Here is a 144179-nt window from a genome sequence, read left to right as displayed (position 1 = left end):
CTGGCTAGCTTTTTTGATCCTCCCAAGTTGGGTCATCTCTATTTGGTTTCATTATTTCAGTGCAATAGTAAATTCACTGAAACATTGAATCACAGAATTTTAAAGGTGAAAAGGATGTTAGGAATCCTTACCCAACTTTTACTTTAAGAATGAGAAAATGGAGGCTTATAACCTGGAACGATGGTGCATTTTAATAATCCTTGCTCCTGGGGAGGCTGAAGTTGGTGGATCTCTTGAGCGTGGGAGTTCTGAGCTTCAATGAGCTAAGCTAATTGTATATCTTCACTAAGTCTGGCACCAATATGGGTCTAAGACCACAGGAGTGAGGGGCCATCAAACTGCCCTAAAACTGTCCAAGGTTGGCAACAGAGAAAGTCAAAGCTCCTATGCTTCCAGTAGTGGAATCAGGCCAAGAGTGGTTGCCAGCCAAGGGGAGATGGCGAGCCCTAGCCTCAAAAAGGGGGAAAAAAAAAAAGAAAACTTCCAGTCTTAGAAAGATTAAGTGTCTTGATTAAGTTTGCCCAGCCAGCTAGTGGCAGTCTTGAAATCTTAGACTTATATTTAAAATGAGCATTTAAAAAAATTGCATTCCAAACCAAATAAAAATGATTATAAGTCTGTCCGTTGTTTGGGTGACCACACTCTGCTTCTTTTTCTCCATTAGGAGAGAGTTGGCTCTTCTAAATCAAAACATTACATTCTGCTTATAAAATTTGATTTGTTTTCCTTTGGAGCATGGCTCCATTTGTCATTTCTAAGAAGGCCTCCCTAGATCTTCCCTGGTGCGGTGCAGTGGCCTTCAATATACCCTGCTATTTATTTTGGATTAAAATATAATTGCAGTGTAACCTTGCCTTAGGATATGCTGGTGTTCCAAGAAAAAAAAAGTCTCTATCTGTTGCAGCTGTTGGGGTGGGGTGGAGAGGGGGCGCCAACCCCTCCACTCTTTCTTCAGGGCTTGTGTCTATATGGAAGAGATTTAAAAAAAAATTTTTTTAAGGCTTTGAAGGAATGGAAAATTTCTGTGGTAGCTGATAGCAAATACAGAGAGCCTCATTTGCATATAGATGTTGCAGCTTGCAACTGTATAATCCCTGGAGAGAGGGCTTGTTGTTTCAATGTCTGGCCCTGGGCTGCCCAGCTCCTAATGAAAAACTAAATTGAAACTTTGCAAACGCTTTGCCTTGGACGTGGCAAGGCTTTTTAGAGCATCAATTCACATCTGAGAAATCACAGGCAGGCCAGGGCTGAATTTACCCTCACTTTTCAAAAACTAGGAAAAGGGGAGAGTGGCCCAAAGAGAATTTAGGACTGGGAAAAATCTTCATCCAGTCAATGGTGGCTTTGTGGACAGAAAACCTCCCAGGGCAGGTAGGACAGGCAGGTTTGGGATGATAGTAGAACTCCTCCTCCATAAGGCTTTTCCATTTACTAAGCACTTGTCTCACAACTCTGTAAAGGAGAGAAAGGCAAGTACCACTCAACCCATTTCATAGATGAGGAAATCAAACTTCAGAAATCTAAAACAGTGTGTCCATTTTCTCATAATAAATGTTGAAGCCAGGATTGGAATTTGGGTTCTATGGCCTTCAAAGCTAAAAATCTGGATTCTTCTCTTGTTGGTTCCTCCCCAGCCCCCCAAAACTCCTGCCAGAGACAAGAAGCATAAACATCAGGTTGCTTTCCCTTAAATTCTATTTTTTTTTTTTAAGCCAAAGGAAAACCAAGTTTATTAAAGCTTCACTGTCTTGGGTTGACTCTTAAGGAGCCTAAGCATTTGTAACGCTTGAATTCACAAGTGGGCCAGATAGAATCTCAGCTAGACAGAGTTTGAGCTGGATTGAATCTGAGTGCCTTCATAGAGGCAAGATGGAACTTAAATACAGAGAAGACTGTAGGAGGGATCTGGGGGTAGTCTGGTAGTCTAGAGTGACAGGAGGAGTGGTTTAGGGAGGGTCTTGAGGAGAAGTCCAAGAAGCACCTCAGTGGGACTGGTCAAGAGTTGGAAACAGCTGGAGGCAATCTGGAGATATCAGACAATGGAGGGCCTGGATCAGAAGCAGATGTCACCAGGTAGTCTGGGGTCCCAGGGATGGTCTTGATAGATCAAACCCAAGGAGTATCCTGATAGGAGTGGTCAGCAGTCTGGGGAATGGGGTTTTGATAGGATCAAGGGTGGGGAGTGCAACAGAGACTCGGGCACAGTGATAATGAAAAGCCCATGGACTTCCAGAGACTGCCAGAACAAATGGGAAGATTAGATTTGAGTAAGGAAGGCCAGATTAAGTGGGAAGATTCAAGGGGAGCTCAAGGAGGCTCCCAGAGTCCAAACCCCATCAGAATAACAAGGTCACCAAACCTAATGTTTCCAGAAAGAGGCTCAGTGCTTCCACTACTCTGATACTCTTTTTTTTTTTCATTTTTAACACAGTTCATATCATATAAAACAATTCCAACCTTTGGTTAGGTGATATTTCTTTTAAAGCATTTACAATATAGACCACAAACAAATTTTTTTTAACATTATCCAACCAAGACACAAATAATAACGATGTATGCTAACTTCATAAAACCTTGACCTAATTGTCTCCACATTATTACTAAGATTTAGAGGACCCTAACTTATTGTTGTCGGTCTAAAGTCCTAAGCCTAATAGCTTAATTTTAGACTTGACCTCGGATGTTCCCCTACCAACAATCTGTAATTTAAGTGATCTGGTATTAAGCTTGCAAACCTTTTGACTATAAGAAATTGCCACTAAGACTAGGGATATTGCAGGGAAAAAAATATCTCCCCAACTTCATGTCAGTTCCAGGCAGGAGTAGATTATCAACTTACATTCAGTGAGGCTTAGAGTCTGCCAGGTGTCAGTGGGGAAATTGAATCAGGAGAATTCTACCTCAGCCCAGGCTGAACAGTCTCTTCCACCCTTCCCATGAGGTTACCTTTTTCAGTTCCTACCAGCATCTCACAGGCTTACTGGCATCATGAATTAGAGGCTCAGACCGCCTTTCTTGCTATCCATACCTGCAATTAGGCTCAGAGCAACAGTCACTTAATAGTCCCATAGCATTTTAAAATAGTAAGTTCCAGTGACCAGGTTTCAGATAAGACTATAATTTCACATTGGCTAAGGAACATCTTTTGAGGCAAGTCTTAAGTGACTTACATACTTTTCTATATGTGTTCTAGTTCCTGCTTGGATAACAATCATAAAATCAAATTTACCATTAAAACCTTAACTTTTCCATCAATGCCAAATTTTACCCAAAGTTACTTGCCTCTAGGAGATTTAGACTAAAATTCAATTCCCCAATCTAAAGATGTCTCTGATTTAGTCTCAGTAACTAATTCAGTCAATTGTTTTAATACTAATTGCTTTTACATCACTTTGAAACATGTCCAATTTTTCTCTCCATCTCTCCCCTCCCCCCACACCCTAATTCCTTGTATTCTGATTACCCCTTCCCTCAATGAGCCCTCCCTTCTATCACACCCCACCCTTCCCTTATCCCCATCTTCTCTCTTTTCTTGTAGGGCAAGATAAGTTTCTATATCCCATTACCTGTGTTTTTTATTTCCTGGGTACATGCAATAATAATTCTCAACATTCATTTCTAATACTTTGAATTCCACCTTCTTTCTCTCCTTCCCTCCCTTCCCATCTCCATTGAGAAGGCAAGCAATTCAATACAGACTAAATGCATGTCATTTTGCAGAAGACCTCCATAATAATCATGTTGTGTAATACTAACTATATTGCCCTCTATCCTACTCTATCCCCCCTTATTTTTTTATTCCCTTATTTGACCTTGTCCCTTCCCAAAAGTGTTTATTTCTAGTTACTCCCTTCTCCCATTTGCCCCCCTTCTATCATTCCCCTCACCCCACTTATTGCTCCTCCCCTCCTTTCCTCTAGTATAAGATATATTCTCATATCAAATTTAGTGAGCATGTTATTCTCCCCTTAAGCCATATGTGGAGAGAGTAGCTTCACTTTTCCCCTCTCCTCTTCTCCCTTTTCTCCTCCATTGAACAAGATTTTTCTTTATCTTTTATGAGTCATAGCCTGCCCCATTCCATTTCTCCTCCCACTGTTTTCCTCCCTCACCCCTTAATTTTTATTTTATATATATGTTTTTTGTGGATATCATCTCTTCTGATTCAACACAGCCTGTACTCTCTGTCTATATGTGTGTGTGTGTGTGTGTGTGTGTGTGTGTGTGTGTGCACAATTCCTCCACCTACCCAAATACTGAGAAAAGTCTCAAGAGTTATAAATATTTTCTTTCCATGTAGGAATGTAAACAGTTCAGCTTTAGAAAGTCTTTTACGATTTCTCTTTCCTGTTTACCTTTTCAAGCTTCTGTTAATTCTTGTGTTTGAAAGTCAAATTTTCTATACAGTTCTGATCTTTCAACATGAATGCTTGAAAGTCCTCTGTATCATTGAATGACCATTTGTTCCCTTAAAGTATTATACTCAATTTTTCTGGGTAGGTGATTCTTGATTTTGATCCCAGTTCCTTTGACTTCTGGAATATCCTGTTCCAAGCCCTTCGATCCCTTAATGTTGAAGCTGCCAGATTCGGTGTTTTCTTGATTGTATTTCCACAATACTTGAATTATTTCTTTCTAGCTGCTTGCAGTATTTTCTCCTTGACCTTGGAACTCTGAAATTTGGACACAATATTTCTAGGAATATTTGGCCACAATATTCCCTCTTTTTGGGTCTTTTCCAGGAGGTGATCAGTGGATTCTTTCAATATTTATTTTGCCCTCTGGTTCTAGAATATCAGGACAGTTTTCCTTGATAATTTCATGGAAGATAATGTCTGGGCTCTTTTTTTTTGATCATAGCTTTCAGGTAGTCCCATAATTTTTATATTGTCTCTCCTGGATCTCTTTTCCAGGTCAGTTGTTTTTCCAATGAGATGTTTCACATTATCTTCTATTTTTTCAAACTTTTCATTGTTTTCTAACTGCTCAGTTTATCTCACAGTCATTCATTTCCTTGAACTCAGTTCTCTCTTTCAGAGAACTGTTTTGTTCAGTGAGCTTTTGAACTTTCTCCTCCATTTGGCTAATTCTGCTTTTTAATGCCTCCTTCTCTTCATTGGCTTTTTGGACCTCTTTTTCCAATTGAGTTAGCCTCTTTTTGAAGGTGTTATTTTCCTCAGCATTTTTTTTTTTGGTTCTCCTTTAGCAAGCTGCTAACTTGCTAACTGAGCTCAGTTTAATTTCACTTTGGAGGCCTTGGAGACAGAAGTTTTAACTTCCTGTGACAGTAAGCATTGTTCTTCCTCATCTGAAAGGATGGGAGGAGACACCTGTTCACCAAGAAAGTAACCTTCTGTGGTCTTATTTTTTTTTCCCTTTTTTGGGCATTTTCCCAGAAAGTTACTTGACTTCTGAATCCTTTGTCAAGAGATTAGACTCACCTGGTTGGTTCCCCTGGGCTTTGGGTGGGGGCCTCCCTTAAATTCTAATACAAAATTATGAAGGTAAGAGTATGGCAAGCTAGAAAGTTGGGAATTCCAACAATATTTGCTAAGTGTCCAATGTCCACAAGGCCTGTGCTTAATGGAGGTATAAAAATAAACTATCAGCATCCTGCCCTGAAGCAACCTATCATCTAGAGGGGAGGAGAAGCTTCTGAGAGAGGGTTTTGTGATTCCAGCATTGTAGGAAATTTGTGGTGTAGGAACTGCCAACCCCAATGCAGATCATAGCCCTTTTATTACCTACTATAGGGATTCTTAATCTGAGATCCATGGAATACTCCATAGATACATTTCAAGGAGCCCATGAATTTGAAAGGGAAAAAATACATCTTTATTTTGACTAACCTCTAAGTGAAACTGGCATTTCCTTCAATTATAAATTTGAAAAATATTCTTTGAAGATTTTATCAGATTGCCCTGCCCCCCCACATACACCTAACCAAAGAAAAAGCTATGGCAAATTCTGACAAAATCCTGGGGAATTGTCAGACACACCTATGGATTATGTGACTTTCAGCTAGTGCAGGTCAGAGGATATGTTTGAACTCTGGCATTTCTGCCTACCAAACTCAGCACTATCCTTAACATCATGCTACTTTTAGAAGAGGAAAGAAGAAAGAAGCATAGAAATAAATGTAATACAAATTAGAGTTTGATAAGTGCTTAGGAAAGATATCAATAAAGTGCTCTGAGAGATTAGAAATGGAGAGGAGTTAGACTGGAAAGACAGAAGACATATTTTGCAGGCTCCATATTAGCCAAGCCCCATCAGAAAAACAGTAATCAATTTAGAAGCTAAAGACTTTTCAGATTGAACATTTCCCTGCACTTGACCGTGGGCTAAGCAGATAAGGACAGCTTGGAAAACAAGATAATGTTGAAGAAAAAGAGATTACAAAAAGGTTAAAAGATTGGCTGGGGGATAAGAAGAAGAGGCAAGAGGAAAATAGGGGGAAAGGTTAGAAACTGAAACTGGGCAAGGAAGATAAATCAAATGAGAAGTAAGAGAACAGGAGAGAGTCATAGGAGGAACAGGAAGGATTGAAAAAAGAGGTTGGGCAAGATAGGAGGAAAGGGCAATGCAAAGGGAATTGAAAGCTCATGTGAAGAAGAGGAAAGAAGAAAAAGAAGTGACAATAAGAATGAAAGAAGATGGAAAAAAAAGGTGGTACCATCCAACCAAATGGCTGGTTAAATTGACAAGATACTGATACATTTTCATTTTCTTAACAGCACAGAAAAAAAAAGTTTAACATCTAATTATTTGGAATAATTAGTTAAAATGGGAAGTCATCCAGTGGTGAGCTGCCCTTTCCCACAGGTGACATCCCTGTCAGCAGCCTTGTGATGGCATCTGTCCCCCAAGGGTTAGTGTTATTCCACTTTGACTGGCACTTTATTCCAAATGCTCTTGAGTTCCCAGCCATGGTTTTTTATAGCGGGGCATGCATTACAGTTTGAGTCAGTCAGAAGCCTTGAGTTCAAGGCCTGGCACTAATACTTACTGGCTGGTGATGCATAACAAATGACTTTATCCTTTTTCCTTCTTTTTCTTCATCTGCAAAGTGTGGATAACACGTGTCACTTATTTGAGAGGGAGAAGATAACATGCTTTGAAAGCCTTCAAGTGCTACAGAAAGCATTATGATAGAAATAAGTATGATGAAAAGGTCACTGGATTTAGAATCAGAAGACCTAGGTCTATATCCTGGGCTCTGAAACTAATTGTCCTAACCTAAGCTAGCAAGTTGCATCACCAGAGGGTAGTTGACTACTTTTACTTCCCCTAGGGTTCTGGTTGTCAGTGAGATCTTGCATGGCTTGGAAGGATCTCCCTGTCTCTTGTCACCCAGGTACTTCCATCTTAGGATGTTCCTTTCACCTAAGATCAGAAAGAATAAACACAAAGGACAAAAGAAATAAAGGTGCCTGACCTTAATGAACACATGGTGATTGGTTAGGTTGATAGGGGTCACTATCCTCCCTAACTCAGTGGAGAGCAATGCCTCCTTACTTGAAACCTGCCAGAGTAAAGAGCAAGAGATCTGTTCATACCACTGTATGTACACTCAGTTCTGGCTCAGCAGTCAAATAAAAAGCCTTTCCTAACCACAAAGTAATCTAATAGAAAATGATAGAGCAGTGGTGTCAGACTTAAATAGAAATGGATCCCTGCAGGCTGCTTGCTGGCCTGAGGTTTGATACCTCTGTTAGAGGATCCTTGCATGTGCTCTAATGGGAGGGGAAGGGCCTTCCTAAATGCATAGGCAGAAGCAGGCTCCCCCAGCCCCACATAGACTGGAATCAGGCTGGGCATATGCACATGCTTTAAGGACTGGTGAGACCCCCTGCCCCCTTACAAAAGTATTTGATAGAAGCAGATATGGAATCTGCAGATCTGAGTGTGGGTCCTGGCTCAGTGTTTTTTAGAATAAAAGGCAGTATTCTCCTGTGTGTTCAGACTATGTTTGGAGAATAGGCTTTGGTTCTGAGCACCATATTTTAAAAACATTGACAGGCTTGGAGTATGTTCAGACGATAACTTGAACTGGAGACCATGGCACTAGAATGAGCTAAAGAAACTTGGGGTAAAAAAGACTTAGGGACCTCAGAATTCTGGTTCAACCAGTATTTTCCCAGCTCAAGGAGGTGGGTGATCCAATATGGACTTTAAGCAGAGACTGAATGATGACTTGTTGGGGATATTATAGAGGAGATTTTCAGCTAGGTATAGGTTAGAATAGATGGTCTATGCAGGCCTTTCCAAAGCTCTGATTCTGAGATCATCTGAAACCATAAAGTGTTACAGAAATGTGTTATCATGATCAGGTGTAGTAAAAATTGATCTGCTGAAAAAGACCCTTGAATTTTTTCTCCCTGTAGGATTAGTTCCTTTCAGCCTGAGGAACCAATACTAGTATTTCCTCTAATTATGGTCCAGATTGCAATCTTTCAGATTTGATATCTATGCTTTGGTAGGAAGTAGAAACATATTAGCTAACATATCACAAGACTGAATGAAAGAATTGAATTTTGTTAAGTGAACACACTGAATAACTGGGAGAAATGGAATAGTAGCTACTTGTGAATCATTCAACTGAGTACAGAGCATTTCTGTCTTTTAATATTTTATTTTTTCCTAATTACATGTGAAAACAATTTCTAACATTTGTTTTTGTTTTGAGTTCCAAGTTCTTTTCCTCCTTTCCTCCTCAACCCCTCCCTGAGACCATAATATGACAGAGATTTTACATGTGCTATCATGTAAAAACATTTCCATATTAGTCATTTTGTAGAAGAAGATGAACAAAGAGAAGGAAGGAAAGAAAGAAAGCTAAAAATAGTAGCTTCAGCCTGTATTCAAACACTATCAGTTCTATATCTGGAGATGGATAGCATTTTTCATCATGAGTCCTTTGGGAATTGTCTTGGATCTTTACATTGCTGAGAATAGTTAAGTCATTCACTGTCCTTCATTGCACAATATTGGTGTTACTGTAATCAGTGTTCTCCTGGTTCAGCTCCCTTTACTTTGCATTGGTTCATGTAAGTCTATCCAGGTTTTTCTGAAACCATTCTTCTTGTCATTTCTTATAACACAATAATATTCCATCACGATTATATGCATACAGTTTGTTTAGCCATTCCCTAATTGATGAGCATCCCCTCAATTTTCAATTCTTTGACCTTATAGAAAGATCTGCTATAAATATTGTTGTACAAATAGGTCCTTTCCCTCTCTCCCATTTTTAAAAAAGATCTCTTTGGGATACAGATCTATCAGTGGTATTCCTGGATCAAAGGGTACGTACAATTTTATAGCCCTTTGGACACAGTTTCAAATTGCTCTTCAGAATGGTTGGTTCAGCTCACAACTTCACTAACAGTGCTTTAGTGTTCCAGTTTCCCCACATCCCCTCCAACATCTATAATTTTCCTTTTTTGTCATATTAGCCAATCTGATAGGTGTGAGATGATACCTCAGAGTAGGTACAGAATATTTCAGTGACAAAATAATATTCTATTTTTAATGATTTATTTAAAACTGAATATACACTATCAATTCAATTCATTGTTTGCTTAGTAAAAATTCATACTTTTAAATTAATTAAAGTACTCAAAATATCATCCCAATTAAATGCAACCTCTGTGAAAGCAGGGACTTTTTCCTTTCTGTCTTTGTGCCCTTAGTGTGTAGGACAATGTCTGGTACATAGTAGGTGTTTAACAAATGCTTGTTAAATAAATGAGTCATGACATCTTTTCAGTCACTCCCTTTAAGTTCCTGTAGGAATTCATTATTTGTCCACTCGTTCTCATTTCTTCTTCAGTGACCAGATTTAGTGTGTGAGTCATTTTTCTGGTTTTGTTTCCTCATCCCCTCCTATTGCATTCTTTCATAAAGGTCTTCCCAGATTTCTTTGTATTCCTCATACTTGTCAGGTTTAATGGCATCGTGTTGTTTTATTACCTTATTGTACCATGATGTATTAAGCCACTCCCCTATTTGAGGGCATTTAGGTTGCTTCCAATAACAAAGCCCCTTTTAGTATAAAAATAAATGATTTCTCCTACAGTTGCAAGAAAAAAAAAATGGCAGCTCAGGGTCACTGGTTATTTTCAACTGAAATAAACACAAATCCAAGTAGAAAAGTTTGAGGTCTGCAGTCCCTCCTGTCATTCATGCGGCCGTGGCTTTTAAAAGGATACTAGAGAAGAGAACAAGGATAGAATGTAAACTAAGCAATTATTCAGAATTTAATAATTTGCAACTTCTAAGACAGATTCATCACTGTCATTAGCCCATCTGTCTCTAGTTAGCACACAATGTGGGCAGGGGTCCTATTTCAACCTAAGAAACATGTATGTGCCTACCGTGTGCCAGGCACTGTGCTGGGTTCTGGGGATACAAAATACAAAGACAAAACAATCCCTAGTCTCAAGGAGCTTCAATTTTTCTGGAAGTGTGATATATACTACTCTCAGAACTAGTGAGAATTATTGAATTTTAGAAAGGCAGGAAATATCTGTATAGTTAATAGCTACACATAGGATTGATAAAGTCTCTGTCTAGGTAATACTAGATCAGTAGTGGCTTAGGGGACTGGGGATCCCCTTTCCACTGGACACTAGGCTATGCATTCAAACTAGGTTTTGTTCTAGGGGAGCCTGGCTTCTAAAAAGAGGGTTCAGTCCTTTTCTCATTGTACCCTTCTGGCTCTTTATGCCCAGGGAAAATCAACTAAAGTCTAGCTATGACTCATGTCCAATATCTCTCCAAAAAAGCATTTGAAAGTTATTTAATGTACAACGTACATCAGAAATAGAACAGCTATTTCCTCCACACAAAAGCAATGGTCAAAACATTAAAAAACCCCTAAGTACTCACTAAAAAAAAAAAGTCTTAAAATGTAACCTAGTAACCCATAACTCCTATTACATTTTTCAAGGTGTTGATAGTTAAAAGATCAAAATGTCAAACATTTTCTGGGACTGGGAAACAGTCATTTCACTTTCACCTCAGTTCTCTATTATCTGAATATCTCCCTCAAAGTTCATCTCTTCTGGAAAATGAGCATATAGGTTATATTGGTTTTACTGTGGATGATCATCTTTTATGAAACAGGCAGACTTGCAGAAAACTTCTCCTCAAAGTCAGCTCTGAAGCTCTGAACCTCTCCAAATCATCAGTTTGCCTCTAATAAGAGAAGTTCATCTCAAGATTGCAAAATTGACATTTAGAGAAAGAAATACAAAGCAGAAGAGGCCAGGGACTGGAGGTATATAGACTTGGGTTTGCCAAAGCAAAACATATACCTGCCATTATATTCAGAAAGAGAGAGAGGGAGAGAGAGAGAGAGAGAGAGAGAGAGAGAGAGAGAGAGAGAGAGAGAGAGAGAGAGAGAGAGAGACAGACAGACAGACAGACAGACAGACAGAGACAGAGAGACAGAGACAGAGACAGACAGACAGACAGACAGACAGAAAGACCCTATTCACCTTTCAAACATGACAGCTCCACACAGTCCTTACATGCTCAGTGGAGGAAAGAGAACATGTCATAGGATGGTGCCACTTTTCTTTTTACATCCCCTTAACGGGTTATTCTTAGTAAATTGGTGGCCAGTCCTCTCCGATTCAGCCTACTACCCTTGCAGCCATCATGAAGATCAAGGATTTGCTATGTCATCCCAAAATCTTTTAGCTCTGAGCATGTATCTCCAGAAAAGTTCAGAGTAATTTAGCTCAGTTCCACACATTTACCCGGTAGGGTGTGCTCCAGCCAGAGTAGATCAGGGTGTGGTGTAGGATGATTACCTCCGTTGAACTCTTCCCTTATTAAATAATTTCTATTCTCAGTAAATCAACTGTAGTGCATTTGGCACATTTGCCAATATTTACAATTCTGAATATTTCTCTGAGGAACTAGAGGGGGCTTAAGTATTGTTCTTTTAAGTGTCTCCCTCTCACTCATTACACTAAAGAGGCTTATCAAAGTCCATATGGCATAGCTCTTATCCCACATAATCAGTCCTTAGGTATAAGAGTTCACACCTACCAACATCTCAAAGCTATTTAGTGCTGAAGCAGTTGGGGAGCAGAGCTCAGTTCCAGAGGGGTGTGTTCTAACCAGAGCCAATTGAGACGGAGCAGAAATCCTGATTACCTCCCATTATATCTATATCAATCCACCAAACCACTTATTAAGTGATTACTATAGGGCAACTGGGTGGTGCAGTGGATAGAGCATTGGCTCTAAAACTTTAATGATTTGAGTTCAAATTTGACCTCAGATACTTACTAGCTGTGTATCTTTGGGCAAATCATTTAACCCCTATTTACCTCAATTTCCCATTTGTAAAATGGGGATAGAATGGAGAAGAAAATGGCAAACCACTCCAGTATGTTAGGCAAGAAAACCCCAATGAAGAATCAGTCATATGACTGAAGAACAACTGAAATGCTATCAAGAGAAACCCAGCATGTGAGGCAGGGGTGTAGAGTGGGAGCACAGACAAGAGTCACAGACTGGGCAGATATGAATAGGTTGCAATATGCATCACTGAAGACAAAGCTCACATCAATAAGATCACAATTCCATTGTACTATTGTGGTAAGTCATTTTATTGTTAAGGATACATGTAGTAGTAGTAGTATGCATAGGAATATGATCTAAGTAGGAAGCAAAGTAGTGCAGTGGAAAGAGATTCTCCTTTGTAGTAGGACTGAAAGAATCTCATTTCAAATCATGCCTGTTTTTTGTTTGTTTTTACTGCATGTGTAATCTTGGGCAACTCCTCAAATCTTTCTAGGACTCAGTTCTTAAAAAGAGGGGCTTGGCCTAATGACCTCTAACATTTTTCCAGTTCGAAGTCTATGATCCCAAGTATGCATGTCCACTTTGTTATTTGACAGTATCCCCCACACTACGATCCAAGGATATCTTAATCATCAGTGTGCTGGCTTATACCTTTTTTGTCTATGGTCCTCATCCCAACAGGTGAGCTCCACTGCAGTTGAATTTTTTCCTACTATGTAAAAAATGTGGTTGCTTCTGATGAAATGGATACTTGCAATGTTATCTTCTTGCAAAGAAAGCTGACTGACAAGAAGGCAGAAGGAGGTTTCTCCCAGATGTTTGAATGAATGTTGGACTAAAATCACTCACTGCTTTGAAGCATGTAATGTTCTGTCTGAGTTTATGAAATGTGGATTTGCTTGTTTTCAAAACCATTTACTCCTATTGTTTTGGACTCTCTGTGCCGTGGAACCAAAGCCAGTGTCATGCTTGGTCTTTAATTTAGTGTCTTGGTCTAGTTCAGGATTTTCTTGTCCCACCTGGTTGTATTTGGTTCAGAATACAGCACTAACATCAACTTTATCCTTAAGTAAAAGCAAATAATAATTCCTCAGACTTTAAGGTTTACCAGGCAGTTTTCTTCAAGCAATTATATATATGTGTGTGTGTGTATGTGTGTGTGTGTGTGTGTGTGTGTATGCATGCCTACACATGTGCATCAATACCAATTTGAAAGGTTATATAAAAATTTCCTTCCAATAAGGAAGGTTCCAGATGTGGTATTTTAGGGAAAGGGCACCTTGCCACTCTGTGAGAGGAATGGCCCATGAAAAATCAGGGTTTTTAAAAAAGTTTTTCTATACCACTATAAACATGTTGACTGCTCATGATGATGCAAAGAGCATACTCAAAGACAAACATATGTGATCACACTAAGAAGGTGGGATAGTTTATCTGTGGAATTACTACCTGGAGCCCTAATGATGATCCTCTGTCCCTCTATAAAGTTTTCAATAGGCAGCATAGAAAAAGCAGAAAATATTTGTTTAAGCAATTGCTGTACTATGTGGGTTGTAAGGTAGAAAAGTAAGGCTCTCTTTCTGGCAAAGGGGAGTAACTCCAGGGTTGGGGAGAAGGTGCTCTGCTGTGTGCATGTGTGTGTGTGTGTGCATGAGTGTGTGCACGCGTGCGTGCATGTGTGTGTGTGTTTCTGGGAATATCTCCTTTATCAGGCTTTATCAAACTGCCTGAGGGCACAAAATTTCCCTTGCTTGGTTGGTTGTTGTCCTTTGTCTTCCAAGAGGACCAAAATGACATCACTATGATAAAGCAAAATTCCAGTGTGTCTGACTGTGGCTGATCAGACCAATACGAGCTTGGAATTCTCTAGTCCATGTGAATAGTTGGGGTGGATATCCCAAATTTGCGCATCCTACGTTTATTTTACACTGTCTCAATTCTGCTTTGCTCAAAGAGCACAGCACCCTTTCTGATGTGGGCATGCCATGCTGAGCAGTCCTGTGCCATTGTCTATCATGCTTCACAGTCAAATCTAAAGTTCTTGAGAGAGTACCTTGAGAGTGTCCTTGTATTATTTCTTCTGGCCACCATGTTATCACCTGCCCCATGTGAGTTCTCCATAAAACAGTCTTTTTGGCAAGTGTACATTTTGCATTCGAACAACATGGCCAGCCCATCAGAGTTGTGCTCTCTGAAGTATAGTTTGAATACTTGGCAGTTCAACTCAAGCAAGGTCTTCAGTGTCTGGTACTTTATCCTACCAGGTGATCCTCAGAATCTTAAGACAGTTCAAATGGAAGCAATTCAGTTTCCGGGCATGGCACTGGCAGACTGTCCATATTTCACAAGCATATAACAATGATGTCAGCATTACAGTTTTGTAGACCTTCAGTTTGGTAGTCAGTCTAATACCTCTTCTCTCCCAAACTTTTCTTCAGAGTCTTCAAACACTGAGCTGTCTCTGGCAACCACATTGTCAATGTGTACATCCCTGGAAAGTACACTACCAAGGTAAGCGAACTTATCCACAGCATTCAGAACTTCTCCATTTGCTGTAACTGATGTTTTCACGTATGGATGGTATGGTGGTGGCTGATGGAGCACCTGTGTTTTCTTGGTGTTAGTTGTTAGGTCAAAATTAGCACAAACATTAGAGAATTGAACCATATTTTGTTGCCTCTCAACTTCAGAGGCTGCATTGAGTGCACAATCATCTGCAAACAGAAAACCATGCACCAACACTCCCTCCACTTTGGTCTTGACTTGTCACCTTCAAATTGAAGAACTTACCATCAGTACAGTAATTGACTTTGATGCCATGTTCATCCTCACTGAAAGCATTTGACAACATGGCTGAAAACATCATGCTAAAAAGCATGGGAGCAAGCACACAGCCCTGTTCCACTCTATTGATGTGAATTTCCCTAACAAAAAGTTTGATGATGGTGATGACTGTGACTCGTACTAGGTCATAGGATCCTAGGATTTAGACTGATGTAATCTAGTCTAAGGATCTCACTTCATAGATTAGGAAACTGAGTAAAAGAGAAGTGAGCAGACTTAACCAAAGTCACTAGAGATTAAGCAGTGAAAATCTGACTCCAAAATTATTCCTTGTCTTTTATTATCATGCATGACACACCCATAAGGATTTCTGGTTGCTCATTTTAATAAGGAGTCAAATAGACTTTAAGAGCCACTTGCCTCCAACCCTTCTTGGGGACCAGAGCCAACCTGGTAAAGGAAAAACCTCTTTTTTCCTGGGGTGTTTCTACAGGACTTATCCCTTAGTTCTTCATGACAAGGTGGTCTTTCAAGCTTTTTTCAATATGGCAGATAAATCCTGGCTTAACCTATGTGCTTGGTTTGCAATGAAATTCTGACTCATAGCGGTGAACCCTTAGACTCCACATCACCTTCATACCTTTCCTGAACCCTCCCTGCCCCAGCTACTTTGGATTTAACAACCTTGTTCGTATTTTGTGTATGAAGGATGGCCCATAAGTTTTGATGCAATGTTAGCTCTGTATTTATTTTGTATGTATATATATGTTCACATGATATCTTTACCAATACCTCCTTAAGGGCAGGGACTATTTCATTTTTCTTATATTTCTAGCATAGTACCTGATAAATGGTAGGTGTTTAATGAATGTTTATTCCTAGATTTTTAATACCACATATTAACATTTTCCTAATGCTTTATCTATATTACATTACCTCCTTTGAACCTCAATTCAGTTTGGTGACTTAGGTGCTATGACTGCCATTTTATAAATGGAGAAACACAGGCCAGAAGAGTAGGTAGTTTCCTAAGGTCACATGGCTAGCAAGCCTCTGAGGGAATACTTCAACCCTGGACTTCTAAGTCCAATGCTGTCCACAAAGCTACACAGACTCTCAATCCTGTGCTATCGGTTATCTGCCAGTGGGGTGAAGAATGACAAAGCTTATGATCAAGTTTCTATCTGCCCACAGGAATCTTATGGAGCTGTAGGACCATGTAGGTAGAACTTGAGAGTACAGACAACATTAAAAATAGCAACCCCTTCCTTATTTATCTAACAACCCAATAGGAAGGACAAAATAGATCAGGTTGTCATCACTGTCTGTATTAAGGATTTATTGATGCCACGGTTATCAGCATAAATAGGAAGGACAAAGGTGGATCTGGCTCAGGGATGAAACTGTCCCTTGGGAGAAGGAATGGGGTCAACCAAGAAAAAGTCCCATTAAGGGTCTCCTATTGCCTCTAGGAGAAAAGGAAAACTCCTCAGCATGGCATTTAAAATCAATCAATAAGCATGTGGTTAAGTTCCTACTATGTGCCAGCACTATGTTAATATGTTGTAGTGGATAGGTCAATGAATTGGGAATCAGGAAGATCTGGAAGACCAAAATTTTAATAGCTGTGTGACCTTGGGTAAGTCACTCAACTTCTCTGGGGCTCAGAGTTGTACTTTCTGGCCTCTAAGTTCCCTCCCTTAGGGAGTCTAACACTCAGTCCAACACCTCCTTCTGTAGCATACATCCTTACAAGTCCTTCTTATAGTCTTTCCCATTTTGGAATTCTTTCTTTAAGACTTAGCCTAGATGCTACCTCCCCTAGAGCTCCCAGGTGTTAGAATAACCTTTCATTAAAAAACCTCTCTAATTTACTTTCTCATTGAACATGTTATGCTGTGCAGGAGAACATGATTCTTTTAGGAGCTATGGATAGGGGTCTATTTTCTTTTTATCTTTATTTTCCTAGTTCCTATCACATTGAAACACACATGGAAATTTGTGACTTCATCAGGAAGGGGAACTCACAGTATGAAAGCTCCCTGCATTTAGACAGATCACAATCCATCTAAGGCTTCAGTATATCATACAAATCATGAATTTAGAGCTACTTATAGACCTTAGAGGTCATCTGGTCTGATCCCTTCATTTAACACATAAGGAATTGAAGTCCAGAGAGGCTTTGTCTTGCCTGTAGTTATATAGCTATTAAATTTCTGACTTGGGATTTGAACTCAGGTCTTTCTGACTCCAGATCCAGCAGTCTCAACTACATCCTGTAGTCCCTGAAGATATACCTTGAATCAAGTGGGCACACAATCAAAGTTTGTTGAATTGAAAATGTTCTGAATGACCTAGAGCTTGAATTAGAAAGAAGTGAGATGTCCATCTTTGTCAAAATTAGGTACAGAAATGGATCTAGCATTCTTTGTCTCTGGAGAATATGAGATGATTTGGAATGAAATAACATATTCCATATTATTTAAGGGCTGCTGAGAGGGCAGGTTATGAAAAGATTAGCATGGGCACAGGTGTCTTTTATAAGCTTTCCATCCATTCTTCCAGCAGTTTTCTCTCACTCTTTATGCTCTAGCCTTTGCTGGCTCATTTTGATCAGTTTGAGTTAGAAAATGGGTTTCATCTTGTTATTTTCTATTTTGCTTCTCTGGTGTGGGGCATGAGTACCAAGATGCAAAAGCTCCTTTTTTGCAAGCTTCAGGAACAACAAACAATTGCTGCCACCTACACACTTGGCCTCCGTGAACAGCTTTCTTCCTTACAATTAAGCCAAAGAGTCCAGATGCCCAGGCTTCCTCTGTTCATCAAGGCAGTTGTCAATTTAAAGAGAGAGAAAATGCAAATGGAGCTATCCTTTCTATAGAGGCCCTCAATTAGAAAAGCAAGAATAAAAGGCCAGTCTTAAAAAAACTTTTTTAAAGTTACCAAGTAGAAATACCATTTTTTGCATGTCTATTAGATTGTGGGATGAAAAGATTGTTGTAGAGAATTTCCTGGGTCCTGTGGGTGCTGATGTTCTAGTTCTGTAAGCTTCAGCATTGTGCACTGTAGAGTTCTTAATGATTTTACATGGTGCGACCCTTTGGGTTTATTTGTTGGCATTCCTGACCCTGTCCTAAACTTGGCAATAGCTTCAGAGAAAAGTAATCAACTTCTGGTACTCTGAAAAGAGCCAGGAGCATTCTGACTTAAAAAAAAAAAAAAGAAAAACAGAGGTTTTCAGAAATATTTGATGACTTAATTCATCGGGATCAAAGAATAGGGAGTATTGACCAAGCTATGTACATGAGACACAAGGATTGCTGTTGTGGCATTGATTGTTGGTTCTGAAATTTAATGATGATAGCGGTGACCCACTTGGGAGCCTATCTCTTCAAAGATTAAAAGTTGTTAAGGAATAGCCATAAACATCAACTGACTTGAGAAAAATACCTCTATTTTTAGGGTCTAGAATGATAAGATTTCTTCATTCCTGCTCTATTCAATCCAAATATTTGTTAAACCCCTAACGTGTACAGGGCAGTTAGTATACTGCTCTCCCTAAATGGGGTCCCCAGCTTCCAAACAAGCCCCCAAAGTAGAAAGGGATGATGGGGTATGAAAACAGCCTATTTTATCTGAGAGTAAAAAGGTGCAAAGAACTTACGGGAGCCTCTGAACAGATACAGAAGCATCCAAAACACTCAAGTAGCCCATCTACTACCCTTAGGAGGGAAATGCATTTGTTGTTGTTGCCAAGTAAACCTTTTGACCTGCCAAGACTTCATCTATTCCACAGAATTCTGCATGGTTCCCTGTCTTGGGAGATTACTGAACCAGCAATCTCCTTCCCATTGAACCCATCAAAGCAATGCATTGCCTTTACTTTCCCAGTAGGACACTACGTAAGAGTTTTCTCCAAAGATCATATTGTATTGATAAATCCCTTTTGTTACCTAGAGAAAAGGGTTCTTAACCTGGGGTCTGTGAACTAGATTAAATTTGTTTTTCTTTGACTATTGTATTTCAGCATACTTGTTTTCCCCAAGATCACGTGAACATGACAGTTATATAGTTATGCATAACCTTCATCATGTCGTACAGTAGGAAAGGTGGGATTGGATTCAAATCTAGGTTCTCTGACTTCAAATCTCGTGTTCTCACTGCCTTCCCTGAGTAGTACTGAGGATATATCAACATTATTCAAATGTTTGACTCCGTGGAGCCTTTTAACCTGACGTGTGTGCTTTTGATTCCAATTAAATAAGTCTCTCTAAAAAAGCAATAAGAATCACAAGAACTGAGATCACTTAGAAGTGACAATGGCATCACTGCTCCACCATTAGTGAAAGCCGCTAATGGGGGGATGGCTCTCTGAGATTCACGGGATAATTTTTTTTTCTTTTACTGACTTTCAGGTAATGGATGTTCTTTTTTCATCTTCTTTTAAAAACCTAGCCCTAAAAATGTTCAGTGACAAATTCATGTGTTATGGAGTTAGAATGATAAGTACCCTCTGGGGAAACAGATGCTGAAATATACTTATATCAATCAATCAATAGGGATTTATTAAGTGTTTACTATAGGTCAGTTTCTGTGCTAGGTAATAGGGAAACAAAGGCAATAGAAAAAATATTCCCTACCCTCAAAGAGCTTACATTCTAATAGGGGAGACAGTGTGTGTGTGTACAAAATTGTAAAATGCTTAGCAGTCTCTGGAACATAGTAAGTTTATGGGGGCAGGAGTTAATCTGGACATACTTAATCAAACCATCTCCACTCCTCAGACCATTTGATGAAATTACAAGAAAAGGGACAGGTAATGGGAAAAAAAAAGAGTTAACATCTTAGAGTAAAAAGAAAGTTTTTTATTTTGTTACCTGTTTTCAGATATGACGTGGAATTCTAGGGCAGTCAGCTACTGACTCTGCCAGATTAGCAATGCTATTAGTGTATCTTTATAACAAAATAAAATTAAGATGCTCCCCAAGAGCCAGTAGGGAGAGCCTTGAAGAATTTGACCCTTAGCATCAGAGAACAGTCAGCTAGGAACCCAAAGAATTAGACCCTGTCAGTCAAGAGTAAGACAATGGACTTGGCGTTGGAAGACCTAGGTTTAAATCCTAGCTCTCACACTATACCAGGAGTTGGATGCCTGTGGCCTTGAGGCCATATGTGGCCTTCTAGGTCCTCAAGTGTGGCCCTTTGATGGAGTGCAAACTTCACAGAACAAATCTTGGCCTCGAGGCCACATATGGCTCTTTGACTGAGTCAAGTTTGGTAGTGCTTCATGAAATATAATGTTATATATACACGAGTTATTCTTCACCTTGTACACTAGTAATATAGTATGCTACAGTATACTTCGTATACCATAGTAATATCATTACCTAGGTTAAGGAGAAAACTGACTGCCTATTACCATGGATATAGCAGTGGCAAGGGCTCTGTATGACCATATATAAATGAGTTGTCAGCACACCATATGGCTCCCAAAGGGGTAAGAACTAGGTGTCCTTTGTGACCTTTGGGCAAGTTACTTCTCTCTAGTTCTCAGTTTCTTTATTTATAAAGAGGGGTTTTGATGGATGTGACAACCTCAGAAATCTCTTCTAGCTCTAAGTACTATGATACTCAGATGAGCATTGATAATTTATAGGTAATTTTACCGCTTTAATGAGGTGCTTGCCTATGTCTGTTTCATGCCTAGACCCTACCCCCTCACTTCTGCTTCTTAGAATCTGTAACTGTCCTTTTTAAAATTGTTATGTACCTCCTCCTCTGAGTCCTTCACTCTGCAGAAACAGAACTGTCTGATAACAATAAGAGTAACTCCAGTTTCTAGAATGTCTGAAAGTTAACAAGGCTCTTTTCTTACAACAACGCTGTCATGGAGATAACACAAGTGCTGTTATTACTCCCATTTTACATATGGAGATATGTCCTCACTGTGACACAGCTATTAAGTGACAGAGTTGAATTCAAGTCCCTTGTCTTTAAGACTAGACCTTATTCAACAATGACTGCCCAGTATCTGAAAATTGGGTTTTCTTAACTATTGAATATTAACAGTGATACTTAAAGTTTCTGAGCAACTTTAATTAAATTTGCTGTCTAATGAGTTTTATATTAATCCCTGCAAGGTAGAGGGAAAATGAGAAGGTTCAATCCTTGTATCAGGAGAGGCTAAGACACAGAAGTTTAATTCAGTTCAATGCTACAAATATTTATTAAGTAGATGTTGTATGAAAGACACTAGTTTAAGCATTGGAGATAAAATGAGACAATATGGATAAAGCTATTATTATTATCAATAATATTATTACATAATAATATTAATAATTACTTGTATTACTACCAATAATAATAATAAATAGTCCTTGCCTTCAAGTAGTTTACATTCTAAGTGGTCGAAAGACATAGCATTTTAATTAATAAGTAAATACAAAGTTGTGTTGTGTTTGTCCTTTGTTGCAGAAAAAGACCGTGCCATCCGAGAAATGATGACATGACTTGCACTTGACTTTGTTTTGAGTGAGGGAGGGCTGTGAAGGTCACCAGCCTCACTTCTCCTCCAGAGCCATCTGAATCCACTGACCTGATATTCCTCAGGATGACTGGAGATGACCCAGGATGCACTGGGAGACCTTGGGCCCTTTAGGCCAAGGTCTATTCAGGTATTCACTTAGGGTGAGTTAATGCCCATTCATTAGGCCTGTTTAAGAAGTAGCCAGGGGGCGGTCGCTTTAATGAGGCAAAGAAAAATGAAGATTCCAGGCTGGGAGGGAACCAGCAACAGTTACTATTGATAATCACTCTGAAGCCAGGAGGGTCCAGAAGAGAGCCCTTAGGCAGGTGCCTAGTGTTGTCTAATGTATGAGTTTCATAGTGCAGTAGATTTAGGGTTTTGAGAAAGGAAAGGAAAGGAAAGGAAAAGGGAAAGGGGAAGGGAAGGGAAAGAGAAAGGGGAAGGAAAGGAATCTAACCAGTAAAATACAGAGCTGAGCCATAAAGGAAGAGGGGGTATCCAAGATATACAAATGAAATAGGAGGGCATTCTAAGCATTGGGGATAGCCTGAGCAAGGGCATGGAGAGGGGAGATCATGGTTTGAGCTCAGTGAACAGCCAGTGGGTCACTTTGCCACAAGCTCTTTGAGAAACTTCTAGAAGGAATGCCTTTTGCCTCTTTTTGTATCCTTAGTGGAAGATGGAGAAGCATAGGGCCTAGGACTGAATAAATGTTTATTGATTAAACAATTGATTTTGTGAGGGGAAATACTATGAAATAAGTCTGGAAAGATAAGCAGGAATTGAATTTGAATTCTTCAAATGCTAGAGAAATTTATTTTATCTCAGAGGCAACACTATAGCTTTTTGAGTGATGTGGTCAGACCTGAGTTTTAGGAATCTTAATTTGGCAGTGTTTGTAAAAACAGAGAGACTGGAATAAAGGAGATCTATCAGGAAGTTATTGTAATCAATCCTGGTGAGAGGTGCTGATGGACTAAAGTAGGGTCATAATTGTATGAGTGAAGAGAGGGAAACAGATAAGAGGTGTTGTAGAGACAGAATTAAGAAGCTTTAACAACTGATTGTATATGGTGATTATTAAAGAAGGGAAAGGTAAAAGGACTCAGGTTATAAACCTTAGTAATTAGAAGGTTGATGATGCTTTTAATAGAAACAGGAAGTTTGGAGGAGGAGTATTTGTTTGTTTTCTCTTGGTGGTGATGGTTTGGACATGTTGACTTTGAGATATGAATGGAGCTGTCCAGCTAGCATTAGGTGATATAGAACTAAAAAAAATCAAGGAAATAATTAACACTGGATATATAGATTTGGGAAATTGAGTCACTTCATAAAATTGCCATTGGTGGTTTCATGTCAAAGTCTATCTGCTACGCTGTAGTATAAAATCTTACTGATTCTTACTGTGCCTGCTCATAGTCTCAATGGCTCCTTTATCCTAGAGCTATCTTGTCTCACAGTGTTGGCATTGATCCTAGCCTTGGTTGATCTATTATATGATGACAGCTGGCAGTACAAGATTCAGGACAGAAAATGCACTTTTCATTTCCCTTTAGAATTAGCCTGGGAGGGGCCAGACTTTTGGGGGAGTTGACGGGAACCCTGAGAACTAAGGAGTTGGAAAGGAGAAGGAAGACTTATTAATGGGAAATATGGAAGATTATAGAAAAATAAAGCTAGATTGGCTGGAACCAATGATTTAAAAAAGTTTTTCAAAGATTTTAAAGTTTTTCATCTCACAGTCCTCAATGGCCATCATTTCAGCTCAGTAAACATTTATTAAGTACTTCCATTTGCCTATGCTTGGTTAGGTCTGGGGAATATAAATATTAAGAAAAAGTCTTGACTTAATAGAAACTATAGTTTAATTGGAGGGTGGGGGATATGACATTTCAAAGCCATTCCACTTTGTTAAGAAATGTGCCTACAGGTTGTTATGATGGTGCTGTAGTGGTGTGTGTATAAATATTATATTCCTAATGAGATTAGTTTAATTGTACACATTGGAAATATATGTATGAAAAATACATGTTGCCTAAATTATGTGTATATTTGTACAGATGGCCCATGGAATTCATCTCTCAAAATACACGCAATATATGCATACATATACATGCTTACACTCATACATTTATACATGTCTGTACACACATATGGGGATAGGGTCTAGATCCATGATTTCATATGTATAGGGAACTCTTTTTAACATAGGTTGGCATCTCCTCTGAAACTTAGAGTCTTAGTTGTTTAGAGCACTTAGAGGTTAAGTGACTTGTCCAGATTCACACACTTAGCATCTATTAGAGACGGAACTGGAAGATTAGGTCTTCTTGGTTTCATGGCCAGCTATCTAGTCTCTCTCTCTCTCTGTATAGATATCTATATATGTCTCTATATATCTATATATACATATCTACATATACCCACACATATGTCTACATATACACACACAAACACACACTCACACATATGCATTTGAACAATGTGGCCAGCCTATCAGAGTTGCCCTCTCTGAAGCATAGTTTGATTGCTTGGCAGTTTAGTTCAAGTAAGGACCTCAGTGTCTGGTACCTTATCCTGTCAGTTGATCTTCAGAATCTTTCTAAGACAATTCAAATGGAAGCAATTCAGTTTCCTGGCATGGCGTTGGTAGACTCTTCTCATTTCACAGCCATACAACAATGAGGTCAGCACAATGGCTCTGTAGACCTTCTGTTCGGTAGTCAGTCTAATACCTCCTCTCTCATACTTTCCTCCGGAGCCTCCCAAACATTGAACTAGCTCTGGCAATGCATGTGTCAGCCTCATCATCAATGTGTACATCCCTGGAAAGTACACTACCAAGGTAAGTGAACTTATCCATAGCCTTCAGAACTTCTCCATTTGCTGTAACCGATGTTTCCACGTAGGGGTGGTATGGTGGTGGTTGATGGAGCACCTGTGTCTTCTTGGTGTTAGTTGTTAGGCCAAAATTAGCACAAACATTAGAGAAATGAACCATATTTTATTGCCTCTTAACTTCAGAGGCTGCATTGAGTGCCCAATCATCTGCAAACAGAAAACCATGCACCAACACTCCCTCCACTTTGGTCTTGGCTTGTAACCTTTTCAAATTGGAGAATTTGCCATCAGTGTGGTAGCTGACCTTGATGCCATCTTCATCCTCATTGAAAGCTTTTGACAACATGGCTGAAAACATCATGCTAAAAAGCATGGGAGCAAGCACACAGCCCTGTTTCACTCCATTGGTGATTGGAAAGGCACTAGAGTATTGTCTACTATCCAGAGCCTGGACAAACATGCTATCATGAAACTGACCCACAATACTGATGAACTTCTCTGGGCAACCAAATTTTGACGAAATTTTCCATAAGCTTTCATGACTAACAGTGTCAAAGGCCTTGGTCAGATAGACAAATGTTGTGTACAGACCTCTGTTCTGCTCCTGGCATTTCTCCTGGAGTTGTTGAACTGTAAACACCATATCGACTGTTCCTTGGCTCTTTCTGAAGCCACTTTAGTGGAAAGAAACATCACTTTAGTGGCTGAATGGAGGACAGATTGGAGTGGGGAGAGCAGGTATTACACTAATCCAGGAATGAGGTGATAAGAGCCTGCATTGGACTGTTGGTAGTGTCAGAGGAGAGAAAGGGACTTAATTTGACTGTCCTTGGCAACATCTTAGATATAGGGATGGGGGAGGAGATAGTGAGAAATTCAGAATGACTCCTAGGTTTCTAACCTAAGGGCTTGGAAGGGTAATGTTGTCCTTAACAGTAATAGGGAAGCTGGATTTTGGAGAAAGACAATGAATTCAATTTTTGACATTTTTTAGGTTTTATATTTTTAACCTTAATTTTTAAAATTTTGAGTTCCAAATTCTCTTTCTCCCTCCATCCCCTTCTCTGCTCATTGAGAAGGCAATCAATATGATTCCCATTATACTTATTAAGTCATATAAATAATATTTCCACATTAACTGTGTTGCAAAAAAATACAAACACAAACAAAAGAAAAATAAAATGAAAAAATATCCTTCAATCTGCACTCAGAATTCATCAGTTCTCTCTCTGAAGCATTTTTCATCATGAGGCCTTTGGCATTGTCATGGATTAATTATATTGATCAGAGTAGCTTAATCTTTCATAGTTGATTATCATTACAACATTGTTGTTACTGTGCACAGTGATTTCCTGGTTCCACTCACTTCACCTTGCATCAGTTCATAGAAGTCTTTCTGGGTTTTTCTGAAACCATCTCCTTCATCATTTCTTATTCCATCACAGTCATATACCACAAATTGTGCACTGACATATTGAGTTTAAGATATGTACTGGACATTCAATTTGAAATATCTGGAAGACATTTGGAGATGCCAGATTAGAGGTCAACAGAGAGCCTAGGGCAGGATAGGTATAGAGATAATAATTAAATACATGGGAGCTGATGAAATAACCAAATGAAGTAGTATAGAAAGAGAAGAGGGTCCGGGATGGGACCCTGAGGAATGCCTACAATTTGAGGGCATGGCCTTTAGAGGAAGATTCAGCAAAGAGACAGAGAAAGGAGGAGAACTAGGAGAGAGTGGTGCTCAGAAAACCTAAAGAGAAGAGATTATCAAAGAGGAGAGAGTGATCAGTAGTGTTAAATGCTGCAGAAGGGTCAAGGAGAATGAGGACTGAGAAAGGTCATTGGATTTGGCAACTTAGAGATCATTATTAACATTAGAGAGGACTGTTTTGGTGAATATCTTTCTGACTCCAAGGACGACCCCTCTATCATTGCTCTTGTGCCTAGGATTGTGGCAGGTCATTAACATAAGGATCTATGGCTAAAGTGTCTTGGGGATGATAGTCAACTATGTAAAATTTCACTGGCATTGAATCCTATTATAATTAATATACGAGTTATTATGCTATAGTCCACTTTGCTTTGTGTCAAAATTGGATACCAAAAGTGAAGAATAATGACATGAAGAAAACAGGAACAATGTTTTATTTTTAAAAATTAATTTCTTTAATATCTTTGATTTTATATAACTTTGATTTCCTTTGTAGGTATATTAAGTCCCTTTTTTCTCAGGGAGCCATTCTGAGTAACAAAAATAAAAAACAAAGAGAAGGGAAAAAAACACAGAGTTCTGCAAACAGCCAATATATCAAACTGAATCCACCAATATATGCGATATTTCTGCATTCATGATGCTTAGAGGCTCAGTGGATTAGAGAACTGGACCTGGAGTCAGGAAGACCTGGGTTCAAATTTTACCTCAGATACTCACTTAGCAAGTTTCTTAACCTCTATTTGCCTCAGTTTTTTGAAATGCAAAATGGGCATGATAATAGCACCTACTTCACAGGTTTATTGTGAGGATCAAATAGATAATATTTATAAGGCAGTTAGCACAGCATCTGGCACATAATAGATACTGAATAAGTACTTTCTCCTTCTCCCCTCTCCAGTGAATGAGGGAGAGGGGGTATGCATTTTTATCATCTATTCTTCAGAGACAGATCTGGTTATTATAATTACACAGCAGAAAATGGTATTTTATTATAATAATGTATATTTGAGGTTTGAGGAAATTATACTTTGCTGGGCTCTCATTTCTCATTGCGAGGTAATCTTTCATAACATCCTTATTGAAAGTGAATGTCTTAGGAATGTATTGAGGGCTCTGTCTAGTCTGTGGTCTGGGAACTAATGGAAGAAACTAGAGCCTGAGGCTGCCAGACCTTCATTCTCAATGAATGAGGCCAGATGACATCAGAGCCTTTAAGATACAATACACTTTGCAAAAAAAAAAAAAGCTTTTCCAAGGTCTGTCTAGTATCCTATAGTATTACTCCTGTAGATTCTTTCTCCCTTTTAGAAAATATGTCTTATCTTTTATCATTCTTTTCCTTTTGAGAAACTATCAATTAGTCTCCCTGGGACTGTGACAGCAGTAGTATGAACTAGGAGCTGTCTGAGCAGCTGAGGAGGATGAAAAGTTAGAAGGTGGAAAATGGTTTCTTTTCCTGTCGATGTAACAGAAGTTGACCCTATATTGCAGGAGAAAGGAGCACCTGCTTCTCCTGGGACTTCCATTTTAGATAGCTTTTCAGTGTATATAATTCTTGCCTTGGCCAGTTATCTTTTAGTCATACCCATAACTTGGCAGGGCCTCTTTTCATATTAAATGATATCAGTAACGATAATTGCATTTGTGCAGTGTTGCCTTGTACAAGTTGCCTTGTGCAGAGAGACAGTGTAGCATAGTGGATTGTGTTAAATGTGGATCCAGGAAGACCTGAGCTCAAATTTCATCTCTGATACTTATTATTTGTAAAACCTTGAGCAATCAACCTCTCTGAACCTCAGTTTCCTTATCTTCAAAACAGGTATAATAATGCCTGTCATAGTTATCCTGCAGGATTCCTGTGAGCTAAGGTTTGCAAAGAACTTTGTAACCTTTAAAGCACTAAATATGAATATACATTATTATTAGGTGTTCCATAAATATTTTTTAGACCCAGTTTTCCTACTGACTATATAACTTTAGGCAAATCACAATCCAAAATTTTTCAGAGGTAAATGAGGTATAGTTTAAAGAAATATGGATTTAGAAGTCTTTCTGGGTTTGAGTCCTAATTACTGGGGCCTTGAGCCTCATCAAATTTTAGTTGCCTCATCTGTAAAATAGTAGAATAATACTTTCATTCCATTTAATAGGATTTTTGTGAAGAAAAGTGCATAACAAATTATAAAGCTTTAAGATATTTTGTTCAGTCATTTTCAGTTACATCTGACCCTTCCTGATCCCATTTGAGTTTTTCTTGGCAAAAAAACTGGAGTGGTTTGCCATTTCCTTCTCCAGCTCATTTTACAGATGAGGAAACTGTGGCAAACAAGATTAAGTGACTTACAGTCACATAGTAAGTGTCTGAGGTCAGATTTGAACTTAGGAAGATGAATCTCTCTGATTCCAGGGCTGGCACTCTATCCACTGTGCCACCTAGAGTTAAAATAGCTGGAGTGGTAGATGTGGACTCAAACCAGTCTTATTCCAAGGACATAGTTTTTTTATTATCATTATTATTTTATTTGTTTTCAGTGTTCTACAATCACTTCCATATATCTTAAATTTTCCCCTTCCTCCCCCTCTTCCCCCCACCTCCTCACCCTCTCCCTGAGATGGCATACAGTTTTATATAGGTTCTATGCATACATTCCTATTAAATACATTTTCACCTTAGTCATGTTGCATAGAAGAATTAAAATGAATGGGAGAAATCATAAAACAAACCAAAACATAATATAAAAGAAAATGATCTGGTTCATTCTGCGATGGAATTTTGTAGTTCTTTCCCTGGATGTGGAAGGCATTTTGCCTTAAGAGACCATTGGGAATTATTTAAGCCAAGGACATAGTTTCTTAACACATTTAATGTTATAAACGATAAGCTGATCACCTGAAATCACATCACTACAAAGAATGACTCTCCAACTTCTCCATTCACCCTCAGTTAACTTTCCCCTTGGACTGGAGGACTAGAGAGTAGAACAATGAACCCCTCTGAAAGCCTTCCTTTATAGAGGACTCTCACAACCTTCCTGTCATTTCATTTGCCTTCAGCAGCTCTGCTGAGCTTTGACTTCACAGAACGACATACCCCTGTTTCTCCCCATACCTTTTTCAGCTTAGTTTTTTGTATTGTCTTCTCGCATTAGAGATAAAGTTCCCTAAGTGAGAAAGGCAGGGAAGGTGTATGTCTTTTGTTCCTTTGACCTAGCAAGGAAATCAAGGGAGTACATGAGCTCATCAATTACCCGTTGTCATTCCTGTCACATGACCACTTCATCCTTTTTGTTCATGAATTTCTTCAATGGTATCCCTTCCATTTAATTCCTTGTTTTTAGTGTGCTATATAACCTGCTCATTCCCACTGTGTACTTCTCCATTGCCTTTTGGGGGATCTTAATTTCTTTGGAGACTGTAGTGTTTTGTAACTCACAGACATATAATATCACTGGGAGAATGTTGAAAAGTAGGCCTTTGTTTCAGGGAGAAACATGGAGTTGTTAAAAAAGAACTTAGCAACTTTCCAAAAGCAATCTTGCCTGTTCTCTTCTTCCTGCTCAATTTTGAGTCCAGATCATTGTCTTTTTATAGTATCAGTCCAAGCTACATATACTGATCAATGAACTCAAGAATTTGCCCATCCAACTGAATGTTGTAGTCAGGACAATTGGAATTTTTCATCCCCTTGATTCATTCTGAGTGGAGAGTAGGGTCAACTTTTTTTTGGAATGATTGTTGATTTGATTTAGGAGGTTCTGTAATATTCTGAGGCTTGATGTAACCAGTGCAGTCATATGCAAACAGTAGCATCTGGAAGCTCTGCCCATCTATAGAAAATTCCACTTTGGCTTGGACTCTGTTCTGGATGTCCTCCATGACAGCAGTGAACACCTTTGTGAACATATGTCTCCTTGTTTTATGCCTCACTTGATATTAATAACCTGAGGGCTTTCCAACAAGGTTATTTTCTGTTGTATCTTTTAAGGAATCTTGTATAATTTCAACATATGCAGAGGAGAGACCTTGTTGGAGATGAGTGTGCAATGTGGTACCCAGCTCTACCGAGCCAAGTATGTTGTCAGCAAACAATAAGTTGAGTGGATCTTTCATTGTCTATATCTTTTAAGATGTTGAATAGTGACAAAGATAAGCAAAAACTGCTTGTTCTTTTCTGTTACCCTCTCACATCAAGGATACCCTTAATGCACATATAGATAAGTGTCATGAAATGGAGGGATAGCAGGGAGTGGGGTTCTGATCAATTAATTTCGCTTGCACCCGCCAAGCCCAGATGATGAAATCACCTAAGGGGGCAGACAATAGAGAGACAAGGTGTTGATATGTTTAAACAAAGTGCAAATAGGAGCCCACGTCCTGCTTTCCCTTGACAAAGCATGAAGAAGTTTCCCATTGAAACTGGGACAGCTGGCTATTACCTAACTGAATAATGACTGCGCTTCTGGTGGTGTTTTTGTATAGGAGTTCCCTGTGTCTTCTCAGTAGGGATTTGTTGTTGTCATGTCTGGCTCTTCATGACTCTATTTGGGGTTTTCTTGACAAAGAGACTGGAGGGATTTGCCCTTTCCTTCTCCAATTCATTTTACAGATGAGGAACTGAGCAATTGGTTAAGTGACTTGCCCAGCATGACACAGCTAGTAAGTGAGGCTTGTGTTCCTGATTTCAAGTTCTATCCACTGCACCACCTAGCTGTGGGATTAGTTTTCCCTAAACAGACATCTACCAAGTCAGAGTGGCCCCAACTCTACATGGATGGGATATTTTATTACCTTAGATGACCAGAAAGCTGGGTCAAGGGAAGCAGGAGCCACTCAAGTCCCAGGGACAGTTTTGACTATTAAAGGAAAGATAAAGGTAAATGTGCTGGTGGTAGCTTGTGAATTGTAGCTTTAGTAGTGAAGACCCACAAAGTAACCTTGAACCTGGGAAACCCAACCTACAGTTAAATTTAGGAACTGTAAAATAGTTGCACGTAAATGAGAAAGTATGGGTCAGTAGTTACTGATATTCTCTCAGTTGTCTTTTTGGGATAATATTAAGGTTGGAGACTTTTCCCCCCATTCCTTGAAAATCTTCTTTAGATGCTTTGAGAATTGATCCCCTTATACCCTCAAAGCTGTAATGTCTGCAGAGACCTCCTTCATATATACTTGGTGTAATCTAGCTGTTTTTCCCATCTTTGTTTTTTTCCATATAATTTCTGCTTTCTTTGTAAACCCATGTTGATTGTGATTTTAGGTTCCATTTATTGAGAGTGAAAAGAGTTTGTTACAAATATATTTTCAGATCTTTTCCATCTTTCATCTATTTGTTGTCCTTGCAGTTTTAGTCTTAAGTGTATTGGGGATGATTTTGCTTAGTTGGGTCTTTCTCCAAATTTCTTTAAAATTGTTTTTACCTTCTGTGTTTCTTGTTGTTTTACAAGAATATTACTGGTAACCTTCCAATATTCTAATGAAGACTTTTCAAATGAGCTTATATTCCTAACAAATGCTGCCCTTGGCTCCCATCTCCTTCTACTTGTCAAGGAAATCAAGCACTTTTCTCATTGAGGCAGTTTCCAGACTTTTTGGTTTTACTGTTATATCAACTGTTTTACCTCAGTTAAACTTCCTATAAAATTGTACTCAATGTCAATGTCCTTTCCTTGATCAATATCCTATTTTTCAGTATTCCAGCTGTCATACCTAACTTTCTTCATCTATGGCTGGCTTTCTTCTGTTGCCAATGGGTCACATTCCTTGGAGTCACCTCCACTGACTTTAAATTCTCTCTTCATCCTGCTGGATGCCATGTCTCCTGTTGGACAAATAGTCTTGTTGTAAAATGCTTTGGCTAATGAAACATGGAGGAGAGAGAAATTCCTTTTTGAAGGGAGATATTATGTCAGATCCTTCTCTAATAAAGGGTAAGACAAGGAGAAGAAAAATATTTTGTTGTCATATTCTGTATATTTAAAGATTTTTCCATGTGGCAGCAAAAAGGCATGATACACAGATGTTATCTGATTGACAAAATGCCACAATGGGCCAAATGTAATTTCTCTGCTTTCTCCTACCTGTGTACTGACACTAGTTGCAAATAACTTGTTGTAGTTGCTTGTTAGGGGACTAGGCCATGGACATGTGGTCTTGTGGTTTCATTACTTTACTTTAATTCCTTATTTACCCCCATTCTCCAAGTTCTATTCCAATCACATTATTTCAATACACACTGCTTTTGAATTGAGTTTTTTGTCTATTGTCTCTAACACTATTGCCATCCCTCCTAATACCTTTGTCTGCCTCCCTTTCAGGATTTTGCCAGCACAGAGTACTCTAGACTCCCTTTTGTGAATACCCCTTACATCTCCTTGTGCCTCCATTTTCCCTCCAGCCTTCATGCCTATTTTTTCCTTAGGTATCGATTTGATCATGTATGACCCTCTTCTGCTCAAAAATCTTCAATGGCTCTCTGTAGTCCAATGAATTTAATGAAGTTAATATCCCTTGGCCTACCATTTGAGACCTTGCATTCACCATCTGGTACGACCCTACCTTTTCAGTTTCATTTCATATTACAGCCTTCAACAAACTCTATGCACTACTTAAACTGAATAATTTTCAGACCCTTCTTTTTCTATTTTTAATAACTGAATTGCTACCAGATATCTAAAATCTACTTATTTTAGATCATGTACATTTATACCATTATAAAATAAATTTATGCTAATTAGCAATTAAAAATCCAAATCAAATGACATCTCCAGGAAGCCTTCCTTGATCTTGATAGTTGGTTATAACTGGATCCCCCTACCTTAGACCTCAATTTGCTCTTGGTTTTATAATTTATAAAATACATTTTTTAGGTGAGGTTGTAGCTATCTGTTTTTGTGTCTAATCTTTCTGGATTCTGAAGTCCTTGAGGACTGAGTCCATTATGCAGCCCAATTTTGTATGTGCCAAGGACAGTGTTCTTCATAGAGTAGGTAACTAACCAGTATTTGTTGTTTCTGCATACAACCTTGGACTTCTTATGGGTCAGGTTTGAAGTTCCCCTTCAGTAACAGCAAGTTAGAAGTAGCAATAGCTCCTGAACGGATCCTGAAGGGGAAGACTGCAGAGGAGGGAAACTTGGCATAGGTGTCCCCTCTAAATCAGGATAACAGCAGAGGATGCATGGGGAAATGGAAAAATCATCTGTCTGGGGGATTTATGTCAAAGTGTCAAGAAGGAAAAGTAAACAGAACACATAACTTTTTTTTTTAATCAAAAATTGTCTGCATTCCAGGCTCAATTCCTGCCCTCAGCATCTAGAAGGATGACCAGTGGCAAACAGTGGCAACATATCATTCTTTATTTTAATGGAGTCTGAAATAAAGCTGGCTCTAGGTGAGCAGAGTGTAATAAATTCATAAACATATAAAAATAAAATGGGATTTTATATTTTAACATTTACTTCTATCCTTGAGCATTAGAATGGCTTTAAATTTCAATCCATGTGGAGAACTCAGAGGAGCAGATGCAACTGGGAATATTTCATCAGTGTGCAAGGATTGAATTATAAGAGCCATCACCTGATAGCATAACTCAGGCCTAAAGAATTCAGGTACAAAGAAGCCAGGGTTGGCCATGGTGCAAGGTGGCAGCTTTTCTCAGTAGGGTCTTATGAGTAAGAAAGGGCTTTCTTTTTGGTCTTATAGCTACTTCAGTTGGGGTTCCTGGGAGAAATTCAAGTCTCCTCATCTGTAAAATGAGAGGGTTGGAATAGATGACCTTTGAGATTCATTTCAGCCCCAAAACATATGAGCCTATGACCTCAGTGCAAAAAAGAGTCACTCTGGCCATATGTTTTATTACTTTCCCTGGCTCTTTTAGAGTAACTAATAGTGAGAACCTTGCTTAACAAGGCAGGCTAAAGTGAGTTTGGGGCATTAGAGGTTGGCAAGAGAAGGAAATAAGCATTTACATAGCATCTACTATGTGCCAGGTTCTGTGCAAAGTGCCTTACAAATGTCTCATTTGATCCTCACAAACCTCCTGTGAGGCTGGCGATGTTATTTAATCCCCTTTTACAGTGGAGGGTTTCACCATAGAGAGTAAATGTCTGATGCCAGATCTGAATTCAGGTTATCCTGAATTCTAGGCCTAGCACTCTATCCACTATAACACCTAGCTGCCTCATTACAGCTTTATCCAGTGCCCCTCAGATCATACATATAGTAGGTAAATGGACATGAATTTTAGGAAAGGAATGAAAAAAATGTCAATATAAAATTGGCATCATGGATTGATGTGGTGCAAGATCATAGGATTTAAGGTTAGGAGGGACAGGATCAAAGAAACTCTGAGTCATAAGAACCTTCAGAGCCATTGGACAGGATAGAACTAGAGGTCAAATCCCACCTCAGATACTCATTAACTGGGAAACTCTGGGCAAACCATTTGATCTCTCCTAGATGCCATATCCCCATCTACACAGGATGAAAATACCCATAACACTTACTTCACAAGATTATTGTGAAGGCCAGATGAAATAACGTATGTAAAGCACTTTGCAAACATTAAGGAATATGTCAATATCAGAGATCATCATCATGACTTAGTCCAGCTCATACTTGAAAAATAATTCTTTCTATACCATATCCTAAAAGCAGTCAGCTAGCCTCTGCTTGAAGTCTGCAATGCAGACTCCACTATGTAGCAGAGACAGGTCTAATCACTAATTAAAAATATCTTTCTTCATGTTGTGCCCAAATTTGCCCATCTGCAACTGATATTCATTCCAACCATTTTTCTGCCCTTTGGAGAAGACCAGAACAAGTCCCATCCCACTTTTCCACGATAACTGCACAAATATTTCAAGGCTACATCATGCCCTTCCAAGTTGTGTCTCCAGGTTAACCATTTCTCATTTCTTTAGGTGCTCCACATCTAGCATGACCTGGAGGACCTTACCTTTCTGGTCCTCCCTCTCTTTCAGATACTGTCCAGTGTATCCATTCCTCTAGACCTGTCATTTTATATATATAGAAAAAATGAAGCCAAGAGAAAAAATAGCTTTTCTAAAGTCAGATAGCAAGTAAGTTGCAGAACTAGAATTAAAGTCCAAGTTTTCTGATGCAATTTTCTTTCCCTTGCTATCCTTTCCTTTCTTACATTTAAAAAAATGTAGGTTTTTATATGACAATGATTATGGAATGTATCTTCCGCCAAGCCTTTCCTTCTTACACAAAGAAGCTTCCTTTATGGCAAAGATAAGCAAAGGGACAGACTTGAGGGTTTGCTAGAAGGTAAGTGACCAAGCTAGGGTCATGCAATTAGTTTGCATGAGAGGTAGGGCTTCTTGGAACTCTGGGCAACTCTCTAACCATTATACCACACTAACTCTCCTTCTGAAGAAATATAATTCAGTAAATCCAACCAATGCATCAGTCGCTGACAATATGCGAAATACAGAGTAGAAGATGTATTTTTTCTCAGTTCTTACTTTGGGGTCACATTTGATCACTATAATTTCAAGGTGTTTTGCTTCTCTTTATTTTATTGTTCATATTATTATGGTCATTATATATATTGTTTTCCTCCTCCTGGTCATGTCACTGCATCAATTTATACATCTTCCCCTGTTTCTCTGGACTGTTCAGCTAGATGGCTCAGTGGATAGAGTTCTGGGCCTGGAGTCAGGAAGACCTGAGTTCAAATGCAGCTTCAGATGTTTACTAGCTCTGTGATCCTGGGCAAATCACTTACCCTATGTTTGCCTCAGTTTCCTCAGGGGACAATAACACAATGTAGCTCTCAAGGTTGTTGTGAGGATAAAATAAGAATATAGGGCATTTTGCAAACAGTTAAGCATTATATAAGTCCTATTTTTATTATTAATTCTCTTAAAATTCTAGACTGTTTTCTTCAAAGTAATTATGTTGTGTAATTCTGTAAAGTAATCTCTTAATAGCTTGACTGGCATAGCACTAAATCTGTAAATTAATTTAGGATCCACATTTGATTTTATTTGTGCAACCCAACCATGAGCACTTAATATCCCTCAATTATTTAAATCACAATTTTTAAAAGTGTGATTTCTAATTGTACTTATATAACAAGTGTTTTTGATAGATTGGTGCTCTAGCTCATGTGATTTAAAAATATGATCATATTGATTGTTTTCCTAACTTTGAACCATCTTTGCATCTCTGGAATATGTTCAACTTATACATAGAGGATGATTTTTTGGCTAAATTGTTGTAGTCCTTTTGGCAGGATTTAATTTTAAAATTTTGCCTCGTTATTAGTACATAGTTTGCTTTGCTTTATTAGGTTTAGGAACCCTGTTTGTCTCGTTGCTACTATGTGTTCTTTTCCAGAGAGGCCCAATGACATCGTAGGATGATGTCTTGACTTAAGTGAGACAGGGCGGAACAAAGCTGTTAGCCTCACTCTCTTTTCCAGAGTCACTGAAGCTCAATGGCTGGACAAAACCCAAGAAGACTGGCAGCGGTCCAGGATGCAGTGACTGACCTTGACATCTTGGTATGACCAAGGTCTCAACGGTCCACAGTGCCTGCTTCAGATGCCTTCGTGGAAGTTGGAACAGATTGTTTTCATCTCCCCATTCTCCCTTGGGAAGTCTTCACATGCTTAGGGTAGACATACCCCTAACTCACCACAGGTTTGAGGTCTGCTGGCTACCCTCAACCTGGTTGCTGAGATGCTGTTCCCAGAGCACTTCTTGGAGACACAGGTAAGAGCTGAGTGGTGGGTGGACACCAAAGGCAGATGAGCGGCCCTCACACCAGAGGTGGCAGTCCTCCTCCAGCAACTACAGTACTTTTCCTTCATGTTTTTTTTAAATAATAATTTGTGTAGTTTAGCTGTTAATTTCTCTTCAAGTATTCGACAGAACCTGAAAAACCTAACTTTTCTGTTGATCTTTCATGGCTTATTTAATTTCAATTTATGAGTTAGGTTTAAGATCTCTATTTTTATGTTCTATTAATGTGGATATTTTTACACTTTTGTAATTATTCATCCATTTCCTCTAAATTCTCAGTTTTGCTAATATTTAATTGTAAATAAGAGGTTCAGTAATTACTTGTATTTCTTTTCTGTTTGTTGTTAAAACAACTTTAACTCATTCATTTTTTATTTTGATAATTTTACCTCTCACACACATACCCCACCCCCACTCCCCACCCCAGAATTAGCCAACATTTACTTTAAAAAAAAAATTTGAGTCCTTCATCTGAACTCTGACACTACACATTCTACTTCAAGCTTGAAAACGAGAGAGAGAAAACCCACATGATCATAGCAGCTTACATATAGTAAAGTTGTTTTAAACACTATCTGTTATAGTCTCAGCAACTCCATGAGGGAAGTAGTAGAGACAGTGCAGGCTCTCAGGTCTGTAGCACCTGTGCCTCTGACACACATTGGTGGTGGGAACTTGGGCAGATCACTGACAGTCTCAATGCTCTAAACAACTCTGTTAAGAGAATAAATTGTGGAAAAGGTGTTGGCCTATATTGATAGAGGGAATTCTCTGTACTCAGGAAACCATAGGGCCAGACTCCATTCCGTATTTGTCAAACAAAGAAAATGATCCCCAAAAGTTATGTGACTTGCCCAAGGTCATGCAACTAATAAACGTCAGAACTGGAATTCATTTTTGTCTCCTGATTCTAGGTGCAGCACTGCCCCTCCTGAGTGACTTTGCCAGGGTTTATAGGTAGGAAAAGAATCCAGTCCTCTGGTTCCCAGTTAATGATAATAGGTAACATTTAGATAGTGCTTACTATGTATCAGGCACTGGGCAAAGTGCTTTAAAATTATCGTCTCATTTGATCCTCACTATACTGGTAGTTAGGTACTATTATTATCCCCAATTACAGAGAAGGAAACTGAGGCAAATGGAGGTTGAATTGGAAGTTGGATTTGAGCTCATAACTTCCTGACTCCAGACCCCATGCTCTCTCCACTATACCAGGTAGCTACCACTAATTCCATGTTCTTTCCACTTCAACATCCAGCACCAGCCCCCTTTCTTTTCCTTCTGTGGCTTTTTGAAAAGAACTTTTTTTAGACATGCATCTATGGTAAAATCTACAGTAATTAGGCACCACTAGTGATTTAAAAAAAGCAAGATGGAATCATGCCCCTAAAAGTTGCTGCTCCTTAACGTATTTCGTTTTCAGTATAATTTTTCTCAAAGTATTCTCTGGGCATGATTCCTGGAGTAAATGGAAGAGAAGTACTAAGGGAGGAAGATGAAAAGTTCAGTGGTAGGCGCATTGTATTTTAAAAATGTAAAACTGAATGATGTTTTTAAAAATGCACATGTGGTGGTAAGAGGAGACTGGAGTGGAGACTGTGTGGCCAGTGGGGAAGGATTCTTATATTCACCTTCTATATTATAGCAACCTATAAGGGTCACTGATAGGGCATTTTTTAAGAGTCAGTGCCAGTGAAAGTGGCCTTGATTTCTCATAAGGACAAATTGCAACTTCTCTGAATCCCTACTATTGATTTATCAATGAAAATAGCATTCCTCTGAGCGCTGAGCATTTTTTGCCAAATGCTGGCCACGATGAGTCCATTTTTTCCCCCATTTCATCCTTTCTCTGATCATGGAGAAGCACATGGACTCCAGTAAAAGAAAATGAGGCCAGAGGGACTGGAAGCCAGTGGGTCTCTGATACTTTTGGCATGAAGAAAGAGAAGAGTTATTGTTGTAATCCTGCCTTACACAGTGTTTCAGCTCTGCCAGCTCTTGATGTGAGGGACCTGTCAAATTCATAAAGGAGCAACCCTGGCATCTTACCTTTGCAGGGTTTTTCCTCATTACTATAAGCTAGAAGATTCCTTTTCTCTCCCCACTGGCTTCTGTTCTCCTATTCTCTCCTTTTTTCTCCAAGGTATTTACCAAGGGGATAGAATTGGGAGTCTAATTCAGGCATTCATGGTCCAAACCAGTGCATTTCCCTCTCTTTTTTTTTTTCTATTTGTGTAGTTTATTGTCATTTGAGGCCGACTGTGTGTGTGTAGTGAGCAGGGCATTGATTTTAGATTAAGAGCACATAAGTGAGTCCTGGTTCCAACACTCACCTGCTGTGTGGCCCTGGGTAGGTCAAGTTGCTTGGCTGTCTCAATTTCCTCAATTATAACATAGGCATTAAAAAAAAAATAGTCAGACCACCAATTCACAGGGTTGTTGTGAAAGAGACAATTTGTAAATCTTAAGGCACAATACAAATGTGAGTTATTCTTATGTCAAGAATGTAAAACAAGTAGGTGGCTATTTTATCAGAGATTCAAAAGAATAAGTGCATGAGGAAATACATCAAGTACAGATTAGAAACTTGACTTAAGGGAAACAAATGGTTTGCACAAAGCCAGGCAGTAAATAAGGAGCCAGATCAGGATTTTTCTACTCCGTACCTCCCTTCAAACTCATCAGCTCATCTATTCCCTCAAACTCTGCCAGAAAGTAATTTAGAATTAGCATTTAACTGCTGAAAATATCACCACCACCAAAACTAAAACAACAGCAAACATGGCTTTGTAGAGCTACAATACTTGATATAGTGACAGGAGCATTGGATATGGTGCCAAAAAGGTTAAGGTTCAAATCCTGGCCCTGGTACTTATTTCCCGTGTGATCCTGGACAAATCGCCTTGGTCTCCTCATTTGGATTGGACTAGCTGACCTCCAAAATCCCTTTCGTTTCTAGATACTATACTCATCTGACCTCCTCCAGTCTGACCAGGAAAACAAAACTTACAATGGGCAAAGCCGTGGGTTTTGACCATAGTGTCAAAAGACATGTTTCTTGCAAGGCTTATGGAATTCCACATTTGGGTATTGTCCCTGTCTGTGCTTTTGTGGCTGGCAAGGTGCTAATGTTTTTAAATGTATGTTTTCCATTTTAGTCCTGCTATATACATAGACAGAATAGAATCATAGACATGGATTATTAGATCAGGCAGGGCCCTTAGAGGGCATCTTGGTCTAATCACCCTTTATAGGAAACTGAGACCCAGGGAGATTTCAGTGATTTACCCTCATTCAACAAGAGGAAGCTGCCCTTTAATGGTACTTGGAGCTTGCAAGATCAAAGAATTAAAGTTATAATCTAAGAAAATACTGCCCATGGTGTTGGGCAAAATTCACTGAAACACTCAGATGTTTTCAATGAGGGATAATAAAATAAGAGGAATTTTGTAATATGCTGTTTATTTTTAATGGACAGAAGAAAATGACTATAGGAAAACAACACCTGGGAAAGTAGAGAAAATAAGACAGCATCTATCTACACTTGGTGAACCAGGAGGATGTGATGGTTGAGTCCCTATCAGTGACCTTTGAAAAACCATGGACAGTGGGAGAGATGCTACAACACTGAAAAAGGGTGAACATTGTGCCATATTTCACAAAAGGGAAGAGGATGGAGCCTGAAAAACACAGGTTAGTGAGCTTGACTTCAATTCCTGAACAAATTCTAGAAGTTATGAAAGGGATGATCAGGGAACAGAACGGAAGTAGTGATCCCTTAAAGCCAGCATGGATTCAGCAAAAATAGACCATGGTTGACCAACCTCATTTCCTTTTCAGATAGGTTTACCACTAGACTGGTAGATCAGAGGAATACTACTCATAATGTTTACCAAGATTTGAGTAAAACATTAAATTAAGTTTCTTGGACTATTTTTGAGGAAAAGATGGAGAGGTGTTTATTAGGTGACAGTATAGTGCTAGGTGAATGAATTTAAAACTGGTTAAGTAGCCATACTTACAGGGTAGTAATTAATCATTGGAATCATTTTGGAAGGAGGAATCCAGTAGAGTGCCCAAGGGATCTGTCATTGACCTTAATGCTTTTAACGTTTAAAAACTACTCTGTCCCTCTTTACTTTCTTTCTTTTAAAAACTTTTGTATTTTTAACAATTTTACAAATGACTCAAATCAAGGTATAGATGGTATGCTAGCAAATTTGCAGATGACATTCAACAAGGAGGGATAGTTAACATGTTGGGTTGAAAAAATCAGCAAACAACACACTTTTTTCCCCAATAACTCATTTTTTTTTTCTGTTCCAAATTCTCTTCTCCCCCAACCCATTAAGAAGGCAAATATGTATAGTCAGGCAAAATAAATTCCTGCATTTGTAGTGTCCAAAAGTGGAAAAAGAAAAGAGAAGAAAATATGTTTAAGTTGGGTCTTTGAGACTATCAGGTTTCTGTCTGGGGGAGAATAGCTTGTTTCTTCATGAGTCTTTTGGAATTATGAGTGGTTATTGTGTTGATCAGAGTTACTAAATCTTTCATAGTTGATTGATAATTTATAATATTGCTGTAAATTGGCTAAATTTTTCTCCTAGTTCTCATCACTTCACTTCACATTAGTTCATACATGTCTTCCCAGGTTTTCTGGAAACTTTCATCATTTCACACAGTGTAATAGCATTCTTTCACATTCGTCTGCCATAACTTGTTCAGAAATTCCCCAACTAATGGGCAGTTTCCAATTCTTTGCCATCACTAAAAAAAAAAAGAAAAACATTTTTATATGTGCAGATCCTTTCTTCTTTCTTTGATCTCTTTGGGATATAGACCTAGTTGTGGTTTCACTGGATCAAAGGTTACACACAATTTAATAGCATTTTCAGCATAATTCTAAACTGATTTCCAGAATAGTTGGATTGACAGAGTGCATCATGAAGGGGGCCACTGAACTGTAGATAAGGATCCCTGTGGACTACATATTGACTTAGAAAACCACATATTACCATTATCCATGTTCTAGTGTATTTTTATTTAATTTGTTAAATATTTCCCAGTTACATTTTAATCTGGTTTGACTGCACTTGGGAGTATGGGAGGTAGTGTATATGAAATCTCTCCTTCAGTATATCCATTTTCCCCCATTTCCCCCAGCATTTGTCATTTTCCTTTTTTTGTCATCTTAATTTGATGGATGTAAGGTGGTACCCCAGACTTGTGTTAATCATCAATTCTTTAATATTAGGGATTTAGGATATTTTTATATGACTATTAATAGTTTGAATTTCTTTCTCTGAAAATTGCCGGTTTCTATGCTTTCATTACTTATCAGTTGAGAAATGACTCTTATTCTTGTAAATTTGATTCAGTGCCTATATATCATAGAAATAAGACTCTTGTCTCAGAGGAACTGATGCAAAGATTACACTGTCCCATCCTACCCCCAGTTTCCTGCTTCTCTTCTAACTTTAACTAAATCTGTTTCACTTGTGCAAAGACTTTTTAAATATATATAATTGGAATTATCCATTTTACCTCCTGTGAATCTATCTCTTGTTTGGTCATAAACTCTTCCTTTATCCATAGATCTGATGTGTAATTTTGTCCGTTTCACTAATTTGCTTATGAAGACACCCTTTATGTCAGCATCATATGCTTCTTTTAAGCTTATTTTGATATATCATATGCCAAGTTTAGTCTATGCCTAGTTTCTGGAGTTCCCAACAGTTTTTATCAAATAGTGAGTTTTCAACCCAATAGTCTTTGATTCAGTCTATTGTATGCCCAATCTGTTCCTCTTATTGGTTTTTCTCTTCCTTGATGAGTACCAGATTTTTTTTAAAGCAATTATAACTTTGTAGTATATTTTGAGATCTGGTCCCTTTCCTTTTGTCTGTCTTTTTCATTGAATCCCTGCATATTCTTGACCTTTTGTTTTTCTAAATGAGTGTTATTATTTATCATTTTTATAAAGCAATTCTTTGGTAGTCTAAATGGTATGGCACTGAATAAGTAAATTAATTTAGGTAGTATTGTTACTTTTATTATACTGACTTAAGCCTACCCCTGAGCAATTATATTTCCCCCATTATTTAAATCTATTTATATTTGTGTGAAGACTGTTTTGTAATTTTGTTTGTACAGTTTTTGTACGTGTGCTGGGAAGTAAACTTGGGGTTATAGATTTCAGATTTGTGGAGACTAATAGGCATATTTGAAGAAAGGATTCCTGTTGGTTTTTGTTGGTAATATTCAAAATACTGAGGTTGTTAATTGTTTAGATTACTTTTTAGTTGATTCACTAGGGTTTTCTAGGTAAATCTTCATATAGTGTGCAAAAAATGACAGTTTTGTTTCCTATTTGTCTTATTTATTCCTTCAATTTTTTTCTTGTTTTCTTGCTATAACTAGCATTTCTAGTACATATTGAACAGTAATGGTGACACTGGATATCCTTACTTTACCCTTGATCTTGCTGGAAAGGCTTCTAGCTTATCCTCATTACAGATAATTCTTGCCATTGGTTTCACATTGATACTGTTTATCATTTTATCTATTTACTTGTATGCTTTCCAGTGGTTTTTTTTTTAAAGCAGGAATCAATATTGTTTTTTGTCAAAAGCCTTTTATGCATTATTGAAATAATCATATTATTATTCATTATCGCTTTCCTAATATTTCCTAATACTGAAACAACCCTACCTTTCTATTATTAATCCAAGCTGGCCATACAAGATGATCTTTATGAAGAATTACTATACTTTCCTTTCTAGTATTTTATTTAAATTTTTTGCATCAGTATTCATTAGGAAAATTGGTTGATAATTTTCTTTCTCGTTTGACTCTTCCTGGTTTAAGTGTCTGGATGATATTTGTGTCATAGAAGGAATTTGATAGGATTCGGTTATCTATTTTTTCAAATTTTGTAGTATTGGAATTATTTTATTTTAATATTTGGTAGAATTCTCTTGTAAATACATCTGGTCCTGTTTTGGTTCCTTTGGGAATTCATTTACACCTTACTCAATTTGTTTTCCTAAGAAAGTGTTATTTAAATATTCATTCATTTCATTTAGATAATCAGTTTTATTGAAACTTAGATGAAATAGTTTCTAATTGCTTTTATTTCTTCATTTGTTGTAAATTCACCTTTAAAAATTTTTGAGACTGGTAATTTGGTTTTCTTCTTTCTTTAAAAAAAATCAAATTAGCTTATGATGCATCTAATTTAATTTCTTTAATTACATTTTTGTTGATATCTCTTTTGACTTTTAGAATTTCTTTTTTTTTTGTGCTTAATAGAGTTAATTGTTGTTTTTCTTGTTCTTTTAGTTGCCTGCCCAGTTCACTGATTTGTTCTCTCTTCTTTATTGATATAGGTGTAATTCCTATAAATTTTGAGATGTCTCATTGTTATGTATCTTTAATGAAATTATTATTCGTTTTTATGATTTGTAATTTGGCCCAATCATTCTTTAGGCTTGGATTATTTAGTTTCTAATACATTTTTAATCTATGCTTCAAAGGCCTTTATCGAATATAATTTTTTATTGGTTGGTAATCAGAAAAAGATACATTTAATTCTGCTTTTCTACATTTGTTTGGGAGGTTTTTATGCCTTAACATATGGTCAGTTTTTTGTGTAGATACCATAAATAGTTGAGAATACATATAGTCCTTTCTATTCCATTCAGCATTCTCTAGAAGTCTGTAATATTTAACTTTTTAAAAATTCTATTCATCTCCTTAACTTCTTTCTTATTCATTTTATGGTTAGCTATATCTAGGTCCAAGAGAGGATAAATTAAGTTCCTCTATTATAGTTTTACTGTCTATTTTTTCTTGTAGCTCATTTAACTTTCACTTTAAGAATTTAGGTGCTGTACCATTTGGTGAATATATATTCAGTTCTGATGTTAATTCATTGTGTATGGTTCATTTTAGTATATACTACATATGTAGTTTCCCTGTTATCTTTTAATTAGGTCTATTTTTGTTTTCGCTTTGTCTGAGATCATGATTGCCAACTCTGTCTATTTTTTTTTTTTTTACTACATTCTGTTTTAGCTCCTTATCTTTATCTTTCTGTTTCTGGTTTCTGCTCTCCTCTTCTGTTTTGTAGGTGAGTTCATCCCATTAACTGTTATGATTGCTAACTGTGTATTTTCCTCCTTTTTTAAGAGTCTGTTTTATTCTACTTCTTATGTCTCCCCTCTTTTCCTTCTATTTCCCTGTGGGATAAGATGAATTTCTATACCCAACTATTTATATATAGTCTTCCCTCTTTTAACTTAGATGAGAAAATATAAAGCTCTTGACAGGCTAGAACATTGGGCTAAATCTAAGTAAGTAAAATTTATCAAGGGTAAATACCAAGTTTTGGTCTTGGGTCAGAGAATCAACTCCACAAGTACAAGATAAAGGAAACATGGCTAGATGGCAGTTTGCTTATTGTTAGTGAACCAAAAACTCAGTATAACTCTACAATGTGATACAGCATACAAAATTATTAATGTAATTTTAGACTTCTTTCAAAGAGGTAGTGAGGTGGAGGAATGGATAGAATGCTGGGCCTGGAATCAGAAAGACCTGAGCTCAAATGTGACTTCAGACATTAGCCACATAAACCTGGGCAACTCACTTAGTTTCTGTCTGCCTCACTTAAATTTCCTCAACTGTAAAATGAGACCAAAAATAGCATCTATTTCAAAAGGTTGTTGTAAGAATCAAATTTTTGTAAAAGGTTTAGCAAGTGATCACACATAATAGACCTTTAATAAATGTTTGTTCCCCCTCCCTCCTGCTAGTCAAATTGTATCTCAAATAGTGGGTTCAGTTCTGAACAGCCCATTTTGGAAGGATCTTAATAATTATGCTGGAGAATATAGAGGAGCAGCTAGGTGGTTCCGTGGATAGAGGCCTATGCCTAAAGTCAGGAAAACTCATCTTCCTGAATTCAAATCCGACCTCAGACACTAGCTAGACAAAGTCAATTAACCCTCTAGGCCTCAGTTTCCTCATTTGTAAAATGAGCTGGGGAAAGAAATGGCAAACTACTCCAGTATCTTTGCCAAGAAAACCCCAGATAGGGTCATAAAGAGTTGGATATGACTGAAAATGACAGAACAACAAAATCTAGAGGAGGGTGACAATGAAGGTGATTATTGAAGCAACTGGGTCAGGGGTGGGGAACCTGCAGCCTCGAGACTAAATGTGACCTTCTAGGTTCATGAGTGTGGCCTTTTGACTAAGTCTAAGTTTTATGGAACAAATCCTTTTATTAGGGATTTGTTCTGTGAAGTTTGAATTTAGTCAAATGACCACACTTGAGGACTTTGAGGGCCACAGATTCCCTACCCCTGAACTAGGTCATTTAACTTGAAGAGGAGATTTAGGGGTGTGATATAAGAGCTTTTTCAAGGGCTCTCATGATGAAGAAGGATTAGACTTCTACCTAGCACCAGAGGACTAAATAAACAGAAGGCACAGAGAGAAAGATGAAGGGCTGGTATGAGGAAAACCTTCATAACAACTGGAGATATTGCAAAGTAGGCTACCTGGTGAAGGAATGGATTCTTCCTTATTAAAGTTCCACCAAGGACTTGTTAGATATATTGTAGAGAATAGTCTTCTGGGATGGTTTGGAATAGACTGATAACTTCTGAGATTCCTTCCAGTCTAGAAATCTGAGATCCTGTGATTCTGTAGCTTAATGTGGGGCAGTGAATGAATGTTTATAAAGTTAACTCAGATAATTGATTTAAAGGTGCAAGGACAATACCACACTATCCTTTACTGAGTATCTATTTTAAATTGAAATTTCCAGGGAAGTCTTTAACATTTATAATTAAGGATCATAGATCTGGAAGGGATTTTAGAAGTCTTCTAGTCTGGTGATGTCAATCTCAAGAAATGAAGGCCACTAAAACATATGACTGCATAGTGGCTTAGAAAACCATATGTTATCATTTTATTCCATTGTATTTATAGTTATTTTATTACATATTTCCCAATTATGTTTTAATCTGGTTTGGACTGCATTCAAGAGCATGTGGGCTACATAGAATCCTCATGGTTGACCCATCCGATCTAGACCAAGACTCATTTTAGAGATGAAGAAACAAAGGCTCAGGGAGAGCTAATGACTTTCTCAAGATTGTACAAGTGGTGGAGCTATAATTCAAATCTAGGTCATAGGTTTGAACTAGACAGGACCTCAGGGATTAGCTCACCAAACCCCCTTGTTTTACAGGTAGAAAACTAAGGCTCAGAAAGATTGACTTTGCTCAAGATAATATAGGTAGTAAATGGTAGAATCATATTGTAATAAACCCATGGCATTTAGCTTCAAATTCAGTATTTCCTCCTTATTTCCTTCACCTCCAACCCCCCACCCAACTCCCTATCAAATCACAAGTCAGACAGCCAAATCAAACGTGGCATTTGAATAGCAGTTGTAGGTCTTATGTGCTGGGGAAACAAAAGAAAAGTTCTATATTTGTCATGTATATTCCTTAAGGGCATGGAGGGTGTATCATATATCGCCACAATTCTCCTAATCTCTAGCTAACGACATTGTTCATGGTAAATCCTTGCTAAATGTTTGTTAAAATAGATTTCTAAATGTATTTTTACACAACAACCACTCATGACATGTATGTTAGACGATATTATTATTATATTAGATGTTAGTGTTTACTTTCTCCTATGCCAACAAATAATTTCCTATTAGAAAGAATATATTTTAAAACTTGGAATGGATCTGTGATTTCATCAATGTGTACTTACTTCAACAATTCCAATCACAATCCATCCAGGGCATTTCATTCCATTCTACTCTCGAGCCTGTCTTTCTTTGAAACGCATGAAATACAGAACATTTTTTGAAAAATAAGATTTATGCTCTTTCTCCTTCCAAAAGGATTTAAGGTAGCAAGAGCTGGTGATAATCCTGAGGAAAAGATCAAAATAGGAAGAATTACTTGAGGATTTATTTAATCTCTATCTTTGGAATTGGTTCTTAAAATCATAGATTTGGAGCTGGAAGCAACTTTAGAGGTCATCTAGTCCAACATTCTTGTCTTACAGATGAGGAAACTGAGACTCAAACAGGTCATGTCAGTACATGACAGAGTTGGAGTTCTAACCAAAGTCCTCTGAATTCACATCCTATTTCCTTTCCATTACACCATACTGCCTCTTTCTTTTGGTCCATATTAGTTACCTCTGGCCATTATAGTTCTTTGAAGAGAAAAAATATCAGAATCTTTGAAATTCTGAACTGGTCTTAATATGCAAATTTTAAGTGAAAATTTCTATACAATTCATTCATTCAAAAATTATTTTTGAGAACCTACTGTCTCTAAAAGATATCTATGTAGAATATTAAAATATATAAAAAAAAGCAGTGAAGACCAATTGTGACGTCCAAGGGTTGAGGCTCAGGGGGTTCCTGAACTAGCTCTGACTTAGGAGAGCTGATTATTTAATTTTCAGTGTGAGAATTTACATGTCAGAAATTGTTACAAATCAAATGATTTATTGCTTTGTTTAGGCTTAAGAAAGTGCTAATAATGCAGATTAAACTTGTATGTGTACATACTTTTTTTTTTCCTGAAGCTTCATTGTTAAACACTTTGCTGTATTGCTCTAAAAATATTGCTTGAGTTCAGTAATAGTGCCGTGGAAAGCTTAGGGAATGAAGTTGTCACCAGATTGAAATCTAGTGACTTCAGGTTAATAATAATAACTGACACTGATAGAGTTTTAAGGTTTGCAAAGTACATTGGAACCTCCCAACTCCCCTGGCTGACGGTAGAGTTTGTCTCTTAACTCTTGGGAGAGAGGAGATAGGCAATAGTTGGTGAATAAGGCATACATTTTCAGACATGGCCAGCTAGAGGATTTATTTAACCTCCCTATAATTTATTGTTTCTAAGGAAGGGTTCACTTATAGAGAGCATAGTGAGTTTTTTTTTTAAAAAGTATCAGTTAAACATTTTAATAGTAAAAAAGGGGAAAGAAGACCACAGGGGCAGGTTTCGGTTCAAACTCCGGCTCTCCCACTTAAGAATTTATGATTTGAAGAAAGTTACCTAACTCCTCAGGGTTATCAGTTTCCTCATCTACAAATTGATTTCTTACTCTAAGATTCCTGAGACTGTCATTTTATAGAGAAGCTTATGTTTGTAACAAGCTGATCCTACTTTTTGGATAAAGTCTTTTTCAAAGTCATATTTTGGAAGGCAGTAATATTTTGTATGGACAGATTGGTTCTACCTTCAAAACTATCCGAAGATTCTTTACCTGGGGTCTGTAAACTCTTTAAAAAAAATCTTTTGAGAGCTCCGAACCCACAACCCATAGAACAGCTACAAAGAAGTAACTCACGGCGAATTCTGCACCCAGAGGCCACAGAACATTGGAGCGAGGGAGATTTCTGTTCCGGAGAGACCTGCAAACCTCTCGTAAAAGGTCCTTCGTGCTGCGGACTGGGCGCCGGGACTGGGAGCTGAGTACAGCCCTGCCGTGGCTGCGGCACCGAGAGGAACAGATCCGAGCGGGCTTCAGGGACGGGATCTCCAGCGGCCGCACAAGTACCTCCACCCACAGGTGACGGGGGTTGGTGAGAGAGTCCCTTTGGCGGGTCGAGGGGGGAGTGGGGTGCCCCCATGGCTCGGGCCCCCTCGGGAGACAGAAGCTGAGGGGCAGCGGCAGACCAGGGCTCTCCAAGCAGGCAGGAGCCTGGATCCATTGTTGAAGGTCTGTGCATAAACTCCCTGAGGGAACTGAGCCTGAGAGGCAGCCCTGCCCTCACCTGAGCATCTGAATTTAATCTCACACTGAATAGCAGCCCTGCCCCCGCCCAAAGCCCTGAGGCTGGAAGCAGCATTTGAATCTCAGACCCCAAACACTGGCTGGGAGGATCAGGAGGTGAGGTGGGTGTGAGGAAAATATTCAGAGGTCAAGTCACTGGCTGGGAAAATGCCCAGAAAAGGGAAAAGAAATAAGACTATAGAAGGTTACTTTCTTGGTGAACAGGCATTTCCTCCCTTCCTTTCTGATGAGGAAGAGCAATGCTTACCATCAGGCAAAGATACAGAAATCAAGGCTTCTGTGTCCCAGCCCACTCAATGGGCACAGGCCATGGAAGAGCTCAAAAAGAATTTTGAAAATCAAGTTAGAGAGGTGGAGGAAAAGCTGGGAAGAGAAATGAGAGACATGAAGTCAAAGCATGAACAGCAAATCAGCTCCCTGCTAAAGGAGACCCAAAAAAATGTTGAAGAAAATAACACCTTGAAAACTAGCCTAACTCAATTGGCAAAAGAGGTTCAAAAAGCCAATGAGGAGAAGAATGCTTTCAAAAGCAGAATTAGCCAAATGGAAAAGGAGATTCAAAAGCTCACTGAAGAAAATAGTTCTTTCAAAATTAGAATGGAACAGATGGAGGCTAATGACTTTATGAGAAACCAAGAAATCACAAAACAAAACCAAAAGAATGAAAAAATGGAAGATAATGTGAAATATCTCATTGGAAAAACAACTGACCTGGAAAATAGAGCCAGGAGAGACAATTTAAAAATTGTGGGCCTACCTGAAAGCCATGATCAGAAAAAGAGCCTAGACATCATCTTTCATGAAATTATCAATGAAAACTGCCCTGAGATTCTAGAACCAGAGGGCAAAATAAATATTCAAGGAATCCACAGAACACCACATGAAAGAGATCCAAAAAGAGAAACTCCTAGGAACATTGTGGCCAAATTCCAGAGTTCCCAGGTCAAGGAGAAAATATTGCAAGCAGCTAGAAAGAAACAATTCAAGTATTGTGGAAATACAATCAGGATAACACAAGATCTAGCAGCTTCTACATTAAGGGATCGAAGGGCATGGAATAGGATATTCCAGAAGTCAAAGGAACTAGGACTAAAACCAAGAATCACCTACCCAGCAAAACTGAGTATAATACTTCAGGGGAAAAATTGGTCTTTCAATGAAATAGAGGATTTTCAAGCATTCTTGATGAAAAGACCAGAGCTGAAAAGAAAATTTGACTTCCAAACACAAGAATGAAGAGAACCATGAAAAGGTGAACAGCAAAGAGAAGTCATAAGGGACTTACTAAAGTTGAACTGTTTACATTCCTACATGGAAAGACAATATTTGTAACTCTTGAAACATTTCAGTATCTGGGTACTGGGTGGGATTACACACACACACATGCACACACGCACACACACATAGAGACAGAGTGCACAGAGTGATTTGAAGAGGATGGGATCATATCTTAAAAAAAAATGAAATCAAGCAGTGAGAGAGAAAGATATTGGGAGGAGAAAGGGAGAATTGAATGGGGCAAATTATCTCTCAGAGGCAAGCAAAAGACTCATTAGTGGAGGGATAAAGAGGGGAGGTGAGAGAAAAACATGAAGTCTACTCTCATCACATTCCACTAAAGGAAAGAATAAAATGCCTACTCATTTTGGTATGAAAACCTATCTTACAATACAGGAAAGTGGAGGATAAGGGGATAAGCAGAGTGGGGGGGGATGATAGAAGGGAGGGCATGGGGAGGAGAGTGCAATTTGAGGTAAACACTCATGGGGAGGGATAGGATCAAAAGAGAATAGAAGTAATGGGGGACAGGATAGGATGGAGGGAAATATAGTTAGTCCTATACAACACAACTATTATGGAAGTCATTTGCAAAACTACACAGATTTGGCCTATATTGAATTGCTTGCCTTCCAAAGGGAAGGGGTGGAGAGGGAGGGAGCTAAAGAAGTTGGAACTCAAAGTGTTAGGATCAACTGTAATGTTCTTACCACTAGGAAATAAGAAATACAGGTAAAGGGGTATAGAAAGCTATCTGGCCCTACAGGACAAAAGAGAAGACAGAGACAAGGGCAGAGAGGGATGATAGAAGAGAGAGCAGATTGGTCATAGGGGCAATTAGAATGCTTGGCGTTTGGGGGGGGAGGGGAGAAAAGGGGAAAAATTTGAAACCCAAAATTTTGTGAAAATGAATGTTAAAAGCTAAATAAAAAATTAAAAAAAAAAAAATCTTTTGATAACTGCATTTCAATATAATTGGTTTTTTTGTAATACTTTGCATTTTATGAATTCAAAATTATTCTAAGTTGGGATCCAAAGGCTTCACCAGACAGCCAAAGGGATCTATGGCACAAAAAGGGTTAAGAAACCCTGCTCTAGTAAAACTGAAATATTCCTATTACTCTTAGAGAAGAATTGTAGATGCAGCACAGACAATAACCAGTCAAAAGCACAGTGATTTACAGAGCCCCTACATTGCTAGTAGTGTCCAGAAGCATTGCAGCACCATGAGTAGCAATAAGATATACCATGGTGAGCCATGAAAATGGCATTATTTTCCATAAAACCCTGCCATTCCCTTCGGTTCAGTTGGAACCCTCAGTAGGAGTGATGTTTTGTGATGCAAATTTCATTGATCTCCCTGCAGGATCCAACAGAGCCTGAAATTCCACCCAGGGACTTTGACGTTGCTAACGGGACCACTGAAAATCCACATCCATCATGGCCCTAGCACATCTGAATACAAACGCTTTCAGAGAAGTGCTGAGTGATGGTGTGTTTCAAATATAGGGCCCTTTAGTGCTCTAACAGTCTGGAGGGGAGGGGTGATGTGCCAAAATGCCACAACAGACTCAACAATCGGTGTGTCAGTTGAGAGAAATTATCTCTGGGAGTGTGTTTATCAGAGAATGCTCAGAAAGCCTTGACCCCTCAGCTGTTAATCTGATGTGCAAAGTGAGTCCAGTGGTCAAAGAAAAGACAAAATTTCTGTGCCTTTGATTTATCGACTTGCATTCAAGAAGATCTAGATTTAAGTTCAGGGTTCTGTCATTAACTTGCTGGGTGAGGTTGGGCCAGTCGCAACATTTTGAGCCTCAGTTTTCTCATTTGTAAAATGAGAATGATATTTGTACTCCTATGTCTCAGGGAGGTCATAAATAACACTGCTTTTTAACCTTAAAGTACTGTATGAATATGATTGATCATCATTATTATTACCAAGATCTGATTTATTCATTCTGTATAGCTAACCCAGACATAATAACAAATTCTAGTCCCTCAGTGACTAGGTTTACATAGCATTTTCCTTAACACAACCCTGTGTGGTAGATAATAGTTAGCATTTATACAGCTCTTTAAGATTTGGAAAGTACTTTACATATATAATCTCACTTGAGATAGTAAAAATACCATCTCTGTTTTGCAGATGAGGAAACTAAGTTTTAGGGGAGTTAAGTGACTTATCAAGTGTGACACAGCTGATAAATGTTGAACTGAGTCCAGACTTAAAATCTAGATCTCCTGAAATAGACTGAATTCCTTGAGAGCAAGGACTGTCTTTTCTCTTTCTTTCTATTGCCAACACTTAACTCAGTGTGTTGCATGTTTTTAACCAATTTTTTTTTTTTTGGTTTGAGTTGGATTGAATTAAATTGAGGGTAGGTTTACAGAAAGGAAATTAGGGGGTGAAATGTGTGTTCATCCTTCATTGCTGAAGAAGACCATGCCATCAGAGAAATGATGACGTGACTTGCACTTGACTTTGTTTTGAGTGAGGGAGGGCTGTGCAGGTTACCAGCCTCACTTCTCCTCCAGAGCCATCTGAATCCAGTGACCAGATATTCATCAGGATGACTGGAGATGACCCAGGATGAGGCAATTGGTGTTAAGTGACTTGCCCAAGATCACACAGCCAGTGAGTGTCAAGTGTCTGAGGTGAGATTTGAACTCAGATCCTCCTGACTTCTGCACTGGTGCTCTAACCACTGCACCACCTAGGGGGTAGCAACAAGGGATAGGCAACTAAACCTGTGATTTCGCTGGCAGAGAGAATTTCCTCCACCAAAGCAGGTCAGTGTCTTCCTTGCAATTTACAGTCTTAGAAAGTTTCCTGGAGCATTGAGATATTAAGGGACTTGTCCAGGGTCACACAGCTAGCATGCATCAGAGGTGACAGCTGAATCCAGCTCTTCCTGGCTTGGCAGCCAGCTATCTACCCAGTTACACCTGAGATGTCAATAATAAAGTTTCAGTTACTAAACGAAGACCATTATGAGCACAGAAAACCTTTTAAACAAATCTACGTAAGAAAAAAGTAAAAATAGTCATTTAGATTATTTAGAAAAATAGGACATTTTCTAGAACATATCTAGAAAGATATTCTAGGAAAAATCATTTAGAAGAATGGATGATAGAAAAAAACATTCAGAAAAATGGATGAGATCATAGATTTTTAGGACTAGAAGGATTTAATATAATATCTATTTCAACCTCTTTATTTTACAGATGATTATTGAATGTAGGCCTACGGAGATTATTTGCCCAAAATTGAATAGCAAATTGAGGACCAGAATGACAGTTCTCTGACCCTAATCCCAATGTAGTACTGCCTAGATAATGAAAAGCCCCCTTCCAGTATGATTATGATTTCAATAAAACAGATACCAAGTGAAAATGTAAACAGCGATAAAAATCTTGGGTTATTGCCTTTTAGTTTTATCTTCCAATTATTTTCTTCTTCCCTTTGACCTTTTCTAGCATTAAGGGGAACCCCTTTTTGGCATGTGATTAGAATAACAGAATGCTGAAGTCTGTCTTTAAGATTTCCCTGCCTACCAGTTGTTGTTCAGTCATGTAGAGCATACTGTCCATGAGATTTTCTTGGCAAAAATAGTTGAGTGGTACACCATTTCCTTCTCCAATGGTATATCACCAAGACAATAATCACAGTGCTGAGGGTTACCATGAATAAGCCAGCGTAGTTCTGAATCACAAAGTATAACAGACTCTCCATATAGAAGGCAGAATAAAAAGCATTTATTTAGACACAAGAAATCCAATTCCCAACACCAGAAAGCCAAATCCATCATAGTAACCAAGAAGTCAACACACATTATCACTTCAGGGGACAACGCCATTCCCAAGCCTTCTCACAAGCAAACATTCACCAACACTAGTTTACTAACTTCCTCCCGGCTCTGTTCCACCCTTCATATTCTACCCATTCTGCAAGTTCCTCCCACCACATGTGATTTAGGCTTCCATATGATTTAAGCAGATCACATGAGCCTATTGAGAGGTGGGAAAGATCTTCAAATAAAGCAAAAATACATCAAAAATACAAATGGATTAAGGCAAACAGAGGTTAAGTGACTTGTGCAGAGTCACACAGCTAGCTTCTGAAGCAGCATTTGAACTGAGATCTTCCTGACTCCAGGTCCAGGGCTATATGCACTGAGTCACCCAGCTGCAAACTCTGCCCACTAGTAGCACTTTCCAAATGGGGAAACTAGGACGCAGAAACATCAGGCAACTTGTCCAGGCTTATGAAACTAATTTAGGTAATGAAAAGCTAAGAGGATAGAGATTTAGTGAAGGGCTTTTAAAAAGGAGCAAATAGCAAGGGGTGGGGTTTGGAGAATCCAGAGAATACAAAGAAAGAAGCAATGTATTTTAATGGATGCAGTCAATCATTAAGCATTTTTTTAAACTATTTTCTCTAGTCAACTACTCTGCTAAGTACTGGAGCTAGAAAGAAAGATAAAAAAACAGTCCCAGATGATCTTAGTCTAATATGAAAGAGGAGGACAAAAACCAGGGCAGAGGCTGTGTGACACTGGACAAGTTCCATTCCTTTTCTGGATCTCAGTTTTCCTCATCTGTAAAAGGGGGTTGGATAGACCAGGGATAGGGAACCTGTGGCCTCGAGCCCACATGTGGCCCTCTAGGTCCTCAAATGCAGCTCTTTGACCAAATCCAAACTGAATCTGGAATTTGTTATGTGAAACTTGGACTCAGTCAAAGGGTCACACTTGAGGACCTAGAGGGCCACATGTGGCCTTGAGGCTGCAGGTTCCCCAACCCTGGCCTAAATGGTCTCCTAGGATCCTTCGATGAGTGAGTCCTGGGAGAGGGTGTGGGGAGCAATGGTAGCTTTTATGTGTCAAATACCTTCCAAATACAAAGCATCTGATGTGAAGAAGGGCTCCATTGTAGACCCACATGCCAGCAAGCCAGTTATTTACAAATATTATCAGGCAAGCCCAGAACCTGTTTCCCAGTCAGATCTAGTTGCTGAGGATTCTCTCCTTCCCTGCAGACTTAAACAATGAGACTTAAACTTTCCTGTACTGAGCTCTGTCTGTGCTTAATGGATCTTTTCATCTACTACAAAATTGTCTACAAGCCACTAAAACCTGCATAGCAACTTTAAGTATACCTGGCATCATTAATAGTCACACAACTGCACATGCACTGAAAGAGAAGCATGTCTTAAAAACAAACCCACAGAGTCCTGAGATGCTGCCCTGGGCTTTTGAAGATGATAACGTAGAGACTATTATTAACTGTCTTTGCGGCAGTGGCTGAAAATAGCAGTGTATCAGCAGACTGGGAATCTGGGGGGTTGTCTCAGGGCCAGGTTTGGCTACCCCATACTCCTCTTCCCTCTGATTCTGGAAGATGGACAGTGACTCAGAAAGCACCCAATGGAGGCAAGGAGGGGGAGGACAAGGAAGTTCTTACAGGGACATTTAATCAGTCTGTAAAACCTCCCCACCATCACCCAGTCAAGGCATAGAACTACTCAAAGATTCATAGGTTCCCATGGGGTGCAGCTCAAAACCCAGGAGTCTTGTTGCAGGCCATATATACTTACTATGATAAGAGCAAATATTTGGAACACAGAGTCTGTGTTCAGCAGTGGTTCCAACCAGCCTGTTCCTCTTTTCCTTCACTCTTTCATCTACATGGGGACCATAAGAATCTTGGTTTAGGCCAAAAATAAAATAGCAACAACATGAGGCCCACACAATATTTGTGAAGGTTCTTTTGGGGAATAAAAAAAGATTTGGGACCTAGGATCCTCATAAAGGAATTGTACAGGAATTTCAAAGACTTTTTAACCTTAAATCAGAAGCTTAGGACAGGACAATGGGTCCTTTTTAGCACATGTGTGTGTGTGTTCGTCCTTCGTTGCTGAAGAAGACCATGCCATAAAGAAATGATGACATGACTTGCACTTGACTTTGTTTTGAGCGAGGGAGGGCCGTGCAGGTCACCAGCCTCACTTCTCCTCTAGCAGGAGAAGGAGATTGAAAGACAGATTAAATACTCTTCTTAGCTGAGCAGCTAGTCTAGGTTCCAAATATACCTTGCTGTTGATGTCAAAAGCTCTCCTGGAGAGAAAGGGTATCCTAAACTGATACATACCTTGTCCCAATAGGCAAAGACTCAGAGTAGGAAGGATGAATTTAGGAATTTAGAATTCCAGCCTCCCTAAAAGAGCTGAATCTTAAACTTTTGCACTCTAAATTAAAAGAGGTGGTAGAACCCACTCTTATGGGGAAGAGGTAGCACCTCAGCTGAGGGTACTGGCTGAAACCAGAAGCTGAGAGAGCAGAGAAAAGCTTCCTAATGACTTGCACCAAACCTCTGCCCAGCCACATGCCTCATACTTATATACAAGGAGAACAGGGTGATACCATTTACTGGAAGATATCAATGCCACTTCATTGTTGAAGGCTTAAATGGTTACTCTGTTCTATAAGTCTTAGCCATACACATTCCTTAGCCATACCTGTTCACGTGTGCCCCTCCACATATCCTGGCCACACTAGTTTCCTCTTTTCATGTCTCCCTGAATATGTTCATTTTTCCATTGATGTGTATTTTTGTAGAAAAATGTGACATGGGCTTGCAGGAAAAAAGTTCTATAATAATAATTTTTTATTTTTACTATACTATGTCATTAAATACCTTTGCTTTGTATACCTTCCAATTGACTTGCAAAAGCATCAGTAATGGCTCATGAACTTTGGTTCTGAATGAATGCAGACTCAGAAAGCCCCTTGAAACTAGTGTAGATTTTCTGGATGTCCTAAAGGAAGGGGTAGGTGCAGGGGTGGGGGAGAATCCCCAGAAGTTATACGTAAAATATTAAACTTAGAAGAGACTTTAAGAATCACCATTCATTGGCTATTAGATATACTATGGCTGGAAAAAAGCTCAGAGCTAGAAGGGACCTTCAAGATCATCTAGACAATAAGTTCCTCCTATAACATAGCCAACAAATGGATATACAGCTAGAAGACTGTTAGTCAAGGGGACCCACTACCTCCTGTGGCAGCCCAGTCTAGTTTGGGAGCTCCAATAGTGTCAAGAAGTTTTCCCTTACATAGAATCTTCATTTGTGAAATCTTCTATCCTTTGCTTTTCGTTTTGTTCTGAGTCCAAGCAATATGAGTCTTGTCCACCTTCATTTGAAAACTTTGGAAAAACTTGAAGCTGTCACGCATTGCCCCAAGCCTAAGTCTTTGCTTTTTCATACTAAACATCCTGAGCTGTTTCCTTGGTACTATCCACTTATTTCTGTAACAAGTATAATGATCAGTTTCTTCTCCAGAATACTTTAACTTCATATTGCAGTTTATGACTTGCTGTATGGTGTCAGATAAGTCTGTTAACCTTTCTGTGGTACCTTATAAAAATAGCAAGTCTCTCCCAGGACTTTCCAGCGAGGAGAGACCTTAAAGACTAAACCTTTTATTTTACTGAAGATCAAACTGAGGCCCAGAGAGGGTACAAAGGATCGCAAATTTAGAGCCCATGAAGGCTGGTCTCCTCATTTTAGAGATGAGCAAACTGATATTCAGTGATTTTCCCTTGGTCACACAGCTAGTAAGAACCTGAGGCAGTATTTAAACACACATCTTCCTGACTCTAAGATAAATACTGCCCCACTCACCTCCAGACTGACTTACTTTTGCCCAAGGTTACAGGGTGAGGCATAGGATCCAGATCCCCTTATACCTAATCCAACCTATGCTACAACCCTCATTCCATCTCCCACATACACACCAATCAGATTGCCTTTTTATCTGCTCCTTTCCCCAGTTGCCTTCCATGCTCATTTTATATATAAAACAAAAAGGGTACGTCTAGCCTTGCAAACCTCTTATCCTGCAAAAATCCAGTGTCTTTGCTCTGAAAGGGCCTCGCTGTACCTAATTAGAATGTCCACCTTGGCCCCTCTCAGCGGCTGTTGTCATCTAGAGCTCTATGGTGAGGCCATGTGCTTGGAGCCATGCTACAGTGCTTCCCGAGGACATTTCTTCTGCCCTCCTTGCCCGAGGTCATCCCACTTCAACTTACCATATGGCAGCAGCTCAGTCATCCTGCTGCTGGGCCTCCTTTCTACACATGGCCAGCAGAGTAGTGTTTCAGCCAGTTGGCAAGGCTTCCCTGCCTTGCTGTTTAGTGTTCAAGTTAGTTTTCTAAGGGATGCTGAGTCTCTCCTCTACTAAAGGCTTTCTAGGGTGTCCTTCCAGAGCTGAAAAGGATTTGAATAAAATCTAAATAGGGAATGGGTGGCTGGTGTAGTATCAGAGGATTTGGGGACTGAAGGAAACTTACAGACAACTAAATCCAGCCCCTTGATTTTAGAGATGAAAAAGCTGTGGCCGAGAGAGGTTGTGATATGCCAAAGGTCACACCACCTATAGACCAACTTAATGTAAATCTCTTCATGAGATGATTGGCCTGGTGCAATTTTTTTTTTTTTTGGACACACCATCTCATAAAACCAGGATATAGTGGGGATGGTAGCTGTATCAGTGAATGAACAGTAGGTAGCACAGATATTATTATGCCCATTTTACAAATGAGGAAACTAGGACTCACATGTTAAGTGATTTGCATAGGATTATATACCGATGAGTGCTCGAACTGGGATTTGAACTCACCACATTATTATAACTAAATGATATTAAAAGCCCAAACAATTGTGAGGGGGAAAGGAATGTCAGAGAACAAGAGGAGTTGTTTCTGATATAAAGAAGGAATTTTGTTGACCCATAGGCCCAGTGCTTCTATGCTCACAATAATTGAAATTAGGAATATCCTTTTACGATGCATGAGCATCTTAGGAGATTTTTGGTCTGAAAGCTTTTTTGCAGGGCGGGACAAAGAGTATAGTGGTAATATTGTCTCCCATGTTGATATATTTTTCTTTTACTTAATAAGGAAGAGGGCTAATGGGAAAAGATACGACTTGTCAGTTCACCTCTCTTGCCTCTCTGAAGACGTTACCCAAACAAATTAATAGGCCTGGTGAGTTGGAAATCTTAAATGAGATGAAGTTCTTTATGACTTTTCAGCTTTTCTTTTTTCTTCTGTTGCTTCTAAATGTAATCCTGTCACAGGGGATTTTCAAACACAATCTACTGCGTAGGGGATGAACTCAAGTATCTCACTGATGATCAAATCCAGAGTAAACTTGTGAAGGGACATCTTTGAACAAGGGTCATTTTCATTTTGCCTTTCCCAAGGGCTCAGATGGCTGTTTCAGAGTAGCGGCCCTCTGAAAACTGGGCCCGATGGCTGCCACTGGAGAGTAGAAAGTGATCAGTGGAAACTGTTCAGCCGTGAATGATGGCCAAAACCCAGAAGTGGCAACTCAGCCTTTCATTATACCTTCATCCTTTAAGGCCCAGTTCAAACAATGCCTCTTCTAGGGAAATAACAGAATCTCGGATTTGAAAGAAACTCACAGACCATCTTGTCTGAACCATACTTAAGCAATAATGTTTATTATTATTTATGTAAAATTTGAAAAAATTTGAAAACCCTATATATAGGGTGTCTCCAAAGTCCTAATGTGGTTTTAAGCTTTCTTGGCTTAATGTAAGCTTTTCTAGCTTAAAATTGCATTAGGACTTTTGGGATACCCTCTGTATACACACACATACAGTCACTTTATACATGTTTGTCAAGAAAGCCTCAAAATAACTGGGAGGTTTTGTGGTCATTGTCTCTAGTTTACAGATGAACAAACTGAGGCAAGAGGCTTCTTGATGATAACAGGGATTTCAGAGCTTCCTGACTTAAACCTCAGCACTCTGGCTACTATTCTATGATGACTGTCCTGAGACTTTGTCTCATCTAAATTTTGTCTCTTCTCCAGTGCATAATTCAGTGTTCTACATACAGCAGGTGTTTAATAAGTGTGTTGGTTGTCTGATTGATCAATTACTGGCACTAAGTTTGAATCTGATCTGCTGAAAGATTTTTTTAAAGATTCACTGCAGGGATAAATAATACGACTTTGGTCACTAGTCAATCCACCATTTTGGATAGAAGGTGGGGGCATTAATTCATTCAATGTATTGCCATTCAGTTTCAAAAAAAATTGTCACCTGCTTGCCCATTTTTGACCTAAAAATACACTCATGGGAGATGGGGCTGAGGAAAAAACAGCTTCTCATACTTCATAGGACAAGGCAGATTTAAAGATGCCACCCATCCTTAGTCTATCAGTTAAGACTCTAGGAAGAGGTGTATCTTATTTATAGCAATAGTGAGATGATCTATTGTATGTAAACCTTGCCTGAATAATAAGGTATGCTACCTGGCCAGGCACATACCTTCCAGATTCAACAGAGAATCTCTTGTGACTCATAAAACTTAAGGGCTTAAACCCACTCCTGGCAATTAATATAGGAACAAATGACAGTACCAGAAGAATCTTAGGAGGATTCTCTATGGACTTTGAAGACTTAGCAAAGAAAATGAGACTTGGTTTTCACTACTGCTATAGACTGAAGATATTATGATTAGAAGGGAAAGTGGGATATTGAAAGTGTGTAGTAATCCTAAAGAGAGTGTGGGAGAACAGGATTTGCTTTCTGAGCCATCGTGTAAGGACAGAAGTCTCTTGGTCAGGGATGGAGCATTCTTAACCTAGCCAGGACAAATGTATTTGCCTAGAGGATTGGTCAAGTCGAACAGCAGGTCTTTAAGTAATAGTCCCCAGATACTGCTGCCCTTAGAGCAAAGAAAGTAGTTAGATGAACATGAATAGAAAAGACATTCAGTAAATCATATAAGACAGTGATAGAAAAGATGACACTTGTGATCTCAGAGGGGAACATTAGTGCCTAGAGTATGGATAGTGGCTGGAGATTATATTATATAAACCTGGCCTCATGGGTGTCATTCAAATGATCCGGGGAAAAGTCCTAGACTTGAAGTTAGGAGTGATGTAGATCTGAGTCTGACCATTAGAACTTACTAGCTGTGTGACCCTGGGTGAGTCACTTAGCCTATTTGCTTCTGTTTTCTTTTCTGTAAAATAAACATAATAACAACTGTAGCCCCTAGCAAGTAGGATTGTTATGAAGATCAAATAATGTATACAAAGTACTTCATAAAAATAATCAAAGATAATGATAACTAGCATTTATTTAGCAAGGTTTGCAAAGTTATATTATCTCATTGGAATCTCACCGCATTCCTGTGAGGCATGTATTTTTACTATATACTGTTTTTATAGATGAAGGAACTGTGGCTGAAACTTGCCCAGGGTTTACATAGGTAGAAAGTATCTGAAGCAGGATTTGAAACCAAGAGAGAGATTTGCAAGAAATGCACATTTAAAATGGAAAAATATTCTAGAAGGGATTAGAAGGCTGCATTTTACATGAAAATGACTAACCATAAGGGGACCTAGCTGGCATAAGCCATAGATCCACATGGGACTGGGTATCAGTAAAATACCTCTTTGTAACATACTCTTTATAACATACTCTCTTTATAACATACTCTCTTTATAACATACTCTCACTCATGGGTACCTATTCTGTCAATTCTCAGAGCTGTCTGTGCCTCGATACCTGATATTACTAGAACTGTTTTATTTTTTTCTTTGCTCATACCCTACATCTGACCAAAGTCAAGACTTCTGCCCCAAGATAAATGACATTTGCTCTTCTGCAGAAACATACATTTCAACTGGAATGAGCCCCTAGATTCATAGGGTTTGATTTTCCTGTATGGATTGGCCAACACTTAGTCATTTCTCATGACTGGATCTTCTGCAATGTTTACTCCTCATTGGGGAATTTTTTAATGTTGTAAACTGACTGATGCAAGACAGTGATTCTTGATAATTCACCCTGATTGAAATTATATAAAAAGTCTGTAAGCATACATACAGGCTTTTTGCAGTCTATATAGTCACCTCCTTAGGTCACCTCCTCTTAGATGGTCAGTCCCCAAATGTGTCTAAGAAATCTCTCAGATGATAAATTCTTCAATGACATCTGTGCTGCTATATAGTCCAGATTTTGGAAACCCTAGGACATGGGACTGACAGCTTGACTGATGCTGCATGTCTTCTTTCTTTATATCCTTCACCAAATAAATAGCCTGATCTGTCCTTCTTTTGGTGGGCGTAGCAGGATTGTCCTTGGCTCAAACTCCAACATTGGATAAATATCAGCTGTGTCTATATGAAGAAAGAATTGGTATCAAATGTGATCTCAACTATTGGTATAGGGTAGTCGTGGTAAGGCTTAATGCTCATAAGATGCAATTTAATTAGCATCTTTCAGTAAAAGTTCCCCATTTGGGTTAATAAGATAATTGTATAAGTTATGAGATAGCCATGGGTAGATGGCTTAGAATCAAGAAGACTCATCTTCATGAGTTCAAATCTGTCCTCAGACACTTACTAACTGTATGACCCTGGTCACTTAGTTTTACCTCAGTTTCCTCATCTGTGAAATGAACTGCAGAAGGAAGTGACAAACCATTCCAATATCTTTGCCACAAAAACCCCAAATGGGGTCACAAGGAGTTGAACATAACTCAAACAACTAAACAACATAAACAGACATGTCTGGAAAGTAATTCACATGAAAAGACTAGGAATGTAACAGCTTGAAAGCTTACTATGGGTACCAATGTAAAGTGGTAGCAAACAAAATAAAAACTACTGCCATTTTAGGTTGCATTAGTAGAAGTATCATTTCCAGAGCAGCAGAAGTATGTGAAAACAGTTCCTTCTTAATTTGTTCTAGACAGATCACATCTGTTGTGCTCAGTCCTGAGTCCTTTAGAAGGTATAAGGAAAAACCTGAAGGTATAAGGACAATGAGGATAGTGGGTAGACTTAAACCCATAACAAATGAGGATTGATGGGAGGAACTGAGGAGGTTGAAAGTGAAATGACTGTTGTCAAGTATTTTTAAAAATTGTCATGGGCAATTGACTTATTCGGTTTAACACTGGAGGTAGGGCTAGGACAAATGCACTGAAGCTACTGAAAGATTGATCTGAGCTCCTTGTGATGGAAAACTTCCTAACAATTAGGGATATCCAGAAAACCACTGGGTTGCCTTAGAGTATGATGAATTCCTGATCTCTGGTGGTCTTTCAGCAGAGATGAAATAACTGCTTGTTCAGAATATTATAGAGGACATTAACACTTTGGATAAAGGTTGAATGTCACGACCTCTGAGATCTCTAATAGCTCTGATGGTTGTTCCAATCCTATCAGGCTAACTCCTTTTAGAGTATAAGCTCCTTGAGGATGTCATTCATCTTTGTACCTCACAAAAGTACTGCAGCAATAAGTACCCCAGCATACACAGAAGGGCATGCTGCACAGGTTCTTAGATTTGCTTTTCTAAAAGGAAAGCAACTTTTGAGGGGTCATCAATTACTTTAATCAAACACACATACCAACAGAGAAAATGCAAGCAGCACCAACAGACAGGGCTTCCAACTGTCTGACCATAGGCAATACGTACATCATTATCGGAGAGAGAAACACCAGCAGCTGAGTTGTCAAAGCTGGAGGGGGCTTCTTAAAACAGCTGCTCAGAGTCACATCTGGCACACAAACCTTCTTCCAAAAACTAAGCCCCAAGGCTAAACCTCACCTCAGAGTATATATACTCTTTTCAGTGCCAGAGGGAACGACCCCTTGTGACTCCGTGCCTAATCAGCAAACAGTGTGGGCCCTCATACAAAACAAGCCTCATCCAATCAAGTCTCCCTCAGTAGCCCCACCGAGGCCTATCAATGGACAGGGAAGATTTTTGACTCCCATTACAAGTACCCAGAATAGTGTCTTGCTCATTATAAGTATTCAATGAGCATTTGTAGAATGAGTAAATGTCAAATAACACTATATGAATGTAAGGAATATTATGATTCTTAGCAATTATTATTAATTTTCCACCTCCAAGTCAACTTTCTTCAGATCCCTCATTACAGAACTATAAAGTTTGGAAGCTATGTCATTGGAATGCAAGCCCCGGCTCATCTGTCAAACTAGGGAAAAAAAATTAATACGGGCCCAGAGATACTGTATATCAGCTGTCCAAAGACCAATCTAGCTATGGTTCATCACCATAACACTAGGCACCCTGTATTTATTTAATTTTGGCCAAAGTAGCTCATGAGGATTATCTATTTAAGCACGGAAGAATTTCAGCTTATTAGTGAAGATAGTGGCCAAGCTGATGAAATCAAGGATTTTTAAAGTATTACAATACTATAACTAAGACCAAAGTCTCAGGCACATACAATGATTTGCTACTTCTGGACAGACAGCTGTGACCAAGTGTGTCACATCAGATCCACAAAAATGAATATGAAGAGTTAGAGAGAGATCTATGCTTTGAGTGTGTTGGGAGGACCTTGAGAGCGCAGTCTACACTAATTCCCTCTGCTTCTCAATCTTCTGCAGTAAGATTTATGACCTTGTCATTCAATTGAAATTGATCTTTCCAAAGTGACCGATGATCCCTGCATTTCCAAATCTAATACATCTTTTCTAAATCCCTTTCCTACTTTGCCTTTCTAGATTTTCATGATTCTGCTCTGTTTGGAAGTTAATCCTACTTGTCTGAGCTTATCATCCTGTCAAGTGAGATAATATTTGTAAGGTGCTTAGCTCAGTGTCTGGCACATAGTAGGGACTTTATAAATGCTTATTTCTTTCCATTCCCCTTTTCTTTCCTGCATTTTCTTCCTGTTCATGATCATTAACCATGGAATAAGCCCTCCTCCCCCCAGTTTTTTGTCCTGGGCTCTGTTAACTACTATGTTATCTCATTTGGTGACATCATCTCTATGTATTTGCTGCTTAGATTTCTTTATCCAGCCCTAATCTCTCTCCTGTCCTTCCAGTCTCATATAGACAACCAATTGTTGGACAGCTTTAACTGAATGTCCCATAGATATGTCTATGTCCCATAGATATCTCAAATTCTGTATGTCCAAAACAGAACTCATTATCTTTTCCCCCAAACTTCCCTATTACTATCCAGGGCATCATCAAACTCATGGTTACCCAGAATCACAACCCTGATGTTATCTTTAACATCTCATTTGCACTCACCCTGTAGAAGCAATTTGTTACTGTCTTGTCATTTCTGTCTTCATATCTCCTATACATCCTCTTCTCTCTTCTCACAGAGCCATCACCCTGATGAGAGTCTTCATAACATCGTACTTGGGTTATGGAAATAGCCTTCTATTTGGTCTCCCTGCCTCAAATCTCTCCTTACCTAGTTCATCCTTCACTTAGCTGCCAAAGTGATCTCCTAATGTGAAGATCTGACCGTGTCACCCTCCACACCCTCTTCCACTAAAAACACTCTAGTGGCTGCCTGTTAGCTCCATAATCAAATAGAAAACCCTCTGTTTGGTCCTTAAAACCCTTCACAACCTGGTCCCTTCCTACATTTCCGGTATTTTTACATTTTACTCCCCTTCGATAACACTGTGATGATCAAGCATCCAATGGTCTTTTTGCTGTTCCTGGAAACCAGCCCTAAAGACATACATTCTTGTGCCTTTAACTCTGCCTTTCTGTTGGCTCTTCCCCATCCCTGGAATGCCATTCCTTCAGACTTCCCTGTCCTCCTAATTCAGATTAAATCTCACCTGCTTCAAGAGGCTACTCATTTTACCCCATTAGCCACCACCTCTCACCCACTCATGGCTGATGCCTTCTCTCTGAGATTACCTCCCTTTATATACTGTATGTATCTTGCATGTACATAGTGTTTACATACTGTCCCTTCCCTTAGAACATGAACTCCTTCGAGTGCAGGGACAGTGTTTTTGCCTTTCTTTAGAATCCCAGAAAGTTAGCACAGTGTCTGGCATGTAAGTGTTTAATGACTGACATACTGTTAGGAGGATTTAATTGGCCTTGCAAGAAAACAGTACAGTAATTATTTTTAATATTTCAAAAGCCAGACAATCAGAATTAGTTAAAACAATGAATTATATAACCTGCTGACCAATGGACATTACAACATCTTATTTGCACTTTATGGCAGACATTATTCATATTAGTAAAGAGAAAGGCTTACGTATGTGTTTTAATGGCTGCAGTAAGTCATAGGAGTTGGTCCCTGACACTCATTGCTAGCAATTAGATATTTGCCAACTTCAGCTCTAAGTTTAAAGAAAAATGCTTTAAGGGTTAGGGAAATCAGGGGTATGTAAGAATATACAAAATACATTTGATATTTTTACATCGGATAGAAACCATTCATTATTAATTCCAATATCCTGTGCCTGCTTTTGTTGGTTTTTTTTTTTTTTTTTACTTTGAAGATAAGTCTAGCTTCAGTTCTTTGATAGATCTGTGATCTCACTAGTGAGGACAATTCTTCCACCAGTTCATATCATAGTCATCTATTCATATTCTCTCTCCCTCCCCCTCCCTCTCCCTTCCAATTTTCTAGTCATATGTCCTCATTGATGTTTTTATATGCTTCTTGATCTTGTCACCTTTGGCAATATATGCTATAGTCCACTTGTCTCTTTGAATTATACCCTTGGGTCACCTGAGAGTTTGATTTTTCTGAGCATAGTGGTCCATGACTCAAAGTCACATTATGTCCCTAGGAGAATTTGTCTATTTGTTTGTTTAACTGAACTTGTGATCTTGATGATATAGGAAGCATAGTAAGGAACTCCCTCTATGAATGCAAAAGGGACCCTGCTCTTCAACTTTTGATTTTACAGAGTTGTTGGGAGATTGAGATATTAGCTGATCAGTATATGTCAAAGGTGGCACATAAGCCTATGGCTTCTTACTCCAAGGCCAACTATTTACTACACCATGCTGTCTATCACTAGGAGAATATTAAAGTTGAAAAAGAAATGATTGTTTTTTTCTAAATTTTTAAAATTGTACTAAATGCAATTAATCACTAAGTATTTGTGATGGACCATGTATTATGCTAGGAACTAGGTGTACAAATACAAGCAATGAAGCAATTTCTGTTCACAAGGAGCCTTCTCAACCCAATATCCTTTCTCTTTTCAACTCTTACCTCAGATCACTGTGTACTTAAGCAGTTCAATGGACCACCAATCCAACTGTATGCCATAATCGGAAAACTAGGCATTCCTCTTTTACATTATTTTTTCCAGTGTGAATAGCTAGGTGGTTTCTTTGGAATGACCATGGATCACATTGAGGAAGCCCTGTAGTATGCTGAGTCTCTGTTTAGTGAATGCAATATCCTCTGCAAAGATGAATATCTAAAGAAGGCCATAGCAGTGAGTGGAGCCATCATCCACCATCATGTAGTTTGAATTTATATAAGACATCTTCCGGACCCTAACACCTTAATGAGAACCTGCCTCCCTTTGGAATAGCACTTGATGTTAATACTCAGAGGATTGTTAGACAAACTTATTTCCATGTTTTTTCCACATTCTTAATTTTATACACACACACACACACACACACACACACATGCTTTTGAATTAGCTGGCTTTGTATCATCCAGTAACTTTATTTAAGAACATCTAAGTCAGCTGAGAAAATCACTCATGATGAGCATGCACTTGCTATTGTGAATAAATTGATGTTTCTACAACAGATTTTACTACTTACAAAAAATAAAACCTTCCAAACACATGGTCTTGAACATTGTGGTTAAAATCAATAACATTATGAATGGAATTCTAGGGTTTTAAGTGACCGTTCTTGAATTTGCTTATCTTTCTTAATGAGAATTTTAGGCAACAGAGAATTTGAACTTTTCCAGTTGTTCTAGGAGAGATATGTAGAAGAATGGAGAACCTTCCATGGTCTCCACAAAATTCCATCCTACAACTGAAGCTTGCATTCAAGTTAGTCTTATGCAGATTCATGGACCCAAGAGCTGAAAGCTTAAATGTGTGTCTGGCTTTGGTATTTCCTGATCATATCTGTGACGTGTTCAGGAAAATGATATAGTGGTTCATTAGGGTCGATGGTTCAGCTGCCGTAAGAGTGCCTTGAGGGATGCAGATGTCTTCTACGTGACCTCTAGGAAGGGTGAAAAGAACAGCTGTGTGGCAAGCTGTTCTGCTTCCTCATTTGCTCCCCAGTATCAACCCATAGAGGGCCACCCTCATCTGCAATATGACAGAGGCCCTTGGACCCAGAAGCCAAAGAATGGACTAGAGAGACACTTGGAATTAGTTATACTTATGATAAAAAATGGAGAAAAAAATTTTAGGGTTACTTTCTGTTAACTAGAAGCGATAGAGCAAAGGTGTTAATAAAAGTTCACAATTCATTGTATTCAATTCATTGTAATTTGAAATGAGCGAAAGGAAAACAAAAAGCAACACATGAATCAGAATTGCTGACACACAGTCACAGAATCATGGAAACTTAGAATTGGAAAAGATCTCAGAGACTATGGATCTTAACCCATTGCTGAATACGAGTTGCCTCTACAACATGACAAGCAAGCAGTAATGTAGTCTCTGCTTGACGATAACCCTAATTAATAGAAACTTTTTCCTTCTAGAGCAAGTCTTTACCAAGCTACCTTAATATTAATACCTTTCTTTGGAGATTACCTCTGATTTATCATGTACCTATATCGTTTTTACAAACTTGTTGCTATGTTGTCTCCTCCAGTGGACCATGAGCTCCTTGAAATCAGATACTCTTTTTTTTTTGGACATTTTTTGTATCCCCAGAACAGTGTCTAGTACACAGAAAGCACTTGATAAATTCTAGTTGACTGACTGACTTACATCTACATCTTCGATAGTTTTCCATTGCCTTCAGGATAAAGCTTCAAACCTAAGGTTAGTCTAGTATTCAAGGATATCAGCAATCTGACCCTAATTTACTTTTCCTAGCCCAATTTCCACATGCCACCTTCATAAGTCTTCCTTTCTATCCATATTGGTCTATTTATGTCTAACCAACATATTTTATACTTTCTTACTTATTTCTTTCCCCTCATTTTCTTATATTTAAATCCTCTGAAACTCAGTTCAAATGTCCACCTCCTCCATGATCCAGCTCAAATCCCAGTTCCCCCTTTAAGCTTTGCTTTACCACCTTATCTCATGTGATCTTTCCTTTCTCTGACCATCTAATTTATTCATTTGGCATTTAAACACATTCATACTGTTCACAAAATACTCCTTGTAAATTCCTCTACACCTCTACAGCTCACACTACCTCTTTCTAGAATGAATTTCTTTACAATGTCCCTTGTTCCATGCTATAGATGAAATGGTGACTTTTCCCCCAAGTTCTCATGAAGATTAGTTATAGAAATAATTAACTCTCAAAAATTAGTATTTAGCAAATCCTCCTTCAAATCTGGAGGTTTAGTAGAAATGGATATAATATATAAACATATGATTGTTGTGGAGTTTAGAAATGTATTTCCCAATCCTGGCTGTATCAAAGACTCAGATTGTTCTTTTAGGATCTATTCAGGCTTTAGACCACTAGACTTTAGAGGATGTGGTGTGGTATAATGAAAATGACTTGTCATTTACTTCCCCACGTGACTTCAATCTCATTGCACCTCAAATTCATGATCTATAAAACGTGGGAATTGTCTGAGATGATATCTAAAGTTCATCGCACCTCCATCTCTTATAATGCCATAAGGCTGCAAGAGTTACTATTACCAATACCTTAGATTGACTTCTCAAGATCACTCTACGGTGATGATTTGGGTAGTACTTAACCTGATGTGTGAAAACTTAGATTTAGTAGAGTGCTGTCAACTGATGGGAACATACCATAAGCCTAGAGGTGAAAAGTGTAATGGAAAAGAAACTAAAGGAGAGGATACATTCATGTGCGACGTTCTTTTTTCCTAGGATTCTGTGAAAAGCTTGGTGATTTAAACCTAGGTTTTAACTTTAGTTTGGCTGCTAATAATGAATACTGTGACTGGGCAAATCACTTCATCTCTCTGGCCTCAGTTTTGGCATCTATAGGGATGCTGAAGAAGAGGGAGTCATACTACAACTCAAGTTTCTTCCACTTTTGACAATCTATGATTCTACGACTTTTTCTTTTTTCCTACCACAACTTAGTATAATGAAATTTGTTGAGTGAGAATTTCCACTCCTGTTATAAGCTCTGACTAAGAAAATTATTTTGGAATGAAACTTGGCACAACATAGTCTTGGACTGCCAGTAATTTATTGTAGAATATTTCAAAGCGATAACTTTTAACGTTCACTAACAAAGGCATGCCTATTTTTGCTTAGAGGGATGCTATTGTTTGAGGGGGGAAAATCAAATTTAAGGCAGTTGTGCATCTGGAACTTCTAATATCAATATAAAAACAATGGCTTTGGCCCCTTTCCCCAACTTATACAGGCTGCGAAAATGAACGCACATATGGGATACTCTTCACACTCAAAAAAGTTAAAACTGGTAGCAAATGAAACTGTTGCTGTGAAGTTAAGACTTTTTCTTTGGATGGGGGAGAAAAAACTAAAGAATTTTTACAGCACATCAATCTTTCAAAGAGAAACTTTTCCTTCTGTTCTTATAACTTCCTTTTAGGTCATTTTATTGATTGATTTGTGTTCAATTTGTGCTTTTATTAGTGGAAGCTCCCTCTACCTGATACCAATCAGCAGCTCATTTGTGACAGAGATTCAGCGACTTTCCCAGTCACAGAGCTTGTAGGTATAAGAGATATGACTTCAATAAACATTTATTAAACCCTGAGTATGGGCCATGAATCATACTAGGCACCCAATATACAAAGACAAAGGTAAAACAGTCCCTACTTTCAAAATGGGTACATGTACACTGAGAACTAAATAAAAAATACAGACAAACAAAACCCAGTGATTCAGAGAGGGTGGAGAAGAACTAAAGGAATTGAGAAAGCTCCCCTGGTTAAGCTTGAGTCTCAGCTTGAATGGAGACTTCAAAGGTTTTGGAGGGTACCAACGGTTGGATTGGAGAAGGGAGGGCATTCCAGGCATAGAAGAAGCCTCTGAAAAGTCACAGAGGTTGGAGAGGTTTAGAAAACATCAAATAGGTCATTTTGGCTAGAAAATAGAATGTATCCAGGAGATTAATGTATAAACAGCTTGGAAAGATAGATTTAAACCATATTACAAAGGGTTTTAGATGTTACACAGAGGAGTTTGTATTTTATCCTAGAGGCAAAAATTTTTTGGGTGGAGTAAGAATTCCTAAACCCAAGACCAGCCCTTTTCTCAGTACATCAAGATATTTCTCATGTCACATTTAACAGTGAGTAATTTGTTGCCAAGGCCAGACACCTAGATGCCAATTTTCTAATCTTATAGGTGAGTCACAGATGGAACAACATCCTCAATGGCTACGTTCATTCACTGATTCATGTTCAGATATGGAGTCTTGTCAATTCTACCTCCACAGCATACCAGCATTTTCCCACTTCTGTCTGCTTACATGGCTATAACCTTAGTTCAGGCCCTTGATATCTGATCTATGACAATAGGTTCTAACAGGTCTCCCACCCTACCTCCCTCACATAGCAACCAAAATCACCATCTTAAGGCACAAGTCTTCCCACATCCATTCCCAACTCAAACATTTCCAATAGAACTCTCTTAGATTGACATCTAAAGTGCTTCACAACCCCAATCCAATCTGATTTCATACTACTCTGTTTCATCAACTCTACATTTTAGCCAAACTGGACTAATTACTGTTCTCAGATCTTGTCTTATGCTCTTTCACTTCCATGAAATTGTGCAGACCATCCCTATGATGTACTCTTTCCCCTGTGCCTATGGAAATTCTTCCCACCAGAGTCATTGCTTCCTCCATGACATCTTCCTTAAATCTGAAAACACTCTTCCTCCTCAAATTTTACCCCTATGACATTCTATCTTGTATCATACTTACTTGTCAAATACCCTCTATCAGACTGTAAGCTGACTGGAAACAGGAAGAGGGAATCTGCTACGAACAGCTCTAATTGTTGTGCTAAAATCTCCCCTCTGTACTTTGTATGAATTAATTTTAGCTTTGTCCTGGACTACTACAAAAAGACCAGTCTTTATGGAAAGAGGAAGATCAATCCAGTGGCAGTGATGGACTGAAAAGGAGAAAGACTGGAGGTCAGCAGGCAAGTTAAGAACCTCTTGTAACTGGTGTGGTGGAAGGTGATAAGTCCGTGAAACCAGTCCTGTCAATGAAAGTGGAAAGAAAGGGACAGGTTTCAAAAGATACCATAAAAGAATGATGAACAGTAATCAATTGGTGACTGATTGCTAAGGGAATAAAGGGAAGGGGGAGCAGGAGAGTTAGAATTCATAGGTGACTTAGAGGTATTGAACTTGGTAGCCTGGAAAATAAGGAAGTCCAAAGTAAGAGCTAATTTGGGGGGGCGGTGGCAGATGCTGATTCTAGTTTTCGATGTTGAATCTAATGTGACAGTGAGATATTGCCCTGGAATGTGACAGCAAGATGTTTGCAGTGGCTAGAGAGACCATGGTCAGAGTTGTCTCTGGGAGTTTCTCCACATAGAGGTGATAGTTAACAGCTCTAGGAATGGAGGCTGAAATAGAAATAAATTAGGTCGGATAAATCCATTTAATCAGAGCTATAAATAGGATGAGCCTTTGCCAAAATTTAAAGGGTACTTATCCCAACAGATGATAGATTTAGAGATGGAAGGAACTTTAGACATTATCTGGTTTGAGCCCCTCATTTTACAAACTAGGAAACTGCAGATACCAGAGCAAGCTCAAGTGACTTGCTTCCAGGCCACTGAGCTAGAAAGTGGCAAAGTCAAAATCTGAACTCATTCTCTGACTCCAAATCTCACACACTTTTCCCTATGCCAAGCTGCCTTCTTCACCATTGATACATTTGAACCTCACGCCTAGTTAGAAGGAGTAACTAGTTAAAACAGGAAGCCACCAGATGTTCTCAGCTACTCCCCCCCAACTCCCACCCAAGCCATGTAAGCAGATAAGGTGATCCTGAATATGTAAGGTAGTTCTTTACTTCCAATCCATCACCCTGCCTTGACCTATTTCCTCTCCAAGACCTCCCCAGAAGCTGCCTTGTGATGCTTCAGTGTGTCCCCATTTTCTTCCCCTACCTTGTCCCCCCAGCTAAACTGTTGGTGAGTTTTATGCTGCTTGCCTTAGGAGCAGAAATTGCCAGTTAAGACTCAACATTCTGTTTCTGTATATGGGCTCAGGTTGAGAACTGGGGCCACGTGGGTAGAATCTGGGCTGGGATTCAGTGATGCTTGCAGTAATAACAACAAACTATAAGGCACCTCTCATAGTGTGCCATCTGAGTCTTCAATTTCCAAGTCCTTCTTCTCAAATCCAGTTTGAAAAAACCTCAATACCAACTGTCACTGAATTAGGAGTCCTGCGGTGGGTCTTCTCCCTGACTGCTCCCACACAGTCTGGAGCCTTTCTCTGCCGAAAAGTGAGAAATTGGAACAAATCTACCTCTGATCAAAGGATCAAATCACATTATGTGATACTTTCCCTTGACCTGGTATGGGCCAAACATTTCTATTTCAAAAGTGGTTTTTGACTTACTGATATTTCAGACTGAACAGCAAAAGCACTGTATAGATTGGATGGAATTGCTAGCCCTCAAACAAACCCATTTTAGTGCAATGGTTATGGGATCATAGGGTTTGGAGCTGGAACGGATCTTTGAAATCTCTTCCCCCAATCTCCTCATTATTTGCAAATGAGGAAACTAAGATTCTAGGGAAGGAATGAGACTTAACTAAGATTACACAGCTGATAAGTAACCCAGTTGCTATTTAAGTTCATATCCTCTGATTCCAAATCCAATTCTCTTTCCACAGTGTCATATTTGCCCAGATATGTGAAGAATTATGAGATACTTCAGTTCGGGCCACATCCCACTCCCCAATCCACTAATTTTGGGGTGGAGAACCTGCAGCCTCCAGGCTAGGTCCTTGGATGCAGCCTTTTGACTGAGTCCAGGTTTGACAGAACAAATCCTTTTATTAAGGGGGTTTGTTCTGTGGAGTCTGGGTTGGTTCAAAGAGCCACACTTGAGGACCTAGAGGGTCATGTGTGTCCTCGCGGCTGTAGGTTCCCCACTCCTTCATTACTCTTTTAGGCTAATGAACATGCATGTGCAGAAGAAAAAGAAAAGTAGCTAATGTCTGCAACGTGCTAATAGTATTCCAAAGCTTTATCCCTGGAGAAAATAAAACTGAGACTCTCTTGGGCCCTCCTCAAGTTTCTCTTTCCAACTGTACAGTCAAATATGGATTCTTAACTGGCAGATTAGACAGGCACTGTCTAGACTAGACTCAATAGCAAAATGGCCACCTTGTAATGTTCTGGATGAGAGAAGCTCTTTTTGCAAATGAAATTTAAGCTTTATTGATACCTGTTCGGTTTATGTAACTATCAATTGTCATCAATTAGAGCAGGTCCTCTCTCTTTACACCTGGACTATTATGTTTGGTCTCCTTGCCTTAAGTCTTTCCCCACTTCAATCCATTCTTAACTCAGCTGTCAAAGTATATGTTTGACCACACTATGTCCCCTGCTTAATAAATTCCAGTGGCTCCCTGTTATTTCCAGGTGTAGCCTCAGAACCTATGGAACACTATCCTTATCAATGGAGATGAAAATACTGTCCTATGTGAGGGTCAGAGCAGAGTTATTGATAGTATAAGAGTTTCAGTTCTCAACCAGTTTCCCTCTAGGGAGTCTTTGAGAGTAAATTCCCTTTTGGGATACTCCAAGTGAGTCTTCTTTGAACATAAAGTTGAGTTGGCTCCTAGATTTGAGAGAGAAGATGGAGGAAACCCACCCCACTTCAGGTCACTGAAGGAAAAGATTCTGGAAAGACACGAGAGGAATGAGGAGCTTCCATCATATTCCTATTCCCAACTTGCTACTCTAGAGACTTTGGGGAGTTTCCACTTGCCTGAGATCCAGGACATTCTTTCTTGGTTGAGCTGTTATCTTGCTCCTGATGGAAGACCTTCCCTCTGTATTGTCTATAGTTATTCTCCTATGTGTACCTTCTCTCATTTGTTTTGTTAGAATTTGGATAAATGGGCTTCTTTACTATTCTCTTTGTGTGCTTATTACGGAACTGGTATTTGGTGGGAAAGGGTTCAAGTATTGGATATAGAGTCTAGGGTCCCCAAAATGAAGGAAACAAAGGATTAATGAAACCCAATCATATTCCTAGATGAACACTATTTAAGGAAGCATGTAGATAGACTTCTAGTCCAACTTTCTGAGGCAAGCAAGATGGCACCTGGCCCCAACCTCCTGCTTTACCTCCTGGCAAGAATGAAAGTCTCTTGGAGAAGGGTGGAGGGAGAAGAGACTAGGGATGTTAATTCTGTCTCCTTTCAAGGCACACTCAACAGCAGTTGTCTTACCACAAATGGGAACCCCTTTCTCTCTACACATAGGACTCTTTCCCCACACAAGATCAAATATAAAATCTGGTTTGGCTTTCAAAGCCCTACAAAACCAAGTCCCTTACTACCTTTGCCTTTGCTATTTCCCTCATACTATGCTCCATCTCCTGACTGTGTCTTTTAGTTGGCTGTCCCCCTTGTCTGGAATGTTCTCCCTCCTCTCCTTGACCTTCTCACTTCCCTGTCTTCTTTCAAGATGACCTCCATTCATCTCCAGTCATTCTGAGGAATATCAGATCACTGGATTCAGATGACTCTGGAGGAAAAGTAAGGCTGGTGACCTGCACAGCCCTCCCTCACTCAAAACAAAGTCCAGTGCAATTCATGTCATCATTTCTCTGATGGCATGGTCTTCTTCAGCAACGAAGGACAAACACAATCCAATCCTATGTTCTGCAGAAGAACCCCTCTCACACCTTCCTCACCCTACTTTGTGCCTTCTTCCTTCCCTCTAAGGTGACTTTCCATTTATACTGGATCTATCTTCTATGTAGATTTTCCTTGGTTTTGCCCTATTGGAATGTAACTCCTGGAGGGCTGGGACTGTGTTTTTCCTTTTTTTTTGTATCCCTAGCACTCAAAATAATACACTTACTAAATGCTAGTTCACCGACTGCCTTTTAGAGAGGCTTTTTTACTGTGTCCTAGGGATGAAGGTAGGGTGGAAAATTGCAACTCTCTTGGATCCTAGGATCTGACTGCCCCTTAATTCTAAAAGTTCTTATTTCTATGCTAATGGAGTGCTGTGGATGCTCTTTAAAGTGATACCCACTAAGTGCAATGGCACTTGCAGAGTATGACACACAGACTTCCCAACACTAGCTGAGGCATCTTGTTGATGTTCAATTGTATCTGATTCTTGGTGTCCCTATTTGGGGTTCTCTTGGCACAGAGACTGACTCTTTCTCCATTTTCTTCTCCAGCTCATTTTCTAGATGAGGAAACTAAGGAAACAGGGTTAAGTGACTTGTCCAGGGTCACAAAGCTATTTTGTATCTGAAGCCAGATTTAAACTCAGCAAAATGGATCTTCTTGACTCCAGGCCTGCCACTCTACCCACTATACCACCCAGCCATTCCAGCTTATAGCTACATGACTTTTTATCAATGAGCAAGTATTGACAAGGAGTAAGACCTCACTGTTCTTTCTCAAAAATTTTGTCTTTCCTAGTTTCATTCACTTATTCTTTATCTTAATTTTCAAAGATGTGTATTAGGAGAGAGGAGGAGTGAGAATTGTACAGAGTAAGGACTAGACCTCAGTGCCCTTCATTTCTTAGGTCTCCCCTCAAGCTTTTTTTTCTAACTGCCTAGTCAAATATGGATTCTTAGCTGGTTGGGTAGAATTTACTGTCTAGAAATAGCCTCAGTGGCAAAATGGGCACCTTGTAATATTCTCGAGAAGCTCTTTTTATAAATATTTTACTGATTGCAGTTTTATTGATGACTTTTGTGTTTATGTAACAGTCCACAACCATCAACTGGTCCAGGCCCTCCTCACTTCATACCTGGGCTCTACCTGGTTTAGGAAAAATGCAAAAAGGGTAGCTCTCCATCCCATCCCTCTTCCTTCTACACCCAGTGAAATAGAATCATAGTACTAAAAGCAACTTTAGAGACCACCTAGTCTACTCTTTTTCTTCCTCTCTCCCCCTGCCAATTGTGCGGATGAGCAAAGTGCACAGAGGACAAGTGCCTTGTTTATTCTGGCATGTAGAAAGTTATAGCAGTGAATTTCATTAAGAATTTTCCTGTCGAAGAATCTAATTTTTTGAGCCCTTGGATAGTCACTAGTCTGGAAGACTCATTTTACAGATTAAAAAAGGCCAGGAGAGGGAGTGACTCTTCTAAGAGCTCAGAGGTAATTAACAATAAAGGGAGGTATTGAACAGATACTTTCTAAGCAGAGCCATAAATAGGGATTTTTGGACCCAGCACAAACACCTTGTAATCTGCCTGCTGCTGTACTTGTTGTGTTGTCGAAGAAGACCCTGCCATCAGAGAAATAATGACATGACTTGCACTTGACCTTATTTTGAGTGAGGGAGGGCTATGCAGGTCACCAGCCTCACTTCTCCTCCAGAGCCATCTGAATCCAGTGACCAGATATTCATCAAGATGACTGGAGATGACCCAGTATGAGGCAATTGGGGTTAAGTGACTTGCCCAAGGTCACACAGCTAGTAGTGTCAAGGGTCTGAGGTGAGATTTGAACTCAGGCCCTCCTGACTCCTGCACTGGTGCTGTATCCACTGCACCACCTAGATGCCCTGCTGCTGCACTAGTGACTGCTGAGGAAGGTGATGCAGGAAAGAGAGGAGGAGGGAGGAAAGGGAGAAGTTTAGCTTGTTGTGGCCATTTAGGAGCCTATTTTAAATGATTATCCAGTGTTAACTCAGTGCTAACCTCCATTATTCTCTTTTCATGAAGGATTACAATTGATTTCCTAATTCTTTCAATGGTATACTTAATTTGGCATCTGGGCAGAGCTATGGTTGTCCCACCTTAGTTATTCTTGCCCTGGCTCTCAAAGCCTATGCCTTGATCACTACAGAAATTTCATTTCCCCATGATCAGGCAGAAATACATGGTTCTTCCTTAAAATCCCCCAGAATAATAGTAGCCTAGACTGTTTTCAAGCATGTACCCACAGGCCATATTGCAATTGGCAACACTCTGAATGTAGCCCATTCAGGTAAAAATATAATTGGGAAATATTTAACAAAATAAAAATATAATAGAACATAGATAATTTTAATATGTGGTTTTCTAAGTCAATATGTGGCCCACAGGGATCCTTATATATAGTTTAGTTGCCTGGGTTTCTATTTGAGCTTGACACCCAAGCCCTAGACTATCTTTACTGCAAGTATTTTTACCAGAGAAAAATCAAATAGTTTGATTTTAACTATTTCACACTGAGGCCTGAGACTTGGAAGCTAATTAAAGTAGAAGTCAATGCTCCTCCTCCCTCAATGTGAGGGCTAGGAAGAGGAGTTTTAGAGTAAATTATCTGCCTCAGAAAGGAGAGGAAGGGAAAACATACAAGATGACCTTCCTTCATTAAAGTGGCCTCACCCATCATAGAAGCAATCAATTTCAATAGCTATTTGAAATCACTTTGCTCATGTTCTAATGAAGATGTGAGGATATAAGAGAGATCCCAGGGGAGAACAAAACATACTCACTGTGGCATGAGTCAGTGGCAGAAGCCCCAGGGAATCGCACGCTCCTCACAGGTCATGATCATTTCAGATGTTCACACAATCAAGTGCCAGATGGGTGACCTCCAGTATATTTCATGTCATCAATTACAGCTATAGCCCTTCTTGCCCCCTTTTATTTCCCAGAGGAGAGTGAGACCTGGAGCCTGCTAAAGAATAGTAAAGAGAGGAACAGAGGGAAAAAAAGGAGAGAGAATGAGAAAATGAGAGGAAAGAGTGAGAAAAGGAGAATCAGAAAGTGAGAGTAAAGGGGGGAACAAATGGTAAAAGAAAAGGGAAGGTGGAGAGATGGCAAGAAAACAGAGATGAGGTGGTAGGAAAAATAATAGGAAGAGAAAAAAAGGAAAAGATAGGTCACATGTTTTAATATCACCACTGACTCTATGTAGTGTTTTTAATGTGTTCTTATTAACTCTGTGAGTGCAAGCATTTTTATATTATCATCTCCACTTGATGATCAAAGAGATGGTGACCCAAAGAGGTAAACTGACTTTCCCAAGGACATTTAGAATTTGAGGAGTATGGGTATGTAGCCCTGGGCCAGTGTCCCTTCCACCATATCTTGGGGGTTGGGGGTAGAGATGGAGAGAGAGAGAGAGAGAGAGAGAGAGAGAGAGAGAGAGAGAGAGAGAGAGAGAGAGAGAGAGAGAGAGTCCCTGCCCTCAAGGAGCTTATGTTCTTCTGGGGGTTACAACATGTACATATGTAAATAATTACCAGACAGTTTGAGTCAGGAGAGAGGCTTAACACTTGGAGGCATGAGAAGGCTTCTCAGAGGAGGACACAGGAGGCTGAATGGCAAATTTGGAGACCAGCTAGTTTGTCTGGGATGAAGAATATATGAAAGAGAGTAATATGAAATCGGGTCACAAAGGTAGGTTGAGGCTAAACTGTGGAGAGCTTTAAGTCTTATTCATGGACTTAATATTTTATCCCAGGGGCAATAGAAAATAGAATATAGTTGAGTAGAGGAATAACTTGGTCATATCTGTGTCTTGAGAAGATTTCTTTGGCAGATGTGTGGAGGGTGGAGTAGCAAATAATTTTCACTAAAGTTCCTTTTGGTGGAATTGTTTGTTAAAGGGGTCTCCTGTACTACAGCTTTGCCAATGGCATTCTATGTGAGTCCAGAGCATTAGAATAAAGAACTACCATAGAATTCCAGCATCAGAAGGGATCAAAATCATTTCAGCTTTTCATTTTACAGGTAAGAAAAGAGGGACCCAGATAAGGGGAGTGACATGTCAGTGATTCGTGGTGAGGCTGCTCATTGGGAGAAGAGGTAGGGAAAGATTCCTGTTTTCATGTCAGAGTAAAAGTTGGAAAATCAGACTGAAATTCAAAAAATAAAAGCTTTGTAGTTAATCCAAACTACAACATGAGGTGAGAAGGGGGAAGAGAGTAAAAAGATAATTAAACAATGTCTTTGGGTTTAACAGCCAAGAAGAGGCACCAGGTGAAGGGAAGGTGGTGGAGGGAGGAGGTTATATAACATATGAAGTCCTTCAACTTTTGACATTCAGTGATTCTATGAAGTGAAAGAGGCATTCCTTTTAGTCATTTCATCTTGGCTGGCTTCCTGTCTCTCTCAATGACATGACCTGTAGCTTTCTCCTCCACAATCATAATGTGGCACCTGGGCAGTTTTTTCTTTTTCTGTCTCATTTCCCTTCCTTTCATGTGTTAGCTTCCTTATTAGAATATAAGCTCCCTGAGGACAGGGACTGTCTTTCTTTTTGCTTGTACTTTATTCCCATGGCCTAACAGTGCCTGGCTCATAGCATGCTCTTAATAAATACTTGTTGCATGTCCAAATGACAGGTTTGAATTTTCTCCTACATCATATTATGTAGACCTCCCTCCTGCCCCAGCCATCACCAGTACCCCTAATTTCCCTATCCATTATGCCTAGGGTCCCATTTGTTCCTAATCATTTCAGGCTTCTTTCTTTCCCTAAACTCTCATACCCTTGCCTTGTTCTTGGGTAGATAGGCTAGAGTCAAACGTAGCCCCAGAGAGCATCCTGTTAATAAACACCTTCACTACTTCCTAGTCTGTTGTGAGGAAAGACATTTGTAACCCTTACGAGTACTTGGACATTGAACTTTTTCCTATGAAACAGAAACAATGATGCTATTACCTTGTAACTATTAATACTTCAGGTACAGAGAATTCCCTAAGTTGCATGTGTATACTACTGAGATGATTGAGAAAGCTATTTGTTGTGTCTGACCCTTCATGGCCCCATTTGGGACTTTCTTAGCAAAGATACTGGAATGTTTTGACATTTCCTTCTCCAGCTCATTTTACAGATGAGGAAACTGAGATAAACAGAGTTAAGTGACCTGGCCAGGGTCACACAGCTAGTAAGTGTCTGAGACTGGATTGGAGCTCATCTCTTCCTGAATCCAAGGCTGATGCTCTATCCAGCTGCTCTCTATGCCATTTAGGCCATTCTATATTATCATTTTTTCAGAAAAATGGAATTCACCACTTTAAGAAATCAAATAGAGAAATTTTATTTGAAGGGGGCCACCTGTGGAATACCATTGGTCAAACAATCCTCTATAGCAGACTGACTTCTATCAATCAACCACGTATTGATAAATAATAGGACGTTATCCTATTCTCTCACTTTTTAAAAATTTTCTTATTTTTATTCCCATGATCCTTATTTTAACTCTCAAAGGTATGAGATGAAGTGAGAATGTGGGTTGTATAGAGAGTGCCCACTCTTAAGAAAAAAATTTGAAAATCCATCATCCCATCCCCACCCCCTACTCCACCTAGTGAAAGTAGGACCTTAATTTTACCCCATAAAAAGTAGCTTATTTCAATTGAACAGTTTAGCAGCCACAGCAAAACAAAATCATAGTTACTTATATAGAGCTACAGTGGCAAATTGAATAGTGATTGCAATACAACTTTTCTTGCTTTAATGGCTGAGAAGTCATTGATCAAACCATCAAACTGAATGTGCTTTCCAATATCCCCGTCAATGATTTTGCAGTGCATGCCTGTTTGTACTCCAGTGTGCTCTATGACTTCTTTCTTTCCCTCCCTGCACACAAATTCAGAGGGCTACAAGTTCCATATCAAGTCAGTGGTGCGATACAGCACTAACAAAAAGCTAATGTAATTTTGGGCTGCATGAGAAGAGGCACCACTTCCAGGAATGAGGTGGTCCTAAATCTGTTATGCTCTGCCCTGACAGATGGCATCTGTATACCATTCAATCCCAGACACTAAATATTATGAAAGACATTGATAAATTAGATGGTGTCTAGAAGTGGATAGTCGGTATGGTCAAGGACCTGGAGTCCATGTCATAAGGCTCAGTTGAAGGAACTGGAGATATCCATCTCAGGGGGAAGGGGCAAGAAATGTCAACCATCTTAGATATATTCTATTTGGCCCCAGAAAAAAAGAATCAGGAACCATGTGTGGAAGTTACAAAAAGGCAAATTTAGGATCAAATTTTAGGTCAGGGAAAACTTCCTAATAATTAAAGCTATCCAAAAATGGAATGGGCTGCCTCTTTAGAGGGATTTGAGCAAAGGCCACATAGCCATTTGCCTTTTATGTTGTAGTAAAGCTTCTTCTTCATGTATGGGTTAACTTGTATGGCTGCTGAAATACCTTCTATTGCTAAAATTCTCAACATCTGCATCACCTATTTTGCACATCAATTAATAATCTAAGGAAATTATCTCCAACTTGTTTTCTTTCATTATTGTGTGCCTGAGAAAGGGTTATTGTCCATTAAAGGCTTTGAGGCTTCATAGTTATACTTATCACTTAGATCAGTGGCTTTCAGAATCTCTGGACTTCCCTGCCCTTTAATGGGGTCCACAAGGTCAAAACTATCTTCATAACAATATTAAGACATTATTTATCTATTAATGTACTCCACTCTCCAACTATATATCTACATTAGGCTGGATTTTCTTTGTGTACTTTAACCAAAACAATATATTCCAACAGATTGCATGCACAAGCAGATATGGGAATCTAGCTGTCTTTGTCAGACAGTAAAGAGATTTGGAAGAGAAAAGGTCCTCTTTTCACTATTTTAACAAAATAAAATATGTTATGCTAGCATGTAGTAGGTCTATTACTGTTATTTTCAATTAAATAAGCATTTAAAAAAATTGGTTTTAATTTCCAGTATGGTAAGTAATGCTAGACATGGCCCATATAAATGAAAGGTTTTAGGGGTCCTCAGCTTTCATTAAAATAAAAAGGGACCCTAAGACCAAAATTTTGAGAACTACTGACTGAAAATATCATAGGGTAATATATCTAGAAATGGTAGGGATCTCAGGTCATAGACTTATAGTTGGACAAGGCACTAGACCTTATATCCTATAAGCCAACTGCCAGATCTTGGATGCCACATGGATACATATGAGCATCTCATTTTAAAGATGAAGAAATAGGCTAGCAGAGGCTATTTGCCCTCTGGGCTTCCCAGGTAGTAAGTGGCAAAGCTTCAGTTTCTGACTCCAGATTCAACTTTCCACACATAGCTATTGTTTTGTGACTTGACTGATCACAAAATAAATATGGCTAAGCCATAGTGAGAATGAATTTCTAGCATTAAAAATAGTTGTTTATTTAAAGTAATATTGAAAACTGTCCCTTGTTAACTCTATTGCCAACTGTTACACCCTAGGGGGCTGCCTACCTTGCCTACTCCTCAAACTGAATCTCTGAATGTGGTGCCTTGAGCTCCTTAGAGGAATGGTATTACATGAATCTAGTCTAAAAATAAATTGCAAAGAAACGTGGCTTTGGGGAAATGTTTTTTTTTTCTTTCTTTCTTTCTTTTTCATTTTTTTTTAACATAGCAGCTGATCAAAGCAGCTACATTTAAATGAAATATAGACCTGATTTACATCCACATGAGGGACTGTGGTATAATGAGGCAATATGGTACGGCAAGGCGCTGTAGTTTAGTGGAAAGAGTTCTGTCCTTGGACATAGAAGACCTAAGATCCAAATCTATTAGCTGTGTGACCTTGGACAATATTCTTTCATCTTTATTCATGGTTTCGTTTTCTCATCGTTAAGATGTGGACAAAAAATATTCATTTATATCCCCCAAATATTTGAAGGGTTGTAAAGCACTTTGTATATATTATCCTTTTTTGATCCTTACAAGAATTCTATGAAGTATGTACTACTCATATTTTTATTTTATAGATGAGGAATCTGGAATATATTGACTTTAAGTGACTTGTTCAGAATCACATGTCTCCTAACTGAATGGGCTGAGATTTTAACATAGGTCTTTCAGACGCCAAGCTCAGGTGCTCTATGCACAAAACTACGTGCTCATAAAATAAGACTTGCAGTATATAGGGGGTGGGGGGCAGGATATTGTGGGAAAGCGCTTTCTAAACTTGGGAAGTAGCCTGTTCCCCAGCTAAGGGGTAAGGTTGCTGAGGTGCCAACGAATCCAAAAGTATAACCGTGGAGTACTGAAGGGGCTTTTATCACATGAACTTTAGCATGTACTTCATAGCACATATTCTTTTATCAGTCTTTGAAAGCCATAGATTTAGGTATTTGTTGAGTCTTGAGTATTGGGGTGCCATTCACATAAGTTGATAATACTAACAAGATCATGAATAGACCTCCCATGTGATGCAGCTAACTTGAATCAGGACAAAAGAAAGCCAGTTAGCTGGACCATACACCAACATGTAACTCAGAATCATGGAATCTCAGGATTGGAGGGGACCTGGGAGGTCATTTAGTCCTACTGTCCCTGATCAAGAATCTCTTCATCTACAACATACCTGACAAGTAAATACTGTTTCTCTTTTCGCCAGGAACTCTGAGGGTCTTCCCCTCCCAGTTTGAATGATCTTTCTTTCTCCTCTCCTGTCTCTCTTTCTTTTTTCTTTCTCTCTTTCTCTCTCTCTCTCTTTCTTTTTCCTTTCTTTCCTTTTCTTTCTTTCCTTTTCTTTCTTTCTTTCTCTCTCACTTTCTCTTTCTTTCTTTCTTTCTTTCTTTCTTTCTTTCTTTCTTTCTTTCTTTCTTTCTTTCTTTCTTTCTTTCTTTCTTTCTTTCTTTCTTTCTTTCTTTCTTCCTTCCTTCCTTCCTTCCTTCCTTCCTTCCTTCCTTCCTTCCTTCCTTCCTTCCTTCCTTCTTTCTTCATTAAAGGGCCATCCCTTGAGTAACTATTTAAAGAGACCTATTCACTGAATGGACTTTATCTCACTCAAAGTGACAACTTGAAAAGACCTTAACCTGAAAGGGCTAGGGTCTCCCACTGCATCCTGGGCCATCTCTAGTCACCCTGAAGAACATCTGGCCATTGGACCCAGTTGGCCCTGGAAAGAAAGTAAGGCTGGTGACCTTGCATAGCTTTGCCTCACTGAAATCCAAGTAAACTGTAAGTCATGTCATCATCTCCCTGATGTCATGGTCCTCTTCAAGAAAAAGGACAAATGCAATCTGTGAATGAGTAGCAGCTCCTCTCCTCTTCTTCCTTACCTGGGGGTGCTCTGCCCAGGGGAAGGTACACTTCCATGACCAAAAGCTTCATTTTTTCCTTTGGGTTTACTGGTTACATTTTTTTCTTAAATACCAAGCCTTAAACCCAATTCACTATGGAGCTCAGAGATTGGACAACAGGTCCCTGCCCTCCTAGTACAGAGTGAATCTAAATACTAAATACTGTTTCTCTTCTGGCCAGAGAAGGAAGGACAAATACAAACTAACAAGTTATATGCCTTTCCATCTCATTAAAATCTTATTTAAAATCTAGCCAAACCCAATTCTATGGGATTATTATCCTTTGTACTGGCTGTTTCTCTCTTAATCCTTTTAGAATGCTTTACTTCCTTCAGGACTAATCTCAACCACCACCTTTTTTTGCAGAGGGGTTTCCTGATTCCCCCAGTGGCTAGTGACTTTTCCTCTATTACTTTCAATCTGTTCAAAATCTGTACCTATTTATGAACCTGTGATCTCTCCCATTAGAATGTAAGCTCCTTGAGGTAGGGACTGTTTTAGTTTTTTTTTTTTTGATGTCTCAGTGGTTAGTAACGTGTAGCACATACTAAGTGTTTAATAAATACCTGTTGATTGATCAACTATTATTACCCAGTCCTGGACATGATGCTTCTTCTTAATCAAATTGAAGATGGCATTAGCTTTTGTGACTGTTATATTGTAATGTTGGCTTATATTAAGCTTCCATCCCTTTAAAGACTTTTTTAGGCTAACTGCTAACTAGCCAAGCCTCCTTCAACTTGGACTTGTGAAATTGATTGTTTAGACCCAGATGGAAGACTTTACATTTGTCCCCTTTAGTTTCATTTTATTGGATTTGCCCCAATCTGTTAAGGAAACTGACTGTCTTGCAATGTATCAACTGTCCTTCTTATCTTCATGTGATCTGCAGAATTAATAGATATACCATCTGTGCCTTTAACCAAGGTAATGACTAAAATGTCAAATCCCTAGGATGTTCCAATTGGGATGGCCTTCTGAGCTGACATCAAACCATTAATGGCTATTTTATCATTGTACCCAGTCAACCAGTTCCAATTCTATTTAACTGTACTGTTATCTAACCCACATGTCTCCATCTTGTCCACAAAAACATGATGAAAGTCTTTGTGAATCTCTTTACTAAAGCCTAGATAAACTGTGTATAGTTTTTCCTTGATCTGTCAACTTGGTGAAAAAAAAATAAATTCAATTAATATGACAGGGCTTATTCTTGATGAAGCTGCTGCCTCTTTGGGGGTCACCACTTCCCTTTAATACCTTTTAGAATTTTGTCAGGAATTGAACTGAAATTCACAGTCTGAGGGAGCTTTTAGGTCACCAAAGCCCCTACATGAATAGTAGTACAAAGCCCCGTTATGCAAGTCGTAATGTTAAAAACCAAGGCTATTTTTTCCCAGTATCTTTCATCAACCTTTCGTTCACCATCCTACAAGCTTGCTCATTTCCTAGAATGCTTAAAATAGCTCCAATGGAGAGAACAGGGAAGGCTACCATTTGCTAGGATAATGTTTCTTATGGTTTAGTGATAGGTTAACAGATTGTTAGTCACTAAATTGAGATACTTAACTAAGGCAAACTATTTTCACATTTGCAGAAGAATTCTCTGCAGTTAATGACCATCCTGGAACAAGATCCCTAACAACTGCAGACACTAAAGTCCTTCAGACAAGAGCTGGATGACTAATTAAGAAATGATGACCACTTGTTCCATCCATTTCTAAAGCATGCCTTCTGTATTCTAACCATAGTCTTTGTTGTTGCTGTACACACATTTCAGTCTGACTTTCTGTGACCACATTTGGGTCTTTCTTGACAAAGATATTGGAATGGTTTTACCATTTCCTTCTCCAGCTCATTTTACAGATGAAAAAACTGAGGCAAACAGGGTTAAATGATATGCCTAGGGTCACACAGCTAGCAAGTATTTGAGACAAGATTTAAACTCAGGAAGTCGAGTCTTCCTGACTCTAGGCCTGCCACTCTATCCATCGCACCACCTCACTGCCCTAGCCATCTTCCTTATCCTCCTCTTACTACTTCCCTCTTACAACATTTAACTCTTCCCCTGGGATGTTGGGCTCTTGTAGGTGAGCTTTCCTCTTACTTTGCATGGATCAAGGCCTCCTGGATATTTCTGAACAATGCCACCATGGTGTACCCCAATTCCAGCTCCCTTCCTGTGTTGTTTTTCCTCATTAGAATGTAAGCTGTTTTGGGGCAAGAACTGTATTTTTTACTGGTATTTGCATCCCCAGCCCTTAGCATAATACCTGGAACATTGTGAGCCCTTAGTAAATGCTTTATTATTCAATCATCTGCTTAATGAAAGGTCACTGGTTGAACTTTGAGGTCCTTCCCACTCTGAAACCCTGGAAGGTGATGAGAACCAGAACAATTTCTACTATATTATTATCTGTTCTTGATAGATCATTTCCTCAGTCTTCTACCAAGGAACAACTAACTATTAACCCAGGACCTATCTAGGGAAAATGTTTGCTTTATTGCTCTAAAATTTTTCCTGTTTTTATTAGTTTGGAAGGTAACAAAGACAGAATGTTTTGCCGAAATGGGCAAAGTCTTGAATACGAAAGGGAACAGATTTGATGAAAGCCAGCGTGAAGAGAAAATGGGCCAACGTAAATCACAGCAAACCCATAGAGCTGTAATGGCGACATCTTATCTACATCCAACTCACTAACACATCATTATTTAGATAACAAATAATGTGTTCTTGGATAGAGAGCCTCCAATTTGATTTCAGTTTCATAGTCTAAAAAAATAAGATAAGACTGCCAAATTTGCATCTCAGCTCCCTCATTTTCATTTCAGTCTTCATACTGGGAAGAATGCAGTTGAGTGAGTGAGAAGACATTTTCTTCTACCCTAGTTACTACACAATTACGTGGAGAGGAACAGGGAGTAAAAAGAAAATGAGTGCAAGTTATTGAGATGATAAAATCACATAAATATTTCCTCAAGACCTAAAAATATCTCCCTGTCTTCCCTTCCCTGGCCCCAGTGTAGACACAACAGGATAGATCTAATAGGTAAGAAGTACGCTAAGCATGCCTTGTTTTCTTCTGCTTTTGTTTTCTTTTGGTGGTTTCATGTCTTGAGATGGGTGGCGTGGAGTAAAAATGTTCATTTCTAAGAAAGTGTCAAATGACATGTTTCCTATTAAAACCAATTTAAACCAGCTGTAAGAATCTCCTAGGCACAAACTATGACTTAGCTCTTTCATTCAGAAACCAAATCAGCTATCAAAATCACCACAGAAGAGAATGCTGGTGAATTATGACTTCTGGGAGAATCTTTTGCTTTCTGGTTTTTTTTCTTGCCTTTCGTAGGTTGAAATTATTACTGCAGCAAAGATATTGACAAATGGATATAATCCCACCGTGCACCCACTGAGGTTCAATAAAATGCTTTTTATGAGAAGGTACTGGCATATATGAGCTATTTGAGTCCTTTCTGGGCCTCTGGGTATCTTTGGTCAGTTGCTTAATCTCTTCCAGAACACTGACTTTTTGACATGGACCCCACTAACCTATCTGCTCTCCATTTTTTACAGCAACCCTGCCTGAGCTCTCTGTTCCCATGAAAGCAGACCTCACTCTCACCTGAATTCCCTGTTAAGCCAATGTACAAGCTTCTTCCTGCCATCCCTGACTATAGTGATCTCTCTCCACAAGTATGGCCTTCTCTGGAAGATTCAGTTTCAAGTTCATTTAGGTCTTTAAAGCTTCTCAGGGAGCTTCAGTCGCTCTAGCTTGTTGATAACCATCTGTCTATTTCTATGCAGTTACAACTGGCCATATTCTGCATAAGAGAAAAGAAAATAAATTGTTTAGAACCTTAAAGATCATCTGGCTCAATTGCTAATTACACAAGTGAAAAAACCAAGGTCCAGAAGGGACATATCTTGTCCAAAGCCACATAAGCAACAGAGTTGTGTTTTGAACCAAGGTCTTCTGATCGTAATGCTCTCTAATACACTATTTTGTCAGCCCAGGAGACAGACATCTGTTGAATTTTTATGCTTCTATCCAATGTTCTTCATCAGATCAGAAGCTCCTTGAAGACAGGGGTGATATCTTCTGCTGCCTTCATCATTTCTGATTGTATAAAGTAAAATTCTTTGACCACAGTAGACATTCATAAATGTTGTAGAGAGCTTAAAACCCTTGAGTTTCTTTGTATAATTCTTTTCTTTTAAACTGGCTATAAATATGTAAACAGTACAACAAACAATAAAACAAAGATGTAAATAATTATTTATGATTTATCCTCTAAGATAAAGAGAACTTCTAATCATCACCTCTGGAAGCACAGACCCACCATTCAGATCTCTCAGGCTTTCACTTAAAATCTCTTCTCAACATTTTTCTTTATAATGTTTCTTTACAAAATAGGAGTTAAACTTAATTCCTTTGGGAAGTGTTTCCTCAGACTCTTTCTCCTTAACACTCAGTCAAGCTCCTTTATTCTCTTCTGTCTGTCTCCACAGTCTCTGATCAACTATTACAGTTAAACAGAATCCAGAATGCTAGTTAAACTGCCAATCTCAGAGATAGAAATTAAACTGTAATTCCTCAATATTCTATTCCTTTTTTCTTTTTAAATTTTGCTTTTTTCTCCTGAATTTAAACACCCCCAAGAGCACTTCTATATTTGCAGCAGAACACAAAATGCATTCCATATAAAATTGTGAATGTCCATTTCATATAGCTTGCTTTTGTAAAAAAAAAAAAAAAGTGTGTAACTTCAAATGTTTCTTTCAAAACTTTCCTGCTTATCTATGCTTTCTTTTGAAATTCCTTCTATTGTGTGTATCTTTAGAATATTACAATGGATTGATTTCTTTCCCTTCCTTCTTTCCTTCCTTCCTTCCTTCCTTCCTTCCTTCCTTCCTTCCTTCCTTCCTTCCTTCCTTCCTTCCTTCCCTCCCTCCTTCCTTCCTTCCTTCCTTCCTTCCTTCCTTCCTTCCTTCCTTCCTTCCTTCCTTCCTTCCTTCCTTCCTTCCTTCCTTCCTTCCTTCCTTCCTTCCTTCCTTCCTTCCTTCCTTCCTTCCTTCCTTTCTCTCCAGTCTCACCCAATGAAAAAGTGAAAGAAAACTTGTAAAACATAAGCACAGTCAAGCAAAATCAATCCAAACAGTAGTCATGTCCAAAAATGTATGTCTCCTTCTATGCCTTGGGTCCATTACCTTTCTGAGGAAATGGGTAACATAAGGTCCTTTGGAGACATTGAATTGATCTGATCATTGAACTGATCAGAATTCTTAAGTCTTACTTAGAGTTGTTTTGCTCTACAGTGTACAAATCGTTCTCCTGGTTCTGCTCTACTACTGCATGACAGTATCCAGGATTTTCTGGAATCACCTTTCATCCTTTCTTCAGGCATAATAATAGTCCATTACATTCATATACTATAATTTATTTCATCATTTTCCTGTTGACGGGCATCCTCTTATAATCTCGATCTTTGCTTTTCCCTTTTTCAGAATCAGGAACTTTCCATCCTGGTTCTTTACCCCTTCCCCATCCCTGCTAGTTTCTCTATTGGGTTTAGTATATATCTAAGGCAAACATTGTGTGTTTGACACTGTTTTTATCGATTTCAGAAAAGAATGAGGTTCATGTGATTTCCACCTTCACCCTGATTCCTTTCCTTTTTATTTATATATTCTTCTCACACTCTCCTCTTTCTCTCACCTTTCCATCACTGGGATCTTCCTCCTTTTACCTTTTCTTCTCTTTTTTGCCCCTCAGAATAGATTCAGTCTACCTCCAGGGCCTCTTTTATTTAGCTACCTTAGTATTCTTTAAGGACATTAAGGCTCTGACAGGACAAGTTTCTCCTATCCCAATAGAATGCTAGCACAATCTCATTGTACACCCCTTCCAATTGTTCAAATACACTTATCTTTCTAAGTTTGACTCTTGTGTTTGTGTCTCAAAGTTTCTACTCCGTTCTGATCTTTTAATTTTTAAAAATTCCTTAAAGTTTCATTTTTTTCTCTAGGACCACACTCAGCTTTTCAGGGTAAATTATTCTTGGTTGTAAGCTTATTTCTTTTACCTTTTGGTATATTTCTTTCTGGCTTTTCATAGAATCTGCTAACCTGATTGTGTATACTTGGTTCTTGAACTGCCTCTTTCTGTATTCTTACAGTATTTTTTTCTTTGATGTGGAAGCTCTTAATTTTTGCTGCTGCATTTCTGGGACTTTCTTTTTAGGGTTCTTTTCAAGAAATGATCAATGGATTCTTTCTGTCTTCAATTTGCCCTCTGGTTCTAATAAATGTAGCAGTTTTCATTGAACAGTTTTCATTTATGGTTTCTTCAAATGTGTTGTCCAGCCTTTTAAAAAATCATAGTTTTCAGAATATACAATGTTTCTTAAATTATCTCTTCTTAACCTATTTTCTAGATCCAGTTGTCTATATTATCAAGCTTCCTAAATGTTCTATTTTTTCAATTTTTTAATTTTGTTCTAATATTTCTTGCTGTCTCAGAGTTACTATTTTCTGTTTGATATTTTCTAATTTTCAGGGAATTGTTCCTTGGATAAAGTTTACCATTTGCTTTTCTAAGTTATTTGTTCTTCTTTCACTTTCTGCTTCTTATTTTATTTTTAAACCTGTGTAGTTTATTTGCCTCTGCTGGCATTGACTTTGTCATCTGGCTTCTGTGACATTTTGTGTAGTAATGGATTAGGAGGAGTCACTTATTGTGGTTTCTCATTGGATTTAATGATCATTATTTGGTCTGGTGTGACTTTTGAGGTATTTATTGGAGTAGGAATGTGGGAGCTAGGCTGTCTGCCTCTTTTCAGACCGCCCTCTTGTTTGGAAGTCATACACAAATTTGTTCTAAGAACAAGTTCCAACCTATTCTACGTTGTTTGCTAATTAAACAAAGTTCATAGTTTTATTGTTTTGAAAAATGACTCATTGTTTCATTAAAGAACTATTGTGTTTACTGTGCATAATGCTTTGTGCTAGATGCTTGGGAAGATACTGTGGCCATTCTTTTCCCACACCATCTAGAGAAGTCCAGCTCAAGAATCACAAAAATATCTCATTTGTTGTTGTTTAGTCATGTGATCCCATGGACCATAGTGTCTGTGAATGTTTCTTGGCAAAGATACAAGAGAGATTTGCATTTCTTCTTCCAGTTTATTAAGGCAAACAGAAGTTAAGTGACTTGCCCAAGGTCACACAGATAATAAATGTCTAAGGCTGGATTTGAAACTCAGGTTTTCCTGACCTCGCACTCTATCCATCCACTAAGCTACCTATCTGCCTCTTCTTTCTCATTTAGGATCACTCTAATGGCCACCAGGGGACTGATTATTTTTCTTTCTCCACTCCTAGAAATTTAATTATCCTCAACTGTCCCTTCCCTCACCCCCAACTGATATTTCTAAGCTTCAGGTTCCAGATTCTCTTTCTTTTTCTGTTTTACATTACTGCCTCCTCCTCTACTTTTGGATATCCTAACCATTCATCATCATCCTGGAAGGAAAACTCATCTGGAAAATTCCTTGCCCTCCCCAACACAGAGTGTTCATGATCTAGTGAAGGAGGATAGAAGAAGCAGGTTACTCTCTCCTCCTTCCCTCCCACCTTGCCAGGATTCAATACGAGTACCTAAAGAAGATTTCTGACTTCACAAAATAGAACCTAGGCTCTTTCCTTTTCGAGTCAGGCAGAAATATGAAGCAGCAGGCTGGGAAAAACAGCAATCCTAGGCAAAAGGAAATCAAAGAAGAAAGATCTTTCTGCTCTCCTCAAACCTTGGGAGAATGTAGTATACCCTTTGTAGAAAAGGTTGGAGAGAAATTATTTATCCAGAACCCCAGGCCTTGCCATCAACACTAGCCATGTACCTTAATGCCCTCTGAGCTTTACCATTAAGCCTGGAATTACATGCCCACAAAAGCATTATCTCCCCCATTAGCTTGCATGCTTTTGGAAGACAGAGTGCCTTGCTTTTGTATTTGTATCCCTAGCATTTAGCAGCACATGGCTTGGCCTATATTAGGTGCTTAATAAATGCCTGCAATCTGTTTATGTGCCCCTCCCTCCCTCCCTCTCCCCCCTCCTCTCTTTCTCTCTCTATGTCGCTATCTTTCCCTCTCCTCTCTCTTCCCTTCTCTACCCCCCTCTCCCCTTCCCTCCCTCTTTCTCTTTCCAGTGGTGGGGGTGGGGGAGGAATAGAAGAAGTTCACAATGATAACACAAATTAGGATATGATATATGCATAGAATTATAACATGTTACGGGGTCCAGGGACATTTCTGTGGAAGAGGTATCATTAAATCTAAGTCTTGAACAGTGGGGACAATGCTAACTTTCTATTTGCCTGTACCCTGACCCTCTTGTTAGTGTCCAGATAGGAGGACAGTTTACTAGACACATTCTACAGTGATCTTATTTTAAGAAATGAAAATTAGGACAGATAGTTTGACTATATATATATATATATATATATATATATATATATATATATATACATATATATGTATGCATTAAAAGTCCATTAAAAAACATTTTTCTTTTTTTTTTTGAAAGCAGTCAGGATTGTCCTAGGAAATTCAGGATTCTTGCAGTACCATCATCCCTGCCCCGCCCCCCTACCCCCCAATAACTTCATTGACTTCAAGGTGAGATGCTTTCACTTTCTTCCTGGTTGGCCTGGAGAAATACCTGTACTTTAAATAAATATTTTCTGCAGAATAAGTTTAATTTCAGAAAATGAAATATATCTTTCCAAACTTAATTACTTTCTCTGATTTAATGAATGCCCTGAAACTTTCTCTGCAGGACAAAAACCGACCAACCAAACAACAAAAAAGCCTATGGAAAATAAACTAGGAGTCAGTTTCTTCGGTATAAACCTTATCTCCGATTACTAGTAATCCCGATTTTCCTTCAGAGCCTTTCCTGATACCCACCAGGTATTAGTGTTTTCCATCATTTTACATTACTTTGTTAGTTTATATTTATATGTCTATATTCATGTTGTATCTTCACCTCCTACCCCCAAGTAGGAAACTAACTCCTTGAGGGAAAAGTTTATTTAATTAATGTTTTTTCTATCCTTAATACGTAGGGGAACCTTGAAAGAAGGCAAGGGAAAGGAGGGAAAGGAGAGAACAGAATAAGTATTTTTATGACACCTACTATGTGCCAATCACTATGCTAAACACTTTTATTTTAATTTTTACAAATATCTCACTCACTCTTCACAGCAGCCCTGCATGGCAAGTGCTATGGTTTCCCCCATTTTACAGCTGAGAAAACTGAGGCAGATGGAAGTTAAGTGACTTACCCAGGGTCCCTTGGCTTATAAGAATCTGAGGCTGGATTTGATTCCTGATTCTAGGACTTGCCCTCTATCCACTCTACCACCAACTTTTTCAACCTAGCAGGTTCTTAATCAATGTTTTAGAATTGAATCCATTTGACTTAAGTTAACCCATCTACTTTCCAAGGTGTACATGAGGTAGTAGTAGAAGGAACATTTGACTTAGAGCCAGAAAATCTGAGTTAAAAACCTTATTTGTCTACTTATTAGCTATGTGACCTTGGGTCATTCATTTTTCTACCCTGGGCCTCAGTTTTTCTTGACTGCAAGACTGAAGAAAATCTTTTAATAGCTACCACACAAGGTTGTTGGGGGAAAGTTTTGCTAACTCTGAAACATAATAGAAATAGGAAGCATTTATTAAAATAACTTCTAAAACTAAACTTCTTTCAGTTACATTGACTATTTTCAATTACTGCCATGTTACATGAAACAGGAATTCCCATGTGCATCCCAGGTTAAATATTAACAAATGAGGATGCAATTCAGTTTAGGACAAAGGAAGAAGGCACAGCCTCCATTGCCAGATTCATTACACATTCCTCTCCTTCATGCACATTACGTCCCAGGCAAACTGGTCAACTTAAAACATTTCGTCTTTAACCTCTGGGCATTGCACACACTGTCTCATATGTCTGGAACCTCATCAAGTCTCACCTTCAACATAAGGCCTCTTTGAATCCCCCTAGTTTCTAGTGCTCTTCTTTCAAATGTCATTTTATATTCATATAATCATATAGTGTGTGTATATATATATGTATTATATATATGCACATATATGTATGTCTACACACACAAAAATATCTGCTTTTTGCAGATGGAAAATGTTCATTTTTGTCTTTGTTGCTAGAACTGAAACATAGAATGGGACCTGGCATAGAGTAGATGAGTAATAAATGCTTACTAAATCAGTGAGTCAAAAAACACATTTAAGATTTAGCCTAATAGTAAGAATAAAGGTCATCTTACACCTGAGTTCAAAAAATCACTTTCACAAACTCAAGGTACAAAAGGCATAACTACATAGTTTTAAGTCTGAAAAAGATCTAGGAACTTTAAGTCATGTATTCAGTTTATATTAACGCTTTGGTATTTGATGAGAAGTCACTAGGGTTTTTTTAACGGAGCAATTGCTGGATCAGTTAGAGGAAAGGAAGAGAGAGGTAGCTAGATGGTATAGTGGATAAAGCCTGCTTCAGACACTTACTACCAGTGTGACCCTGGGCAAGTCATTTAACTTCTCTCATCCTCGTCTGCAACATGAGAATAGTAATAGTACTTATCTTACAGAGCTGTTGTGAGAATCAAATAAGATCCCATATCTAAAGTGCTTTGCAAGCTTTTAATCACTATATGAATACTAAGTAGAGAGGTGAAAATTGGGCATGGTGCCTTGCATACAGGAGGCGCCTAGTAAATGCTTGTGGACTTCTACTGACTTTGAGCATCAATGCCTCAGGTCAAATTGTGGCACTCCTTTTATGTCCCCTCAAAATGTTATTCAGTTTCTCTGGATCTCAGTTTCCTCCTTTTAAAATCAGAAGCCTGAATGAGATGACTGAACACCTCTAAGGTCAAAAGTCTAATGTCATGGCAGCTGATAGCTCTGGCTCTTCTTCCGTAGACTCAGAAGGTCTATCAAAGAATCATGGTGTCTTGGGGAGTGTGACCCAAGGTCACACAGCCAATGAGTGCAGTCTTCTGATTCCTTCTCCCAGGCTCTTTCTAGATAGCTCATCCATTCTGACTTCCAAAGGCAGCCATAGTGGGAAGCAGGGACCTCGAGTAACTGGTATGCCTAAACTGGTAATGAGTCTTAAGGTTCTTGGGCCTGATCCAAAGGACAGAGGGGGATGGCACATGATGATCATATGGAGGCTGGAGCATTAAAGAAAGCCAAGGAAAGCAAAGGAAAGTGGCTACAGTCAAGGTCTGGATTCTCAGAACCTCAGTTTCCTCCTCAATGAAATGAGCACAGTAATCTTATTGGAATTTCACTTTGTAAGTCATAAAGAAATGTGTTATAATTGTTGGATGATTACTATGACCCAAGTACAACAGGAAATTAAAAGTTTACTCATAGTAGCAGAAGGAGACAATAAAATTGGGAACATAGATGTTCCCATTAGAACATCCTATTGGTGGGATGTGTGGTCTTTTTTCTTAGGCTATTTGTAGCTTAGCGGGAAACTGAAAAGTCTCCCCTTATCCTACAGTACTCACACACTGCTGTGTAGGAAAAAGCCCAGAGGAAGGAGGTGGAGTAGAACTTTTCAGGTTCAGAATAATCACTTGCCAATTCCTGTCAATGAATGCTCCCTACTCAGTACATATGTCACATTTTGTCTCCTTCCCTCCTTTCTCATGACCATTGGTTTAGTTTGTGTCTTTTTTTCCTGTCACCTAGACTACTTTTAAAAGACTCTTAAATGGTCTCTCTACTTTTGGTCTCTTGACTGTATAATCCATTCTCTACACAGCTGCCAAATTCCTAAAACACTGGTCTGACCATGTCACTTCACTGCTCAAGAAGCTTCGTTGGCTCCCAGTTGCCTCTTTGATAAAATATAAATTCAGCCTGGCACTTAAAGTCCTTTATAAACTGGCTCCCTTTTCGGACTTATTTCACATTTGTGCTCCTCGCAAATTCCACATTCCCACCGAACAGGCTTAATTAGATGTTCTCTTGACCTCCATATCCCTTCTCCTGTTTTTGTGGCTTGCGTAGGTTGTTCCTGATTCCTGGAATGAGCCATCTCCTCACTGCAGCTTGTTAGACTCTTCCCTTGATGTCTTAGCTAATAAAGGGCAGATCCAGCATAAAACCTTTCTGGCCTATTCCCTCTTCCCCCCAATTGTTAAATTCACTTTTCCTCTTCGATTTCCTTATATTTACTTATAGATGGAAGTAAACATGCCTCCCACTAGGATGTTAAGTTTCTTGAGGTCAGAAGCGATTTCATTGTTTTTCCTTTGTATCCTTAGTACTTGTTAAAATATCTTAGATATAGTAGATGCTTAATTAATGTTTGTTGAATTCAGTTCGATGCTTATGGAACCTTAGCTTGCATATGGCTTCTCATCTAAGAGTCCTCCCCTTCCTCCCTCTTTCCCTCCTTCCCTCTTTCCCTCCCTCACTTCTCCCACCCAGGAGTTCTATCTGAGTTCTTTCTGTAGGGAGGGTGCATCTGAAAAGCCAATAGGATTAGAAGTGAATGGTATTCACCAGCAACTAATGAACTTTGTGTAAAGGGCATGTGGGTAAGGCAATTCACCCCTTATTTGGGGGGAGGAGAGACGAACTGAGGTGCAGGCTTAAGAAAGGAACTGCTTCAGGATATGAGAGACCACATGGTTAGAGATGGAGATAGAAAGATGCATATGGACTTGGAGAGAGGCCTAACATCTATGTAGCCCCTACAGGGAACCATATGCACAAAGGAACCAAAGCCAGATGGAGATGCTGAAATAGTAACAACTCCTTGCTCGGGTGGGGGGTTGGGGAGATGAGGGAGGAATCAAACTGCAGACTTTGCCCATTCTAGTACTTGAGGACTGACAGAACAGGGAGCCAGGTGCACCAAAGAACAAAAGAGCCATGCTGTAGAGGAGCATTCTGCATGGTGAATCAGGGATATTGATTGAATAGGTCCAGAAGGAAGGTGGCACTCAGCAGAACAGAGGATTGCTTTATTTACTTTAGAAAGGAGAGAGGAGTTTTCATGATGGTCAAGTGGTGCTGGTCTGAACGGAATCTGCTTTGTTTGGTTAAATATAACAAGAACAACTACCATTTATAGAGTGCTTCTAATTGCCAGGCACTGTGCTGAGTGCTTTACCATTATCGTCTCATTTGGTCTTCTCAACAACCCTGGGAGAAAGGTGTTGTTATTACTGTCATTTTATAAATGAGGAAACTGAGGCAAACAGAGCTTAAATGACTTGCCTGGTGTCACACAGCTACTATGTGTCTGAGTTCAGATTTGAACACAGGAGTTGCTGATTCCAGGCCATATGCTAAATTCACTGCATCATCTATATTTTATTTCTTATTAATTTAAGTGAATTCAAAGGAATGGAGGGGCCATTTGCAGTGAGTAAAATGAGCTAGATAATGATGTTTCCCCGGATGAAGGTAATAGAGAGATTTTGTGGGAGACATCCGTTCTCTCCCTCCTAATCCCACTTCTACCTGCCAAATTATACAAGACTTCACGTATAGGACAGACTGTATTTAACTCCAGAAAATAACACAGAAACAACTCATATCCAAACTCATATATAAGAAAAAATTTCCCTCAAGTTGTTTCCCTGTGTAGGCACTCCTTATAAGGGAAAAAAACAGATTTGCTAAACAATCAAGCAAACCTTACCTTTTCTAGTCATGAAGTCCTTGCAAATTACAGTACTACCCTGTCTAGGTAGTATACTAGTATAATACGACTCTCTGAAAAAGAGAGAATTTGAGGTGACATAGCCTTCCTTTCTGGTAGATCCCACCTTCCCTGAGAATGAACACAGGCCATCTGACAAAGAGCACCAGAAAAGGGATAGATCCATATTGCTCCTCCCTTTATGGCTCCCCAAAGTACTGATCATTCTCCACCTGAGCACCCAACTCCCTACCAGTCTGTTTCTCTATCTTGTGCTACTTCTTCCAGTCCTTGGAAGAATCTGTTTCTGGGGCCCCAGTACGTGTTTCATGCCTCCTTCCTGAGTATGTTGATATCTGATCCCCTGTTCACTTGTGTCTCTAGTTATTGCCAGTTGTTTAATACACATGATTGGGATGTGTAGATTCCATGAATGTATATACTCTCTCTCATCTCTATTCCAGCCGTCATTCCAATTTTCCCCTTTAAAGGCAAAAACCAAGGGCTAACTCAGACATATAAAACATCAGCAGTGAGGTATCAGCTCTTGGGTCTTTGATCATCGTTGATACAATTTTTCAAACTGGGGAATCACAGGATAATAGATTTAGACCTTGGAGGTTTTCTAGTTTGGCTGCATCATTTTACAGGTCAAATGACCAACTACTTACTGTCTAGTAAGAGTTTACATTCTTTAAGGGAAGAAAACAAGTTTACCTGTAAGTATGTGCAAAATATACAGATGAGGTAGAGGCAATAGCACTTGAAGGAACAGGAAAGCCCTCATGTAGGAGATGGTCTTCAAAGGAAACTGGCTTTCTGAGAATCAGAGGTAAGGAGGGAAGACATTCTAGCTACAGGGGACAGCAAGGACATAGACATGGAAGACGGAGCGTCCTATGAGAGGGACAGTAAGAAGTCCAGTTTGGATGGAGTACAAAGAGGACTAATCTGTGTTGGAAAGCCAGGTTGTATAAATATTTCAATGGGAAACAAACATTTCTATTAATTGTTTGGCTGCTTCAGTCACATCCTACTCTGTCACTCCACTTGGGGTTTTCTTGACAAAGATGCCAGAGTAGTTTGCCATTTTCTTCTCCAGATTACTTTTATAGAGGAAGAAGCTGAGGCAGATAAGGTTCAGTGATTCACCCAGGGTCACATAGCTGGATTTAAACTCTGAAAGATAAGTCTTCCTGATTCTAAACCCAGTGTCCTACCCACTATGCCCACCTAGCTGCTCTGTTTGTATTTGATCCTAGAGGTAATAAGAAGCCCTAGAGTTTAATGGGGAGGCAAATATATGGCTCAATGGATAGAATGCTGGACCTGTAGTCAAGAAGATATGAGTTCAGAGCTGGCCTCAGACTTACTGGGCTTACTGGGCAAGTGGCCCTGGGCAAGTCACTTAATCCACTTGAGAAAAAATAACAAACCATTCTAGTACTTTGCCAAGAAAACCCAATGGATGATATGGTCCATGGGGTCATGAAGAATCAGACATGACTGAATGACTAAACAACAAGAGAGTTTGATGAACAAGGGAGTAACATACTACAGGAATATTAATTCAGCAGCTATGCATAAGATGGCCTGAAAGTAGAAAGATAAAGCAAAGGGGTCAAATAAGATACCATTGCAATGGACCATGGGATGAGGGCCTTAATGAAGGTGGTAGCTGTGTACATGGAGAGAAGTGGAAGGATGTGAGAGAGATGACATAGAGCTGACAAGACGACAACTGACTGGGTATTATGGGGTAGAGTGAGAATAAAGTATAACTCAGGTTTTATATGTGTAGAAGCGGAAAAATGATGGTGAAACTGACAGAAAAAGGGAAGCTGGGAAGAGTAGTTAGTAGTACAGATAATGAGTTCTGTTTTAGACATATTGAATTTAAGATACCCATGGGATACCAACCTAGAAATGTCAAATAGGCAGTTGGTGATGGGGAAGTGGAGTTCAGAAGAGAGGCCAGGACAGGATATACCTATTTGGGAGACATCTATGTAGGGATGATAAACCAACACATGGCAGCTGATGAGACCACCAAGAGAGAATGCAGAAACAGGAAAGAAGGGGGCCTTTGTACCTCCACATTTAGGGGGTGCAATACAGATGAAGCTCCAGCAGAGGAGACTGTGAAGAAGTGGTCAGATATATGAGAAGAACCAAAAAAAAACCAGGACAAAACCCCAAGACACACGTATGTTAAGTGATTTGTCCTGGTTCAAAATCAGCATTCAAGACCCATTTGATTCTACAGCCAGAACTCTTTCCATTCCAAAAGTAGAGAGAATGAGCTGCCCAGGAGTGCCAACACATCCAGCCCATTTTCTATGTTACCTACGTCAAGGAATTTGTGTCAATGTCAGATTCAAGGGACATATCCATAAGGCAGGTACATAGCACACTGGATCATTGCTGTTTGTTCTTCATTCTGGAAGAGGACCATGACATCAGGAAAGTGATGCTATGACTAGCAAGTGAATTGGATTTAAGTGAGGCAGGGCTATGCAAAGCCACCAGCCTCACTTTCTCCTGGGAGCCATCTGGGTAATACTGGAGTTGGAATACATTTTCTAAGCTACCTGAACACCAGGAAAGTCATTTAAACTCTCACAGCCTCAGTTTCCTCATCTGCCATAATAAACATAATAATGACACCTACCTTACAGGGTTGTTATTTGGGGATCAAATCAGATAGCACATGTAAAGCATTTTTAAGACTTTAAATCCCACCGTATATCAGTAGGGCAACAAGGATATAATACTCAGATAAGTTCACAGCAAGCCAAGGAATTGACTAAAGAAAGAGAGAGAGGATGGCCTCTTTCTGGGGTGTGCCTGACTGGGCACGTGGCCACATTTCATAGACACATGAGACTACCTTAGGAAGCAAGCTATCCTGAAAGAGATAAATGTGCTTTGTTTTAAGGAACAGTTTAGGCAGCCAAGATAGGATCATGGCGATGTTATACATTTTGCTTCCTTGATAATCCTAGGAAGGATTAGGGTGGCAAGAGAGAACTGAGAATCTTTGAGAGAACTAAATGAATCAAAGAAAGCTGTCATGTCAGCCCATGTTACAGAGTGGTAGGATTTGGTGAATATCAAAGAGAGTGAATGAACCTGACCTTCAGATTACTTGCCTTGTATTTTTTGGTATGGGGATTGAAGTCAAATTCAAGTTTAGAGTGATGGCTACTGAGCAGCTAATTAATCTCACACAAAAAATACTTAACACTCAAATATGACTGGAAATCACTAAAGATTTCTAAACTGACTCCATATCTTAAAAGCCCTAAATCCTGTCATGACCTACTGGTTAAAGAGGAGGAATGAGGGCAAGGCACATAGGATCATCTGATTACTTTTCCTGGACACTAGGTGTATACAGCCATCCCACTGTGCTTAAGAAAGTGGGAGCAGGGGAACAGAGGGAATACTTTGTTATTTGTCTCTTTACCAATTTCTAGTTGTTCCACACCTTTACCTACATACTTCTAGATTCCTAGCAGGATGTCTAACCAGAGGAGAAGCTTTCTCTGGGTGATAGTCCATCCCTGATGGGGTAGAACATCTCATAGAACAGGGCGCCAAAATGTTTCTGTTGTTTGGGGGGTTAATTAGAACCATCTATAAATGAGAAAAGTACTGTTGGTTCTCTGGCCCTTTGTGTGCTCTCTCTCAGCCTCTATTCTGTCTCCTTTTGAAATTGACAGGCAACTTGCCATTGAAATTCACATCCCAGATAAGAGACTTGCTGCAATAGGAAGATAGCGGACATCAAGGCTCACAGACGATGGAAGTAACGACCAAATGGAAACTGCAGCCCTGTGTCCTGGCAGACAGAGATATGTCATTTATATTAAAATTTGGCTACATTTCTCAATTAGTAATTAAATAAATAAAGCCAGTCTATGTAATGAGGTGATGTAATATTCCTGTTCAGATCAGATTTGCATTATCAATCCTCTGTGGAACAGGTTTGTCATATTCTTACTGGGGAACATTATCTCTAACTTGGACTCTGTCAAGAGGAAGCATTTTTAATAGAATCTGGGAAATAGTGCATTTCACTTAGGGTTTTTTACTTTACACAAACCTCTGAAATAGATTGGGCCAGATAGCTAGTTACCAAATGAACAGAAGGGATTTTTTCTGGGAGGTGCTTTAACCCTTTCAGACCACAACGGTGCTTTGATAATTGAATGGATTCATAAATTCATTGGCACACAAACTCCCTTCAGTAGTCAGGATCTCAAACCATTCAAGCCTTATTATCCTGTGTAATTCTTGTTTGTGTCTTTCTGTAAATCTTCCAAAGTCCTTTCCTCCCTCTCCTTTTAAATATACACATTTAAATAGGCATGTATCTGTATATATGCAGGCACACATATATATGCATATATGTGTGTATATGAAGTGTATTCAATTTTAAACTTTAGTAGCTTACAACTGCACTAAGACTTTTGGGACACCCAGCATATGCATACATATTTGCACGCATATATGTACATATGTATGTATTTATGTACCTGTATTTATTTATTTCAAGGGTACCTATGTAGTTCTCAGGCTGCATAGCTGTTTCCATTCTTGTTACATGACGTGCACTTTTTCTTTTCTAGTCTGATATAGACCTGAAGATGTCTTTTATACTCCTGCCCATGCTCAGACATCATGGGACACTGCTATGATCCATTTATACCTCCCATTCATCTTTCCATTTCCCTTTGGGTCAGTGGTAATTATTATTCTTCTGAGATCATAGTATTACATGATTTTTAGACATACAGTAGTAGAAGAAGGTTGTCATTAAAAGATGAAGTTCTGTACCTAAGAGCTTGGGATCTCTAAAGACAATGGACAGTTTCCTAAGGGCAATTTCCACTTAATCTTTTCCTCCTGTTCAACTCTAGGTTCAGCTCAATATTATCTAACTATATAATGACTTTGTATATACATATACGCATTGTGCATATACACATAGAAAGCACCATTACATCTGACAGATACATATATTTATATATATTTGTACACTTATACAAATGAGAGTATGATATAACAAAAAAACCGACTTCAAAGCCAAGTAGATCTGGATTCCAGTTTCACTTCTAATAATGGCTGTGTATTCCAAGAGAATTCACTTATTTTCTCAGTATCCTAGGTAGCTACTTAAGAGTATGAATTGCAAAGAAAGTGCTGATTTGTATCAATAGAGAGTTCACTAACCTGGGAGTTCCTTATCCCATTGAAACCATTGGTCTAAAATATATTCATATTTATACAGGTATGTGTTTGTGTACATATGTAAGTCATGCAAGTGCAAATATATGGAATCTAGAGTTCTGTGGTTTTATTTGTATAAGAAACTCTGGTGCTGAAAAAAGTCCTTTTATTAATGTAGATTAGCAACTGTTCTGAAAGTCCTTTATGGTCAATAAATGGATTGAGTCACCTAGGGTAACAGCTAGAAGGTATCAGAGGAAGCACTTGATTTGTGTCTTTCTGAGTTCAAGGTACTTATATTTTATCTCTCCTCTTGCCTTCCTTCTCTCCTTCTACCATCATATATGTATGTACAAACACATACACATATCATACACATATGATAGATACGTATGAGTTTCCTCACCTATAACAGAATGTGTTGGACTAAATATGATTGATTTCCAATGACTTTTCAAGTGATAAAGCCTATGAGCCAGAGATTCTGTGCCTGTCAATAGGTTGCTGCCCAACCTACATGTCATATGGGGGACAAGATGTGTTGTTCTTCAGGTACTTCTTTTTTCTGTGATGTCAGTGGCAAGAACACTGAATTAAACATCAGACTTGAATTCTATCTCTCTCCCTTATTAGCTGTGTAACCTTCGTTTCTATGGGTTTGACTTTTCTGTGTGGTTAAACAGAGGGCTGAACTCAATGATCTTCAAAGGTCCTTTCTAACCTGGAAAGTTAAATAGGCCAATCTCTTTTGAGTGACCATGGATGTCGCTGAAGTGGCCCTGTCATGTTCCAGGGGAGGATGCAATCAGTACAATGTCATCCAGAAACAGGATTATATGGAGATACTTACCCTCCTCACAGTGGCACCTTTTACTGTATTACTATTGTTTCTGACTATCTGGGATAATAGTAGCTCATAGGATCATAGGAGTGGGAAAGTAAATAGTGCAGGGTTTTTTTCTATGAATAATTTTCTGTGGTAACAGGACAGCTTCTTTATCCCTCAATGAATATAGATTTGTTGTTTTTTCTTTTCTTTTCTTTTTAGCAAATGTGTCTCATTTAATGGTCCTTTTAAAACATAGCTCTTCAGTTTGATCATTTCCTTTTGATTTCAAATTAAGTTTAAAAGGTTAAACCCTCAGCACAAAGTCACATTTTAAAAGCCTCTTTTAACCTCTCTGCCGAGATATATTTTACTTCAATCTTAAAAAAAATTTCCATGACTTCATATCTCATTCTCACTTTATCAAGCTCTTAAAACACTCAAGAATATCTTTCGGATATTTCTAAATTCTGTTTCCAACATTTAAGTTCACTGTTCCATTATTTATGCAGCAGCACAAGTGATCTTTTCTTCCTTTTGGTTATGATGAGGCCAGTACCGTGTTACTCAGATAATTGTGTTTGTTTTATTCTTGGGACAAATTTGAAATCCATCAGTTGGGCTTGATAGATTTAACTTTTTTGTTTGTTTTTGTACTCCTAGTGTCTTTCAGATTCATAAAAGGCACTTACTATATGTCTTATGACAGAACCGTTATACTCTAATTACTGATTTCCCTAGTTCCCTTTAAGTCCAAACTAAAACTCCATATTTTACTGGAAGACTTACCCAATGCCTCTTAATTCTGGTGTGTTCTCTCTGTTAATGATTTCTTCTGTATCTTGTATCCTTTGCATATATTAGGGTGCTTATTGTCTCTCATTAGATTTTAAGCTCCTTGAGGGCACGGTCTGTCTTTTGTCTCTTTCTGTATCCCTAGCACTTAGCATACTGCCTGGCACATACTAGACACTTAATGTCTATTAACTGATTAATTGACAGGAATGGAAAGAGGATGCCATGAAAGAGACAAAGAGGCACCCACAGGGGTGAGAGGAGAACTGGGCAGTCTCCTGCTTCTGTCACAACCAAATGAAATCGAGACCTTTGTTTTCTTAATTGTATCTTATTAAATAATAAACTCAGAAATGGAATCATTCTCCTTTAATTCAGCTCCCATAATGTGTTGTTTTTCTCTTCCTCCTTAAGCCAGCAGTTATCAAGAGGACTTCTAATTTCCAATTTCAGCTCGGAAATACTTCAGGCTTTTGTATGCACTACACCTCTCTTTTGGCACAAGCATACAGAAGCTAGGGAGCTTCCAAGGGTGGGAAACTCAGTCACAAAAAGGTCTGTGGGAGATAAGAATAGCCTTGTAGTCTATCTTCTACTTGTGTTGTTGGCTTTCTCTGCTCACAAACCCCAGCTTTAATTACAGAGTGAAGAAGCTGGACTTAGTTCTTTCTCAGAAAAACTGACATTTCAGCTTCCCTATCCTTATTGATGTTGATGCCAGAGGACGAGAAGATGCAGAGTACAAAGAGGCTTTGTATTGCCTCTGGTGGAGGGAGAAAATCTCTTTTGTCTCACCAGTTTCTCAGTTTGGATGTGGAAATCATCAGAGACAGAGGGAATATCAAACGTGATATTTGTCATTCCTGCCCCCTCCCCCCCCATTCCTTCTGTGCCTATGTTTTAGAAAACATTATAAACCAATTGGCACTTTTTCCCCCTCCTCCATGGGGGAAACATCTAGTCAATAAAAACTATCATCTTTCTAATGAATGCTTCTGAAAAGATATTATGGAGAGTAATTATGTCTGCATTATTTAAGTATGCTCTGAAAGGCAGCTGATGATTTAACAGTGGAAAGGGGAAAGGGAGAAGGAACCCACTCATGCAGAGTAATGAATGACCTGCAGACCCTTCCAGTGAAAGCAATGCTAGAGAAATTAGCATTAATCTATTATGCTACACTTAAAAGGGGAGATAGTGCAGGGTCTTCAAGGGCTGAGGAGGTCCAGCAATTCTGTTCTCTTTACCAGTGTGGGTTTCATGAAACTCCTTAGAGAAAGATTACTTACAAGTCAGTAAACACCTGCTATTAGCTGGATAAAGAAAGATGGAGTCAAACAATGATGGGTAAATAGAAGATGATCTAGCCAAAGACAATCCTTAAGTACACAGGCACATGTAATCAACTGAGGCTATCCAAGGAGCTAAGGTTGAAGAACTGGCAGAAAGTGGGAGTAGGATTCCTGTGGAGAATAAGCCCTGGAGAGAAAGGGGTGAAGCATTTACAGAGAGGCTCAGACCCGAGGTTGAATGGCCTCTGGGAATACTTGATGTATTGTTATAGTATTACATGCCAAAGAAATTGGAGAGTGGCTTGCAGGAGGGCAGGCTGGGGTTGGGGAATCGGGCGAGCAGGGACTATTTCCTTGATTCTCAAAAATTCTCCTCTAGCACATTTATGTGTAAGCATCACTGTCTAAAATGGATAAGAGTAGGGAGCGGGAACAGATTTGAACTCCCAGAAAAAGAAACCTGTGGAGCTAAGAGGTGAAAAATCATTTGCTTGCAAACTTGTTTCTTGATGTCCTTTAAGAGAATTTAATGTTGGCAGATTGACATTAAGGTTACAAACCAAGAACTTACTCTGTCAGCTCAAGCCAGCTCATGGTATGCTCAAATCCTCATCTTTCTCCAGTGTGTGTGTGTGTGTGTGTGTGTGTGTGTGTGTGTGTGTGTGTGTGTGTGTGTGTGTTTGTGTGTGTGTGTGTGTGTGTGTATGTACAAGGCATACAGAATGTTTTAAATAACTCATGAAAATGGCAAAGTAAAATTACATATTTCAAAATATTTCAATATGAAGCAACCCAAAGGAGCAACACCATGGTTCTCCCATAGCAGCCTTTATTATCTGAGATTGTAGAAACATACTCAGGCCCTACGCAAAACAAACTGGACAAAAAGATCTACTGACCTTCGGAAATTATATTGACAACAATACTCAGGTAATCCTTGTTGGAAGACCTGGATTTAAATCCTGGTTCCACAACTTACTTACTACCTCTGTGACCTTGGGCAAGTCATTTCTTCCGAAATTTCAATTTCCTCAACTATAAAAACAAAAAGGTTAAGATACATTACCTCTGAGACCTGGTTCTAAATCTACAATAATTTTGGGTTTTATCTGTGGCAGTGGGTCATAGAATCTATGTTAGAAGGGATCATGTATCTAGGCCTAGAATGAACCTCACAGGGCGACTAATCTAACCCTCTTATTTTAAAGATGAGGAGACTTTTAATTTTGAATGCCTCTAGTTGTTAGGGAAATGTTCCTTACATTAAGCTAAAATCGGCCGGGGAATTTCCTCTTAGTTCTGCCCTTTGGAACCAAGAAGAGCTAATCCAATCCTTCTATATAACTTTAAGGACCTGAATACAGGTATCATGTCTCATTTATCTCTTCCTTTTAGCACTCAGTGACCAATAAGGCAGAAGAATAATAATTACCTTTCTAATTCATGAACCTATAGAGCACACACACATCCTTCATACTGGCAATCTTCCCAAAGCCTAATTTCCAATCCAACCCAGTATATTGAGCTTTTAGTCTGTGAACAGTAGGATTGTGGACCCAGGGAACAAAGTGGGGGAAACTCAAAACTAAGTAAGCACATGGTCTTTATCCTTATAGGATTTATAATCTAATAGAGGAAACTGAGTTGAGAGAAAAGAGGACCTGGAAACAAATCAAACTGACTTTGATAAACAAAACATGAGAAATGATGAATCAGACTGGACTAAAAATAATTCCTGTTTTGGGTAATTTGTTAACAGCTCTATCTGAAGCCCGGTGACATGGAAAGATATATAAACTCAGGAGTCCTGGGTTTGAGTTCTTGATCGACCATTTGCTGTGTGACCTTGGACCATTTGCTTCCCTTTCAGACACTCAGTTTCCTCTTTTATTCAATAAAAGGATTGGACTAGATAATCCAGAAGATCCCTTCTAGCTGTAACATTCTGCTATTCTCTTACATTTAGAAATACTGCTATATTTAGAGAATGCCAAATACTAGTAGGTGACTCTATCAGTTTTTCTGAGAGAATCTGAGTATGAGAAAAAAAATTGTTGACAGATTTGTCCAAAGTAATGAGGCTGAGGTAATGGTTCTAACAGAACTCAGAAAAGCTAGCTTTCTGGTCCTCCTTGTTGTCACCACAAATCTAGAAGGGTAAACTGTGACCTATCAAAATAAGTGCAAAATTCAGCGCTGAAAGACAGGACTCACTGTGACTTGGTTCAAGTAATCAGGATTCTCAATTCTTGGAACAGTTCCATGGGTCTAACTTTACAGATGCTACAGGACTATTATGATTACTCAACTCCCTGGGCTTCAGGCTATTAAAAAACCAACCACTGGTGGTATATAGTACACTCCAAGCAATTTTTTTCCCCTTAGAGGTGATGTGCTCATCAAGGCCAAAGTAGAGGGTCTGACTGATAGCCACTGATAACCAAGGACCAAAAAGTTGTGATGTCCAAATAGGCTGGCAGTGTAATCTTTCATGCTCAGGAACTCATTCTGAGACAATAGGTGTCTTTTCATTAGCAGATGCTCTAAGAAGCTATCTCTGAGGCAAAAACCCATCCAAGAACATGAGCTTTGTCACTAACGAATCCTCATTATAGACTGCAGGAAATGTAATTTAATGTATTTCCTAACTTCAACTGTCTGAGAGCCCATGGGTGCCACATTTTCTTGAACTTGGAACATTTTAGACCAATAACCAAGCCTACCAATTCTAATTGCTTGAATTGTATACATGCTCAGAGGAAATAATCATTCTACTATCTACCACTTTGATAGTCATGTACTTCACTTGGAGTCTAGAGACCCAAGTTCAAATCAGACTTGAGGAATTAACTAGCAGTGTGAGTATGAGAAAGTCAATTAAGTTATCGGAGCCTCAGTTGCCTCATGTGTATACCTTGTGGGGTTATTTGTGAGGAACATATTTTGTAAGCCTTAAACCTTTGTTCAAAGATGATTTATTTTAAACTATTCAGGTCATATGGTATAGAAAGTGAGGTGAATGGGGAAAGGCAGAGCAGAATGAGAAGAGGTTATTTTGACCCTAGACAAGCTTTAGGAGAAGACTCTGGGAAATGGAAGCTACAATTAAGCTCTAAACAGACCATGGCTTTAAAATACTTTACTTCACCTATTAGATAACTCTATTGGAATGCACATATTGTCAATATGATGTATGAGCAGAAAAGCATTCATCAGAAAACAATACTTCTTATACAAATGTCACCAACTGAGGAGCCACATGCTGTCATGCAAGCTGGGAAGGAGAGATGCATGGAAGCACTCAGTACGGACCTCCCGTGGTGAATTTAGAGGACATGGGACCTGACCTTTATTCCCCTTTGTGTGATCTGCAATCCCATGACACTGATTCACTTGCAGTTCCTTACATACAAGCCTCCATCTTTCATCGATGTGTCTTTGTACTGGCTGTCCCCCGTACCTGGACTGCTCTGCCCCATCACGACCCTGACTCTTTAGATTCCCTGACTTCCTTCAAGACTTGGCTCAAATCTCATATTCTGCATATTATTGGTTTCTGCAAGTGCTATCCCTTCCATCTGACCTTCCCTCTACTCAGTCCATATCATGTAGGTACCTAAGTATTTATATGCTATCTCCTTCATTAGAATATATACTTCCTGAAACCAGGGGCTCTGGGTTTTGTCTTTGGCTTAAACTTGTCCTTTTCTGGTATTCTCAACCCAAAAACACAGTTTCTGGTGTATAGTGAGTTCTTAATAAATGCTTATTGACTGGCTAGAGGATGAGCAGGTGTAGACAGGATGTATAACTGCATAGAATCCTCTTCTCCACGAGGATTCTCACAGACTCATTGGCGTATTGAAATACTTAAATTGTCTCCAAAATTCTGTAAATCGATGAGGAGAGATACTGTCCATTGAGAATACTACTACTAATAGGTAGTACTTAACTGTGCCTTACGGTTTGCAAAACACTTTAAAAATGTTATTTCATTTCATCCTCACGACAATTCTGAGAGATAGGTTATACTGTTATCCCATTTTATACATGAGGAAACTAAGGCAGACAGAGGTTAAATGACTTGCCCAAGGTCATACAGCTAGTAAGTACCTGAGGCCAGATTTGAACTCAGTTCTTCTTGACTCCAGCCCCAATGTTCTATCCAATGTACCACCTAGCTGTCCACAGTTACCTCTGTTCCTCAGTGAGGCTTTTCAATGACTATCTATACCTTTGAAATAAGTAACAGTATTAATAACAAGGGCTTTGCAGTATTGGGTAAAATAATTAAAAATTATTCCTGCTTAGTATAACTATCCTCTAGTGCAAGTCAATATAATTGAACTGTATTTGCCTTTAGCTTTCAGCAAGGAAATCAATGATTCCAGAAGTTAGTTCATAAGTTTATAGAATCAAAGAATTTCAGTGAGGAAAAAGAACTTATAGGTCATCTAAGTTAATTACAGATGAAAAAATGGAAATCCTGAAAAAGAGTGACTTGCCCAAGGTGATACAGGTGGTAAGTGGCTGAACAGCTAGGAAAATATGAACCATCTTCAGCTCCTGTGATAGGATGGATACATTGAACCAAAATATTCTGACTCTAAATTCAGTACTTTTCCCTTTACACCAAGCCGCCCATCAAATGACAACAGGATGCTCCCATTTAAATGGTGCATTATATCCAGATTAAACATTCAGGATATTCCTTATTTGGAATGCTAATCAGAATATTAGCTGCATGTGAAATCATGCTGGGCATGTGCAAAGATTAGAAGTGAGCCTAATTTCTATTTCACTGCATGAATTTTTTTTTCCTGAGAAGCTGTGAATTGTCTCTTGCTCTTGTAACACTTTTCTATGTGTTGAGGAATAAATGGAAGACCAGTCCTCCCACCCCACCCCACCCTCCAGCTAATAAAAATCAGAGCAAAAATAAATTTATCTAAGAATTGGGAGGGAGAATAAACAGCTTAAGTAATCAAGCAGTGTCCTGAGCAATACATCTAGCCCAAGTCTCCAAAGAGACTGCAGAAGACAGCAAATAGCTGAATTTCTTGAGGTTGCCCTCAGAACCATTATGATAACAATAACTGACATTTATCCAGTGCTTTACATACATTAAAATCATTTAAGCATTATAACTCCTAGGGAGATACTACTGGCATTTCTATCCCACTTTGTAGATCAAGAAACTGAGACTGGATGAGGTTCAGTGATTTGGTCATGAACACAATATTAGATGTCACAGGTTGGATTTGAAATCAGGTCTTGACTCCATGTTGAGCACTATCGCACAAATTCCAATGGGATTTATCAAAGCCTGGTTTTTTCCAGAGTTTTATTACTGATTGGTCAATAATAGGTCCCAGTGAAAGCCTCACTTGCTCTTTGTTTGGTTTTTGATGGCAATTGTTTTTCTTCTGGACAGAAACTCCAAAGGTCTTCCCCTCCCAGATCGATTCTTTTGTGAAGGCAAACTAGGTCGTCTTTTTCCTCAATTCTTATTTAGCTTTCAACTACTGAATGGCTATTTCCTCAAACCAACTGGAACCTAGGAAAAACCTTAGTTTAAAAATTCGAGGGCTTCCAACTGCATCTGAGGCCATCGCCAGTCATCCCAACCTATGTCTTGTCACTGGACCCTGAAGACTCTGGGGGAGAGAGTGAGGCTGATGACTGCACAGCTCTGCCTCCCTTAAATCCAATTCATTTGCAATTCAAGACATCACGCTCCTGATGTCATCGATCCTCTTTGAGAATGAAAGACAACCAAGAATCCCATGACACAGATTTAAAAATTCTGCGTCAAGAGATTATTTCTACTGAGTCTCATGACCTAGCACACTGTAAAAATAAGGCAAATGAAGCATGGATCAAGCTCTGTAGGATGGCAAAGCTATCTTTGGAATCTTAAAATATCTCAATACTCATTTAGGGAGAAAAAAAGGAGAAAATCCCCACAATAACATATTAGCCATACTTCCGAAGAACAAAACCGTATTCTACTGCATAGTATAGTTTGTAAATTTATTAGTGAATTTCCAGCATTTTTTCAAAGTAATGAACTCTTGCTCCCAGGGAAGCCTGTCTTGCCCCTTCAGAGACTCATGGATATGGAGAGAAAAATTTCCTGGAAGAATGAGAAGCAATTTGGAGGATATTTAGTGATGTTTGCTTCTCAGAAATCTATTAATTAAAGAGAATGACTTGCAACTGTTACTGTGTTAAAGACCTTGGCAAGCAGGAGAGTGCAATTAATTTCTGCTGTATCGTACACAAAAAATAAACTGTTCATAGGTGGGTGTCTGCATACACATAATGTAGGGCCCTTCTTCATACTTCTGCAATTAACGTTTTCCAGAAATTTGCCCCCGTTTTTTCCTCCAGGGATCTTGGAAACTTTCTGTGTTGTAAAAATATAGTTTTCATAATTTGTACTTTGGGTTTTCAGAAATGCTTGATAAACAACTCTATTGATTTGTGTGAAGATAATTAGCCCTAAGGAGCCAGGATAGATGTTATAGATGCTCTTATTAAGGCATGTCACTTTCTTTAAAAATAAACTTTACTTACGAGAATAGCTATAAATGCCTTAGTAAAAATTCACATTGACTTCTAGGTCACCTAACCTAGAATGAGATTAAGAGTAAGATTAAGGACTGGACTAGGAGTGGGGAACCTGTGGCCTTGAAGCCATATGTGGCCCTGTAGGTCCTCAAGTGTGGCCCTTTGACTGAATCCAAATTTCAAATATTCTGTGAAGTTTGGATTCAGTCAAAGGGCCGCACTTGAGGACCTAGAGGGCTACATGTGGCCTCAAAGTTACAGGTTCCCTGCTCCTGGACTAGACACTTTCTCTGATCCTTATGACCTCTGAAACTTCTCAAAAATTGGAATTAAGTGCAAGAGATAAAGAAATTTTAGCTGTGTCCACAGTGTAAGACACCAAGAACCCAGGTCTTCCCAATTCTAGAGTCTTCCATCTTTATTTTGCCATAATGTCTACCCTTGGAGAAATGACATGCAATTGTGAACAAGACCTGGAATTAAAGAAAGAAGACTTGGGTTTGTGTTCTGAATTAGCCATTTATTAGTTGTGTATTTTTTTGTAAGTCATTTAACCCTTCATTCTCAGTTTTCTCAACTGCAAAATGGGAACGATATGAAAAATATGAACACTTGCTCTACTGATGCAAAAGAGACAGCTTGGTGGAGTAGAAAGAAAATTGTATGGAATCTGGAAGACCAGTGCTCAAATCCTGGCTTTGTTACTTGTTACTTGTAAGACATTGAGCAAGTCAATAAACATCTTTAGGCCTCATAGTATTAGGTAATATATAATATGCCCCATTTTCTTTATTTGTAAAATGAAAGGGTTGACTTAGGACTCAGGGAAAGGGACCTGTGGCCTCAAGGCCACATGTGGCCCATTAGGTCATGAAGTACGGCCCTTTGACTGAATCCAAACTTCACATAACAAATCCCCTTAATAAAAGGATTTGTTCTGTAAAACCTGGACTCAGTCAAAAGGCTGCACCCAAAGATCTAGCTGGCCGCATGTGGCCTGGAGGTTACAGGTTTCCTACTCCTGGCTTAAGTGATCCCATCCAATTCTAAAAGTTCTATTATTCTGAGCAAACTGTTTTGTAAACTAGAAAAATGTGATATAAATTGGTCTGGTTATTTTTTATTTGCTCACAGCAAAATCTGAAAGAACAGAAAGAATCAATAAGTCCAATTGGCTACAGCTGATAAATATGACTGGAAAATATGGGAATGGGCCATGGTGAATTGGATCCAATGAAGAAAATCATGGATATAGAGAAAAGTTAGAGATGTAGTGGAATTGAGTGGTTCTCTGCTCTAGCTTCTTTATTTTAGTGATGTAACAATAGGAGCCAAAAACACTGAAAATAAATAAATAAGAAAATAGGAGCAAAATTATTTGTGTCCTAACAACATCAATATGATGCTTCAAGGACTACAAAACGCCTTCCTTACAACAATGTTACCTGGATGGGAACACAAGCAGCATTATCTCCATTTCACAAATGAGGAAACTGGGACTCACAGAGATCTAGTACATTTGGATGCTTAGCTAGTAAATGTCTGAACCAGGTCTCTGATCCAGGTCTTCCAAATTTCATGACTTTTCCACTACACTATGGAATATTTTAAAGAATATCAGGCCTGAATCTGAACTTATATGTCATATGGTTGAATATCCTTGTTGTATATACATAGAAGTTGAGTCTCCATCAAGAGGAATGACTTACTCAAGGTTACAGTGGAATCTAGTGGAGAAGACAGAACTTGAACTCAGGATGCTTTGAATTATGGTATAGTTCTCTTTCTACAGCCTTCCTTCATTCTGGATTAAAGATCGTTTGACTGCATTGACTTTTTTTTTTCCATTTCACATTTATGAGCTTGTAGACTATGAAACTCTTCAGTATTTTCCACAGGAGCTATTCCCATGTCCTATCCTTTTGTAGCTGATTTTCTGAACCCAAAAGTAAGACTTGCTGTTCTCCCTAAGAAATTTCACCATATTGAGTTCAACCTATCATTCAAACCTATTGAGATAATTTAGGATCCCCATTCTATCATTCACAAAATTAGCTCTCTCTTCTAGCTTTGAATCATCTGAAAAAATGAAAAGCATGACAATGATGTCTTCATTCATGGATTTGATAAAAATGATGAACAGAATGAAGCTGAGGACAGATGCCTTGGAACTTCACTAGGGACCTTCCTCCAGATTTTTCTCTATCCATCTTTCATTGTCTTCAGTCATTGAAGCAATTATGAATACACCACATTGTACTATTACTCAACCCGTATCTTTCCATTTTGCCCACAAGAGTATTATGAACTGCTTTGTCAGATACCTTGATGAAATCCAGACATTTCAGATTTCCATCATTCCCCTCATCTGTCAGTCTCGAACTAGTTCAAGAAAGGACACATGCTTGGCCTGGTATGGTTTGTTCTTAATGAACATTACTAGTTACTTTGCCATTATACCCCAAGGACCAGGGAGCTTGCCATCTTCCCCGGCTCTGAAAACTCCTAAACAAGTTGACTCCCCCATTAGAATGTTAGCTCCATGAGAGCAGGGACTGTCTTGCTTTCCTATTTGTATTCTCAGTTCTTAGCACAATGTTTTACATTTAGTAGGCATGGAAGAAACACTTCTTCATTCATTCATTCATTAATCCATACACATTAACTCTAAATTTCTCAAACTGCTGTCAAGGCTGCCCCTTTAGACTTTTCAAACTCATTGTCAGTCTCCTTGGTCTTCCTCATTTGTTTTGTCACCCTTACAACTTACTCAATAGCCATCTAGTTTCTTTTTGGTACTCTACCCTACCATCTTCCGATTAATCCATTGTTTCAGCTGCCTTTAAAATTCAATTCAAAATTCATGAAACCAGGACCATAGCAAGTTGTCCACCCTTGCCATGTCATGTTAATTTATGTATTTTAGTTTTATCTTATTTTTACATGCTGGAGTAGTTAGCAACATATTGCTCCTTATATTTGAGTAATTATGGATATGTTTATATGATTCTGAGATTCAGAAACTTGTATACCACAACTGCTTCAACTGGTCTCTCTGCTGGGAATATACTCTCCCTTTATCTCTTTCTGGAGAAATTCTACCTATATAGTCTAGTAAAAAGAAGCTGGATTTCAGAGTCAGATGAGACTCTCTTTGGCACTTAATTACCTTTGCAACTCTGGGCAAATCACTTACTATCTTGTATCCTCAGTTTCCTTTACTATAAAATGGGGAGAATAAAATCCCTAGTATCTACTTCATGTAGTGATGAAGAGAATGAAACTGGATAAATCAAAAACAATTCAATGAGATATGTAAAGTTCTTTGCCAACACTGGAATCATTCTGGAAAACAATTTGGAATTATGCAAGGAGTCACTATATTTTCATATATTTTGACTTAAAGAACCTGCAATAGGGCATATGCTTCCATGAAGGTTATTTTCAGAAATAAAAACCTGATACACACTAAAATATTCACAACAACACTTTTTGTGTTATCAACCTAGAATCAAAATGAATACCCATCCGCTGGGAAGTGGCTTAACAAATTATAGTAAATTAATATAATGGAATTGTGTCATGAGAAATGGTGACTGCAAGGAATTTGAGGAACAATGGAAGACTTGTAGGAACTAACACAAATGAAATAAGTAATCAAATACACAATAATTACAGCGATGAAAGTCATCAGGGCATTAAACTAAGTCAGATGCAGAGTCACTGTCATGACCCATGTTGGCCTTGGATACACACTTCCCTCCTTTCAGCAGAAGGAGGGGAAGGGCAACCATGGCTATGGAATTCTGTGTAGTAGACTCTCAGAGTACTTGCGTCAGTTGATTTTGTTTAACAATTTTGTTTACTCCAGGGGAAGGCTCAATACCAGTAGAAGGGAGACATTTGGAAATGACCCAAAACAAAAGGAATCATTACAAAGTACTTCATAAAGAAAAGTCCAATCAAAACAAATCAATATGACAAAAACCAAACAACCCTTAAAATGCTGTAGAAAATGTTCTCTATCCATCTTTTCAGGCTCAATTCAGAATTCAACTCCTCCCTGAATTCTTTCTTTATCTTCAGTGGAAAGTAATTGCTTTCTACTATAGACTTGCCTGTATGTCTCCTGTGGTATCTATTATATTCTCTCTTATATAATAGGTTTGTTTGTTTGTTTGTTTTTTGGTCACATGTTTTATTTCTTCTAATAGTAGATTCTAAGTTTTCTAAGGGGAAAAACCACATTTATAGGGACAGTTAAGTGGAACAGTAGATTAAGAACCACACCTGGAGTCAGGAAGAATTCAGTTCCAATTTGATTTCAGGCACTTGCTAGCTGTTTGACCCTAGGCACTTAATTTCTATTTGCCTCAGTTTCCTCATCAGTAAAGTGGGGATTATAATAACCCTTTCAGAGTTCTGCAAAGACCAAATGAGATAAAAGTTGTACAGTCCTTAGCATGGTGCCTAGAACATGGGTACACGTTAGCTATTATTATTGCTGTCACTATTATTATACATATATGTATACTCCCAAATTGCTTAGCATAGAGCCTTGTACATAATAGAACTCAATCAGTATTCATTAAATGAATGAGTTCACCCATTCATTATTTTGGAGATAAATCTCATCCTTAGACACTAGCATCAATATTTCACAGAGAAAATGGTTAAAATTAAAGTTCTAATTAGGGCAGCTTGTTCATTTTCGATAGAGAAGTCTAGGTCATTGGACTGGCTTGATGCAGTAAGAAGTAAGTGAAAAGTAAAAAAATCCAGGATCTAGTTCTGTCTCTGTCATCATGTGTTTAAGTCATTCAAAATATCTGAGCCTCAGTTTCCTCACCTTTTAAATGGGAATAATATTTTCTGTATCTGTCTCTGCTGAGTTGTTGGGAAGAAGAGCTGAAGTAATAAATGAGGTAGCAATATAAAGTGATAGACTAGGAATGAAGAGAAATGGGTTTCCCATTACTGGAAATCTTTAAAAAAAAAAGACTAAATGATCACTTGTCAGAGTTGCTTTAGGAATGAATATTGGTTGAGTATTGGTTGGAACAGATGACTTCTGAGGACTCTCACTACACTGATAATATATGACTTTGTGATTCCGCTTCCAGTTCTACCTAGATCACTTATGACTGGCAATACACAACTTCTTTGGACTTTAGTGTCCTCATTTGAGAATGAGGGAATTGAACAATTTATCCATTTGAGAGCCATCCCATGCACAAAGTACCTCTTATTTAAAAAGTAGGGGGAAGTCCCTTCAGGTTCTAACGTACTGTGATTCCTCACAGATGATCCATATCCATCAAACATATATTGAGTATATTTGATGCTAGGTGTGGGGTGAAATACAAAAAATAAATAAGACAGTCATAGAATTTTAGACTTGGATGGGACTTCAGTGACCATCTGGTCCAACAGGTAGCCAAAATTAACATCTACAACAGAGGTGTCAAATCTTACAAAGCCTACAAAATTCCTGAATGCTTCCAGAATCAGAGTAAAGTATAATTGGGAAATATTTAAGAAAATAAATTAAAATGCAATGAAATATAGATAATGTTAATACATAGTTTTCTAAATCAATAAGTGGACCATGGTGACCTTTACATACATTTTAGTGGCCTCTATTTCTATTCGAGTTTGATACCATAACTGACAATCTCTAGTGAGGGGGAAACCAATACTTCTCAAGAAGCAGCCACATTGGGATTTTGGAGACCTTCATTGATCAGGAAATTCTTTCTAATATCAAGATTAAATCTACTTTTCTCCAAACTTTCACCTACTGCTGCCTTTGGGGATAAAAGAGAAAAAGCTGAATCCATCTTTGCTGGGTAATAATAACCCTTCAAATGCTTGCAAACAGCTAAAATATCCACCCTAAATATTTTCTTCTCCAGGCTAAACATCCACAGTTCCTTCAAGAATTCTTCACAAGCCTGAATACCTCTCTTCTGAACTCACTCCAGTTTATCAAGGTCCTTCCTAAATGTAGCAACCAGAATTGAATACAATATTCCACATATGGTCCGACTGGGTGAGACACAATATCTTGGATTATCTCCTCATGCTAGTGTCAGGTGTGCTCACATTCATGGCCGTATCCACCAGACCCACCACCCAAATGCCCTCAACCAAATACAATGTCCATAACAAATCATGGCTAATCTCAGGCAACTCCCCTGAGTAACCAGACAACAGCTTCAATCCTTTGAAGCTGCTAGATATAGAAGACTAAAAAATTAAGGAGAAATAAACAAATCGACAATGTTTGACAGAGAAGTCTAGGTCAGGTATTAGTATCTCAGATATCTAAAGCTCTACAAAGGACAATCTGGATTAAAAATCTGAGTTCATAACCATAATTTCTTCTTGAGAGGCTGTAGAATTGAGTGAAAAGCACCTTGGACTTGGGTTGACAAAGATTTGACTTTCTGATCTGCCATTTTCTTATTCACTGTGCAACCTTGGACAAATGGCTGAAACCCTGGAGTATAATTTCTTCTTCTGAACAAATGGGGAGCAAGCTATTTGAACTCTTTACTTCAGAGGGCTGCTCTGAGAAAAGCACTGTGTAAAACTCGAGTATCATAAAAATATGAGTTAATATAATCTCAAATGCTGCCAATTGTTTTATCATCTATCCACTCATCTAACAAACACTCACTTAATAAGTGTCCTTTCTACTTGATGCTGGGAACCTGGGATATAAAGTTTAGCTCTCCCTCTTGGACAAAATGAAGGGAATTTCGAAAAAAAAATCAACTACAGAATTTTGTAGAACTGAATGAACATTTAAAAAAATATGTGGATGGGGAAGACAGAGAATTCCATTCACAAACTATATTACAGATATACCTCTCAGTATAAAATATATGTAGTCCTAAAAAGCTACAGACAAATTGAGTTTTTATAAATAGCAGTTAAATTACACTAGGAAAACTCATTAATTAAAACAATTATGGAAATGTATATAATAATTTATAATGTGACTTTATATTCCCCAATTTATCAGTTTTTATGGTTGTGTTTTTCAGTATGATTATTTTTTTCTTTGAGCAGTCCACTTACATTACTAACTCAATTGATAGGATTAATACGTTCTCTTCTCCAGGCCTTAACTATAAATATACTAAGGAGTAAAATTATTTTTAAATCATTTGCTGACAAAATATTTGATACTAATATAAACATTTGATGCTTACATGGATCAGGTGGAGTATTTGTAGTAAGTTTGTAGTTTTAGTAGGAGTGTTATGACTTTCCGCATTTTACTTGACATGTGAAGAACTTTAATAGTGGGGGGGAGGCAGGCTGGCTGGCACCCATAAAGTTCAGTTTGAAGGCTTCTAGGAAGACACTAATGCCCCTGAGTCTCTCTTCCATATGCTTCCTAATGCCAGAAATCTTTCTGTGGCTCTTGGAAGAACTCAGAGTTTCAATATCTTTAGAAACAAAAATCATCCTGGAAATATATAAAATAATAGTCATTAGAGCATTAAGGAAATTGATTTTAGATCCTTTCTTCAGCAAAGATTTTGACTTGGTGGCATTAGACCTAGAGGAAAGGAGAGGGAAGAGGTCTCTGGGGATGAAGGTAGAAGATGCAGAATGAATAAACAGAAAAAATTGGCTTAAGATTGTGTTGATTGGCAGAATTAGATTTGTGAAAATTGTCTGTTCTGTTGAAAAAGCTATATACAGAAGAATAAAATCTGATGAGACAACTGCTGATCAAGGGTCTACAAATAAAAACTTGCTGAACACAAAGTTCAAAGGATTTAATCTTAACGGACATATTGCACAGGCAGAATAATTGAACCCATTCCTGTTTGGCTTATCCAAGGTCTAACCACTTTCTAACCACATAAGTCTATCCTTAAATGCCGTCAAACAGAAGCAAGGCTCTCTAACCAAGGCCTGCAAGGTAAACTCCATAGCATTCAGGCTCAACAAAATCCTAAATGCACTTTGAATACTCTCATAGATAACTTGGTGAATTTAAAAAAAGAGATAGAAAAAAATGCTCCAGAAATTGTGTGATCCCTGTGTCAGATGTGGATCACTGAAATCTGGGACTTGTCTGGAAAAAAAAAATCACCTCACTAGCTAGCTTTCCGTTTTTGTTGCTCAGTCATGTCTGACTCTTTGTGATTCTGTCTGAGCTTTTCTTGGTAAAGATACTGGAATGGTTTGCCTTTTCCTTCTCCAGCTCATTTTACATATGAGGAAACCAAGGCAAACAGGGTTTAAGTGACTTTCTCAAGGTCACTCAACTGGTAAGTGTCTGAGGTTGAATTTGAACCCAAGTCTTCCTGACTGCAGGCCTGGCACTCTATCCACTACACCACCTAATTGCCATTTATCCTCTTATAGATTCTCCATAGAGGATCAGTAGAATGCTCAGGGAGCCCTTGGGCCCTTCTTCTGGACACCAAGCTAGCATTCATGCTATTCATTGTTAGCCTTCCTTCTTATTACATACTCCTTTCCTGAACATACTTTTCCTTACTGACATTCCTTATACTACTTCTTGTATGAAGGTGTCATTGAATTTATCCTGCTTGTTTGTAGAATGGTTAAACGAATTTTGGTGCCTGAACATAAGGGATCATTATTACTACACCAAAAGAAATGATGAATATGAAGATTACCGAGAAGCACTGGAAGAGTTAACAGAGAGTGGAGCCAAGAAAACAACATGTGCAATGATTATAGCAACATAAAAGTAAAGAGCAACAGAATGAAGCTGACTGCTGAGTCACCATAATGACCAAAAAGAGAAGATTTGAGAAAAATACACCTCCTTCCATTCAGAGGTTGGGGACTCTGGGTATGGAATATTGTGCAGTGTCAAACACAGTTGGTTCATTGAAATGCTTTTCCCCCTCCTTTTTCATTTTAAATCTTTCTGACAAAAAAATGGCTTGCTAGGTGGAGAAGATGAGGAAGGATATTTTGAAAATGAAAAAATGCAGTTAAGAAAGAGACCTAATATGTGGCAGCCTGCTCGAGCCCTACTATGCATCTTCCATTACCCTTTGGTTTCTTTGTCATGTTGATTCTTTGGCAATGGTGCTGTTCCACAATTTGCAACCATAAAGCACTGTCCAGATGGCATTTGTGTTTAAACACAGGCTTTTGTGCTAGGGAGTAGCTGAAGTTCACTGAAACCTAAGTTCCAACTCTAATTCAATCCATTCTTTCTCCTATTCAATTCTGCACCCAACTCATTTTCCATCCATGTGCAGTACTTATTTCAGATTTCATAGATACTTAAAAACTAATTCAATGAACTGCCCTCTATCTGCATCCAATAGACTGGACAATAGGCATTTAAAAATCCATTTCATTTTTCCTTTGTCGCTAATGTCTTTTGAGTAATCATAGATTGCAATGAGGAGGCCCTGGAATGTTTAGAGGGTTGATGTGGTAGTCATAATCTCAAGCACAAACAGGAGCCTCCTCAGGACCTATCCATCTTTAGGGAATACTCATCTTTTTAATTCTATGAAGGATAGTCTCCATGACAGTAGGAAAAATCTTTGGCTACTAGCATACGTCTTGCTTTATGCGTTGCTTGATGTTAATAATCAGTGTCTGTTGAAAAACTATCTCTATATAGTGGTGGGGGATTAGTGGGAGTGTGCTGCTGCAGTCTGCTATGTGGAAGGAGCTGGGGTATCTGCTTCCAGAAAGAGATGATGATGAGTAATGGAAGCTACATTTGCAGCTCTGCATGTAGATATCTGACAACTGGTGACTTTGCACAGCCCTGCCTCTCTCAAATCAAAGTCAATTGAAAGTCATGTCATCTTCTCCCTGATGCATGGTCCTCTTCAAGAAGGAAGGACAAACCAAACCACAACCATCTTGCTAACCACCTGATGGAAATATAGACTGTGGGTTGCCTGTACTCAGCCAGGACCTGGCTATTGGCTGATACTTTTTCTTCCTAGATGCAATTCATGTAAGAAAGACAATGTTGTTAGGGAAAAGGCCTCAGGCCCTCCCGTTCCAAGACCAACATATGGTCCTTGAATATAGTCCTCTCTTCTTTGCTCTTTTACATTGATTCTTTCCTGTTTTAGGTGAAGGAAATTGTAGGACCTTGTGAATGAATTATCAGGGTCCATGCTAGAATTTGCTGGAAGCCCAATGCTGAGGAATGGAGTCTAGAGTGACTCCAGTCCATCAGGAGCAGAGATGCTGAATTCTGAGTTGAACTTGGTGAAGTAAATTTTATGTAGAATCTAGGTTAAATTTGAGTGCTCTTCTCAGTGATCTAGGGGAGAGTGTGCCCTGACGTGTTGAGTAGAAAAGTTTGTACTTCTGTCCTTGCTTTATCTTCACAGTGAAAAAGAAAAATGGTAAAATCTACTTGATTTTAAGAGGTCAACTGTGTATGTGAGGAAACACATTGCATTGTGGGCTCAAGCTGAAAGCATTAGATAAGGACACCACAAAATCTATAGAGATACCTGTAGAATCCAAAAGGTTGATATAGCTCTGCCTTGCTCTGGAAGAGTCAGGCCAAAGCAGTTGCTCCTCCTGTAGTTGTATTTTTCTAGGAATGTTGCATAATCTAGCATGCTCTGAATATGTCTACTGACAATTTCTATCTATATCTCATCCCCATACCTTTGTATGAACTGACCCCCATACTTGGAATGCACTCCCTTCTCACCTCCATCTTTCAGAATCCCTGGTTTCCTCTAAAATTGAGTTCAGGTACCTTCCTCAATCCCCTAGGTGCTAGTCTACTTACCCCCCTAAGCCTTACCATATTAACTTGTATTTACTTTGTACAAATTTATCTATGCAGATTGTCTAATCTAATAGAATATAAACTTCCTGAGGGCAGGGATTAGCATAGTGGTACTTGACCAGTGCTTAATAAATTTTTGATTATATATATTGTTGATTGATATATCCTGCTGCTTCTTTACTTAAGCCAATATGGCTCCTGCACCTGAATCTCAGCCTCCATGGCCCAACTCTGGGCAATGTTTGGTTATAACTGCTCAATGAAAATGCATTCTCTTTCATGAAAATACATTATTCAAAACTGAAAGACACTGTGGGTGGTGGAAACCCAGAGTTAGAATTGAGACATGCACTAACTGAATATTCCTAAATTCCCTTAGCCTATTTAAAATATTCTCTTTCATTAGTTTCATCAGAATTGATCAGTGTCTAGCATTAGGACTACAGTTATGTAATTTTGTACAAATACGATTGATTAAGCCAACTTTTATATTATTGCTAATTTAAAAAAACATTTTGAATTGCTAACAAGCAATTCGCTACTGTTATCAATAATAAATTCATATAGTCCATATACATATGCATTTTTGATCACATGACCCACCAGTAAAGGAAACTGGGATACTACTATTGGGATTCATAAGATTTCAAACCACCTTATTTTTCAAATGAAAAAACAGACCTGTTCAGATTAAGTGACTTGCTCGTGGACAAACAGCTATGACGTATTGAGGCAAGTATTTGAACCTAGGATTCAACTCAATTATTAACCTCTTAATTAGTCTCTCTTTAATTATTATGTTATCTGGAGAAAAGACACTGTTCATCTTGAAAGTCAGTGTGTTTGACCTGGAGCATGGAAACCCTAAGTTCAGCTTCCAACAAACTATTTTCACACTTAACCATCAGAAAGTCATTTCATCTCCAGTTCCTCATCTGTAAAATGGGAACAGGTGAGCTAATGGCACAGTGGATAGAGTATGAGGCCTGGAGTCAGGAAGACCTGAGTTTAAATCTAGCCTCAGACCCTTACTAGCTGTATGGTGTTGGGTAAATCACTGTTGTCCTCAGTTTCCTCACTTATAAAATAACTGGAGGAGGAAATGGCAAGCCACTCCAGCATCTTTGCCAAAAAAAACCCAAAAACAAAACACCAAAAACCAACCCAAATGGGGTCACAAAGAATTGGACACTACTGAACAGCAAAAAAAATGGGGATAATACTAATACTTTCAGAAGCTACTTCATAGGCTTGCTATGTGACTCAAATAAGCACTTTGCAAATTTTAGCACGTTGTAGAGGTGATAATTATTGCAATACAACAGAACTTTTTGGTTTTGTTTTAACTTCTAGGACTTCATTTTTGCTTTCTTTGATTAATATCTTTCTTTTCCATGATTAATATCTCATTGTGTCTATACGCTCTTTTGAAAAGTTTGCAAAACTACTTGTGCAATGGAGCTGAGACAGGGAGAAACTCATAATTCTATTTTTAAATTTTTCCTAATGTTTATTAAAATTTTAAATTGAATAATTTTTAAAATTAAAATTTTAATTTTTCTTATTGAGTTTTCAACATGATAGTTGTGCATATGGACTGAAAAATTCATTTCCCCATCAATTGTCCTGGGTTAATTTCTACTAATAGTAACCATTGTCTTTATCATTACTGGAAATAAAGGGGGAGGGGAACGAACTTTAAAAATATCTTACGGGATGGAGACAAGATAGCAGAGTAAAGGCAGGGACTCATTTGAGCTTTCTCCCAAACCCCTCCAAATACCTGCAAAAAATTACTCTAAACAAATTCTAGAGCAGCAGAATCCACAAAAAGACAGAGTGAAACAAATTTTCAGCCCAAGACAACCTAGAAGGTTGAAAGAAAAGATCTATTGTACTGAGCTCAGAAAAGAACATAGTCCTTACGATGACTGCATGCCAGCAGAGACCAGGCCACAGCAAACCCAGAGAAGACCTCAGGGGACTGGATCATAGGCAACTGTGGTGGTTTCCAGACTTCTCAACCCACAAGAGACAACTGTTATCTATCAGACCTGGGTGAGAAAGGACCACAGTCCATCATGGCCCCAGCAAGTCCTGGGGCAGCAGCTGTGGTGGTGGTGACACCAGTGGCCACATCTAGAGCTCTCAGCCCACAGATGGTAAAGGGATCAAACAATTGATCAGAAGGAGATTACAAGGGTCTCTTTGCAGGCTTCAAGGCAGGATTCTGTTGCTTTGTCCATACTTGGGTCTGTGGTGAGGAAGACCACTGGCATTGGAAAGCTTGTGGGAGCAGTGGAGAGGAAACCCTCTTCACAATTCCAGGGCAGAAAAAAGTCCTTGTGGTCACTCAAAGACCAGAGCACAGGCCAAGAGAATAGTAAATAAGTCTCCTTAGATCATACCACCTTAGAAACTTGAAAATTTACAGGTCCTAGAAGTATCTCTGAAAACAGCTGCACAGAACCCCTGAAGCTTGGGACAGTATGCCTTCCACACTCAGAACTCAGAAGAAGACCAAAAGTTAAGGTTCCTACATCCAAAACCTTCAAGAAAAGTATGAATTGGTCTCAACAGGTCAAAACAAGTAAGAGAAGTAAAGGAAAAATTGGGAAGAGAAATGAGAGTGATGCAAGACACTCAAGAAAACCAAATCAACAGTTTGCTAAAGGTGACCCCCAAAATACTGAAGAAAATAATACCTTAAAATATATACTAACCCAAAAGGTAAAAGAGATCCAAAAAGCCAATGAGGAGAAAAATATCTTAAAAAGCTGAACTGGCCAAATGGAAAAGGAGGTCTAAAAGCTCACTGAAGAAAATAATTCCTTAAAAATTAGAATGGAGCAAATGGGAAGCTAATAACTCTATGAGAAATCAAGAATTTATAAAACAAAGCCAAAAGAATGAAAAAAATAGAAGACAATGTGAAATATCTCATTGGAAAAACAACTAACCTGGAAAATAGATCCAGGAGAATTTTAAAATTATTGGATTACCTGAAATACATGATCAAAAAAAGAGCCTAGATATCATCTTTCAAGAAATGATTAAGGAAAACTGACCTGGTATTTTATAACCAGAGGATAAAATAGAAATGGAAAGAATCCACTGATCACCTCCTGAAGGAGAGCCTAAAAGGAAAATTCCCAAGAATATTGTAGTCAAATTCCAGAGTTCCCAGGTCAAGAAGAAAATATTACAAGCAGCCAGAAAGAAATAATTCAAGTATTGTGGAAACACAATCAGGATAACACAAGATTTAGCAATTTCTATATTAAGGGATTGGAAGGTGTAGAACATGATATTCTGGAGGTCAAAGGAGGTAGGATTAAAACCAGGAATCATCTATCCAGCAAAACTGAGTGTAATCAATGAAGGGGGAAAATTAATATTCAATGTTGTAGAGCAATTTAATGCATTCTTGAGAAAAAAACAAGAGCTAAAGAAAAAAATTTTACTTTCAATATAAGATTCAAGAGCAGCATGAAAAAGTAAACAGGAAAAAGAAATCGTAAGGGACTTATTAAAGTTGAACTGTTTACATTACTATGTGGAAAGATATTTGTAACTCATGAGACCTTTTCCTTTCTTAGGGTAGTTGAAGGGAAAATATATATGTGTGTGTGTGTGTGTGTGTGTTTGTGTGTGTGTATGGATAGAGGGCACAGGGTGAGTTGAATATGAAGGGATGATATTTAAAAAAATAAAATGAAGGGGTGAGAGAGGAATATACTGGGAGAAGGAGAAAAGGAGAGGTAGAATGCGGTAAGTTATCTCACATAAAAGAGGCAAGAAAAAGCTTTTACAGTGGAGGGGAAGAGGGAGGAAGTGAAAGGAAATGAATGAACCTTACTCTCATTGGAATTGGCTTAAGGAGGGAATAACATACACACTCAATTAGGTACAGAAATCTATCTTACCCTACAGGAAAGTAGGGGGAAGGGGATAAGAAAGGGACTAGGGATGATGGAAGGGAAGGCAGATTGGGGGAGGGAGTAATCAGAAGCAAACACTTTTGAGGAGGGACAGGGTGAAAAGAAACAACATAACTATATGAAAGTGTTTTGCATGACTGCACATGTATAACATATCAAATTGCTTACCTTCTCAATGAGGGTGAGTGGGGAGGGAGGACAGGATAGAATTTGGAACCCAATGTTTTAAAAATGAATGTTAAAAGTTGTTTTTACAGTCAACTGAGAAATAAAATACACAGGCAGTGGGGTATAGGAATCTATCTTGCCCTACAGGAAAATAGAAGGGAAGAGCATAAGAGAAAGGGGGGGGGGGGAGGTGTGTAGGTAATGGAATGGAGGGCAGATTGGGTAAAGGGGTAATTAGAATACATGCAGTTGTGGGGAGAGGGGAAAGATGGAGAGAAAATTTGGAACTCAAAATCATTTGGAAGTGAATGTTGAAAACTAAAAATAAATTTAAAAAAATTTTTAAAATACCTTTCAAGGCTATGTTTTAGGAGACTGTATTTTTCAAATATTTGTTGTCAAAGGATTTGATTTCTATTCAGAAGTCAGATATTGATAGGATCTTACATTTGAGAAATAGAATCTTATATTTGCTACTTGTAAAAAATAGCAAGATCTTTTACAAATTCATTTTATTCAAATCCAGGTCAAAAATGGAATTATTTAAGCAACACAGACTTTATATATGAGGTCGTGTAATATTATTTGAGGGTCATGAGAAAAATTCTTTCCTTCCCCCCAATATCACTTTCTTCAACTATTTCAGGTGAAGTTCCACTATTAGATATTGATTTCTAAACATTATCCTTAAAAAGTCACCTATTCTTATCAAAATGCAAATATTCTTGGCAGGTATAGTACCACAGTTTAGGGTTTCAGGAGAGGAAAGATACTGAATACCCCTGTGCTTCAAAATCCGTTTTCTGCACCAGGATCCAGCTCATGAGCACTGTGATTGTCCATCTCTTTTTTGGATTCTCAGGTTCCAGATTTCTGCTGGAAAGGAAGTATACCACTTTTCCTCTCTTCCACTTTCCTCTTTTCTCCTTCCCAGATTCATTTTACTGTCTTTGGTGTCTTAAAAGGAGATTTACTACAGAATGATAAATAGGAAACATATAAGGTGAAAGGCCTTGTAGGGGAAAGATATTAACAGATAAAAGGGATCAGGTGTGCAAGTCATAAAATTTTTATAGCTTAATCTAAGCCCTAAGCACCAGTTTCAGAAAACCAGGCCTCACTGTTTCTTAGCTTTCTCTTTTCTCCTGAAGTATGTTTGACCTCAAATTAGGAAGTCCTGGATCCAACTCCCATTTCTGCCACCTTTTGCTTGCCTGTGTTCAACATCGGCTCATTTTTCATAGTAGAGTTATAGATCTTAGGGACTGTTTGGCCCTACTCTTTTACTTTACAGGTAAGAATGATGATGAGGTATGAGGTACCTGAAGTTACACAGGAAGTTAGTAATGAGGTTGAGATTTGAGTATCCAGCTGCCTTGATTCCAAATCCACTGTTTTCCCCTATAGTGTCTACCTCTTTCCATTTATTCTGCTGGCAAGGCTGCCAGGGTTTCAACCCTCTGGAATTTGTCCAACCCCTAATTATGACTTAAGACAGATATATTCTCTTTAAGTCCCCCTGCCTATTCATTTTCATATTATACTCCACTGAAATCTACCAAATAGGGCAAGAGGAAGTCCTTTCCTATTCTACTTTTGACCCTCAGGCAAGAGATGTTTTTTCCTAACTCAATTCCTTGTGCTACCTTCCCCTCTGATTTCTATTTTGTAGCTCTTTTGGAGATTCCCATGCCCTTTCCCTCAGAGGTTTACATTACTTTATTTCCAGTTATCCTCTGTTTCTGGTCTACCCGAAGCAAATTCTACCAGCTGAAGTTTTTCCAATTTTGGCTTTGTGTTTGGTGAAATTGTTTCTGCCACATATGCCCACATATTCTCTGAATATGAGTACTGTGCTAGTTACTATATGGAGCCTTCCTTCTAGGATGAATTTTCCTCAGTCTTGAGGTCTATGTCCTTTGAGCTATTTTCTCCGAAGAAGCAGCTTCCTTTAAGGGAAGATGAAACTGGTAAAATAGATTCTTGATCCCAGGACACATTCTTATTAGCAGTGATGGGATAAATTCATAATAGCATGATCCTTAATGTGGCATAGGAAAACTAGTCAAGTTCTGTATATTGTACAACTGTATATTACAGAATTTCAAAGTTGGAAGAGACTGAACTGACCATCTAGTCCAACTGACACCTATAAAGGAATCCGCTGTAAAACATACTTGAAAACTGGTCACATAGCATGTTTGAAGACCTATAATGATATGGAACCAACTGCCGTGCAAGGCATTCCATTCCATTTTGATATAGTACTCATTGTTAGGAAGTTTTTCCTTACATTAAGCCTAAATGTGCCTTGACAAAGGCACCCCCAATGTTCCTAGTGCTGCCCTTTGGAGTTTAGTAGGCCAAGTTTAACTTCTCTTCCTTTTAAATATATGAAGACAGCTTCAAGCATGTACAAGTTCTCTTCTTTTTTCCAGGTTACATTTTTCCACTCCCTTCAACCAATAAGCATATGATCTGAACCTACGAAGCTTCACCACTCTGACTGTGCTTGCCCCACTGCTCTTCAGCTTATCAATGCCATTCCTAAGATATGTTGTCTAGAACTAAACATAATATTCAAGACGTGGTCTCACCGGAGCAGAGTATAATGGAATCTATTTAATCTTGTAAGTTATGTTTCTTCTAATACAGTCTAGATTTCAGTCATTTTTTGTTGGCTGCCATATCATACTATTTATTGATACACCATAATAAAATCCCTTGATTTTACCATCTGCTTCCTAGCTATGTATGTCCCCCCCCACCATGTTTGATTTGTGACAATGATTTTTTTTAACCTGTGTGTCTTTGCAATTATTTTGCAAATAATAATCCTTATTAAATTCCATCTTATTCTATTCCGTCCATGGCTCTCCCTTGTCAAGTCCTTTTTAAAATCCTGACTACTATGCAGTATAATATGTAACCCTCCCAGATTTGAATAATTTTGAATCATTGTCAATATTGCAAATTTGATGTATATATACATATATGTGTACATGCATGCATGTATGTATGTGTTTATTTCTAGGTCAGTATTGACTCAGAATAATTTAGTTCTTTCAGGTTCAAAATGTAAAAAATGAGATTCTCAGAGATCACATAAAAATAAAAGGAGATTAACAATAACAAGGAAAAGCTATCCAATAAGAAGATAGCAATAATTCATTTGGTTACAGTTTCCCCTTTCTGTATTTGCTACATTGTTACAGCAAGGTGTGTCAAGCCTGAGGAATCTCTCTGACTTAAGTAACAGGAAGCTTTCTGAGTAGGTCATGTCTTGTTCCTTAGATAATTGTCTCGAGGACAGTTTCATTATCTTTTAAGCAAAAAGCAGTCTAGTGTGCCCAGAGTACATGTTGCTCCTATAACATTCCAACTCTTTAGGAAGGGGCTAAAGATCTTCGAGGGGACCTTCTACTAGTTACCTGGCATTAGGGCCATTAATGGACAATAGTAACCTTGGAAATATGAGAAGCCTGGCATAAGGGTCCTAGAGGAGCAAGTTAGTGCAGCAAGTAGGAAGACAAGAAGCAAAGAATTTTCCAAAAATTCTGTCCGTTGGTCCCCTAAACCTTCTCTGGGAAGGATATGTTATTGAATATGGGGTACTAAATTAGCAACAACGTAGAGGGGGCTCATCAGTTCTGGCTTATAGTAAGCAAGGGCTTTGGTTGCCCTGATGAGTGTATCAATACATTTGCCTTTGCCCACTTTTACTAAACCTTATACTGATAATGCCCTCTCTTCCAGGGCCTAAGCACTGCCTTGTTCACTTCCTGTGTCCCCTTTGCTGGTATCTACTGGCCAAGTAGTCACCAGTTGGTTCACAACCTTGATTACAACAAAAAATGTTCATATAGAATGACTCGGGCAACTCAGAAAGACAGAGAAAGAGATGAAACAGACATGAAGAGAGGAGAGGATGGAGGAAGAAACAGAGAGAGGGAAAGAAACGTACAGACATGGGGAAGGAGGAAGAGAGAGAGTGAATTGACAATCTTTTGGGACCATTACTCTCTAAGATTATAAGTTTCAGAAGAATAACAGATCTGCATTGGTTAAAGGATTTTCTACGAGAGTTTCCAATGGAAATGAAATCACAGGTCTGAACCAAAAAGAGAGAAATAGTTGGGGGAAATGCTTATATAAACACGTATGTTCCCATGTATACAATAGCATAATCACAGAATGTTAGTCGTACAACAGACCTTATTCCAACACTATTGTTTTACAGGCAAAGATTATAAAAATATAGAATTTATTAACCTTTGTTATATTGTAGAATGCAAAGTGATCCAGCAGTTTGGAGGCCTATATTTTAGCCCTAGTGCTTCTTACGATTCTGTATGTAACTTTGAATAAGTGACTTTGGACTGATACCCCTTTACTGGGCCTTAGTTTCATCCTTCCAAAACAGGGATACAAATACCTGCCTTGTCTATACTAATAAGAAAATGAATGCGAAAGAGCTTTGTTAAGACGAAAGCTATAGGAAACATATTCTCATTGTCATTCTATTTGTTCACTCCTCAAATCCAGAGCTAATCAAACTATACAATACCAAAAATGCCTCTCAGGGCAACTTACAAAGTGTTTATTAAGTCTGATCTTTATTCTCTGTTTTTCCAGGTTTGGGAAATTCTTGTTAGTGATTTGTTTTTTGCTGATACCGAGGAAGCTTCAGGAGGACCTTCTACCATCAAAGAGACTTTGAAGGACTTACATGGAAAGATAGAAAATCCTTCAGCCAAAACAATTCAGTTATTCAGGAGAACTCAGATTATCTTCAGATTCCAATGTCCTTAAAGAAAGGACTCTTTCCCAAGGCTTGAAGTACTCTGTGGAGAAGCAGAGAGGTAAGCCAGATGAGGATGTGGCCTGCAGAGGCAGAGAAATCTTACATATGCCTACATGGCAGGCAGACATGAGGCAGAACCAGAAGCTGGTGAGAATAAATTCCAGTCAATAGCTCTTTCTTTTTTTTTCACCCCAGTATAGAGCACTAAGGCTATTTCCACATAGAGTTAAAATTTCAGTCTTGTTCTTTAGCAACATCCTCTCAAACCAACTTGGAAGAAGGCAGGTAAGGGAAGAAAGAGATAACTGCATGTGAGTACTAATTATATCATCTTCTTTATCGTGTTTGAATATTTATTTGCATTTTTTCATTGCCTGACACTGTTAATAAACTAAGTAGCCATTACCAATGACTTTTTCTAAGTCCATAAATCCACAGTTCAGGATTGAAAGAGGGGAAACTAGATCTTGGAGGAAGAAACGTTACTGATTTAACTTCGGAGTGGAGGGCAAATTCAAGAGAACATTTCTGTATTTTTGGTTATTTCTAGAGCTTGCCACCCCTAGGATGTCTTTAAACAGAGAGAGAGAGAAAGAGCGAGAAGGAGAGAGGGAACAGGAAAAAGAATGAGGAGGTGGAGAGAGGAAAAAGGGAAAATGGAAGAAGAAAGGGGAAGAGGGAAGAGAGAAGAGGTAAGAGGGAGGGGAAGAGGAAGAGAATAAGGAGACAAACTAGTAGCAGAGAGAGGTGAGGGTTGATGTTATCCCTGGTTGCTCTTAAAACTGCTCAGACCCTGCATCGCTCACTCACACACCACATTTGCTACAATTGCTATGTTTGAATTTCTTCATGATCAAATAAGGTAATGAAGGGATAGAATTTTGCAAACCATAAAGTGGCATATAAATGTTAGCTATTATTATCATCATTCTGATTAGATCTGGATTGAGCCATACCCAGTTTCTGGCAACCTCAAAAACCAGCCTGATTGTATCCTTTTATTTTGTAAACTCTGAAAAGACAAAGGCACTTATTAAACTTACTCCATCCATCCTACACCTATCACCAAGCTTCCTGTCAGGGGCTGTATGACATGCAACTATTGTCTGATTTCTTTTTTAACCTCCCCCAGGTAGCCCTCAGTGTGGCAGTTTTGTTTCATTTCCTGCTTCTATTTTTTTGGCTTTCTTTCTTACCACAACTGTTTGGTAACCTTAAAAATGTGTTCAATGTGAAAAGTTCTAATATTATTTAATTTGCCCAGCGATGAATATATTTTCCCTTCATCAAGTCACATTGACTTAAAGCCCAGAAAATGCATTTTTATTCATGTTCCTGCTAATTGCAAGCCCCCTGGTAATCTGCCAAGGATAATGACGTGCGCCACTTTTGATCAGTATTCGGCTATAAAACAACTTGTTCAGCCCCTTGCTGAGAGCAAAGGAACTTATTAAACAGATTACAACACACTTACCATATGTGGAGAACCAAACCGTGCTGCGATCAGAGAGGGTGATAATATTATGATTCATTTTCAGCTTTCCAAAACAAAGAACAGCACGTTCTTATTTACTCCTATTTTTCCTTTGCATCCTAAGCACCTTGTCTCAAGCTGAGAATTGACTTAGATAAACAGCTCTCATGTGCCTCTCCTTTTCATAGGAAATTAATATTAATACCTAGACAAATTAATCTGTAGGCTGTTCTGATTTGGGACTTTGGGGGAGGAGTTATCCTGGCTACTTCACAAACATTTGAAGCCAGTTATCTATTGCTTATTTGAATATGAAATAAACAAAAGCCAGTTTTGTTAGTCATTGATCCAAGGAGGCTACTTCCCTGATCACAGACAGTAGTCCAATTATGTTTATATAGTCGGAGAGTCCTAATGAGTGTTGAACATTTAGAAAAGGAAAACTTTTTATTCCTATCGAGTTATGATCTTTACTAGTCTGTAAGCCCTATGAGGATAGAAATCATGACTTAATTAGATTTTATATCATCCTTGCCCCATACCCACTATAGTAATCTGCAAGCAGGAAGAGTTTAATAATAGATTATTGAATCAAACTGAGAACTTTATCCAGTGGTATTCCACCTTTGTGCCTCCCTATGGTCTGTACTCTTTGTAAAGAGGAAGGATGTGGTAAAATTCAATTCAATAAGTATTATTGAGTGTCTTTCATGTTTATAGCATAGTAATAGATGCTGAAGATTATAGAAAAATGAATATGGCACAGTTCCTTCCCTCAGGGAATGGGAAATGGGCTAAAGGACTCTCCTTCCAAATTGCTACTTCACTAATTCCTGTTGTGCTAACATAATGTTTGGGATACAAACAGATCCTGTTGATACCTTCCCCATACTTACATTCACTCTTCAGTCCAGTCTTACTACACCCCAGTCTCTCCCTTTCCTTACCTGTCTCTTCCCAGCCTGTTCCTTTGCTAACAAACTCCCACCATCATATATCTATTCTTCAATTCTCCCTATTCACAGTGACTGAAGCCTGGCTTTCTGCTGAAGATTTGAAGTCCTTTTCACTCTTCCATAGAGGTCTAAGCCTTCTCTAACTCTAGCTGCTTCCACCAGCCAACCCCAATCTCATAAGGTTTCCATGAGCATGCTCCTGCTTCCCTCTGCCATCTCCACATTTTTCCTCTGCCACTAGTTCTTGACAAACTCTTCTCTTTTTAAATCTGTGCCATCCAACTATCTTACCTTTTCCTAATTCTCCTGTCTGTCCATTACCAGCTTATCTGAACAATCTATCATCTCTCCCTTAAATTTCCCCTCTGCCTCTTCCCCCACCATCATACTTCCATACTTCAATAGCCATACAGGATGTTGAAGCTCTGGGGAAAAGGTCCAGGTACTCCAACCTAGTTCTAGTTCTGGTAAGAAGAAAACCATGAGAATGTCGTTTCACAGAAACCAAAGGAAGAGAATCACAGAGAGGTTCAGACATTTCCAAGGGCCACAGCTGGGTCTAGAGTCAGGAAGACTCCTCTTTCTGAGTTCAGATCTAGACTTACTTACTACCTATGTGGGCAAATCACTTAACCCTGTTTGCCTTGGTTTCCTCATTTGCAAGATGAGTTGGAGAAGGAAATGGCAAACTACTTCAGTATCTTTGCCAAGAAAACCCCAAATGGGGTCATGAAGAGTCAGACATGACTGAAAACATTACTGCAAACAACAACCCGTAGCTAAGTAAGAAGTCTTTAGTGATCTGGGAAGTATCCTAAAGCCCAAGGAACAGTGGAATTGAAGACTTGGGTTCATGCCCTCCTTCTATTAGTTACTAATCATTTAAATTTAGACAACTCATTTAATCTCACTGAACTTCAGTTTCTTCCTCTTTAAAATTGGAATGACAATCTGTTTCCTACCAGCCCCAGAGAGGGTCTGTGAAAAAAGCATTTTGCAAACACTTAGCACTATAGAGATCTGGGTTGCTTTTGTATTACATAAAGTCTAGTTAATGAGAAGAAGGGCACATTGTTACTTCTGAATAATGATGACAAGTCATCTCTTAGTGCCATTCTCTGGGTCGTGGATTAATCATGCCATTCATTCAGTCTATTTTCCTATACTGGCTGCCCTGAAGCCATGTTCTTTTTCATTAGTCGCTCCAGAAGAGGTCTTGTAAAGACAGAAGTAGCAAAACTCCAAACTCAAATTGTTTCCCAGTTCTTATGTACAATAGAAAAGATGGAAAGCAATGGACACTGGGAGTTTCTGTGTCAGAATATGTCTGGAGTTGCTTTTCAGCAGTTGGCATTTTCTCCTTCCTCTCCTGCTGCATGAGCTAATCTAGTTCTCCCCACCTTCAGGTACAAGGTCAGCCTCTCCTGGAGATTCACTCTCAAAGAGGAAAAGGAATTAAACCTGCAATTTCATTGACCTGGGGAAGTCAGAGATGAGGAAATTTCCTCTGCAAATGTAGGTCAGTTTATCATTTACCTTACATCATGATACCCTCAGTTTCCTTTTCTCCCTTCCATTCCAGTCATCTTTATTTATTTTCAAAGTTTTATTGTTTTTTTTAAAACAACATAAACAATTCTTTCCTAATATTTTTACCACAGAACTTTATCTTGTCCTAGAGAAGAAGTTAAATAAAGCCAACTGATGCAACAAACTGTATGTGGCAGTTTATGCAAAGTAGAACACCTTTGTTACCTCACCCCTCTACTGAGAGACATAATAACCTTAGTTTTCCTGCAGAGACCAGATAGGTCAGTGTCTTGACCCCAGATCCTTGTTCTTTGTCTATGCCAGGGGTGGGGAAACTATGGGTTCGAGGTCACATGTAACCCTCTAGGTCTTCAAGTGTGGCCCTTTGACTGAATCCAAACTTCACAGAACAAATTGGATTTGCCACCCGTGGCCCTGGCTCAGACTGCTGTTGGTTAGAACTACCCCTTTATAAGAAAAAGAGGTCATTGGCAGGATTAACGCTTTGTTCTCCCTGCTACTTCTCTCTTTCAGATCAACAGAAGAGAGAATAGATGATCTAAGAATGAATCTCAGCAGGGGGTGGGGTGGAGGGAGTTGGTGCAAAAGTATTATTTTCCTGAAGGATTATACCAAAGCTAGGTACCTTTTTCCTCTATATCTGTAGAGCCATAAATATAAGTAATATTTAAGCTATTAAAATTTATAAGCCAAACTCAAGGTTCAGGCAGAACAAACCACAGAGGTATGTGCAAGCCCAGCAATTGTGGGGCCAAGGCATTGCTTGTGTACAGGATTCTTGGCATCCCTCCGGCTTAGCACATGCACGTTGATTAACTGAGTGAATTATATTCAGGACTGCCTTTGATGCTGGCCATTGATACTGGTCACTAATCTCAAGCACAGCAAGGTGAGTTATGGTAACCGTGTTTCAGGTGGGAAGTTTAAGTAGGACCAGAAGATCCAGAATTTTCCATCTGTTGGATGAAGTTACTTGGTCTGTTTATTAAATTTATGGGTGATGTACAGTTGGGAAGTACAGCTAACACACTGAATGATGGAACTGGAATTCAAAAAGATCTTCATAGATTGAAATGATAAAATGAAATTTCAAAGGGACAAATATAAAGTGGAACACTGTGGTTAAATATATCAACCTCACAAATATGAGATTTGCCCCTGGGTCCCAGATGAGATCATCTCATCCTAGTCAGTCAGTCACCTAAAATGGATTGTGTCTACAATATGCCAGGCATTGTGCTAAGTGCTGAGGATGCAAAGAAATAGTTTCCACTCTTAAAAAGCTCACAACGTGTAATTAGGGAGACAACAAGTAAACAGTTGTGTACTTACAAGAAAAATAAAGGATAAATTGGAGGTGATATCAGAAGGAAGGCACCAAGATTAGGGAAGAATAGGAAAGGCTTCTTGTAGAATTTGGGACTTTAGTGGAGACATGAAATAAGCCAGGGAAGCTAGGAGGCAGAGATGAGGAGGGAGAGCATTTCACTTAATCCCAGGCTGCCAAAGGACTTGGAGCAGGGAGATGGAGAGCAATGAGGACAGTATCACTGGATTATTGAGTATCTGAAGGGAATAAGGAAGATTGAAGAGGTAGGAAAGAGTCAGTCTGTAAGGGGCTTTAGAAGAGAAATAGGATTTCATATTTCATTCTGAAGGTAATAGGAAGCCTCTGGAGTTTACTGAATGGAGGATGGGGATGATGGGGTCAGACCTGTGTTTTAGGAAGAGCAATTTGACAGCCGAGGATAAATTTGAGAGGGAAGAAACTTGGGACAAGGAAACCAACCAGCAAGCCTGTGCTCAAGACTGGGCATGAGGGGGCGAAGGTCTGTTATCCTAAATAACAGCAATTAATCGGACAGGTATCTGGGAGTTTTAACATACTGCTGGCTCAATATGAATCAACAATACGATCTGACAACCACAGAGTTGATGTGATTATTAGAATCATTGTTTGCATTTATCCTTCATTGCCAAAGAAGACCATGCCATCAGCTGACTTTGTTTTGAGTGAGGGAGGGCTGTGCAGGTCACCAGCCTCACTTCTCCTCCAGAGCCATCTGAATCCAGGGACAAGATATTCATCAGGATGACTGGAAATGACCCAGGATGAGGCAATTGGGGTTAAGTGACTTGCCCAAAGTCACACAGCTGTGAGTGTCAAGTGTCTGAGGTGAGATTTGAACTCAGATCCTCTTGGCTCCTGCATTGGTGCTCTATCCTCTACACCACCTATCTGCCCCCATTAGGATATAGTCTCCTTGAAGGCAAGAATTGTTTTTACATTTCTTTGTATCTCAAGCATTTAGCACAATGACTGGCATATAGTTTTTAATAAATGATTTCTGACCTACCAACTAGTGAAGATACTGACTACCCTAAGAAAGCCCAGATGTGCTCATTCTTCTCTGATTCTGCCTTCTGCTATTTGTGCCTCTGTGTTCACCTCTCTTCTTTGCTCTCTACAAAATAATTCCTGAAAGTACTCACTGTTGCAGAAATTTTGAATTTTAGACGTGGAAGATGATAGAGATTGGATCACCCAACCCTCTCATTTTACCAGTGAGGAAACAAATAACGATTGTATTTATCCTGGTTTGGCAAGCAAAGTTTTGATAAGTGGGTTTCCTCAGCCAATGTGATCCATAAGCAATGTTTAGCTTTGTTTTTTTGCTTCCAATAGGATGTAGGATCTTCTGTCTTCTTAAACTACTCAGAGTGATCTGCCTAGTCAATAACCGCTCCTGACAAGTACCCCTAAGGGTCTTGCTTCAGGTATTGAGAAGAACACATGTTAACCCCAGCTGTCAAAGGAAGCGGCTGCCTTTTCAGCCTAGAGTATGCAGACTTGAAAAAACAAACAACCTAGGTTAGTTTGTCTTTAATTAAAATCTGAAGCCAAGGTTCCATGGCTCTGGCAAGAGCTTTCCAACTAAAAATCTGCCTTTCATAGATTTGTCTTGCTCCAACTTGTCTCACAGCAAGCCTCTTAAACTGCTGCCATGCAATCCTAAGTAGATCTTTCAAAGCCAGGAAGAAAAAGAATTAAAGGCCACAGCGACCAAAAGGTCTTTTCAGTTCACTGAATCATGCTAACTTGAGAATCATTACTGAAGGGAACAATTTGACTTTTTGTTATTCAGTTGTTTCTGTCTCTTCATGACCCCATGTGGGGTTTTCTTGACTGAAAGTGGTTTGCCATTTCCTTCTCCAGTTCATTTTACAGATGAAGAAATTGAGGCAGACAGGTTAAGTGACCTGCTCGGGGTCACATAGCTAGTAAGTGACTGAGGTCAGATTGGAATTCAAGGAGTCTTCCTGACTCCAAGCCCAGTACTCTTTCTCCTGTGCCACATAGCTGCCCAACAATTGGGCAATTATCAGCAAATAATCAGTGACATCAGGTAGGCTGTTGGCCCCAGTCCTCAAATGTCCCACATTGGTCATAGACTCCACTTCCTGTACCTTAAGCCCAAGTTTACCTCTGGCTCTGTGGAGCAGCCAAGTGGTATAGGGACCTGAGTCAGGTCCCTATAGTCAGGAAAACTTAAGCTCAAATCTGTTTCAGATACTTTTAAATTCTGTGACTCCTGGCAAGATTCTTAACCTTAGTTTGTTCATCGATAAAATGAAGATAATAGCATCTATTTGTCAGGGTTATTGTATGGATGTGGTAAGAAAATATTAGAAGGTCCAGTATGTTGGACTCACGTCTTCATATTCTCATTGCTAAAACAAGCGTTTGCTTCTGTTTTATCTATCATGGGGAATGAGCCTCATCCTGAGCAGGAGAGAGTACAAATGTTCACTCGGGAATCAAAATGCAAGATAGAAGAGAAAAGGAGAGGAAAGGGAGAGAGAGAGCGTTTTCAAGCCTTTAGTAAGTTCAGATCAATAGACCCAGGTGAACAGTATCTCCAGCAGACTGTAAGGCCCTTGAGGCCAAGACCATTTTATTTTTGCAAAAGTCAAACACAGGAAGAGAAGCCAAGATAGCGAAGTAGAAAGACGCACATACACATAGCTCCGAACCCACAAACCACAGAACGGCAGAGGGGACTAACCCAGGGCGAATTCTGCACCCAGAGACCACGGAATATTGGAGCAAGGGAGATTTCTGTTCCGGAGAGACCTGCAAACCTCTCGCGGGGGGACCTTTGCGCCGGGGACTGGGCGCCGGGGCGGGAAGAGGAGAGCAGCCCTGCCTCGGCAGTGACACCATGGGAAAGAGATCTGAGAGGGCTGCGGAACGGAGTCTCCAGCGGCCACGCGGGTCCCCCCACCCACAGAGGGACCTGCAAACCTCTCGCAAAAGGTCCGTCGCGCTACAGACATGGTGCCCAGCCCGGACCTGCGGTGGCGACGGCGGCCACGGCTCCGAGAGACAAAGTTCTGAGAGGGATCCGGAGGCGGGATCTTCAGCAGCTGCACGGGCCCCCCACCAACAGGTGACTGACGGGGGTAGGTGAGAAAGTCTCTTTGGTGGGTTGAGAGGGGAGTGAGGTGCCCCCATGGCTCGGGCCCCCCCGGGAGTGGGGGCTGAGAGGCGGCTGCGGACAGGGGCTCCCCAAACGGACGGGAGCCTGGATCCATTGTGGAAGGTCTATGCATAAACCTCCTGAGGGAATTGAGCCAGAGAGGCGGCCCTGCCCCTGACCTCAGCACCTGAACTTAATTCTCACAATGAATAGCAGCCCTGCCCCTGCCAAAAGTCCTAAGGCGGGAAGCAGCATTTGAATCTCAGTCCCCAAACGCTGGCTGGGAGGACCAGGAGGTGAGGTGGGTGTGAGGAGAACATTCAGAGGTCAGGCCACTAGGTGGGGACAATGCCAAGAAAAGGGAAAAGAAATAAAACTATTGAAGGGTACTTTATCGGAGAAAAGACACTTCCTCCCTTCCTTTCTGATGGGGAGGAACAATGCTTGCCATCAGGCAAAGACACAGAAATCGAGGATTCTGTGTCCCAGCCCACCCAATGGGCTCGGGCCATGGAAGAGCTCAAGAGGAATTTTGAAAATCAAGTTAGAGAGATGGAGGAAAGACTGGGAAGGGAAATGAGAGGGATAAGGGAGAAGGATGAAAAACAGATCAGCTCCCTGCTAAAGGAGAACCAAAAAAATCTTGAAGAAATTGGCACCTTGAGAACTAGCCTAACTCAGCTGGCAAGGGAGGTGCAAGGGGCCAATGAGGAGAAGAATGCTTTCAAAAGCATAATTAACCAAATGGAAAAGGAGATTCAAAAGCTTACTGAAGAAAATAGATCTCTCAAATCTGGAATGGTACGGATGGACGCTAAGGACTTTTCGAGAAAGACAGATATCTCAGAACATACTGCACAGATTCGAAAAATGGAAGATAATGTGAAATATCTTATTGGAAAAACAACTGACCTGGAAAATAGAATCAGGAGAGACAATGTAAAAATTCTGGGACTACCTGAAAACCATGATCAAAAGAAGAGCCTAGACATCATCCTCCACGAAATTATCAAGGAAAACTGCCCTGAGATTCTAGAACCAGAAGGCAAAATAAATATTCAAGGAATCCGCAGAACACCGCATGAAAGAGATCCAAAAAGAGAAACTCCTAGGAGCATTGTGGCCAAATTCCAGAATTCCCAGGTGAAGGAGAAAATATTGCAAGCAGCTAGAAAGAAACAATTCAAGTATTGTGGAAATACAATCAGGATAGTACAAGATCTGGCACCTTTTACAT

At 39.0% G+C, this 144179-nt stretch overlaps 1 long non-coding RNA gene across 2 annotated transcripts; it reads left to right on the top strand.

Moving 5' to 3' along the window:
* The first annotated feature begins 36684 nt into the window (after positions 1-36684).
* LOC140496647 (uncharacterized) lies at positions 36685-103992 on the top strand. Of its 2 annotated transcripts, XR_011964359.1 has the most exons (4): positions 36685-36939; positions 40448-40662; positions 95147-95280; positions 103789-103992. It is a non-coding gene; the product is annotated as an uncharacterized lncRNA (long non-coding RNA). The 2 variants fall into 2 exon arrangements; XR_011964357.1 differs by lacking the exons at positions 36685-36939; positions 40448-40662 and adding an exon at positions 80982-81070.
* Positions 103993-144179: the final 40187 nt, after the last annotated feature.

The sequence above is a fragment of the Notamacropus eugenii genome, chromosome 1, assembly GCF_028372415.1.
Source record: "Notamacropus eugenii isolate mMacEug1 chromosome 1, mMacEug1.pri_v2, whole genome shotgun sequence".
In the NCBI taxonomy this organism is placed as follows: domain Eukaryota; kingdom Metazoa; phylum Chordata; class Mammalia; order Diprotodontia; family Macropodidae; genus Notamacropus; species Notamacropus eugenii.
The sequence above is the reverse complement of the archived record's forward strand: the minus strand, read 5'-3'. Positions and strand labels throughout refer to the sequence as shown.